Source organism: Trichosurus vulpecula, chromosome 3, assembly GCF_011100635.1.
Source record: "Trichosurus vulpecula isolate mTriVul1 chromosome 3, mTriVul1.pri, whole genome shotgun sequence".
Classification (NCBI taxonomy): Eukaryota; Metazoa; Chordata; class Mammalia; order Diprotodontia; family Phalangeridae; genus Trichosurus; species Trichosurus vulpecula.
Genome location: NC_050575.1, coordinates 414,848,510 through 414,989,875, shown reverse-complemented (window position 1 = coordinate 414,989,875; position 141,366 = coordinate 414,848,510). Strand labels below are relative to the sequence as shown.

General features: G+C 50.4%; 3 protein-coding genes across 5 annotated transcripts in view; 2 read left to right on the top strand and 1 right to left on the bottom strand.

Moving 5' to 3' along the window:
• VSNL1 (visinin like 1) overlaps positions 1-42,574 on the top strand; it is an 86,252-nt gene extending 43,678 nt beyond the window's left edge. The window contains exons 3-4 of the mRNA XM_036748241.1: positions 39,883-40,098; positions 41,550-42,574. Of these exons, the coding sequence (XP_036604136.1) occupies positions 39,883-40,098; positions 41,550-41,747 (414 nt within the window). The 3' untranslated portion in view covers positions 41,748-42,574. The remainder of the gene's footprint in view (positions 1-39,882; positions 40,099-41,549) is intronic.
• Positions 42,575-49,739: 7,165 nt separating this feature from the next.
• On the bottom strand, positions 49,740-100,541 carry SMC6 (structural maintenance of chromosomes 6). Of its 3 annotated transcripts, none has more exons than XM_036748612.1 (28): positions 99,789-100,541; positions 90,949-91,072; positions 89,902-90,059; positions 88,108-88,225; positions 85,859-85,964; positions 85,194-85,330; positions 84,273-84,334; positions 82,462-82,542; positions 80,736-80,837; positions 78,439-78,558; positions 78,253-78,351; positions 77,679-77,825; positions 77,332-77,420; positions 77,066-77,230; positions 76,299-76,477; positions 75,793-75,997; positions 73,477-73,591; positions 64,821-64,981; positions 61,823-61,958; positions 60,798-60,878; positions 60,105-60,275; positions 58,107-58,244; positions 56,903-57,048; positions 54,511-54,636; positions 53,472-53,577; positions 51,575-51,727; positions 50,596-50,693; positions 49,740-50,187 (listed from the first exon to the last, which is right to left on the bottom strand). In XM_036748612.1, the coding sequence occupies exons 3-28, from the start codon at positions 90,052-90,054 to the stop codon at positions 50,073-50,075; spliced, it is 3,309 nt and encodes a 1,102-aa protein (XP_036604507.1). In that variant the 5' UTR covers positions 90,055-90,059; positions 90,949-91,072; positions 99,789-100,541; the 3' UTR covers positions 49,740-50,072. The 3 variants fall into 3 exon arrangements, with proteins under 3 accessions (XP_036604507.1, XP_036604508.1, XP_036604509.1); XM_036748613.1 differs by lacking the exon at positions 99,789-100,541 and adding an exon at positions 98,768-99,088; XM_036748614.1 differs by lacking the exon at positions 99,789-100,541 and adding an exon at positions 97,971-98,045.
• Positions 100,542-106,675: 6,134 nt separating this feature from the next.
• On the top strand, positions 106,676-131,064 carry GEN1 (GEN1 Holliday junction 5' flap endonuclease). The gene is made up of 13 exons (XM_036748611.1): positions 106,676-106,836; positions 107,595-107,778; positions 109,215-109,391; positions 110,220-110,330; positions 116,461-116,534; positions 118,825-118,916; positions 122,419-122,569; positions 124,468-124,504; positions 124,604-124,684; positions 125,219-125,349; positions 126,597-126,658; positions 128,011-128,175; positions 128,991-131,064. The coding sequence occupies exons 1-13, from the start codon at positions 106,676-106,678 to the stop codon at positions 130,238-130,240; spliced, it is 2,676 nt and encodes an 891-aa protein (XP_036604506.1). The 3' UTR covers positions 130,241-131,064.
• The last annotated feature ends 10,302 nt before the right edge of the window (positions 131,065-141,366 follow it).

The following is a 141,366-nucleotide window of genomic DNA, read 5'->3' as shown; positions in this document are numbered from 1 at the left end:
CCCCCACGGGCTTGGGGGGAAGCTGGGTTTCTCTAAGGCCAGGATCAAGACTGAAGCCTGGAAGCTGATGGCCAGCGCTGAGTCAGTGTTTGTTGAATGAATGCAGGAAGGCATGGAGGAGGGAGCAGGAGGGCTCTCTCCTCACCTGGGCTACTGCCAATGGGATCATTCTTGCCTATGCCATGGCCTTTTCACCTGGGACTTTCTTCACAGCGGCCTTGGAGGGTAGTTAGTGAAAAGTTGTCATGCCCACATACTGATCAATCAGCAAGCATTGGCTGAGGCTAGTAAAAAAAAAGCCAAGATCCCTCCCTCCACCAGGCCTGCCATGCTTGTCACACGAAGGCTGTTGGCTCAGCCCTTCCACTCTTGCTGGGAGGTGTTGGCCAAGCCCCTTCTCCTGAAATCACTCTTGTCTGACTCAGAAATCTTGGGATTGAAAACAGAAAATCCCCATGCCGAATCTCCCGATGAGGCTGCATTGAATAAATGGTTAGGGGGTTGAATCGAATCAGAAAATCTGTCAGTGGCTGGCTATGTGCCCATGGGCAAGGCTGGGACCACCTTGATGCCTGAGTCCAGCTCTGTAAAATGGGGATAATAAACCTTACCCTGTCTCCTTCCTAGAGCTGTTTTGGTGATAAAATAAGACAGAGCTTTTGACATCACTTTGTAACTGCTAAGTTCTCTATAAACTACAAACGGCTTTGGAAGCCCATTCCACCCAAAAGCTATCACCCCAAAGAGCCCTGCGGGAAAGCCTTGGCTGAGACAGGGACAGAGGAGACTGCACTCATCATCTCTTGCCCCTGCTGGAACTTTGAAGCTAACAAGGCCATCCTTGGCCCCCCAGTCCCTGTCCCTGCCAGTCAATGATAATGTAGGGATGTGAGGGCTACTTATCTTGAAAAGCTCTGATGCTATCAGGCCTGGGGACTAAAAATAGCCAACCCAAGGCTAGGGGAGCCTCGGCCTCACCATGAGCCCAGATATTACGTACCAGACCCACAGCACACGGTCCCTCTCCTGGCTGGGCTTTCCCCACAGGAGGTGATAGCTGAGTTCTTTTCTTAGCCATCACCGAGGGAGAAAAGTGTTAGGCATTCTGAAGAGTCTGACCCATGTCTGAAAATAGCCAGGCTGGTCCCAACTCCAAGGGATGGCCAGGTATTGAGGGTGTACAAAGATGGTGTTTAATAAAGATAAATGTAAAGCCCTAGATTTGGGTTAAAACAATCAGCTCCAGGAGGGCAAGATGGAAGAAAAATGGGTACCACGCAGGACATCATGTGAATAAGATGGAGTGGCTCTCAGGATCTGCAAGCACACACCGTTGGGGTTGTGTGCCATATAGCTAGAAAAGCACAGAAACCAGTGAAGCTGGGGGTGCCCAAGTGCAGAGAAGAGGAGGGAGAGCATTCCAGGTGCAGGGCACAGCCTATGCAAAAGCATGGAGGGGGAGATTCAGAGTCATGTAGGGGAACAGGAACACCGAGTGTGCAAAGGGCTATGATAGGAAAGGAAATCTGGAGACAGATTGTGAAGGACTTTAAAGGCCAAATAGTCTTATTCTAGAAGCAACAGGGAGCCACTGGAAAGTCTTGAGTTGGGGGTGGGGGGGTGGCTGACAAGGTCGGTCTCGCTCCTTAGGATGGTCATTCTGCCAGCTGTGTTGCCAGTGGGTTGGAGGCAGGTGAAGCTGGACTCAGGGAGGCCACGGAAAGATTGCTGCGGTAGCCCAGAGGTGATGAGGACCTGCCTGGGGAGGCCAGGGGACAGACGAGAGGGTGGTGGCAGAGCTAGAATCCACAGCCTTTGTCACCTGCTTGGCTATGGGGGATTCTGAGGGTGCAGAAGCATAGCTAGAGGGTATCTAGCTAGAAGTACAACTAGGGTGTATCTGGAAGCTCTGCGTGAGTCAGCATTGGGGGGTGTGGCTGCCAAGAAAGCTGGCACCATCTTGGGCTGCATAACTGAGCAGCCCATGAGCATTTATGAAGCTCTTACTGTGTGCAAGGTGAGAATCCTTAAGGAGAGGAGAGCCCTGCTGGGTTTTGTCCAGATCAGGCCATATCTGCACTATTATGTACAGCTCTGGGCAGAGAAGAGCTTCCAGGATGGGAAGGGCCAGAAGGATCAACTGGAGAAACTAGAGATGTTAACCTGGACGTGCTGTCACCCATCAGAGGGATTTGACTTGCTCCGTGTGACCCCTGTGGGCAGCCCCAGGCACCAGTGTGGGCAGCCCTGGTGCAGGTGGGATCAGTCCCAAGCACAGGTGGGTCAGACCTGGCTGCAGGTGTGGGCAGCCCTGGTGCAGGTGGGGTCAGACCCAGGCACAGGTGGGTTAGACCTGGGTGCAGGTGTGGGTGGCCCTGGTGCAGGTGGGTCAGACCCAGGCACCAGTGTAGGCAGCCCTGGTGCAGGTGGGGTCAGATCCAGGCACAGGTGGGGTCAGCCCTGGGGGTAGGTGGGATTGGCCCCAGTGGCTGTTGGGTAGAGTTACTAAGAGCTAAGGTTAGGTTTGTTCTAAGTAAGAATTTCCTTCCAATGAGAGCGATCCAAATGTGGGAGCTTGGAGCTTCTGTCTTGTTCGAGGGCGTCCAGCAGAACTCAGATGACCACCCGTCTTGTGTTATAAATAGCAGGCTCTCTTTCAGGGCATGGATAGGACTAGATTGCTGCTGAGGTTCCTTCCAACTGAAATTCTCTGATGCTGTAGCTAAAGATGTCCAAAGAGGAAAGGGATTTCTATCTGCTCTGCACACACATACATGTGACTCCCCACTTCCCACCTCCATGACTTTGTATAGGCTGTCCCCACTGTCTGGAGAGGTGGTGAGTTTCCTGTCTTTGAAAGTGTGGACTGAAGGATTGCTTATCAGGGATACCGTGCAGTTCTGCATCAGCCGAAAGACTGTTCCCAGCTTTAGCGAGAGCCTGGGAATGCGGCTGGATATCAGGTGTTTTGACAGGCTCAAGGCAGGGATTCCACTTGAGTTAATGGGAGGCAAAGAGCTGGGGCCTGAAATCCCCAACAAGAAGAGATAAGGTAACAGTCCTGGGAAACACAGCCCCGCCTCCCCTCCACTCCACAAGCACAGCCCTCCCTGAAGTCATCAAGCTGGCCAGGCTGGGCCGGCCCCTTCTTTGTGGGGTTGGAGAAGGGGTGGCAAGAGGCCCCCGGGGAAGGCCTACTTCTTCCATACTTCAGAAACTATGCCAGCTCCAGAGACCAACCGGTCTTTGTCCTTATTCCCGCAAATCCCAGAATCCCAGAGCAGAAGGGACCTCCCCCCTGTTCAGCCCAACTTCTCCCTGACCAAGAATCCCTGAGAAATGGCCAATTCATCCCAAAAGCACAAAGTCACCTTGCTAGGAGCTGGTACAAAGACAGAAAGAAAATAGTCCCTGCCCTGAGGGACTTTGAGTGAGGGAGGGCCGTGCAAGCCCCCAGCCTCACTTTCTCCTCCGTAGCCATCTGGGTCCAGTGGCCTGGTATTGTTTACACTCTGAGATGGACACAGTAGTAACAGTTATAATGTAATTAGCGTCTGTACAGCGTTTTAAGGTTTGCCAAGCCTAGTTACAAGTGCTGTCCATTTGGTCCAAGTCCTAGCTCTAGGCCTTTAGCTTTGTGACCCTGGGCCAGTCACTCCCCCTCCATGGTCATCAGGGGTGCCATCTGTCAAATTAAAGGAGCCACAAGAAGGTATCGTGCGGGTCCTCTTAGAAAGATGGAGTGGACCAGAGTGATTCTGGGGGAGGAGGTTGGGGGGAAGCTGCTGCCCGTTGAAGGGTGCCCCCATGCCACCGGGGCCCCAGAGATGCTGAAACGTCCCCGTGAAAAAGGGCTGACGTCTGAATCATGGTTGTGGGAAGCCTGTGGGCTCTTGGTGAAAACAAAATGAGATAATGGTGGGTGTGAGTGGGAGGCACTGGGCTCCAGTGGACAGATGTCCGAGTCCTGGGGTCAGGACCTGGCCCACCCCCGCCTCTGACTCCTCCTGCCTCAGAACTCAGCTTCCTCATCTGTAAAATTAGATGTTTGGACCTGACAGCCTTTGAGACACTTTCTGGTTCTAGATCCAGAATCCGAAGGTCCCTTTGTAACTGTGATGAGCTTCATAAATGTGAGGGAGTCATTCCTCAGCTAGCTAACTGTGTGACCTTGGGGAAGTGACCACCTTTCTCCCAGCCTTAGCTTCCTCATGCCGACCTCCCAGCAGCGATATGGTGAGAAAAGGACTGTGTAGACCCTCGAGTGGCCCAGAGATTTGGGCTGTGATGGCCGATTAAAGTGCCGTGTGAGTGAGGGACTTTATCCTTGTTATTTTGATTGAAACAAATTAAAATTGTATGATTCATTTCAGCAAACACTGAGTTTGTGTTGTAGATGAATTCATTCATTCATTTATTTTCTGCACCTTGGCCTGCTCCCTCCCACCCCCACCCCCACTCCATGGGAAGCCAGAACAGGCAGTGACACCTGGAATAGGCTTTTCAAGTCTCAGCAGGTGGTTTGAGAGGTTTGACAGGGGCTCAGGAGGGAGGCTGAGGGGGACTGTGGCTCATCTGGGCAAGAGAGGACAGTGGAAGCCATGGGATGAAATCACCAAGAGAGACAGAGATAGGGAGACAGATGGAGGCAGAAAAAGACAGATGGAGACAGAGACAGAGAGACAGATGGAGACAGAGAGACAGGTGGAGACAGACAGGTAGAGACAGATAGATGGAGACAGAGACAGACAGACAGATGGAGACAGAGAGAGACAGACAGATGGAGACAGGGAGAGACAGACAAATGGAGACAGAGACAGACAGACAGATGGAGACAGAGAGAGACAGACAGATGGAGACAGGGAGAGACAGACAAATAGATGGAACAGAGAGACAGACAAGTGGAGACAGATGGAGACAGATGGAGACAGACAGATGGAGACAGAGAAGCAGACATATAGACACAAAGAGACAGATGGAGACACAGAGACAGAGAGATAGATGGAAACAGAGACAGATTGAGACAGAGAGACAGATAGATGGAGACAGAGACAGACAGACGGAGACAGTGACAGACACAGACAGACAGGCAGACAAGTTCAAACCAGGCTTCAGATACTTACTAGCTGTGTGACCTTGGTCAAGTCACTTTACCTGGTTTGCCTCAGTTTCCTTGTCTTCAAAATGAGCTGGAGAAGGAGAGGATAAGCCACTCCAGTATCTCCGCCAAGAAAACCCCAAAAGGGGTCACAGATAGTTGGACTTTGCCTGACAAACGACCACCATGTGTCTCTTTGGCACATACGGTACCAGGCAGGGCTTTCCAGTGGCCAGAGGACAGTGTGGCAGACACAAAGCACTGATGCTTCCCGTGGGCACAGTAAAGGCAGGATCTGCGAGCTTCCCCTTCAGTCCTCCTTTTGCCAGAGCTCAGACTTATTTGCATAGGAAGCCAGAGAGGATCTTGGGAGAATCTAGCTCTGGATCAGGCCTTTAGTGTCAGAGGGTTCTCAGCTCTCCGTGAGGGCATCTGTCCACAGTAGAGCCTCTTGCTCTGGTGCCATGTTTTGGCCTGTGACAAAGCACCTTGTTCAGCTCCCTGTGGATGGGGAAAGGGCTCCCCTCTCAGTTTCTAAGCTCTGAGGGCTCATGGCCTCTCCCATTTACACTGTATACTTCATATGTACATAGTTGTAGGCTGTTTCCTTCATTAGAGTGGAAGCTCCCTGAGAGCAGAGCCCATCTTTTGCCTTTCTTTGTATCCCCAACGTGTAGCACAGTGCCTGGCGCATAGTAGGTGCCTGAAGGGGCAGCTAGGTGGAGCCAGTGCTGCAGTCAGGAAGATCTAGCTTCAGACACTAGCTGTGTGACCCTGGGCAAGTCATCTAACTGCTGCCTCAGTTTCTTCCTCTGAAGAGTGGGAATGCTAATAGCCCCCATGTCCCAGGGTGGGTGCTAGTGTAAAGCACTTAGTCTAGGGTCTGGCATACAGTAAGTCCCATATGGATGTTAGCTATTATATTGTGAGTAACAAATGCTTGTTGACTGACCTTTTCTCCTGGATCGCTGTGAGCTACAGCAGCAGCCCAGCAGAATAAGAGACATATAAATGAAACTCCATTTTGGTTTGAAAATCAAAGACAAAGGGTTTCTTTACCAGGATAAATCCTGCTGCTTTGTCCTGCTTAGGAGGGACGGCGCTCCCTGAGAGGTGGGCTTCTGCCCCCTCCCACTCTGTGTCTGAGTCCTCCAACAGGGACCAGGACGTCTGAGGGTCCACCGGGGAGTCAGGCAGAGCCAGCGTTCTTAAACCGGGAGTCCGTGGACAGATCTGCGGGCCCACAGGCTTGGACAGCGTAAAAAATCCACCTTTATTTCAAGATGATCATTTCTTACGTGCTTTATTTTGCTCATTTGGAAACAAGATTCTGAAAAGAGGTTCCTGGGTTTCAGCAGGCTGCCCAAGGGGTCCAGGATACGATCAAAGTTCAGATTCCATGGCGTGGAGGCAGAAGCGCTGGGCTGGGACCCTGCAGGCTGGAGCTCAGCAACTCTTCTGCCAGTATCTTGCTGTGTGACCCTGGCCAGTTTCATACCCTCTCTGGGCCTTGGTTTCCTCATCTGTAAAACGAGGGGGCTGAACTAGGGGACCTCCGTGGCCTCTTCCAGCTCCAGATTCATCCGCCTGTGACATGGGGCTATCCCAGTCTTCACTGATCCTCAGGGGCCCCTTATTCTGACTCAGAGGCTTCATTTGTGAGTGGGGAGGCAGGTCTTCCTAGGCCAGTAAAGGCTTGTTCAGAGCACTGACAAATACTCTTGGGTAGATGAGAGGAAATCCTTCCCGTCTTCACTTCAGGAGCAGGCGCTGTCTCATGAGTCAGAACCGTCTAATCCATCCCCTAATTTTACAGAGAAGGACACAGGCCCAGGGTGGATGACTGACTTGTCCAAGGTCACACGGGTATTAAGTAGGGGAAGTAGGAATGATTGATTGATCAAAGGCACAGAATCAGGACATGTTTGGTGTGTGTGTGTGTGTGTGTGTGTGTGTGTGTGTGTGTGTGTGTGTGTGACTGGAGGGAGGGGGGTATATTAAACTGTAGGGGGCTTTGAACATCAGGCAGAGAAGAGGGTCCTTTATTTGACAGGCCATAGGGAGGCATAGAAGATCTTTGTATAAGGGAGTGGCTTGGCCAGATCTATGCTTCAGAAAAAAATATCCTGGAAGTATCTGAAGGATGGAGGTGGCAGAGCAGGTGTGGGAAGGGAGGATTCCCGGAGGAATAGACAGCATTGTTGGACCATCCTGGGTGGACGTAGGAACAGAGAGAGCAGGGCAGGCGGGAGAGACTCTCCCTGCTCCAGGACTGACTGTGTCCCAAGGGGAGGGACAGGGAAGAGCCACAGGATTTGAATGTGAGATACTGGGCTGTGCTGGTGCCACACATGGAAATCATGAGGTCAGGACAGGCTTGTTTAATAAGGAAGAGAAAGAGTTCTAGTGAGACAGCTCCATGTCTGGCACAAAGTGCTTGCTTAAGAAAAAGCTTCTTGGGGCAGCTAGGTGGCACAGTGAATAGAGTACCAGCCCTGGAGTCAGGAGGACCTGAGTTCAAATCCCAGCTCTGGCACTTGACACTTACCCTGATGGCCTCATCTCCCCTCACCAAAAATTTAGAAAAAAATTTAAAAAAAAAGAAAGAAAAAGCTTCTTCATTCAGAGGCAGCATGGTCACTGCCACTGGTTTGGGTTCGAATCCCTCCTCAGGCATGTACTAGGTGTGTGACTAAAAGTCACTTAACCTTTGTGCAGCTTAGTTTCCCTGTCTGAAAAATGGGGGGATAGCTTTGCTGGCTTCCAACACTGAATCTATGACCCTATGATCCAGACAGAGAAAGGGGCTTGCATTGAAGGCAAAATTGTCTGTCCTCTTCTTGGGACAAGTACAACAAAATGACCTGAGCTCCCTGGGAGGCAATGGTGGAATCATCTGGGGTCACAGGGCCTTGGAAGAGACCTCCAGCCTCAAGACAGAAAGAATGGGGACACCCTTCTAGGCCGGGAGACAGAGACCCTGGAGAATCAGGAAGCCGTCCCCAGAGGAGAGAGTAGGGCCCAGCAGCTAGATGGGAAACTCAGGTGTTTCTTTTTGCTAGAAGATGAAAAGTACTGTGATAGTCCTCTCAAGTTTCATGCCCTGGGCCAAGACCCCAGTCATCCAGCCCTAGTTATTGTTGGGAGGTACAGATCTGGAGCTTAAGAGAAAGGTAAGAAGTGAGATATATTCGGGAATCATTGCATAAAGGTGATAGTTGGAACCATTGGAGTAAATGAGGAGAGAGACAGAGATAGAGAGAGAGGTAGACAAACAGAGAGATAAGGGAGAGAGACAGAGACAGAGGGAGACAGAGAGAGAGAGAGAGAACAGAGACAGAGAGAGAGAGGGAGACAAACAGAGAGAGGAGAGAGGAAGAGAGAGAGAGAGAGAGAGAGCAAGCCATTGGGTAGAGTAGGAGGGCAGCCTGTGACACAAAGGAGGAGAGGGGCCTGGTGAGGTCTATGAAGCTCTGTGGTGAGCAGGGAGGTCAAGGGGAAAGGGCTGAATAGAGATGGTGGATACCGTGATGAGCACGTCCTGGACAACCTACGAAACAGCAGTTTCAGCTCTTAGTTTATTTTGGTCATTTTTTATAATAAATTTTATTTATTTCTTCTGCTTTAGGTTACCTTCATTTCCCAGTGGATTCCTGCCCCACCCCTATCCAGAGAACCATCCCTCTTATTAATATTATTGGTATTAATATTAATAATAATAACAATAACTAAGGTGATGCTGGATAGAGCTCCAGGCCTAGAGTCAGGAAGATTTGAGCTCAACTCCAAATGCAGACGTCTACTAGCTGCGTGACCCTGGGCAAGTCCATTAATTTCTGATTGCCTCAGTTTCATCATCTGTAAGATGGGGATGAAAGTGATAGCAGCACGTGCCACCCTGGGTGGTAGTAGGCTGTCTCAAATGAGGTAATAGCTGTAAGGTGTTTTGCACAGGGCCTGGCACAGAGGAGGCCTATGTAAATGTTAGAGGTGGTGGTTGTTTCTTTGGCTCTGCTACCTTCACTTTGCATCAGTCCATAGAAGTCTTCCTGTGCTTCTCTTTGGGTCTCACATTCCTTTCAGGTCCATGGGCTACAGCTGGTTTAGCCGCTCAGTGGGCACCCACTTTGTTTGGCCATGTAAACACTGCTGCGGTGAGTGCCTTGATGTGAAGGGGACCCTTCTAGCTTCATGTTTTCATTCACCCTTCTCTGTCTCCTCCATAAAAAATTCTTGGTCACACCACCCCCAGATGTTACGGGAAGAGGGTATGTAGAGATGCCAACTCTTCTCGCCTAGGCAGTGAAGGGAAGGAAAGGATGATGGCAACAGAAACCTGACCATGCGCTCTGAGTGAGATGCAGGGTGGAGCCTCTGCCCAAGAGGGATGGCCTGGGGGATTGTGCATGGAAGCCTTGGGATGACTAGTCTGGGATGCCAGGTGTGAAAGCCCTGGGACAACCCTCGGAAGTACACACACACACACACACACACACACACACACACACATGCACACCAGTCAATCAACCAACAAGCATTTATTAGGCACTGGGAATCTAAGTCCAAAGGCCGAGATCATCCGTCCTCACAAGGAGTTTCCACCCCAAGGATGACAGCTTGACAGAGGGTCAGAAATAACACCATTTTGTGATCCAAGGATATTGGCAGTGGGGGATGATGCAAAGAGGTACATGTAGGCTCACTCTCAGAAAATCTTCCAAACGGCTCTCCAGAAGTGGGATGGGCTGCTTTGGAAGGTTGTGGGCTCCCCCTTCCTGGAGGTCCTCCAGCACCAGCTAGGTCCGAGTGCGAATTCCTTTCCTTTGCGGTTGGACTCTCCAATTCTGTGATTTTGGCTACATCCTTTCCTTTTTTTAAAAGTCAGTTTCTACACTTGTAAAATGTGGGCGGAAGGGGTTTTGGATAAGGTAACCTCTGAGGTCCCTCCTGGCTCTATGTCTGTGACTCTGTTATGGCACAGAGTGACCCCAGACAAGCTTCACACTGCCTGCAGGATCTGGGATTCTCTCTGAGCCTGTTTCTTCCCCTGGAAACTGGATCTTGGGCTAGATTCCAAGTGACACCATGGAGAGGATGTTGGAAAAGGGACAGAGCCAAAGCTTGGATCCCTAGGCCCGGGATCTCAGGACTTGGAGAGACCCTCCTGCCAAGGCCAGCCCCTCTCCAGGCTCAGGTCATCCCATTCCATCCTGTCTTCTCTGATAGATGTGATTGCCTCCATTATTACCCTCAGCCTCCCTCTGCACTGGCTGCTCCCCTGCTGCCTGCAAATATGCCCGTGTATCCCCCATCCTCAGAAGACCCTCATTCGATCCATCTGTCAGCACCAGGTGTCATCCCATATCTTTCCTCCCTTTTGTGGCTGACTTCCTTGAGAAAGCCGTCTACACTGGGGGCCTTCCCTTCCCTTCTTGCACCCTTTTTTAGCTCTCAGCAGTCCAGCTTCCAACCTCATCAGCCCACCAGAACCGCTCTCTCCGAAGTGACCAATGATCACTGAATGGCCTTTTCTCCATCATCCTCCTTCTTGACCTCTCTGCAGTCTCTCGCACTGTTGGTCACTCTCTCCCTCTTGACAGAAGAGAAGGCTCTTAGGGTTCTGTGGTACCCTCTCTCCTGGCTCCCCTCCTACCTGTCCTAATGCCCCTGCTCAGTCTCCTTTGCTGGGTCTCCATCAAGGGCATGACCACTAAAGAAGTTGTCCCTTCAGGGCTGTGCCATGGGACCTCTTCTCCTTCCATACTATTATATGTGTGTGTGTAGACACATGTACACACATATGGACACATACATGTACACACTATATGTACTGTTATACTTGGGGATATGTTATATATTGTACATATACGCATACATACATATGTGCACATACACATCTACGCATATGCACATGCACACATGTACTTGTACTTGGGCATCTCATCAGCTCCCATGGATTCCACTGTCATCTCTCTACATATAATTCTTAGCTTGGCTTGTCCGGCCCTAACCTGTCTCCTAATCTCCAGCTGCTCATTGGATATCTCAAACTGGATGTCCACTAGACGTCTTAAACTCGCTATGTCCAAAACAGGACTCATGATCTTTCCCCCAACAACGTTCCTCCTTCCGGAACTTGATTATTCCTGTTGAGGACACCAGCATCTTCCCAGTTACCCAGGCTTGCAACCAATGTGTCATCCTATACTGCCTCCTCTCCCTCACCCCCTGTGTCCAATAATCAGCGGCCAATTCCCATCAGTTCTCCCTTATGTGATGTCTCTCACATACATCCTCTTCTCTACTCTGATGTCGTCCTCACCCTGACATCATAATTGTAAAGTCTTAGTCCAATACCCATCACATAAGTGTTGTAGAAATGTGGGCTATTATTATTAGTCACTAAGCTACCCCAACCCTCCAGCCTCCATGTGTGTGGTGCATCTTCTTGGTGATGAAGCCTTGTCTGGGGCTCCCTCTCAACCTGGTCCTGCCTCGATAATGCCAACTATAACTTTCCACCCAGTTAGAATGAACTAGGGTAACCTGTGCTTCACCCCAGCCTAGAGTTGCTATCCTTGCAGCCTTCTGGGAAAGAAGGTGGGGTACCTCTCCCAAAGGACCACACCTCAGCTTTCCAGGACACTTCAACCGCTACTGAATCATTTCCCACGGAGCTCTGGCTCATGCTCTACAAATTAATCACCAGAAACAAAGCACTCCCAAGAATGATTTAAACATGGAATCCATGGAAAGCAGAGGGGTTGGTCTGCCTTAGCTCTGAGCCCCCTCTCAGTGGTATCAGCCTATGTTTCATGTTTCAAGGTCCTTTCCACCTCTGACATTCTCTGATCCATGTTCTAAGACAGAGACAATTCCTTAAAAGTGTGTAATAAATTCTACATGTTACTTTCAAAACTGTTCTACTTGTATGTGCTTCCTTCCATTTTTCCTATGCATTTTATTTATATATATGTTTTGCTTTCTTTCCTCTTTTTTCCCCAGTTAATATTTATTTTCTTTCATTCCTATTTCTTCCACTGTCTGATTTTTAAAAGAAAAAATGAAAGTCATAACAATTATGCACAATCAAAGGAGATTCCCATGTTGTGTATGTCTCATTCTGTGTCCCTGGGAGGAGGCAGGGAGCATCCTTCATCTTCGGTCCTCATGGCTGTTTGTGGCAGAGATCTGTGGTTTTTACTTTATACTTTTGTCTCTCATTGTGTGAGTCGTTGTCCTGGTTTTTCTCACTTTGAATCTGCTCATCGATTCTCCATCTTCCCAATGGCGTCTGTTTCATACTGCTCAGAATTCCATGCCCTTCATAGACTTCAGCAGAGCAACCACCATAGCGGGGTCCCTTGTTAGTTCCCAGCTCTTTCCCATCACAAATAGAGCTGCTGTGGTTATGTTTGTACGTAGCGATCCTTTTCCTCTGTCCTTGACCCCCTTGGGTGGGGTGGTATCACTGGGTCAAAGGTCATGCACCAGATTGTGACATTTTGGGTATAACATTTTCCAGAATGTCTGGATCACTCCACAGCTCCACCAGCAATGTGCCTGGTTTCCCACAGCCCCTCCAGCATTTGTCATTTTCCTCATCCTTGTAAGTCAGGAGCTCTTAACCCCAAGGGATTCATGGACAGATTTCATTTTTTTTAAACTATCTTTTGGTTTCCTTTCTAGTCCTATGTGTTTTACCTTAGTTATTTAAAAACATTCTTCTGCAAAGGGCTCCATAGGCATCACCAGCCTAATGAAGGAGTCCAGAACACAAAGAAGGTGAAGAACCTCTGCCCTAAGGTCCAGTCTGGTTCTGTCATCCTAAAGTCCCTCTGTTCTATGACCCCTCCCAACCCTGACATTCCAAGTATAATGTCCTTTCCAGGTGCAATCTTTTAGGTCTGAAGCGGGGGTGGGGAGGTACAACCTTCCAGGACTGAATGGGTAGGGGAGAGGGTGCATCCTTCCAGAACTGAACAGGGGAGGTACGTTCCAGGTGGTGACCTTGGACATCCCAGGCATGGCCATCAGCTGGCTCAGGTCTGCCCACGAGTTGCATGCCCTGGGGCCCCTCGGCCTTCTGTCAGCCACACTCCCTCATAGACATCTCTGACTCTTTGTTTGGACCCCGGGAACCCCCACACCTGGGCATGTAGCTGCAAGGCTGGTTATTCTTACGGAACCGGTTCCAAATGATGGTGACTAAGCCTATTGTCACCTGACCAAGGAGCCAAATTGTTCAGAGCGAGCCACATTTCTCTGATCATAGAAGGGGAGCTGGGAGGCCCCCCCCCCACCAGGTGATTGAATCCAACCCCTTCACTTTGTACAGATGAGGAAAATGAGCCCTGGAAGGCTAGGTAACTTAGGTGCAGACCTAAGGTGGGATTTCATAAATGTTTGTTGATTGATTGTCACAGAAGGTCACACAGAAAGGAAGGGGAATGAGCATTTATTAAGCACCACTGTGTGCCAGGCACATATTACCTCATTTGATCCTACAGCCACGAGAGGCAAATGCTCTATTATTCCCATTTTGCGGGTGTGGGAACTTAGGCACAGGGATAGAAATGACTTGTCCAGGGTCACACAGCTGATGAGTATCTGAGGGCGGATTTGAACTCAGGTCTTCCTGACTCCAAGCCCTATCCACTGGGCCACCTAGCTGCTTGGTTGGAAGAAGGAGAGGCAGGATTTGAATCCAGGTCATCTCACTCTCAAAGGCCAGGGCTCTTTCTCCCCTACTCCCCACTACCCTGCCCCTATCATAGACTCATTGATCTTGAACTGGGAGGAATCTCAGAGGCAACTTACCTGAGCCACCGACTGCTTGGCTTCTCTGAGACTCAGTTTCCTCCTGTGAAAAATGGGAATCCTGCTCCTGCCCTGCCAGTCCCTCCGGGCTTTCAGGGAGGATTCAGTGGGCACTTGAGGTGTTTTCAGAGCTCTCTGTTAGCCCTAAGGTGGGATCATCGCTGTGGAGGAGGAGGTCAGTTTCTTCTGTAAAATTAGAAAGTCGAACTGGGGGCTCTCTCTCATCCCATTCTGATCCCTAAAATCCTGCCTTGGACACTTGCTGGCTGTGTGACCCTGGGTGAGTCCCGTCACTTTTTGTGCCTCTGTAATGAGGTTGGGCTTGATGGCCTTCCGAGGTTCCTTCCTACTTGGAAGCAGGGACCCTATGGAAATGTTCACTTTCTCCTGGAGATGCCCTGAATCCCCTCCCCAGGGGATGGAGCTTTCCCCTTACTGGGTCAGAATCCCTGGAGCCAGAAGCCTGAGGGGTCTCACTCAGGGGCTGCTAGAATGTCCCGAGGGTGGCCGTGTTCCTAGCAGGGAGAACAGACCCTTGGAGGAGCAGACTTAGCTGAGGGAGATGCCCCAGTGGCATCTAGTCCTGAAGCCAGGGTGTGATGGCAGCCGTGTGTGTATCCTACCCCACCAGCCCAGACCCCTTCCCATCCCCAGAAACACCCAAACTTGTCTCATCTTTCTTGGTGGAATGTGTCCGGCCCCTTACTCATCTGCTCAGGTCTGAGTCGAGGCCCTGGGGGCCCCTTCTGACCCTGAGAATCTCCTTTTCTATCATCATGAGTCAGGCTTTTTAGCCAAAATCTGAGGCTCCAGAAATAGCATTTTATTGGATTTATTCATCTAAAATGTGAAATGTAAAAAGCCTTGAGTATAATGGATGGAGAAAGCCCCACACAAAGTCAAGGAGCCTGCATATATAGGAGGCCTCCCCCTCCCCCCAACACACACAAATGCTGTTGGACCTTGGCCAAGTCACCTTCTCTCTGAGTTTCCTCTCTTCTCGATTTAAGCCCCTCTCAGCTCTGATACCCTCTATTCCCTTTTGCAAGAGCCCTCCTAGCTCTGACATTCCGAAAGTCCTTCTCTTAAGAGCATCATCATACAAAAGACATGAAGTCCTAAGCTCAGATTCTACTTTGCACATTTCCTAGCCATGAGACCCTGGGCAGGTCATTTGACATCTCCAGTCTCAGTTTCTCCATTTGTACAATAGAGGTAAGAACTGTTTCTTACCTCCAAGCATTTTTTTTGTGAGGACCCAATGAGGAGAGTGTATTATTCTTAGACCAACCATACCGCCCCCATGAAGGCAAGAACCACACACCCTCACCCCTCGCCACCGATAGCTCTAGAGACAGTCACCAGATCAATACACCATTCCTAGAGAGGACACATCAGTCGTCTGCCCTGTGACTCATCTCCCCATTCCAAGCGTTTTCACCGTCGTTCCCCCATGCCTGGAATTCTCTCCCTCCCATCCCCTGCTTCCCTGGCTAAACCCCAGCTTCCTCACTCTTAACGATTCCCTTTAACCGGCACATACCTGGATCTTACTGAGTCATTCACACGTCTCACCCATTAGGCTGGGAATGGCTCGGGACCAAGGACTGCCTTTTTTGTCTTTCCTTGTAACCTCAGCAATGAGCATAGTCCCTGGCACACAGTAAGTACTTAATAAATGCTGACTGGCAGTTACTATTTCTTTTAAAAGATCTTTATATATTTTACCTTGTTTTTATATATTTTATATATAATATTTTTATATATTTTACATATACTTTATATATTTTACAGTTTTCCATAAATATTTTCCCATCTGTAATTTCTCTTTTACTTACATTCTTTATTGCATAGAAATTTTGTATAACTTTCATGAAGTTGGGTGTCGCTCTCTTATCCCCAGGAATTACTTCAGTTTATTGGACGGGGAAAAAAAGCTATCCTCCCTCCTCAATATATGTAAGCACATCATTCCATTGACTTCAAGCTTTAAGTACCTCATTTTTAAATGTTTGGGTCTATCTTCCAGCTGGAATTTACTGACATAGATGGTACAAAATGTGGGTATGAATCCATTCCCTAAAAAATTAGTACCCAATTTTCCAAGTACGTGTATTAAATAATTATTCTTTTTTTAAATCTCTGCAACAAAATAGTACCCAGTTGGGGGCAGCTAGGTGGCACAGTGAGCAGAGCACTGGCCCTGGAGTCAGAAGGCTCTGAGTTCAAAAAAGGCCTCAGACACTTGACACACTTACTAGCTGTGTGACCTTGGGTAAGTCACTTAACCCCAACTGCCCTGCCTTCCCCCCTCAAAAAAAAACAGCACCCAGTTTTCCGAGTACATTTGTGACATAATTATTCTTTTTTTAAGAAATCTCTCCAATAAATTAGTATCCGATTTTCCAAGTATATCTGCGAAATAATTATTCTCCTATGTGTAAGTCTGCTTTCTAACACTCTTTCAAAGAGTTCATAGTTACTGTTACTTGAGGGTTGAGAAAAGCAGTTTGTGCTTAGAGCTGGGGGGGCTAGGTGTTGCTCTGAGGGGCTTTTCTCTGTGGAGTCAGGGAGAAGCAGGCTGTGTTCCATCTCTGATGATCTAAGTGTCTCGGGGAGGCATCTGTGGAGGAGACAGAAGAAGGTTGGGAAAGGTTTCTTCCTTGTCAGAAGGATTTAACTGTTCTGTTATTAAGAAACTCTTAGAAAGAGAGTTCCCCAGGGAGTCTGTGGGAGCTGGGAAGTTTAGTGCATTCTGAAAGGACTTTGCTGTCATGACTAATAAGAGGGCAGAGAGAAGGGTCTAAGCTGGCTGATCGCCTGAGAGTCGGAATTTAACTGTTCTCCTGAAAATAAAAATCCATTGAGACAGTGTCTGGAGTGAAGGAGGTGGCGAGATTATGTTTGAGAGTGGAGATGGCCTGTGGTGGAGCGGACAGATAATAGGTGGTTTTCTGGGCCCTTGGGGGTGTCCAGAATGTTGTAAAGAATCTGGTTTTCGCATTTCTATTGACTTCACTTGTTAACACCTTATAATGACTGTTGGGAAAGAAGCCCGCCCCAGGGCCTGAGCTGGAGGCTGAGGAATCCTACGCTGGAGCCCAGAGAGGGGAAGGGACTGGACCAAGGTCGCAGAGTAAGTGGCAGAGCCAAGGTTCAAACCCAGGTTTTTCTGACTTCAAATCCAGCGCTCTCTGCAAAACAGCCTTTTCTTGTGAGGCAGCTATTGGTACTGTGGATAAAGCCCTGGGCCTGGAGTCAGAAAGACCTGAGTTCAAATCCTGCCTCAGCACTTACTGACTGTGTGACCCTGGGCAAGTCTGTTGGCCTCAGTTTCCTTATCTGTAAAATGGGGACAAAATGAGATGATATTTATAAAGTGCTTAGCCTGGCACACAGTAGGTGCTTAATAAATGCTTGTTTCCTTCCTTCCTTCTTCCCCAAGTACAATTTAAAACAGGCAAGCTTCTCAGTCCGATGTGTTTAATTAGGTAAGATGCCGTCTTCCACAGTGGGAGAGTGGCTCATTAACATTCTCTGAGGACAGACGGTTGGGTGGTGAACATCCTATACAGCCTTTCCTGAGATGAAAAGGGGTCTGATGTTTGCCAAGAGCCATAGAGGGGAATGCACAGACATCTGATGGGAAGCTGGGGAACTGGGCATCTTCTCATTTACATCCTTAAAGAGGCTTGTGGAAGGGGAGTAGGAAGAGGGGAGAATATGCACACATCTACATCTATGTCTATATCTAGGTACGTGTGTGTATATATATATATGCACATATACATATATATATATACATACATACATATATATGCATATGTATATATAAAAATTTTTTTCCCCTAAGAAATAGAGTGGAGACTAAGGCAGGCCAGGGAATGCTTCTGAGAATAGCTGAGTGAGTACCCCTTTGAACTCCTCTTGCCACATAGTAGAGGAGAAGTTTATTTTTATCCCCAGTCCAGCAGGGGAATGACCCATGAAGACAGCTCTGAGGCTGGATTGGGCCGCACAAGAGGTCAACGTCCCCCTTCCACTTGAGATGAATAATTCACAGCTCTGTGGTGGTGGGCGCTGATATTGGCCCTGCCTTGGCAGACCTCCCTTCTTGTCTGAGCCTCCAGTCTTTGGGAATCGTTGGGGCCCCCTCGCTGTGCCCCGGCAGCCACCCCTCCAGCTCCTCTCACAGGCGGCTTTTCCAGGTTCTTCAGGATGTAGGTGTCCCCTTGCCCATTCCTTTACACTTATTTCATGTGTAATTTTGCGGGATATACCGTCTCCAGTAGTAAACCGTAAAATCCCTGCAGTCAAGGACAGGTTTATATTTATCTTTTAAATTTGTCAGTGCTTAGCCCCGTGCCTGGAACGTAGTAGGTGCTTTATAAAGAAATTAACTATTTGAAGAATTTGAATTATTTGAAATTAATTAATTGAAGAAATGAACAAAAGAAAGGGAGAACTCTTAGTAGATGAGAATGAAAGTGATGGACATGAAAAGGTCTATGATGATAAAAATTAGTAAAATATCTTTATTTGAAAGGAAGAAAAAGAAATCAAAAAGCGTTTGACAGAAAACATGTTCTGAAGAACCTAAGTCCTGCCCTAAGCCAGGTTCCTGGACCGGGAGCCTCCCAGGATGCGTCAGTGAGTTGGCGGCAGGGTCCAGGGATGCCAGGCTTTTTCTTTCCTTCCTGAGAGATGTCATTCTAGGGACTTGGCCCATAATCGGAGGTGACCTCCACTGGGGCCACCCCGATGAGCTGTGACTCACCAGTCCAGTATCCTGAAGAATCAGGCTGAGAACCTGGGGCATCTTCTGAGGTGCCATAATCAGGTTGCCAGGGCAACTCTCCAGAGCAGAGTGCCAGCCGCCTGAGGGGGGCGTTACATAAGAAACGCCCAGTGGCAGATGGGGTGTGCGAGGGGATGCCCTGGAAAATGGGGCAGAGCCAGGACTGGCCCTGAAGCCTGAGGCGAAGGGGGGTGGCATTTGGGAAGGCGTCCCGCGACGCTGCTCGGCTCCTCAGGGTGAGAATCCAGTGTTCTCATTAACTGAGAAATGAAGCATGCCAGGCAGGGACTGCCAGTGTCCTCACAGTGAGGGTGCACAGGATGCAAACATTTCCCTTAGCATAATTTAAAGCTGCTCTGCCAGCTGACCTTGGGCTAGGTCCTCTACTGAAGCCCGTCACGATCTGGCCTCAACTTGCCTTTCCAGCCTTGTTGCTTCCTCTCCCTCATCTTGTAACTCAGCCAGACTGACTTTCTCCCTATTCCTTACCCAGCTCTGGGGCTCTGCATTGGCCATAATCCATGCCTGGAGGGCACACCTTGACCGCATGAATCTCTGGTTTCCTTCAAAACACAGCTCAAGCAGTGGTCAGTCAAGGAGCATTTATTAAGTGCTTGCTGTGTGCCAGGCACTGGAAATGCAAAGATAGACAGGAAGCTTTTCCTTAACCCACCCTCCTTATTGCTGGTGCCCACCTCCCAAACTACTCTGAATTTAGGGATAGTGATGGGATGTGGGAATCCCTGGGTGTGCCCAGGCAGGCTGGCACCTTCTCTGTGACCAGGAGTCTTGGCTGCTTGGAGCACAGAGAAGTTGGGTCCCATGGCCAGGATGTATCAGGGGCAGGATCCCAACCCGGGTGTCCCTGGCTCTCTGGCCACCAGGCCACGCTGGTCCTCATGTGACATTTGCTCTGGGTATATTTAGATAGGGCCTTGTTGAATGTAGCTCCCTTGAGGGCAGAGATGGATTCATGCTTTGTGGGCAGTGCCTGGGGTGGAGCAGGACCTTAGGAAATGTTGGTTGACTGAGCCGATCCATGGAAAGCCATGTCACTGCTTGAAGACCTCCCCCTGCTGCTCGAGGCAGCTGGTTGTCCTCTGGGCCTCCCCACCCCGGCAAAGATGCTCCTGACGGTGAAGCTGAGGAGGCTCTTGGTGGCTTCTCCGGATGCGCCGGATTCTGCCGAGCCCTCGGCCCCAGCACAGACCTGGGGATGCTTGAGGACACCCTTCACAGCCTTCCTCTGCCCACCCACCACAGCCTCTTTTCCAGGCCCCACACCTCCCACGGATCATCTCATGGTATTTGTTGTGGATTCAGAGCCTGAAAGGACCTCCTCATTTTACAGATGAGGCAAAGGTTGTGCCTGACCCAAGTCCACACATTGACTGTCATTATTCAAACACCCCTCCCCCACTCCTGGACCCTTTATTCCCAGCCTTCCAGCTCCACATGTAGGAGTCATGGTCAGCTCCTCTCTCTCCTTCTCTCTCTCTCCCTCCCTCTCTCTCTCTCTGTCTCTATCGATATCTGTCTGTCTGTCTGTCTCTCTGTGTCTGTCTGTCTCTCTCTCCCCCTCCCTCCCTCTCTCTCTCAGCCCCCATGTCTAATCAGCGGCTAAGCCTAGTCCCATCTGCTTTGATAGCATCTCTCTGTGCTCCCCTGACACCGACGCAGGCCTCTGGTCCAGGCCCTCCTCACCTCCCGTCTGGTCCAGCTCCCTGACCCCAGGCTCCTCTTCCTCTAAGCCGCCGTCTACTCACAATCACACGCACCCCTCACCACATTCAGTCACCTTTACTGTCTCCCTGTTGCCCCTGGGTGAGACACCAAATGAATAAAATACACAGTTCTCCGGCTTTTAGAGCTTCTTCTTACACCTTATGCCCCGTGTGACAACATTCCACAACCGGACGTGACATCTCCTGTCTCAGTGCCTTTGCTGAGGCCGTGCCCCACACCTAGAACACCCTCCCTCCTCATCTCCACCTCTGGGCTCCCCTGGCTTCCTTCAGTCTTAGCTACGGAAAGCCTTTCCCACCTCCCTTAACTTCAGTCCTTTCACTCCACAGCTCATTGTAAGTGATCATTTACATCTTGTCTCCACCTTAAGACCTCACCTCCTCCAGGGCGGGGATGGCTTTCACTTTCTCTGTATCCCACCCCAGTCTTTAACACGCCCCCGGGCACACAGTAGGCGCTCAATACTTGCTAGTTAACGATGGAAAGGTGCTTCCCTGCTGCCCCTCCCTCAGGCGTCCCCACACACAAGGAGCTGTCCAGCCTGGCTGGGTCTGTCAGCCAGCTGCCGGCCTTCGGGGGCCCCCCCCCCACCGCCCTGTGCTCAACCAGCCCCTGTCCTAGGCCTCCTCACCTCCTGCCTGGTCATTCCTGTGGACTTTTTAATTGTTGTTCTTGCTTCCAGTCTCCCCAGAGCTGCCATCTTGGTTTTCCTAAAGCTGGGCTCTGACCAGAGGCATAGCTACCTATCGGCAATGGCTCTGGATACCGGGCCAGAAAGACGTGGGTTCAAATGCCGCTTCAGACACTTTCTGTGTAACTAGGACAAGCCTTCTCTGTACCAGTCTCCTGGGGGTATGTCTAAAACCCTTCCCAGATCTGAATCTCTGATCTTATGACCCCGCCCACCAAGTTCCAGGATCTCCCCATTGCCCCTTGGGCACTCCTCTTTATTGGCATTCGAAGCCCTCCCTGGACGATGGGCTCCAACCTGCCTCCCCAGGCTGGTTACGTATGGCGGCCTCTCCTAGATTCTGCTTTCCACCCAATCTGTCCTCCATTTCAGGACTGAAACACTGTCCCTCATTGGCCCAGAAAAACCTCAAGATGCTGTCCAAGCACAGGCCTGATGCTCCCATCCCCCCAGGCCTTTCTGATCCCCTCAGGCTTCAGGGTTGGCCCATCCCCCTCCAGTCCTGTCTATGAGGTGTGTGTATGCATGTGTGTGCACACACGTGCGTATGTATGTATGGATAGGTGTGTGTATATTGTGTATATATATATGTACACACACACATATACACATACACCTCTAGATATGCGTGTTGTTTTCCTAAGACGAAGGGAAGCTTCTTGAGGGCAGGGTCTGTTCACTTTTGCTTGGGCCCCTCCCCACCTTTCCCGTTGCCTGAGGCCCTTAGTGGGTGCTGGGTGAAGGCCTGTTGAATTAAACTTTGCCAGAGGAGAGAAGTGGAGGAAATGACTCCGGGTGAATGCCAGAGAGTGGGAGCTAGTTCCCCAAGACACACAGAGCATCAGGAGCCGAGCCCACATTGGAGGTCCCTGCTGGCTTGGCCCCCGGGCCTCTGCCTTCTCCACTCCCTCTCACCTCCATCCCTGGTGGGATGAAGGGTTTGGGGGAAAATGTAGAATAATGGTGGCCTGCTCCCACGGGCCTGATGGCGTGGCAGAGGCAGGCTGTCTCCATGGCAACTTCAGAGAGCTATCTCGCCACTTGGCTGGTTGGCAGTGCCCAAGGCGAGCATGGCAGTGTTGATGGGCATGCTGATGTTCTCCGTGCGGGGGAAAGCCTCCAGGTGGCCCAATTCTCTCCTGCAGGGAGTCGAGTCCCTGCCAGGAGAAGGGAGGGAGGCCCAGTGCATGGCGGGGGGTGGTCAGGCAGGCCCCAGCCTCCCTGCACTGACCCCCCACTCCAGGCCCTGGACCTCTAGGCCTCCCAGCACTGATACCCTTCAGGCCTCCCCGCAAGCCTTGGTCCCCCAGGCCTCCTGGCACTGACCACCCCCATTCAGGCCTTGAACCACCAGGCCTCCCAGCTCGGGCCTCTGGAGCCAGCCGTCTGGGAAAGGCAGCTTGCCTGATTAACAACAGTAGTAGTAACAGCGGCAGCGGTGACCCATCTCAGCAGCACTTGGAGGTCAGCTGTGGGGGCAGAGGCTGTCCTGGGGGGTCTGCTTCCTGAAGCACCTCAAACCTTCCTTTGACAAGGGACTGGCCAGAGCAGGGGGTCCCGGCCCCAGCCCCCGCCGCCGCTGCTGCCGTGGCATTTCTGCAGAACCGGAAGAGGCCCGAAAGGCCAGCCGGGCCAAGCTGCCCATTTTTACAGATGAGGGCCCTGAGGCCCAGGGAGGTCAGGAGGCTTGTCCAGAATCACTGAGGGAGTGAGAGGCAGGACTTTATTGATAGCGAAAAGAATGGCATTTGTACAGCTCATTGAAGGGACTTGCCCAGGGTCACGTGGCTAATGAGTGTCTGGGTTAGATTTGAGCCCCGGTCTTCCTGACCCCAATTCTGGGGCTCTCCCCACTGAACACCCTGCCTCTAGTAAGCAGCTTCTCTGTGCCAGGCACTTTGCCCTGTACAGGCTGTGTAAACGCAGCGTGTGTGTTCGGGAGAGAAATGACAGACAGACAGACAGACAGACGGGCGGATAGATGGATAGACGGATGGGTTGTTGGATTGATTTTTGTTGTCTTTTTCAGTCATGTCGGGCTCTTTGCGACCCCATTTGGGTTTTGGTTTTTTTCGTTTTTTTTGGCAGAGATACTGGAGGGGTTTGCCATTTCCTTCTCCAGCTCATTTTACAGATGAGGAAATGGAGGCAAACAGGGCTGACTTGCCCAGGGTCACACAGCTAAGAAGGGCCTGAGGCTACATTTGAACTCATGTCTTCCTAAGTGCAGGCCTGGTGCTCTATCCACTGTGCCACCCAGCTGCCTCACATACATAGTAGGTCCTGTGAAAATACCTGTTCCATTGTACTGAGCTGACCGTCATCTCAGCTGCCCAAGGACCTGCCCCAAGGGATTGGACAGAAAAGTTGGAGCTACGAGGGCAAGGTTTTCTTTCTAAAACACGGCTGATTTGGTGTGAATTTGAAAAACTGCCATGCTTAGAAATTCCAGAGTAAGAAGGAGCCTTGGGGATTACCTTGTCCAGCGTGCGTCCCAGAGGCACTTGAGGCCCAGAGTGGGGTCGGAATGGCACAAGGTCACACAGCACACAAGCAGCAGGCTGGTCCCAGGGCCCAGACCTCCCGGCTTTCTGCTTTGTGTCTTTGGGCCGCATCCCTCTGCCTCCCACCCTAGCCTCGTGTCCACCGCCAACCTCCTGGGGAGCTCCCAGGGAAGGTTGCTCCCAGGCTCAGGAAGCCAAGAAGCTGGCTCTTCCCCAAGCTTTCCAGGGCACGTACATTCTCTGCCACTCCAGGGAATCCTCCAGGTTTCCTAGGCTTCCCTGGGGACCAGCACAAGAAGCGTGCAGGCCATCTAGGCTTGCCAGGCCTGCTTCCTTTCCAGACAGGAATTTCTATAACTCTATCCCTTATGGCGCTTCTTGCCCACAGGTCACCATTGGTCCTGGGCTCCATACAGCCTATTTGTGTCTGCCATATGGGTCTCCCCATCACCCTTTGGGTCACCAACAGTGCCGACTGCAGCCTGCAATGTTCTGGGACCCCCATCCACAATCAATGAGTAAACGTTTGTTAAGCACCTACTATGTGTCAGACACTGTGCGAAGCCCTGGGGATAGAAAAAAAAAAAGAGGCAAAAGCCAGTCCGTGCCTTCACGTAACTTACAGTCTAATAGGGCAGACAACATGCAAACCAGTCCATACAAAGCAAGGATAAATAGGAAATAATTAACAGAGGGAAAGTGAGAATTAGAAGGTACCCACAGAGCATCACTGGTAAAATTTGGGTGAGGTTTCTAATGATCCCTGCCCCTCCACCCCATGCTGGAGTCTGGGTGGGTCTCTGCAGGATCCAAGCATCACAGGACTTCTGAAGGGTCATCTAGCCCCAGCCTATTTATCAAACCAGGCGGCCCGGGGAGTGTGAGGGATCGGCCCAAGGTCACACAGCTAGTTCATTAGAGGCAAAGTTGGGATTCCAGCCCATGTGATGGAATGCATTGTTCAAAGCTAAAGCAGCCTTAGACATCGGCCAATCTAACCCTCTCAAGACCCAAGATCCAGAGAAGGAATCATAGACCCGGTCCTCAGATCGTACTGACACATCTCTAGTGGCAAAGCAGGACCAGAAGTCTTGGTCCACCACCCTCTTCCATTGATCAGGGCACCCTTGGTAGTCCCTAGCAGGGCTGGAGCTCTAAAGCCAAAGACAAGTCAGTTCTCCCCACTAAATCCTGGCCAGCTTGGGTTCCTAAGGGAAGGAGCCCTGGCACGACTGCAGAGCTGTGGCCCCTGGGGGAGGTAGGCAGGCAGCAGGTAAGTAAGAGCTATCCTAGTGCATACCTTCCCAGGGAAAGACTCTCACTCCCACACGTTTCCATTATCTAGTGATCTAGTGATCTAGTGATCCTGAGTCTTGGCGGTCACAGAGGATGGCCAGGGTGCCAGGCAGCTCCCTGAGGCGAGAACATGCCCCAGGCCTCTCCTAAGCGGGCATAGAGATGTGCAAATGGAAATGTGCACCGTAACCCTGCCTTCATGGGTGAGCCTCCAAGGAAGGCACAGGGACTCAGAGACACCGGTGACAATAGTCATCAGAAATAGCGTCTCTCGGGAGCTACAGGTGTACAAGGTGCTTTCTTTCCCATGCTCCCCCTTCCCTCCACTCATGTAGCCGCCACTCCAACGGACGCCATCCTCATCCTGTCAGAAAGCAACCTTACACAGGGTCTCCCTGCCCCAAGTCTCTCTCACCTCCACTCCATCCTCTTCTGAGCTGCCACAGTGAGCATGCCCAAGTCCAGGCCTGATTGCATCATATCCTCGTTCTCTAAACTATACTGGCTTCCTGTTATCTCTGGGAACAAATAAAAACCCTCCATCTGGCACTGAGAGCCCCTTCCTTATACCCGGGACCCCTCCAATCTTGCCAGTTTTTTCTTTCTTTCTTCCTTCCTTCCTTCCTTTCTTTCTTTCCTTCCTTTTTTCTTTCCTTCTTTTTTCTTCCTTTCTCTTCCTTTCTTCCTTTCTTTCTTTTTCTTTCTTTCTTTTTCTTTCTTTCTTTTTCTTTCTTTCTTCCTTCCTTCCTTTTTTTCTTTCTCTCTCTCTCTCTTTCTTTCTTTCTTTCTTCTTGATAAATTGGGGGTCATCTCAGAGGGAAGACTGGAAGATTAAGGAGTGCTGGGGAAGGTTTCCTGCTGAAAGTGGATGATCTCCATTTTCTACCAGTAAACTCTTCCATCTCCATCCTGACTCCCAGGAAATATGTTTTTCCCCAAAGACCGATCCTTCTCCCTCCTCCACTTAAGAGGCCCAAGTTGCAAGCCCCGGCAGTGGGATCCCATCCGGATGGGGCGGGGTGCTACAGCTGGCTCCTCTGCTTTTTACTTGCTGTGATCTGCCCCCCTGCCTCAGTTTCCTCATCTGTCAGATGGCCACAATATATTAAATAACCCCCGGAGCTCTTCTAGGCAAAGTGCTAGAGATGGAAGGTGGCATTTCCTGCCTGGCTACCCTCTGTGGACTTCCCCATCCTGCCCCAGCGTCCTCATCCTCCTGGCCATTGCTTCAGCCCTACCCACTCACTCCCACCGCCTCGGTTAAGGAGGGTGCCCACCTCAGCCCTTCAGCTCCTGCCCCTCTGCCCTGGCTCTGGGCTTCTCCCTCCTCCCCGCACTTTTCAGCCTCCTGTGTGTGGTTTTCCCCATTAAACTGGAAGCTCCTTGAGGGCAGGCTCTGGCTTGTTTTTCACAGTTATCTTCCCTGTGCTCAGCACAGCTCCCAGCGGCACTCTTGATAAGTGTTTATTGATGATTGGGTCCTTTGAGAAACAGGACCCATACTTGTTCCTCCCTTGGGGCCTTCAGAGATCCAATGGAGCAAAGCTTAGAAGAGCGCTTTGTAAACACCACATGTGGGAGGATTCTCCTTCTACTCCGAGGCTCAGGTGCAGCTTTAGCTCTTGGGAAGCCTCCTGAGGCCTCCCCGGTGCATTCTTGGCACTGCCAGAGTGCACTGCTCATGAAAGAATGAATGAAAAACACATTTATTAAGCACCAGACACTGCACTAAGTGCCAGGGATTCAAATGCAAATGAAGAGTCCCGGCTTTCTAGGAGAGCTCTCCACAAGGAGACAAACCCACAGCAAGTGGCTTGGGAAGCGCCATCTCCGGTCCTGGGACTCAGTCGCCTCTCATTGCAGCTGATGCTTGGATCCCTCTGACCAGTAGGAAGGGCAGGAAGGCCCCCACTTCAGGCCTGGCATGGCCATTGGCATCTGGTGATCTTGAGCCTCCTCTTCTCTGTTCCTCCTCTGCGAATGAGGCTGGTTGGGAGGTCCGTGGAGTTGTTGGTGCAAAACGGCCTCCCCGGGGGCTCAGTCTGAGCCTTCGTCCCTGGCCTCTCTTTCGGCCAACTCCCCCAGGGCCGAGCCTGCCCAGGGACATTATTTGTGCTGTGGAAAGAGCCTGGTTTGGCTCCCAGCACCCCAAGGCCCTGGAGGTTTGGCTCCCCAGGCAGGGCTATTAATTAGAAAGCTCAGCTCTCACCCAGAGGGTGCCTAGGCTAGGCTCCTTGTCCCCAGCCCTTAACCTCAAGATTCAGATTGCAGAGCATGGTAAACTGAGGTCCTCCAGAGAGAAGTCTGTGACTTGGCTAAGGTCACGAAGGAAGTAAGCTGGGGAGCGAGGATTCGATGTCACCCGGTAGGATAATAGTGAGGGCGGCACAGTGGGAAGGGAAAGAGCTCCAAGGACCTGGCTCTGCCACTTCCTGCCTCTGGGACCATGGGGCAGTGCGTTCTTTCTGCTTCACTCCCTTCCTCTACATCGCGAGAGACTCTGATGAGACGACATCTGGGCTCCCATGACCCGTATTTCCATTGAACTCTGTTCACAGCAGCTCTGGGAGGGAGGGCGCTCAAGAATCGCCAAGCCCGTGTTACAGAAGAGGAGCTGAGGGTCATGGAGTTAAGGAACATACATCCCCATGCTTATGTAGCTAGGAAGTGTCGGACCCAGGATCCAAATCCAGGGGCATCACTCCTCCCAGCCACTGCCCAGCGAGGGACCTTCCTGAGACTTCGTCCGGGGCATGTCCCTCCCCATGAGGAAACAGGCCCAGACGCACGTGAGTGAGTGAACCAGGTTCGGAACCCGGATCTGCTTTCTGGAAAGTGAGACGTGAATTGGTTTTATTTCTTCTTTTTACTGTGAACTTAGTAACATCCATAAAGAAAGAAAGTGAGATTTCATATTTTTCCATATAGAAAGAAAATGAGAAAGGCCTTTATATAAACATGGATAGACTCAGGGCTGAAGAGGATTCTGAGGCCATCTCTTCCAGCTCCCCTCCCTGGCTTCTGTTGGCATCCCTCCTGTGACGGGGAGATCACTTGCTCCGGAGAGTGCCCCATCCCATGACTGGATTCAAGTCCTGCTGACCCTTTTCCTGTGGACACATCAGGTTTATTGATTGAGTATGATGGTGATAGGGGGCCAACCAGAATTCTTCATAGACAGTAGTGCTGTGTGGCTCACCTCTATGGAAGGATGCCGGTGTCCCAGCAATGGACCTTTGTTTCAGGGGGATGCCTGGGCCCACTGAATGCCCAGTAGCAAACCAGCCTGCTCTCCTCCTGCTGAAGTCCGGGCCCAGCCCACTCTCCATGTGCAGCCCCCACCCCATATCATATGCTGCTGGAGCATCATTCTGGCACACCCACCTGATAGGCCTCAGTTTGCTTGTCTGTCAAATGAGGGGGCAGGACTTGGGATGACCTAAAGTCTTCTTTTGGGCTCTGGGGCCAGGATCTTCCAAGATACCACAACTTGGGTGATAGCCATCCTTTATCCCCTGGGTGTGGGCTGCCAGTGGAGAGCCTGGCAGGAGAATGGTCATCAGGGCTCTGGATGGCTGGCAAAGGAAGAGGGAAGAAGGACAGGTGGAACACCTGGATGCAGAGACCCAGAGGGAGGCCTCCAGCCCAGTGGGGGGACCCCATGTACAAGACCGAAGGGAAGACCGATGGACAAGACCGACCCGGGATGAGAAGGCATGCCTGGCTTGTGATCAGGATTCCTCCCATCTCTGAGGCCACAAATAAAACTGGATTCCATTCAGAAAGCATGGCGGACTGCAGAGGTCTGGACCTGGAGCCACAAAGACATCTCATCCCACTTCTGACACATCCTAACTGGGTGACCCTGGACAAGTCACTCTACCCCCATTTGCCTCAGTTTCCTCATTTGTGAGATGAGGGTAGTGAGAGCATCTCCCTCCCAGGGTTGTCATGAGGATCATAGGAGCTTTGTAAAAATGCTTCTCATACCTTAGAGCCCAATGGCAATGCTGGCTATAGTCATCAGTGTTACCATTATAGTTTCTCTCTGGACACTGAGAGGTCTGAGGGCGTTCTGAAGGCGCCACAGGCCAGTAAATGGAGAGGTGGTGCTGATGTGCAGAGCCCCTCCCCCACACCCATGAAGGTCCCCTCCACAGCCAGCATTCTCTGAGATTTCTCTGAAGTCTTGTCTTTACTTCTGGCCCACGTCTCTGACCTCATTACTCTTGAAAACTCCAGGTGAAGCAGCTCCGTCCGCCAAAGCAGATTGGCCCCCCATCAGCAGCCCCTTACAGGAAGCTAAGGACTCCTCCAGGGTTACCCAGCCAGGACGGGCAGAAGGCAGGGTCAGGAGCCTGTACCAGCGCCTTCCTGAGGCCAGCAGCTGCACCAGGGTGAGGGATGGCATGGACCCCCAGGGGACGGTGCAGACGGCGTTTCCATAGCAGACGGACCCAGTTTGTGGAGGTTGCTAGGTGACTTACAAAGGTTCGCTAATTGGCCTTTCTGATAGGATCACACTAATTACAACCCGGGGAAAGAGCCGGCTGTAAACAGAGCAGCTCAGCGTCCAATATTTAAGGAATGTGCGGGCATTTTCAGATATGATAGGAAACTGGTAACTGTCCCCAGAGGAAGAGGACTCGGCCAAAGGAATGGTAGTGAGTGAGATGATAGGATCCAGCCTGGAAGTTCAGCCCCCTCCTTTTACCAATGAGGCCAGAGAGGATCAAGGCCTTTTTCCCCCCAATCTCCTTGCCAAAGGGTGAGCTCTGCCGCCTGCAAGGTGAAAAGCCTAGGGAGAGTCTGGGCCTCATTGTCCTCATCTGTGAGATGAACAGATTAGCCTGTGCAGCCTCTGAGGTCGTAGAGACCCCTGGGTCTGTTCCTTTCTCTGGGCCTAGGTTCCCCTCTGTGTAAAAGGCAGGGTTTGGGCAGTTTGGGGCAGTGGAAAGAGCTGAACTGGGGTTCTCGGGCAGATTCCCTCCCTTGTCCGGGCTTTCCCCCTCTATTAAATGAGGCAGCTGCTCTAGACATCTGAGGTCCCTTTCAGCCCCAAAGTCTGATCTAGAAGTGAGAGGAAGGGGCCAAGGGCACCTAGGCCATGGCATCTCACCCCGAGCCACCAGCAGGACGCTTTTCATATTCCCTCCACGAAACTCATGTGCAGCATCTTTCTTCTGGATAACGAATCTTTAATCATCTATTTGTTATAAAGCAGCAGGGACATTTGGTTGACAAAATGCAACTAGCATTCTATCAGCACTATGAGGACCCTTAGAACAGGGAATGTCTGGGCTGGGAGGGGCCTTAGAACAGGGGATGTCAGGGCTGGGAAGGGCCCTTAGAACAGGGGATGTCAGGGCTAGGAAGGGTCCTTAGAACAGGGGATGTCAGGGCTGGGAAGGGCCCTTAGAACAGAGGATGTCTGGGCTGGGAGGGCCCTTAGAACAGGGGATGCAGGGCTGGGAGGGCCCTTAGAACAGGGGATGTCTGGGCTGGGAGGGGCCTTAGAACAGGGGGTGTCTGGGCTGGGAGGGGCCTCAGAACCAAGGCTGTAGGAAATTTATAGGTCACTGAATCTAGTCCCCTCATTTTGTGGAAGAGAAACCTGAGTCTGGCCCCATGTTCCTCAGCTAGCCAGTGACAGAGCCAGGCCTGAGGCCATGCCTCCTGCCCCAGCCCTGGGAGGTGGACAGACCTCCTAAAGCAGCAGATGGTGGAGGACCGAGCTCAGGATGCTCCTGCAGCTGCTGTCTTGCTGTGGTCTCCAACATGCCCCCACCTCAAGATCACAGCAGGACAGCTCACAGAGGCCTTAGAGGGACCCCCACCCCCTTGCTATAGATCACGCTCTGCCAGCCTTTTCTGTTCTCTCTGCAGATACGGAGACTGAAGCCCAGAGAGGGATCTAGGGCCACCGAGGAAGTGAGCAGTGCCCCCTGCCCCAATGAAGGCCCTTGGATGAGGACCCTGGGGGCTGCTGGAGTGGGAGGGCAAGACCTCTATTCTTCAGCCTAAAAAGGCACCTCTCCCAGCCCTTCCCTCTTCCCTAAAGACTAAAGATAGATAGGGAAATGAGAGCCTTCCCTGGGAGAGGAGGTGGTGCAGCCGGTGGTGGCAACCCTGGTTTAGTACACAAACAAAGGGAACCTCTGCCCCACCCACCTGGGCACAGGTAGCTCAAGCCCCACCCCCAAGCTACGGCAGCCGCCCTGCCAGCCCCACATGGTGGCCAGAGAGGGCAGCTCCCTAGTACCCAGGGGACTCAAAGGGCTCCAGGACCCTGTGAGCTTAGGTAAGGTATCATTGTGCCATCTTACAGATAAGGAAATCAAGGCTTAGAGAAGTTAAACTGAGCTGTGAGAGGGGAGATCTGAACCCAGGCCTTGATCCCAAGTGCAGCCGGCTCTGCACAGCTCACAATCTCCGGGTTCTAAAGGACCTTTGAGGCCATCTGCTGACGCCTGCGTGAATCACAGCGTGCCGATGCTCAGTCCTTACCTTTACCTGGCTTCCCTTACCTCATGCATTAGATGCAGGGGTTAGACCTGATGTCCTCTGAGGTCCTTTAGCTCTATGAGTTTATGCTGCAGGCAGCATCCCTGGCCAGGAAGCAGCCATCAGCCTCAAAGGTCTCCAGTGATGGCAGGAAACTCACCACCTCAAAAGAGAACAATCCATTTTGAGGTCGCTCTTAGTGCTGGGGGTTGTTTCCTTACATCGAGCCCAAGTCTGCTTGGCAGAAACATCCCCCTATTTCTGATCCCTCCTTCAGGGGATTCAAAGACCTCCATCATGATCGCCATCCTCAGTCGCTCCTACCTTGCCAGGGCAGTATGGATGTCCTTCCCTGTCCTGGTGGCCCTCTTCCTCGTCTTCCTCGTCTTACATTCTTCCAAAATCGGCTTATAAATGAGCCCAACACTCCATGTGAGTGGCAGAGGGCCGTGGGAAGGAAAATTGCCTCCCTCTGCTCCTCGCTGCTGAGCCCACTGCCACGACAGCCATTGAATGGGGCCCCAGCCCGGCTCCCCTGGCCCAGACCCCATGGGGGTCTTGGCCTTCTCCGCCTGAATGGAAGCTCCTGGAGGGCAGGGGCTGCCTGCTTGTATGTGTCTTCTGGCACCTCACAGGGATAGGCACTTAATGAATGTTCTGTCTGTCTGCCTGTCCATTGGTACATCTCTAAGATGGCCCCCACACTCTAGACTGTCACTTCTCACAGTGCCCTAGGATCCAGTGTTCCCTCCCACTCTCCCCTGTCTAGCCCCCACCCAACATTCTCCACTCCCATCTTTTCCCCTCTTTGAGGCAGTTCATTTTTCCAGAGTTCAGTCAGTAAGATGGAGTGGAAGAAGCCAGGAGCCCTGGGCTGAGTCGTGTGCCCTAAGGGCAGTCCCTGGCCTTCTCTGGCCACTTCCTCCTCAGGAGAATAGCAGACCCCCAGGTTGGTGGGGCTGCTCTGGAGCCAGCCGGGCTTCTCCTGAAATGATCCTGAGGGGTGGGCTGTCTTTATCTCTCTGGTTATCATTAAGCCTGGGGCTTAATGTCACCTTTCTCTGGGCTGGCACCAGAGCCTGGGGATGTTCTTCCAGAGATTTCCTCCTTTTCTCTGGGGAAATGCCACCTCCTCCTTCCCTGGCAGCTGTTGTAAACAAGCTCAGGGATGGGCTCAGGGCTGTCACTGAAAGTCCCAAAGCTTTCGCAGGCATCACTGCCCTGCTGTCTAGGCCTCAGTGAGACCTGGGAATCCACAAGATGTCCAGAGGGACCTAATGGAGAGGGCGGCCCCTCAGGCTAGGCACCCAGGCAGCTAAACCAGGGGCTGGAGGAGAAGGGGGGCCGAGGGGACTGTCTCAGTTTCCTTATCTGTGAAAGGGTAGCAGGAGCACCTACTTAATGAGGTTGGCAGGGGAATGCACTGAGCGGTCATTAATGGATGATGTTTCAAGGAGCCGTCTCTCTTCCCTTCCTTCTGGCACACGCACAGGACTAGCGCCTAGCTAGTCCTCATGGGGCTGACGGACCCTTGGGAGAAATCAGAGGCAGCTTCCCAGGAGCAATTTTCCACCAGCTTCTGAGTACCCCATTGGTGGTGATTGGGTGGGAATCCAAGGAGCCTTGGCAGTTAATGAGAAAGGCAGGCAGGAAATGGAATTGGCCTCCCATATCAGTGAAGCCAGGGGAGGCTGAGCAGATGGTGGGGATGGGCCAAAGACCAGCTCTAGCTTCAGAGGCCAGTCCTTCCGGCTCCCACTCAGGACGTCTCTGTATTCATGTTCAGCCCCCAAGGCCCGAAGGTGGGTGCTCCCTCCGAGAGCCCAGAGATGCCCCGCTGCCTGGCTGTGGAACTCAGCCATCCACCTGCCGAAGCTGGGAGGGATACCCAAGGCCCAGCTCCTCCTTGTTGGCACAGAGAAAGGGAAGGGGCTTCCCCAGCCACCCGCCGGCCTAGGGGAGAGTGCAGCAGAGGCTCCCTCAGCTGAGCCTCGGGCTTTGCTGCCGCCAGGAGGCACTTTGGCCCATGACCCAGAGTCTCAAATCAGAAGCACTTTGGACAACCGCAATGGCCGTGGACTTAGAGCTGTGAGGAGCCATCTAGTCTACGCTCCTCCCACCCATTTTATAGATGTGGGAACTGAGGCACAGAGAGTAAACCAGGTGGTGCCACATTGGAGACAGTGCCAGACCTGAGTGCAAATCCTCCGTCAGACTCTTACTGACTGTGTGACCCTGGGCAAGTCACTTGATCCCTGTCTGCCTCAGCTTTCTCATGTGCAAATGAGGCTCATAGTAGGACAGACACCCTCCCTTGTTGTGAGGATATGATGAGATAGTATATGGGAAGGACTTTGTAAACATTGAAACACATAAGCAGTGTTTAAAAAGACCATCTAACTGTGCCTCAGGTTACACAGGTAATAAGGGACGAGATGGGATTTGAACCCAGGCCCTCTGAACCCAAACCCAAAGCCGCTTTCTTCTCATCATCCAGGACGGCCTGGTTGTCACTAGGACCATCGCTTGCCTGTCAGTGACAGGACTCTAGTGGCCAGAGTTTAGTGACCTCTGCGACGGCATCATCCGACCCTCCTGTTCTACGGAGGGGAAACTGAGGCCCAGAGCAGTTCAGTGACTTAAGGTCGCACTGATGGTACGCACCCGAGTTAGGATTTGAACTTGGGGCCTCCGACTCCAAAGCCAGCACATGCCCTTTTCACTGTGTCCTCCATTCTCCTTAACCCTCAGCTGGCCATTCTGCACTGGCCTCGGGCCCTATCACACTGTCCAGCCCTCACTACTGCTCAGGGGAACTGTGTATGTGTCTGTCTGTGTGTGTGTGTGTGTGTGTGTGTGTGTGTGCATGTGAGAGTGTATGTGAAAGTGTGTGTGTGCATGTGTGTGTGTGTGTGTGAGAGAGAGAGAGAGAGACAAACAGAGAGACAGACAGACGCAGAGAGACAGAGACAGACAGACAAAGAGAGACAAAGACAGACAGACAAACAGAGAGACAGAGACAGACAGACAGAGATCCTTGGAAAGACTACCCCAGAACCTTAAGGGACTCCTTGGCCATTCTTGTTAAGGAAGCTAAGTCTGGGTTTGAGGGCTAGAAGAGGCATCCAGGGCCTTCATTCAGGTCGGGGCCTGGAGCCTTCTAAGCAACATTCCCCTCTTGTGTGAATGGCTTTGTATCCACATATTTGTCTCTCACAGACCCTGCATGTAGTTCAGAGTTAGTCTCAGGAAGGGGAGAGGAGGGGCGTGTTACCCAATGGGCCAGGGGTTTTTCTTAGACTTTTCATTGGTTCCTGCCACTTTGAGCCTGCTTTGGGCCCCTCGGGAGGATTTCACTAGCCTGATTCATGTTTCTGACTTTGTCTCATGCCTCTGATGCCCCTCTGAGCACAAGGCCACCTCCTTCTTCTCCCCTCTGAGCTGGGAGTCACACAGAGTCACCTCTCTGTTTTAAAAGAACAACAGAAGTTGGGGATCTGCATAGCCTTAAAGTGAGGTGACCTCTGTGACATCCAGAGGCCCCCATGTCCCCTGTCTGTGGGGAGGGCTGGGGGTGGGGCGTTCTTTGAGCAGTTAGAAGGGAAAGTGAACTTTACCTGGCCCTTGCCCTCTGTAAAAGGAAGGGAAGATAAGGCTCCTTCTAAGACCAGCATTCCATGTTCTGCGTCTGTGGAGGCAGCTTCACTTGGCAAAGAGAGAGAGTTCTAGACCTGGAGTCTGGGGGCTCAGATCCCCCTCAGCTGGCAAGTGACATACTCCATCTAGCCTCAGTTTTCTCATCTGCAAAACAGGTCAAAATAGTCTCTACCCCTTCAGACATGACGTTTGCAGAGGGCTTTGCTGTAGGAGTGCACACTCGTGTTTGGACATGCTAAGGTCCTTCCCTGCTCCACCCTTCTCAGCCTGTGCCCTAAGGTGCCTCCCAGCTCTCACATTCCCCAGCTCTGAGGCTTTTCCGGCTTTAACATTCTCTGACCCGGATTCTAGGGGCTTTCCCAGCTCCAATGTTCCCCATCCTCTGTTCCAGGCTGCCTCTCTGTGTTCTAAGGTCCTTCCCAGGCCAGCCGTCCTCTGTTCCATGCTCTAACCAACCCCTCCCCTCACCCCTTGCCCTGGCATTTGCTCAGCTCACCCAAACTTCCTCTGACTGACCCTGCAGAAAGCCGGGGTGCTGGGAAGGCTGGGGAAAGGCTTTTCTACACCTGCCATCGGTTGCTGGAGCTCTAGCAGCTCCTCACAGATACCCTCCATCTCTCGAGTCTTCCTTGGGCTGGGCCCATGCCTGCAATGCTCTCACTTCTTCTGGGCCTTCCCTCGGGTCCCAGACAAAATACCACCTGCTGCCAGAAGCCTTTCTCTGTTCCCTCTAATGCTTGCACCTTCCTCCTAGCCTTCATGTCTGATCTGTCCTGCCCAGGGACGTATAAGCATTATTTGTACATAGTCTCCCCCTTTAGCCTGGGCATTCCCCAGGGCAGAGACTGCTTTGTCTTTCTTTGTACCCTCAGTGCTTAGCACAGTGCCTGGCACATAGTAGGCTCTTAGTAAATGTGTATTGACTGACTGAAGAATAAACACCACCACCTCCACCCCACAGCACCCTATTCCTGGCTCTGACTTCTCCAGGTACCAAGAACAGTGAGCGGGATCCATACCCAAGCAACTGTTTGCTTGGCAGTTGGCTGCAGCCTCAGCCTGGCATCTGGCTGGGGCCACCACGTGTGAATCCATTTTTTTTTTCAAATCTAATTAAGACCAGCTTGGATTGAAAAATCAGTTCACTTCCTGTCCATTAGTCACTAATTCCCCGAGAGGCCAAGGCAGACACGGCTCTCCAGGTCCCTGCTATCGACTGCTCAGTCCTCAGGTGAGACCTGCTGGCCCTCACACAGGGGGTCATAGAGCCACACTCCAATTGCTCATTCAGGAGGCTCGAGCCCACTAGGTTTGCCAGGTGCCTACAGCTTAGAACTGGAAGAGACTGAGAGAGGCCTTCTAGGCTAGTCCCCTCACTTAACGAAGGAGGAAACGGAGTCCCAGACCGCTGATGCTCCTGTTCCAGACAGCTCCTACAAGGTCCTCACAGCCTCAAAGCCTGTGGCCCTCCAGGGCAATTTGAGTCTGCAATGCACTGCCCCATCCCTCCTGCAGGCCAGCCATGTTACCAAGGAGGGAACCCATCCAGGACCACCGGACCCCACGAAGGGATTTCTTCTTGGTGAATTCAGAAACTGAGACAGTCAACTTGTGTTTTTAATTACTGTTTTAAGGTTTGCAGTTCACTCAACAGATTACTTTCTTCAATCCTCATGACTCTAGAAGGTCCATACTGAAGGTATCACCTCCATTTTACAGATGAGAAACTGAGGCTCAGAGAGGTTAATTAACTTTCCCAGGGTCACACAGCTGCTAGGCGATGGAGGTGGAATTTTGAACCCAGATCCCCAGCCCCAATCCACCAGCTCTTTCCCACACCTGCCTTTCAGTAATAGTAATGATGCCCATTTCTAATACATTTCCTTCCCACACCCCACAGCAACCCTTTACAGACAAAGAACCTTGAGATCAGCAAAGTCAAGTAACTTGTCCAAATGGCTTCTTGGTAGCAGGGCCCCAACTTGAATCCAAACTGCTGTAAATAGCCACTTCTATGCTGCCTGCCCTCCTAGAGCTTCCATTCTCTCTGGGGATATGGGATATTCATGGATTATTCTGCACACATTTGTTTTGTCCTGTTGGGGGAGGTTGTTGTTGGTTCTGCATGGAATTGGGCTAGTCCAGAAGGGTTCCTGAAGAAAGTGGCACCAGGCCTGACTCAAGATCAGTGGTTGGAGGAGGGAGGAGGAGGGGCTGGGTCTGCTGGCCAGTTTGGCTGGAGTGCAAGTCCGGGGCAGAGAATACGTCAGCCTGGAGAGGTCATCTCGAGCCCCTTGCAAAGGGCTTTAACTGCTAGATAGAGGAGTAGGCATTTTCATCTCGAGGGTTTCGGAAACCAGTGAACCTTCTTGACCAGAAGAGGGACCTCAAAGGACTTGTAGTTTAGGGAGATGACTTTGGTGCCTGGGTAGAGGGTGCATTGGAGGGAGAGAAATGAAGGTAGTCCTTGGGGAGAAAGGGTGGGATCCCACACCGCTGTGATGGCTGGTAGAGAGGTTGAGGAGGAAAAGTCAGCAAGGCTTGGCATCTGCTGGGATTGTGAGGTGAGAGGGAGGGAGGAGTCCAGAATGCAGGGGAGGGTACACTTGGGTCACCGGGAGGATGGCAGTACCCTTGACAATAATAAGGAAGTCACAGAGTGGGAGGGGGGACTTTGGGGAGAAAGGTAATGAGGCCTGCTTGAGGCATGATGAGTTTAAGCTGCCCAGAAGACATCCATTGGCATGGATGATGGGAGATGGTAACTTGGGAGATAAATAGTCATATGCATAAAGATTGGAAATGATCCCATGGAAGCTGATGAGAGAGTAAGAGAGAGAGAGAAAAGGGGGAGATGAGACAGGAACAGACAGAGCCCTGGGGCACAGCTACAGGGGGCTTGCCAAGGATTAAGTGTGATGTGTCGCCTGCCTGTTTGGTTGCCACAAGTTTGTGGATGAATGGGGATAAGAAACTGAGTACTCTTAGCTCCCAGTTCTGGGTGCTCCTCAATGTCTAGATTCCAACTTTGATTATCACTGGATATGTTATAGTCCTGGATCAAGGATGGTTGGGACCTTCAACCCCTGTCTGCAGCTTCTGTTAACTCACCTGGGCCATGGTGAGGAGTGTGAATCCTGCACCTGGCTCGTCTTTCTCCCTCTCTCAACAGGAAGAGGAAGGTTGGATGGCCACCCACGTGCAGTCATGCTCCCCAAAGCCATGTGTTCAGAGTCCATTCTTTGGGGGAGGGAGCCTAAGACTTGCCCCTCACAGGGAAAAAGAAGGCTTAGCAGTGGAGCCTGTCCAGAGAGATGCATGAGAACGAAGGTCTCCTGGTTAGAGAAGGCAGGAAATGAGGATTCCCTGAGATCCTAGTATAGATCGATAGAAAGAGAGGTAGATAGGTAGATAGGTAGATAGGTAGATGGATGGATGGATGGATGGACAGATGAATGACAGGTAGAAGATGGATAGAGATGATAGAGAAAGATGATGGAGAGATGAATAGATGGATGGATAGACAGATAGATAGACAGAGTGAGCATTTTGTAAGCACTCACTCTGAGCCAGGCACGGTGCTAAGTGCTGGGGATACAGATGGTCCCTGCCCTCAGGGAGCTGACATTCTAGTAGGGGAACACAATATATGAAGGAGAGCTGGGAAGGGGGCAGGGGAAGGTAAGTGGCAGATGAGGAGGAGAAGGGCCTCAAGGTAGGCAGATGTTCCCCTCACTCTCGCTCTGCACAGACCACAGGCGCTGAGTGGTATGGTCACTAGCCTTCCGGTCATGACTGAACCTTTACCTGAAATCACGAGCTAAGTTGCTGGAGTGCTTGCTGGCCCCTGACCTCACCTTCCAGGTGTGGCCCCAATGCCTGGATGCCTCTCATCCCATTTTCTTCCTAGAAATGCTGGCTTTAATCTGATTTCAGAGTACTTGGCACTTTCCCTGGTCCTGTCGTCTGATTTGCTGTCTTTGTGTCTCAGCATCTGTTCCCAGTAAACCATGGTGGCAGGGCAGGGGTCTGACCTGGACTTTGTATCTCCTCCAGCATCTGCACAGTCTTGCTCATGGGGGGATTAATGATGAATGAATGAATGAATGAATGAATAAATAATGGGGTGGAGTGGAAACCTGAGCCACCAAAACCCAACCCAGGAAACTCTTACTTGAAAGGGCTTTATGCCTCTTCTTTCCTGGGGTTGTGTCAGGGCAGGAGTTTGGTTCTTCAACTTTTCTGGGCCACAGACCCCTTTGGCAATCTGGCGAAGCCTAAGGACCCTTCTCAGAGGTCCAGGATCTAGGGGGCAGGGGCCTTCCATGAGGGTCCTGGCATCACCCCATGGGGTTCGCCATCCATTCTGCCTATCCCAGCCTGGCTGGTGGTTGTGGGAAGGAGCAGAAGCCAAAAGAGATTATTTGGGGCAAACATCTCTCAGAGAGATCCTGGGAAGAGGATGAGAAAAGTCCATCTTTTGAAGGTTTCTATTGTTTTTAAATGCATCCAATGAAATGCAGGGGATTACAAAGTTGTATTGCAATGAGAGTGTACAGATTTCCCATTGCACTTCGCAGGCCCAGGCTAAGAGCCCTTGTGGTGGAGGATGCCGGCAGCTTATGCTCTGACATTTGCCGCCACCTCTGCCTCCCTCCAGCTGTGCTTTTCACTCCACTGTGGATAGCCGCAGGAGCATCCTCAGGAGCCTTCCCTCCCCTCCCCTCTTCTCTTCTTTTCTGACTATTTTCTCCGTCATCCCTTGCAGTTTTTCCCCTACGGAGATGCTTCCAAGTTCGCCCAGCACGCCTTCCGGACCTTCGACAAGAACGGCGACGGCACCATCGACTTCCGAGAGTTCATCTGTGCCCTCTCCATCACCTCCAGGGGCAGCTTCGAGCAGAAGCTGAACTGGGCTTTCAACATGTATGACCTGGATGGTGACGGCAAGATCACCAGGGTGGAGATGCTGGAGATCATCGAGGTGAGGCCAGTGTTGAGGAGACCTTCCTCTGCTCCCCAGACCATCGGTCATAGCTCTAGAGCCAGAACGGACCCTTGAGTTCAGTCCCATTTTACAGACTAAGGCAGACTGAGGTGGAGTGACTTGGCCGGGGTCATATAGCTGGTAAGGGTCTCAGACAGGATTTGAACTCAGGTCTGCCTGACACTCATGGAGTAATCCCAGCTTTCAGAGTGGTGCTAAGGCTCAGGAGTGCTGAGCTGCAGTGGGTGACGCCCATCAGGTATCCTATCTAAGATCAGCATTAATAGAGTGGGAGCCCCCATGCCTCCTGCATTTGCCGTCTGGGTGAGACGGGCACCCTAGCCTTAGAAGAAAAAAAAAAGGATTTTACTTTAAAAAAAACAGAAAATGCAGAGGTTGGACTCAATGACCCTATAAACTCCTCTGATCCTCTGTCCCCAAAGCCTCTCTCTTTCCCTGAGTTCATTTAATCCACATGCATTTCTTAGATAATGTCACCTGACAGATGGCATAGGCTTGGAGCTGGGAGAGCTGGGTTTGAATCCTGCCTCAGGCACTTGCTAGTTGTGAGACCTGGGCCAAGTTCCTTAAGCTCATGAACCTCCCTTTCATCACCTGGGAAGTTGTCAGTAATCTTTGAATGCCTGATGTCTCAGAGATTCTGGGGCAGAACCCCAAAAGTCTATGGAGTTGGGAATTGTGTGCAGCGGGTTGGAGGAGGGGCACAAAGATGAAATGACTAGATAGCCCACAGAGGCTGCCTTCAGGGGCGGCCAGGCTTTAGAAGCTGCATGGTGTGACAGGAAATTGGACTAGGAGCCAGGAAGGCTTGAGTTCAGACACTTGCTGGGTGACCCTGGGCAGGCCTACCTCAGTTTCCTCGCCCGGAAGATGGGGCTACTAATAGCACCAGCCTCCTTGGGTTGTTGGAAGGACCCAAGGAGACGAAAAGTGCTTTGTAAAGGTTGCTCTATAAAGGCTAGCTGCTCTGCTAAGAGAGATTCAACTGTACATGAATCAGGGTGACCTGAGGTAGGCAGTCAAGAGGTCCAGACAGAGTACTTGGAGGAACAAGAGGAAGGGGAGAACCTGGGCTGTGGGGAGAGTCTGGGTGAGCTTCACACTGGAGGCAGCCCCAGGCTGAGTCTTGAAGGCAGGAGGAGGACGATTTCAGAGGGTGCTGAGGAGGAGGAGGAGGAAGGGGGTTCCAGGTAGAGGTAAGGATAATCGGGATATGGACTCCCTCCTTTTCTGCAATTTACAATCTTTGATTCTTGACTTGGGCACTGAGAGCTTAAGAGCCTCGTCCAGAGTCCTGGCCAGGACCCTTAGGTCTGGCAGCCCTGCCTTCTCTAAGCCATCTGGCTGCCTCTCCCAGTGCTGCCCCCGTGGAGCCAAGCTGGACTCTGACCTCCTTCTCTCCGGCTTTTCCCCCTCCCCTCTCCCAGGCAATCTACAAGATGGTGGGCACGGTCATCATGATGAAGATGAATGAGGACGGGCTGACGCCGGAGCAGCGAGTGGACAAGATCTTCAGCAAGATGGACAAGAACAAAGACGACCAGATCACGCTGGACGAGTTCAAAGAAGCGGCCAAGAGCGACCCTTCCATTGTGTTACTGCTACAATGTGACATTCAGAAATGAGGCTGGGCGGACCAGGACTTGCCCATTTCAGTCTGCAGCTACACACACACACACACACACACACACACACACACACACACACGCACACACACATACACGCACACACGCGTACACACAACATTGCTTGGATTACCTGTATCAATGGATTTGCTTTCTGTGTTTGAAACACTTGTGTGCATGAGAATTTTATTTGCTAAAGAATTTTAAAAGTCTATATTATAAAAAGAAAAAAAAAAGAGGACCCAAACTGCGACCACGTGATGTGTACAATGTCATTTCATGCCCCTCCCCCATTCATGTCCTCCCCCTGCCCTTCATGCTCTGCGTCCCCTTGACTCAGTAATGAATCCCCCCAATTCTGTAACTAACTGTTCGATCTAAGCTGCGTCGCCGTCCCCACTGCCAAGTGCTGCCGGACAGACAGACAGACAGACGTCGGTCCGTCCCGTGCTTCCTCCACCCTCTCGCTCACTGCGGGGAGCCTGTTCCCCTCTCCAGAGCTTGTGCTATCAGTGAATGTCGATGTGTCTCATCTGCATGCATGCCTCTTAGACGGGTCTGCCTTCAATCTGGTTTCATTTGCATCTTTTCCACCTTGGAAGACCTATGTGCGAGGAATGCAGTATCACATGTAACAACCCCCTGCTCAAATGCTCCCTTAATTAAGACATCTATCTGTCTATCTATCTATCTATTCACAAACACACAAAAGTCTATTTATTGGAAGTAAAAACAAGGTTATTGGAAGTGTATGGATTTCTGCTTGAATTTTCAGAAGCTTCCAAAGAGGTTGCAATATATGACCCAAATAAATTTATAATATTTGACTTTTCCCCGAATTCTTATTTTCCGGCCTTCCCGATTGGGCCAGTAAGCATCGCCGTACCTGACCCCTGAGGATGGGGTCATCACCCTTACGTCAGCAAAGGTTTTCAAGAAATCCCTCAAACCTTATCCACCTTATTCTATGGCCAGTGACATTAAACCTCAGAAGCAGGCCAGGGGCACATGGGGCCAACATGGGGAGGTAGGGAGAAACCAAACTATGCCAAGGTCACTTGAAAGTGGCTGGACACGATCAACCTGAAGAGGAAGAGGCTCAGAGGGGACACTGTTGCTGTCCCTTAGTTTTGCAGGATTGGCCCCGGGGAAGAGGGATCAGCCTTGTTCTATTGGTCCTGGGTGGTGGGGGGAGGGGAGGCACAGTCAGGATCAATGAGGGGAGGTTGGGAGGAGGAAATTTTAGATTTGCTGTAAGTAAAACCTTCCAAACGGGGATAACAGCTTGAAAGTGGAAGGACAAGTGAGGATGCTGAAGGTTAGAGCATCACAGATTTAGAGATGGAAAGGATCTTGGAGGTCATCGGATCCAACACCCTTATTTTGAGGTGAAGAAACAAAGGACTTGACCAGGATCACCCCAGGGCAGGAGCAGGGGCTGATTTTAGCTCAGATCCTAAGGCAATGTTCCGTACTAGACCACGGTGCCCAGAGTGGGGAGCTGAGATGAGGCACCATCTTGGATTTTTCATAAGGATCGATATTTCTAAAATTCCAAAGGCTAATGGGATCTTGGGCTTAGATTCCAGGAGTAGGGAGTTGATAATCCCACTCTACTCTGCCCTCATCAGACACCACCTAAAGCTTCATTCTTAGGTCTGAGGTCCATGGTTTAGGGACATTGATAAGCTGCAGAAGGTCCAGAGAAGGACAGTCAGTTTGGTGGAGGGCTGGGAGTCACTGACGTGGATCAGTTGAAGGAACTAGATGTGTAGAGAAGGCTCAGGAAGGACTGGTTAACCACCATCCAGGTTTGGGATTAGCCCTATTCTTTTTGGCTCCAGAGAGTAGAGTCCAGGGACAAAGGCTGGAAGCCAACAGGGGCCAACTGAGGTTTGACCTTAGGATAACCTTCCTAACAGAAAGCTGTCCCAGCAGGGAGTGGGCTCCTTGGAAGGGAGTGAGCTCCCCATAGCCAGAGGTCTTAAGTTGGACAGCCCCTTACCAAGGTGGGGATTCCATTCAACAGCCTCGGAGGCCCCTTCCAACTCTCAGAGTCTGGTATTCTATTCACCCCAAGGCTCTGCCATTCATTAAGAATGGCCTGATGTCACCTGAATTAAATGCTTGCAAATCAACGATGTTCCTGAAGCTGACTGACTTCAGGATGTCTCCCCACAGCAGCATCGGTCCTTTGGTCCTTCGCTGGGGAGCTGCTGTTTCATGGAGGATAGCCAGAAGGGATGGGACCGCTCCAGGGGCAGATGACCAAGAGAAGCCCAGGGGAGAGTCTGGCTTGCCTCTTTCCACTCTGAGGAAGTGTGATTTCACCATTTGGCCAACAAAGAGGGAGAGTCTAGCTTTTAGGTGCTTTGGGAGTTGCTATGGCCAGAAGAATTCAACAGTAGTAATGAAGTGATTATTGTCTCTGCCCTTGGCTAGGCTGGTCCTCCAGGGACTGGTACAAAGTCCATTCATTGCATTGCTAGAATGTAAGACCTGCCAGAGCCTGTACTCAACCGGCAGAGCTTTGAAGAGCCAAGGGTCCTCTCTTGGCCACAATAATATTTATATATGTATAGACAGACACACATATCTCAGCTGACAGGAAATGAAGTGCCTACAATGTGTCAAGTGAGAGGGAGAGTGGCATGGTTGGTAGAGAGCAGGGCTTGAAGCCAAGAAGCCCTGCCTCTGACATGTATTGGGCATGTGACCACAGGCAACTTACTTCCCCAATGAGTGCTTGAGGTCAACTTTGAAGACCATTAAAGTACACAGAAAATGCAGACCTACATTGCTAGAGGGATGTTCCTATTCTGGGAGTTCACTAGATCACAGAATCACAGCTCTGTCCCTAAGTGCCTGGCACTAGGTGAAGCTCGTCCCTGCAAGGTGACACTCGATAGGGGGAGACAGCATGTACACAGATAAGAAAGTGCCAGCTCTAGAGAGGAAATACTGAGCATTTTGAGGGGTAGGCAGAGAGTGACCAAAGGCTGGAGAGGTCAAGGAGAATGAGAACTGAGAAAAGGCCACTCGATGTGAGGCCACTGGTAACTTTGGAGAGAGCACGGTCAGTGAACAATGAAGTCAGAAGCCAGAGACCACAGAGTCAACGAGGGAGTTTGAGGAAAGGAAGTAGAGGAGCCATTTGGAGACAATTTTCTCAAGGAATTTAGCCACAAAAGAGAAGGGAGCTCTAAAACAATCTCTTGGGGAAGGATCAAATGAAGGTTCTTTTTGGTTTTTTTTTGAGGATGGAGACACATGGGCATGTTTGCATGCAGCAGGGAAGCAGCCAGAAGCCAGGAAGAGACTGAAGTGAGTGAGGATGGCAGGGAGGCAATCTGCTGGAAAGGAGGGGATGGACTGGGCTCACCTGTGCATGTGGAGGGGGCTCCAAGGGCCACCTCATCCTACGAGGGAGAGGTGGTGGCTGGAGGCACCTGAGTGATGGTGGATGAGGAGGAAGGGACAAGGGGGAACCCTCAGGCGAACAGAGTGTGAGGCAAGGTTCTTAGCTAAGAGGGTGAGGGGAAGGGGAGCCCTGGAAGGTTTGAGGAGGGATGAAAAGGTCTGAAAAAGTCCCTGGGATAAGTGGGATAGAGAATTGGTTAGCACAGCACCTGGCTTACTTTGTTGTTCAGTCATTCAGGCAGGTCAAACTCTTTGTGATGTCATGGACCATACTGTCCATGGCAAAGATACTGGAATGGCTTGCCACTTCCTTTTCCAGCTCATTTTACAGATGAGGAAACTGAGGCAAAGAAGGTTAAGTGACTTGACCAGGGTCACACCAGCCAGATTTGAACTCAGGTCTTCCTAACTGCAGGCCCAGGGTTTTGTGCACTGAGTCACCTAGTTGCCTCCTGGCACATAGTAGGTGTTTAATAAATGTTTACTGAACTGAAATGGAAAAAATATTGCCTTCCACTTGAGGCTATGTGGATCCCATCAGAACAGTTTCTGTATTTTCTCCATCTTTGTTCAGTAGCAAGTGGATAGGAGAGAAGGAAGCAGATGCTGGAGTGACCCTTGGGGGTCACTTGGGGTTAAGGCTTGGAAGAGCTCGATCAACTATAGGATAATTAGGACAGGGACTCAAGAAAAGAGGACCAGGGGTGGAGGTGGAGGGGACAGTTAGGCGGCGCAGTGAGTAGAGCACCGGCCCTGGAATCGGGAGGATCTGAGTTCAAATCCAGCCTCAGACACTTGACACACTTACTAGCTGTGTGTCCTTGGGCAAGTCACTTAACCCCAATTGCCCTGCCTTCCCCCCTGCAAAAAAAAAAGGGGACAGGGTAGAATGGAAGTGGTTCAGAAAAGGGTCAGGATGCGCAAGGGAAGACAGCATACTGGGTGATGGCCTGGAAGAGGACTGAGAGGCAGAGGGGATGGATGTCACAGGGGAAGTGAAGAACAGGGTTTGGCTGTAGAAAGGAGGAGTGAAAACAGATTGTGACAGAAAAGAGAATTTAATAGAAACATGGAGGTGAGTGATGGCCAGATAAAGGGTAGGACTATCTCTGTGGCTGTGGTGGGTGGAGAAGGGCATGAGTAAGTTGAGGTTCTGGGATGTTTGAGTGTTTGAGGGAGGGTCAATATGTATGCTGAAGTCCCCTAGCATGAGGGCAGGAATTGGGGAAGGAAGGACTGTGAGCCAGGGAATGAGCTTATGGAAGAAAGAAGGAGAATGTCCTGCAGGCTGTAGTCCACAGCTATAGGAATCTTGCGTGGTAGGGGTCTATGGGCTTCAGGGGAGAAAGTGTCACCAAGGGATGGTGTTAGAGGGGAGCTGGCAAGTGGCAACGGGAAGCAGAGTCTCCCACTGCCCAAAACCTTCACTAGTGAATTAGGAGAATGAGGAGTGCAGCCAGTGCAGTGCTAGAGTAGGAGGCCAAGAAGCTGGGTCACGAGGAGGGAGCCAATCTAAGCAAGAGCCAGAAAATGGAAGGAGTGGAGAAGGAAAAGGATTTAAAATGAAAGTGTTACCTGTGTACCAAGCATTCCAGAGAGCACGGTGGGAGGGCAGGTAACTTTAGAGTGGGAAGTTGGGGGGAGGGATAGTGGTTTATTGAGGGGGTGGAAATAAGGGGGCAGGTGACAGCTCAGGGTTCAGAGTCACTGGGGTTGGGAGGGTTTGTCCTAGTGGGAGTGTGTTAGTCATTGAGGAATGAGCTCAAGTAAGTCATCATTGTCCGTAAGGATTCTGCCTCAAGGGGGAATCCTCCCAGGACAGTCAGTCAGAAAGAATGTGCCAGGCACTGTGCTGGGTGCTGAGGACACAAATACAACAGGGGGATGCAGGGTTTAACAACCAGCTCTCCATAAAACAAACATATGCATGACAGATTCAATCTGCATTATCATCTAGATGATAAGCCCTGATTTTTGCCGATTTCTGATGTGCAAATGCTTACATAGAAATGTTAACCATCAGGGAAAGAACCTGGACTGGCTCCAGCAGTCCCCTGAACAAGTAAAAAGCCAGTCCCTGCCCTCAATGAGCTTCCATTCTAAATTTTATCTCTGCAAGAATACATTTTTTGAAGAACAGAATCAGCACGGTGAATTATTGAGAGATTTCTATAGGAATGCTGCATTTCTGGGTGATACATCAAATCAAATGACCTGAATATTCTTTTGCAAGGTAAAAGTCTATCTATGACACATGGCAAAAAATCCAAGTGTTTCAAAACAAGGTATCTTTTTCAAAACAGTTCTTCCAAAGGAAATTTCGGTTGAACACCTTCCCTAGTTAGCAAAGGCCACTGACGCAGGATGATCTATGTGAATCATCTGACGAATATGCATTTATTACAGCCCTATTACCTGGAGAATACAAAAGGTTCAATGACTGAGAAGCATGACATCACGCTCCAATGAGCATTTCAGCCTCACCTAGGTGATCTCACCAAGGCACCCAAAGAACTACACATGGAACTGAGCTCCCAGTAGATGACATTAAAGTCATTGTTCCCAGTTGAAATATGGAAAAGCGCAGCAGGATACCCACGCCTTTGGCAACATGCGTAAAAATGCCTTCTTGCTTTTCAGCCATTTACTGCTGCGAATCTACATTCTCCTGCCTAACTCAAATCAAGACGCCCTTAAGGTGGCACATGACTGATACCTATCCAGGTCAACTGAAACTGTGGACTTCCATGCTGCAGACAAGTATTCAAATGTTTTCCAGCAAAAAGCAGACACAGCAAAGTCATTAAAAGGTTAACTTTTCATTTTTTAAATCAAGTGCAGAGTAGATTTTTACAAAATAATGTACATTTTTAAGCATGTCTAATTGGAGTCTCTTGAATGCAGCCTTATTTGATTACAGCTAAGTATTAATGTGGTCTTCCAGTGTGAAGATTTCCCATCCCTGAGCTAGGGTTACAACCAAGAAAAAATGGAGTACCCATCAAAACGGAGTATAATCCTTCAGGGGAAAAAACTGGCTATTTCAAGAAACAGGACTTTGAAACGATCCTGATGAAGAGACCAGAACTGAATCACAGGAAATTTGACAAGACTCAAGAGAAGCCTAACAAGGTGAACATAGAAGAAAAATCATAAGGGATTCAAGATTAAAGCGTTTATATCCTACAAGGGAAGATGATACACCTGTTAAGTCCAAGCAGTTTTCAGAAGAAATTAAAATTATCTCATTGTGAAAAAATGCTCCAAATCACTAGTTAGAAAAAGGCAAATTAAAACAAATCTGAGGTGCCACCCCCCATCTGTAAGAAATGGCAAATGCTAGAGAGGACGAGGGAAAAGAAGGTATACTAATGAACGGCTGGAGTAATGAGCTGGTCAACCCTTCTGCAGAACAACTTGGAACTGTGCCCAAAGGGCTGTAAAACTGTATATACGCCTTGACCTAGCAATACCACTCCTAGGTCAAAGGAAAAGCACGTATAGGTACGACATTTAGAGCAGCTCTTTTTGCGGTGGCTAAGAATTGGAAATTGAGGGGATGCCCACCCACTGGGGAATGGCTTAACAAGCTGTGGTACGGGAATGTAATGGAATACAACTGCGCTGTGGGAAATGACAAGGCAGGGGGGCTTCCAGAAGCTGCATGGCAGGACCTCTACGAAGCAATGCAAAGTGGAGTGAGAAGAACCGGGTGATCACTGTGCGCAGTAACGTTGGAATGATAGTTAACCGTGGAGGGCTTGGCTACTCTGATCGATACGATGATGTGAGACAATTCCAAAAGACTCAGGATGAGAACATCTCCAGAGAAGTGAACTCCGCACGCAAACCCAAAGGTAACTCTCTTTCACTTTGCTTTGCGCTACAGCTAACACGGAAGTGTTTTACCCAATTTTGTGTGGATAGCTGGTACCATATTGTTGGCTTTCTCATTGAGTAGGGTGGGAGAGAATCTGGAACTCGAAATTTAAAAAAGAACGTTTTTTTGCCTTTTCATCCAGTTTAACGACGTCTTTTAATGTCTATTAATCATCTTGTGGGGGGGAGGAGAAGACAACCAGTGTATTGGGATCTTCCTCTAGCTTTCTTGACATTGTGTTTCTCTTGTTGAGGTTCAGTCTCTGCGGTTTCATGATGTGTCATGGTGGAGTCGTCTCAAAGAATTCAAAGTCAGACCACCACTAATCCAAGCACAGGCATTAAATAATATTTTTTTAAAAAAACAAATGTGGCATAATAGAATTTCTTTTTTAAAATCAGCTAGGCTTCTTGAAGGCGAGGAGTGTAGGTGACCCGGCCATCACCCCCACCCACAGGACTGCAGTCACCTGTCAATGGGCCTTCCTGACTCACTCCTCTGTCCATTCTTCTGCTGGGGGGGTGGGGGAGATGGAGGCGAGCCTGTCAGTGCTAGCCAGGGGCTTCTCTAGGGCTAGGAAGGCAGGTGACTACTACCTGTCTTTAGGGCCAGGTCTGTGGGTGTATAGAGAAACATCCCCTTCACAAATTTTTCCACACCCAACTTTGGAATGAGTCAATGGAAACAATTGGTGCTCTGAAACATTTATTGGGAATCTGCAAAATCCAGAGTGAACATAAGCCCACAGCCAAGGTACATGCAGATGGTCTACACAACTCGCCTAAGAAGGAGGGGAAGGGTCACAACACTGAGCTTTCTCCAAGACACACACTGGAGGAGATGGGATTCTGGTTCTCTTCACAAAGAATTCAAGGTTGAGATACACATTCTACTAGTAGGGGAACAAAGAGGATTCTTTAATTTCTGAACAACTTTTAATTCGAAATACTCTTTTTTTAAAGCAGTACAGCTTCACACGCAACACTGAAGACGCTTTGAGAAGACAACCACGATCACAATGAGAATCAGCTTTGATCCTCCTCCTGGTCTTTGTTGGCCGCCTGGAAAGGCAGGGCTCTCTGGCCTCTTTCTGGATCTCGCATTCGGAGTATTCTTATCAGTCTACTCGGGGGAAGAGAGCTGGGAACATACAGAACACACGATCACTCCCATGCCCTGGTTCTGTCCCCCTCAGGACCCGACATCACTGGGACCAAGCATGGAGCCAGACTGGGCGGGTGGGAGAGCGCTGGCCTCAAAGGCCAAAAGGGAGGGACGCGTGGGGTGGGCCCCTAGAGCTAACACAATATTCCTGGTGGGCCTCATTAGCAGAGGGGAGCCCCGCCACATGGCCGTTATGGGGCATGAGGCTGGACGCTGATAGCATGTCCTATGTCCCATAGCTTGGTTGGGTGGGCCCAGGGCCCTGGATGACCAGCTGCCCAATATACTAAAAGCAAGGCCACCTCCTACAGTCCCAGAAAATGGTGACCTTAAAAACATGTGATGCAAAGGCCTGCAGGCAGAGGCCCAGGAAGGCATCCTTACCCCATGTTCTGTGGAGTGAGCAGGATGAACTGCCGGTAGTGCTGGGAATCGGCCATCTTAAGGATCATGTCCATGGCGATTCTTCTATTTACCATGTCCTAAAGGGGGAAGAAACCAGTGATTCACAGTCCTGGTTCACCAGGGAGGTCCTGCAGCATGGTACATGCAGGCCATGGCCCAGGAAGGCAACTGTTCCCCTTGAGAATTTGGTTGACAGAATGGCTCATGGGGCCAGAACAAATCTTTCACATGCCTGCATCTCGCTACTGTAAACCTCCCGATAAAGAACGCCTGAAATGAAGGCTAATTGGTCACCATTCCCGAGTTCTCTCAGGTGACATTAAAAGGAGCTTTCACTGAAGCTCAGTCTGCCTGTAATATTGACAAGCTGGAAATAAATTATCAAAATAAATTACACAGCCATCAAATTAACCTCTCAATTTTCTGTCAAGCAAAGCTTAAAAAAAAAAAGCCACGCTATAGCCCACCCTCCCCACTCCCCAATTCAGTGTTCTTTTTTCCTATACAACAGGCTGAACAAACACTTTAGTGCTGGCCTGGCACAGAATGCTCCCACCAAACTCGACAATGGTTCCTTAATGTATGGAAAAGGGACTCCTATTAAACAGAAACACAAGATGGCGCCCTAACCTATCATCTGCTAGCTTTGAAATCAATGGTCAAATGACAAGATAGTGGCTATCTTGTACCAATCCTGGGAACTGAAGGAAAGCACAACCTCAAATTTGTATTTTAAAATGTCAAACACAGGTTTGTCCTTTTCAAAGTATGACTAGGAAATAACTGGATGGATTAAAAAAACCGAACCACGTTAGAATTTCCATTTTCCTTTCCAGTGGTCGTCTGGGACGCAGGCTCCTTGGCTATCCCCACCCACTATCCACGCTCTCTCACTTCCCACGATACCCTAAGTGACCAAAGTAAAGTATAAACGAGGGAATTTAAAAGTGGACAATACCATGTAGACATCAAATTCATCCAGGCATCGGAAGGGAGATTCTGTGATGGACCATAAAGAAAGAATGAAACACACGGTGGAAAAAGAGCGCTCCCCTCCGGACAAGGACCGCATGTCACTGAAAGCGGCTTGGCTCCCCTCTCCAGGCTGGACCTGGGGAACAATTGAGAAAGTAATTACTCTACTGAATGTGGGGAAGAGGAGCTTTGCTGTTGGCCAAGATTGCTGTTGGTCAAAGCCTCACAGGCCCCGGAGAGCAGCTGGACCAACACAGAGAGCAGTGCCTCACCCAAGCTGGGAAGTAGCAGAATCGAGCTTCGAACCCAAATCTCGACTCCAAATCTTGTGCTTTTTATCATACAGCAAACAAATAAACAGTTAATGAAAAACAGGTGGCAGGTTCCGCTTCTCTAAGAGAGCTCTCTTTCAAGAGTTCCACAATAACTAGGACCCGAGAGCCGAATGCTGCCAAGCCTTCCCAACACAAATGATAAAGGGTCATCAAATCCTAGGTGCCAGGCCAGCCAGCAGGAGGCTGGCCGCCCTCTCCAACACCTGGAAATCCTGGAGCGGAGGAGAGGCCCGCACAGCCCCATTTCTGCTCATACCAGGGGGACATGCTGAAGAGCATCACAGCTCCTCGTGGGCCAGTCACCCTCTGCCCTTAGAGCCCAGAGAACAAGCGAGCACGCCAAGGCCGGTTGGGGTATCAGAGTGGGGATGCTGGCCTGCCTGTGGCAATCACTGCCAGATCCTCAGATGTCTGGGCTCTTTCCACTGCAGAGAGAGAGGCCTGGGCAGAGGCCTACGAAACCAGCAATCACCTGGGAGCATGGAATCGATGCCCAGGGCCCAAGTCCAGAGGGGACGTCCTACCAGGGCAGAGGCTGAAGAGCATGCCCTCAAGCATGGCTGGGCCCATGTGTGGTCCGCTGGCCCATGTCCAGCTGGAAGCCCAAGGCACTAGCCAACACCCTTTCCCCAATGGGCAAAGGGAAGCGTTTCTCTGCTGTGCAGCTGCCAAGAAGTGTAAACTAAAAGTAAAAGCACTGGTCACCCTGAGTGACCTCCAAAAGTCCTGCAGTAGATGCACCAAGAATTCTGGGCACTGCAGGGGCCCTGCAAGCCTGTGGGGGATGTCTGCCCTGTGCAGGCACTCAGGGCTCCAACAGGTGAATAAGCCACGAGGAGGATGAGAATAATAGTGTGCATTTATAAAGTGCCTACCGGGTGCCAGGCTCCATGTTAAGCAGTTTACAAATATGATCTCCCTGGAGCCTCACAACAATCCTGGGAGCCAGCTGCTATTATCATCCCCATTTTATAGATGGGGAAACTGAGGCAGATGGCAGCCAGGTGACTTGCCCAGAGTCACAGATCTACAAAATGTATAAAGCTGGATTTGAACCCAGCTCCTGACTGTGGACAAACAACCCAACTTTCTCATGTATAAAATGAGGATTCCACCTGCCCTACCCACGTCAGTGGATTTTCTGAGCCTCAAATGGGCATTGTCAGGTGAATGCATTCTCCTTCCTGTGGGCCCTGGCTCTCGCTGGAGGCGGTGGCTCCTTTCCGTCTGGACCAAGGGGAGCCTGGCGGGCAGGACACCCAAGGGCAATGGCACCAGACTGGCACTGCCAGAGGAGGGCCCAAGCTTTGTGCACTCTCTCCATTCCAATCAGAAGATGACATTTCCCCAGCACAGCGGTCTGATCAATCGGAAACTTCCAAAGGCCAGACCCAGTAAGCTTTACGAGTGGAGGGGACCTGGGGGGAGGGGTCACGGAACTGGCCCCAGGAAAGGTCTAGGGCCCAGGACTGGGAAGCTTTGGCACTGGGCTCCCGTGTCCCGGGAAAAGATGCCCACCCATGGGCAGCTGACTCCGAGACTTACTGTGATGGCCAGGGTCTCGTTCTTGTGGTCAAAGAGCATCTTGCCGGAGTAGGCCCGCTGGGAGAGCAGGTTGTCAAAGTACAATTTGCACCGTAAGGTGAGACACCTGAAGGGGACAGAAACCACCATTCGCACAAGAGACGACAAGGGCCTGCCTTCTCCAAGCCAAGTGGCCAGACCCTCAGACCCGTCCTCCAGAGCCTCTCCATTCTAGGGCACAGCCTCAGAAAACCCCGGCCACGAGGGGGCACAAAAAGACTTTCACTGACAATTTTTATTTTTTCATTTTCATTTGAGTCAAATCAGAGATTTTAATAGGGAAGATTACAAAGTCTTATACCAGACAAGGTAGAGGCAGCACCTGACATGCGGGGAGCATTTCAGGAGAATCTGGTCTCCACCTGAGTCACCAACACCCCACCACAAGCCCCAGAGCTCAGATGAGGAAAGTTCCCCAAGGCAAAGGAGGGGAAGGGTCCTCTCTGTTCTCAGTCTCCCCAGGCAGCCCACTGCACTTCCTCTGGGGCCCATTCCCTGGGCTGGGCCTTTGACCATATGCGTGCTGGCTCTTGGGGCCTCCCATTTTCTCTCTAGGTAGTAGATGCTTATAAACCCAAGGGGGAACCTGGGCATTTACCCCAGAGCATCCTTCTCTTGGTGGGTACTCTCTGCCCGCCAAAGTATGGACCAAGTATTGAAGCAAAGCTTTGAGAGACCTTTCTCAGGGAAAAGGGATAGACCAGATCATCTCGATTTCCCTAAATTTAATTATGGCAGGAGGTCTCCTTTGTCCGCCAGCCTTCTGCTGCCTTGCCTCCAAAGCTTGTTCATTAACGCCTGACCAAGAATCAATGCCTTGACCTCTGGGGGCCTCCGTTTTCTCATCTGTAAAATGGGGGTCCTTACCGCAGAGGTGTGTAGCAATGACTCCTGCGAGATCATACGCAAACACACATGCCCAGGGCTTTGTAAGCTGTGGATGGATGGTGGCATGGACGTGCCACGGGTGCAGAAGGGGCGAGGCGCGGGGGCTGCTCACCTTCGGAACTGCTGGTAGGTCTTGTATCTCTGGGTCATGATTTCATCCAGTAATTTAATGAACTTCTTCAGGCTCTTCACCTTGCCATCCAGGTCCTGGTAGGTCTCCTTGGCCTCCTTGTACTGCCTGTTGAATGACCAGAGTTAATTCTGAGTGAGAAGCTGTCTGCGCCTTCCAGGGTCTCCCCAGGCAGGGGGCACCCAGGGCTGTCCTGGGGCGGGGCTCAGCACAGGGGCTGCCAAGGCCACGCCCAATCCCACTTGGCACTGCCTCCTCCCTGCACTCTGTACCGTGGGGGCACCTGAGACAAACTGAAGAGTTACTTAGAAATGAAGAGGGTGAGTACCAGCCAATAGGAATGAACATTTCAAGGAACAAAGAACAGAAGAAGGGGCTGGGGGTGCCACTGGGGACCCCACTCATACTCTTTCTTTTTGTGGCTGAGAAGTGCCTTCAATTGGTCATCCCCAACTGACTGCCCATCTGCTTCCTCTGCGTCTCCTCCTGAGCTCTCTTCCCTCAGGAGGGGAAGGTTCTTCTGCTCCCTCCTCTTTTTTGGGCAGCCCTGGCTGGGACACAGCAGTGACCGGGCAGAATCCAGCACTGGCTGAGCTGTCGATGGGCACACTGGTCCCAGAGGGGGAAGGTGCCCGTTAGGCCATCTTGGGAAGGCCGCAGGACCCAATACGCTCTGTGGAGCCCTCAAGTCCTTGACATGAGTATGGGCATGGGGCAAACTGTGCCCTCGGCTCTGCTTGGGTTTGATTCCAGCTGCCCTGTCATTTCTCGCAGAGTTGCCATGCACCATTGCATGTAGACGTGTGGTCCAATGGGCTGCAGTCACCGTTTTGTGCAGATGGGGCCTCTCCTTCAGGCTGCACCCAGTCCTCACCCTCACTCCCTTCTGCCTCTGTCCCTGGATTCCCAATGAAAGCCTTGAGCTTAGCCTTCTAGGCCAGTCCAGGCCAACTGGCCCATCTAGGGAGAGGACAGCCAAGGGCTGCCAGCAGACAGCTGGGTATCCAGCGACCTGGAGTGTAGGCAGAGTCCCCAAGAGCTGACCAGGGACATGGAGACTCAGGGGAACCAGACATCTTGCTCTGCAGGGGCTCCCAGTGAAGGTTCAGGACAAAGGCTTGAGTCGGTCAGACGACGACAGCTCAGGAGAGGCCTGGCAGCTGTGACCCAGAGGCTCAGATGTTTGTTAGGAAGCCCTTTCACTGACAAAGTCAGGGCCCTGACAGATCAGTAGGAACAGCTGAAGTCAAGAGGAGACAAGTGAACATTGAGATAGGTCATGGTGTAAACTGAGATGCCCTACATTCCATCATGAGAGGTTCTTGTGGAGCCAATGTGCTCGGCAGCAACGAACAGTCCTGGGACACTGCTGCTCCAGGAGGGGAGGCCATCGCCAGCAAGCTGGCGGCCACCACGGTGGTGCTCTTCACTCTTCAAAGGGACAGCCACCACTGTGGCGCTCTGCACTCTTCAAAGGGGTGGAAACCACGGAGGCGCTCTGGGCTCTTTGACAGGGCAGCCGCCATCACGGCGCTCTTCACTCTTCAAAGGGGAGGCTACCACTGTGGCGCTCTTTGTTCTTCAAGAAGTGGTCTCTCCAAAGGGGGCAGTGACACACTTTAGTGGGGTGCCTCAAAGGATGAGGGAAAGGAGGCCAATGAGAATGCAGCCTATCTAGCTGGGAGAAGGCCGGATGATGATGATGAGGAGGGGATGGACCTAAGGAGAGCTGGGAGGAAGTTATAAAGATCAATATTCTCCAAGTATATGGGAGGTCTCTGTAATAATTAGAGTTATCTAACACTGAGAAGTGTTCTCTAGGAAGATACCTCTCATTTAGAGTCAAACAGACCCGCACAATGTGGCAGGTGGGGCGAAGATTAAAACAGGCTAAACTTCTCTGGGCTGCAGATGGGCTGCCTAAAATCCTTTGGTGGGCTGTAAATGCCTTGAGGGCCATATGTTGTGCAGCCTGGTCTAACAAGTCAGCCATCAGAATGTTTATCATTATTCTTCCAACACAAGCCCTCTGAATAAAATCGAATCCCATTTTAAAAGAACAGACGGGGGCCACAGCCACCCTTGTAAAGATTTTTTTTCTTAAATGAAAAAAAAAAAAGAAAAGAAATTAGTAAATTATCCAAGATCAAGAAGATATTAGGTGAAAACTACAACAAAAACAACCCCAAATGCTTTACCTGCCGTTGAAAAAAGAATTCTGAAATCCTAGGAAGGAAATCAATTTTCACAGAAAGGACAAAATTCCAGCCTGACAAGAGAAAAAACAAGCAGGCCCCAAGAGACAGGCCGGCACCAGTCAAAGGGCCAACTGGGAGAGTTGGGTACAAGAGAGAAGAAGCACAGAGCCCGTTACCTGATGATCTCTTCCCTGTCTCCGTGACTGTCACTTTCTGTCTGTATCTTCTGTCTCAGCCGAGTAATTTCTTTGTCAAGAACGGAAGGCGTTTTCTTCACTTCTATTCGCTCAGGGCAGATCTTTTTGGCCAGAGCAGTTTTCTCCTAAAACAATTAAAATGTAATTTTGTTCAGTAACAGACTTAAAATCTCCCTTCCCATGAACACCCTGGATGTAAAAAAGCCTTAGGAGATAAAGCAACTCCATCGCCTGTAGCTGAACAAATGAGTAGGGGTAACCCAGGCCAAGTGCCCAGCAACCTCTCACTCAGAAGTATCGTGGTAAGCGCCAGGCTGCACCAACCCAGCAGTGACTCTGGACAAGGAGTCAAGTAAACGATCGAGCTCTGCGATATCTCAATGACCATGTGTGATCACTGGAAAGATGCCTGGGTGTAGGCTCCCTGTCCCCGCCCTCCCCCCCACTTTATCCCTGGCTGTGAGGAGTGGGAGGGAAGGGTCGTTGGGGAAAGAGAGGTAATGTAAAAAGTAGGTAATTAAAAAATACTTTTAAAGAAAGAATCTTGGGGAAAAGTGACCTCTCTGTGACCCTTTATTCATTCCCCCACCCCTCTACCAGGGTGACTCCTCCATCTGCCCCCCCTCACCTTCTTGGCTATCCCCAGCCTCCTGTCCAACCAGGCTTTGGGCTAAGGGTCTGGACTCCAGTCCTGGCTCTGCTGCGCACCACCCCCCTGCCCCCACCTGTGGGACCCTGAGCAAATTAAGTCTCTCAGGGCTCGGTTTCCCCATCAGGAAAACAAGTACAGTGGGGAATCAGAAACTCTTTTTTGTACCACTGTTTCCTGGATGCAGTAGGGTCTGCCTGCTCCTGCCATATGCTGGAGAGCAGGGCCATGGGTCCCAGGGCCTCCACGGCAGGAGGACATGCAGCCCAGCCTTTCCACCAGCTCCCTGCCTTTCTGGGCTTCTCTCTCTATCAGGCCCCCCAGCGCCTAGCATAGTGACTGGCATATAGCAGACGCTCAGTAAGTGGGCATGGCTAACTGACTCAGTCCCTAGGGGCTATTTCCTTGGTGAGCCTCAGCTGCTTCTTCTACACACAGAAAACCATTCTTGTGAGGAGGAGGGCCTTGGGGATCCCAGGCCTAGGCAGTCATCCCTCCCCTCCCCTGGCCCAGCCCCCGCAGACAGGCAGGTACCACAAGCTCCCTCTCTATCTTGGCCAGCTCCTCTTTCTTCGCCTGGAGAGTGTCCACATGCTGCTTGAGCCTCTCCTCATAATGGCGCAGCGACCGCTTCTGGGTGTCCACCTCTGCATAGGCCTGATTCAGTTCTTCCTGTTGGAGAGAAAGCTGAGTGAGCACCATAGCACCACCTGGAGCGTGTGGGCACAAAGACCAGCAAAGAAGGCCCCTCTGGCCTCCACTCAGGGAGCATGGGCACCTCAGAGAAGCCAGCAGGCAAAAGCTTGGTATGGACAGACAAGCTTGGAGCCAAGACAAGCTGGAGGAGGGGGCTCAGGCAGCCTGGGGGACCAAAGAGGGGGCACCTGAGAAAGGATGGGGAGAGATGCTGTGGAGATGCAGCATCAGCTTTGAGGCCCAGACCCCCACAGGCCCTCTAGCCAGAGAGTCAGACAGGGGAGCCCCCAGTTCCCAGCTGGCTCTGTTGCGTTTCCACTCCCCCATTAGCCTGGAAACTCCTTGAGGGTGGGAGCTGTCGCCTTCTTAGAGGTATTGTCAGGGTGCAGCACAGCACCGGGCACATAGCCCTCAACAAAAGTAAAGTGCATTGTATTGTATTGTATCATAGCTGTACTGAGGTGAGGGAGAATGAACTGAGGGGTGACCGGAAGGATGCACAGCCACCCCAAACAGGAAAGCTCTGGAGGGGGGCTGGATGGACGGGGGGAGATGATGTCTGGGGTGTATCAAGTCTGAAGAGGCCTAGGGGCAGCACCCAAAAAGAGAAGCTAATTCAATCCGTGGGAGCTGACGAGCTCAGAGAGAGAGAAGAGGGCCCTACTCTGAGCCTTGAGGGACAGCCATGGTTAAGGGCACAGATGTCCTGTGTGTGTATCATACAAATGATGGGCGTGCCAGAGAGGTGGGAAGTGGGAGGGATGGGCAGATGGCAGGAGGAAGACCAGGGAGGTCAGTGTCCCCAAAAGCTGGTGAAATGAATGCAGAGGGATCTGGAAGGGTGAGGATGGAAAAGAGGCCACAGCTAGAGACGGTCACCGGAGAAGAGATGATGGGAAAGATGAAGGAAAGGAGAGAGGGAGGGAGTCATGAGGATAAAGGAAAACCAGGATGTGGCCTAAGGAGAAGGGACAGGAGGCTGCCAAGAGGGCAGAGAGGACAGACCACCCCCCGCCATCCCCCCAAGAAAAAAGGGGCAAATGGCAATCAGGGAGCTTCTGGGGAACCTGGAGAGCACGGCCTCCTGCTCGGCCACCCTGCCTCCAGGGTGACAGCCCTTCCTTAGTGCACAGGGGGCATCCCAGTCCTTGAAGCCACTGATGACAGTAGAGGCTTAATAAGTCGGGGGGCTTTTTCCGTTGACTGATTCATGAAATATGGCGGCCTTGGCTTCCACGCTGAGACCTCATGGTGGATCCCAGGAACCACTAACCTATTCTCACTGGGCAATTGTAACTATGGTTTCTGTTGGACCCCATGACCTTGTCCTGTTCCCCGCCCCCCTCACCCCCATCATCTCTCCCTGACAGTCTCGCCCAGGGCGGGGCCCAGAAAAGGCAGGGAGAAAATGGTGGCTGAAGGTCTGATGACTGGTATCATCTAACAGGGAGGGCAGCAAGAGCTGCTCTTTTTCATCTATAGATGCCAGCCTTATTGGAGGGGCTGCTTTCCTGGCCACACCACCAGGTGACCTTGTCAACATCCTACCCCATCTTTAGGCCTCAGGCCAGAGCTGCATGGTAGCCCGGGGTGGTGTATTAGAGCATCGCACCTGAACCCCAGGGCCCTGGGTGCCAATTCTGCCTTGGCCCCTTTTCCCTGGTACAAATCACCTCGCTCTGGCCTCTGTACCCTACTCAGAAATCTACCAGGGCTGAACCAGAAGCCCTGAGAGGTCGCTCCAAGCTCAGGGGCCCCTGCTTCCCAAATTCTCTGACTGCAGATGGGGCACACACAGTGGATGAGACCCAAAGACACAAGAGCAACACCACAAACCTTCACAGGCTCCGCCAACTCAGAAACCTGATGGATTTTCAACTTGAAGTCTTCATACGTCTGCTCAGCATCTGTTTTCTGTTTCCTTAGATTCTCCATCTCTTCCTTTCGAGCCTTCATCTCCTCCTCCACTTCCTGCATCTGCTTTTTAATCTCTTCGTCTTCCTCCTCCTGTTCACAAGAGGAATCAAGAAGAGAATTTCTGAATACGAGCAACATGGCACCGATCACCCAAGAGGAAGAAGCCACAGCCGTGGGGACATCACTCTGGTGAACAGCAGAAAGCAGGAGAAAAGGAGGGACCAGAAGGAAGAGAGAAAAGGGGTCCAGCCCGGCTAGTGGAGGTGCCCAGAGTGCAGAGGGGACAGGACAGAAATCCTGGCAGCCAAGCACAAGATGAAGCAGGAGGGGAAAGCAGCCAAATGGAAGCTACGCAGGCCCAATGTTCAACGGTTTGTCGTTCCATAATCAAACACCAGAATAAGGTAAATGCAGATGGACAGAAGGCCCTGACATGGTGCATGAAGGGAACGAGCAGAAGCAAGATAAACACACAACACTGGAGCCTAGGGGCCAGAGCCCAGCTGGATAATGGCCTGGAAACTCGACCCAAAGCACAGCCAAGAGGACCATGGGGGAGCCAGGGGCCTGAAGGGAAAGCCTTGTCTTAAAACACAGGCCACACATTCTCACCAGAGTCGAGATGTCCACAGACTGGTTTTCTTCTTCATTCTCAAGATTTCTTATTTCTAAAGCAATTTTTCTGGCTTTAATCTGAAAGAAAAACATTTAGGTTTTGTGATCTATATATTTTTCAGACTTAGGTCAATTTCCCAAAAATTAGGGTCCTCCCTGCCCCCAGCATGCCCCCCCCCACCTATGCTGGACAAGCCCCAAGGCCAGAGATGTCTCCAGGGCCCTGAGCATTAAGCCCAACCCCCAAGAACTGGCATGGGGCAGAGTCCCTGCCCCTCAGATTCCCTCTATCAGGCTAAGGGTTATTTCAGGACATTTAGATCTCACACACATACAAGTACATACAAACACTGTTGTTGAGTCACGTCCGACTTCATGACCCAGTTTGCGGTTTTATTTGTGGAGATGCTGGAGGGGTTTGCTATTTCCTTCTCCAACTCATTTTACGGATGAGGAAACTGAGGCAAACAGGTTTAGTGACTTGCCCAGGGTCACCCAGCTAGGAAGTGTCTTAGGCCGAATTTGACTGGGGTCTTTCTGACTCCAGGACAATGCTCTCTGTGCACTGTGGTACCCCCAGTGGCCCTCTAGGTAAATATAAATATGGACAAATGATCCCAATGCAAGTGGGCTTGACCTGTTGGGAGTCAGAACTCTCCAAGCGACTGTGAGGCTCTAAGGAGATAAACGCAGCCTTAACGCAATTGGGAATGTTAGCTTTCATTACTCTAACAGGACTGTAGAATACTGTCACAGAATGGGGCCTGGAGTCTATGAGAGCTGAGCTCAATGCCAGCATCAGAGGCATCCTAGCTGTGGGGCCCTGGGGAGGTCACCTGACCTCTGCTTGCCTTGGCTTCCTCATCTACAGAATGGACACATCCCTGCCAGGCTACCAAGCGCCACCTGTGAGCTGAGGCCACCCACTGAGTGTCCCGGCTCCCTGAGTACGTTACACAGACCTCCGCAGATTTCCCAGGAGGCCCCCGGGGCCTAGTGCTCCAGGCCCCATGGGCACTCACCTTGAGTTCTTTCAGATGTCTGTGATGGCTGGCAACCAATTCCTGATTCTTCCGAAGGTCGCTCTCCAGAGAGCGCACATGCTGCTCCAATGTGGCCAGCTGTGACACTCTGCTCTCCACCTCCTTCTCCAAATGGCTGCAGGAGGAAAGAAAAGACGATCACGTCCCAGCCCAGTGCTACCCAAGCTCAGGTGTTTTTTAACCACCTGCAGTGGGAACCCTGAGCCAGGCCCAGGGCGGGGTGGGTGGGGGAGTTGAACAGTCCTATCTGACTCTGGGACCCCACGGGGACTGATTTGCCACTTCCTTCTCCAGCTCATTCTGCAGATGGGGAAATCGAGGCAAGCAGGGTTAAGTGTCCAGGGTCACAAAGCTACAAGTATCTGAGGCCATTTGAACTCAGGCCTTGTAGTCTCCAGTCTCTCCAGTTTTCTTCCTGAAATGATCACTTAAAACTTCCTCCCTTGATAAACTGAAAACGTACAGGCTGGGTCAGAGAGTCAATGTGCTGCCTATCACGTACCCCCGTCCTCATAGTACGAAGAGCCCAAGCCCTGACACTCCACCTCCTGTGCAACACTGAGCTTTCTCTGCTAACACAGACAAGTGATGGAAGGATGGATGAAGAAATGATCTGTTTGCTGGGGGCAGTGCTGTGACCACCTCAGGCCACCTTCCCTCACCAGCCTGGGATCGCAGAAGACAGACAAAGAAGAAACACAGTGACAGAGGAAAGGGCCACCAGTGAGACCATCCTGCTGGAGGCAGCAAGGAAAGCCAACTTCAGACTGTCCATCCAGAGCAGGACGTTTACTAAAGCCCTGCCATGGGTCAGGCAGGGCACCAGCCACTGTGGATGCAAGGAATGGAACAGGCCTCAGGTCCCAGCAGCTGACCATCAGCTGGCAGGAGACCTCTATGCAGATCAGTAAATAAAACTGCAACACGTAGGCTTCAAAATCCTCTTCTGCGGAGAAGAAGATGGTCAGAGGAGAGACTGGAATAATGGGGGCAGGATAAAGGAAGGGAGACACTCTGACTGTTCAAAAGGAGTTGGTCCCCAAGCACTGAGATGCTTCTGAAGGGACCCAACAGCCAGTGCGCTACCCGCTTACAAAAGAGCTCATCGCTGGACAGCCCAGCTCCCAGGCCACAGCTCGTCTTGGAAATTGTGGAGGATGTGAAAGCTACTTGGGGAGGGCAGAATGGCACAAAGGTTCAGATTGTCAAAAGAATAAAGAAAAGGAAGCACGCAGATCAAGCAGATTCAGGCCAGAGTGCTCTGACTGGACTCCTAGTCAAGTAAACAAATACAGCAAATACAAAAGGTCATGCCAGACTAAGGTAATTTGTCTTTTCTGGATAGTTTCTAAACTGTCACGTCAGGGGAAAGCTGAATCCAGAGCTGCCTTGGGTTTCAGGACATCCGACAGTCCTGTTTTCTGCTTTTTGGGAGCCCAACTGACTGGAATAGTTCAATGGCAGCATGGAGTGAGGTCTCCAGTGGAGTGCCCCAGGAATTCGTACATCAGTGACTTGGAAAGAGCAGATAGAGTATATTTAGCCAGTGTGGGCACAGCAGGCTAACAAGCCAGGCCACCCGTCAGAAGACAAAATTTAGAAGGGGCAACTGTGAAGTCTTATGCTTGGGTGCAAAGAATTAATTTCCTTAGAGCAAAACTGAGTGGTGGGTCTGCAGAGAACCCAGGGCTTCAGTGAGCTCATCATTCAATCTCACAAGCTCTCAGAAGTGCCCTCTCTGTGTCAGCCACCAGGGGCACAAAGGAAAAGAGGAGATGGGTCTACTTTCAAGGGGGCAGCCCTTGGGCACGACCACCAAGCCCGACCATGCACCCACCTCTCTGCCAGAGCATCAGCTCCTTGAGAGCAGGGGCTGTTTAGCTGTCCTATCTGCCCAGAGATTAGCCTGGTGAACGCATTTAACAGAGGCTTTCTCAATCATGCTGCACTGTGTGTGATCTGGCTTGGCACATACACAGTGCTGGGCACCTGTTTTAGAAAACCCCTGGCCAACAGCAGGATAGGTGGGACGGCAGGGGCCTTTGTGCCCACGCCAGACAAGGACCAGGCAAAGGACCAGGGAGGGTGAGCCTGGAGAACAGACAAGAACAGGCTCTTCAAGTAGGTTGTGTCTGGCCCTTTAGACTTCACCTAGGGGCAAGAAGGGGTGGCTGCCACGAAGAAACTTATGTGTAAAGTGCAGAAAAACCACAGCATCCAGAGGGCCCCCAGGCCCAGCCAGCGACCTAGGAACACGGCGGCAGGCTTTGAGTGAAGGCCATATCATAGAAGAATTCTTTGTCATGTACAAACTGGACAAGACACATGGCCACAACGGTCCTAGCCAACGACAATGCCTCACAGAGCTCTACAGCCATGTTCATTAGAGACATTTGTGTCCATGTCTCTCTTTAAAAAAATATAATGAGTCTTATGAATATCTTTCATTCCCGAGGCATTTTTGCATTCCCCAGCCCCACCACCAGAAACTGAATCCTCTCCTGGAACAAAAAACACGGATGGAAAAACACCCAGTGAGGACAACGCACATGACCCGGTATCAAACACTGTGATCAGGCGTGCAAGACTCTGTATCCAACACTGTACCAGTTCTCCAGTTGTTTTTCAGTCCTGTCCAACTCTGTGACCCCCTGTGGGGTTTTCTTGGCAGAGATACTGCAGTGGTTTGCCATTTCCTTCTCCAGCTCATTTTACGGATGAGGAAATTGAGGCAAACAGGCCTAAGTGACTTGCACGGGGCCACACAGCCGATGAGTGTCACAGGCCAGATTTGAACCAGGGAGATGAGTCCTCCTGACTCCAGGCCTGGTGCTCTGTCCAGCATGGTTCTCCTGGCTACCCATGCATCAATTATGTATTAATTGAGCTCCAGGTGTGAGCCAGGCACGATGGCCCACAGGTGCTGGGGAGGGCTCCCCTTCCCTCTCCAGGGCAGCTTCCAGACTCTGCCACCCACCTTATTTCTTTCTCAACATCCCCAGTGAGATAGCGAGGCCTTGTTCTTTCTGATGAGTAATAGCGCCTCTCAAACACTTGGTCGCCTTCTGCGGTGAAAGCTTCACTGCAATTCTTGGGGGGTTTCTGAGACTGCATCACAGCACGAGCCAATGGGCTGCTCTGAAAACCGAGAATGACACAAGAAACAAACGTCATCAGTAGGTCAAGTGTGGCACCCAAATACTGATGGCCCAGTTAGGCCAACAGGAACAAAATGGAGCCCAGGGCTTTGTGAATCAGGATGTCCAATCAACTGACTTAAAATATTTACAAAGGCTAAAAGGTCAAATTTCACCGAAGGACACCGATTATTCCTAACAAATCTGACATTCAAACTCTTATAAACATTGTACTTAATATTCAAATGGACACTGTAACCTATCAAATTTAATTAAGTCCTTTGCTGATAAAAAAAGAAATTATTTTGGTCCAGGGTGAAAATGAACTGGATATTTACACTGCAGAAAAAAAGTGTGACAAAATTTTAAGAAAAGAGAAACTAAAACTAAGTCAATCGATAATTCTGAATTAGTTTAGAAGACAACATCGAGCTGACAATCAGTGGGAAAATAGAGAAGGACGTAAGTCAGGGAAGGAAAAAGGCAGGAGCTAACGTAACCCTAAGTCAAGTTTCTCCTCACTCAGGGGTCAAGGGTGTCATTTCATTGTTTTCTATTAAACCCCATGAGGTTCCATGAGCATCTACTATGAGACTGTGAGGAGGCTGAAGATAGTGGCTGGGTCACGTGTCCTCTTTCAACGATGGACCAATGGCCAGAGACGGGTGGCACCTGAGAAAGGCTGCTAAGCATATGCTTGGAGTTTTGAAAATCTACTCAGTCATTAAATGGACGAGGAAGGAGAAAGGGAAGGAGAAAACGGTCTCTGCCTATCACTAAACAAGAGCCAGAGAAATCCCAGACACAAGAAGTGCACAGGAGACCAAATCCACTCCAGCCAGGCCACAAGTCCACAAAAGCCAAAAGTGACCTAGAGACATTGGTGTGAGGAAACAAATGACCTCAGGGATGTCCCTGAGAACCTGCCACGTGGCTGAGGGGAGGAGCCGGACATAAAAGGCACAGGACGGGGAGAAGCGAGGAAGAGGGCCAGACGGACATTCTCCACGGCTGCAACACACGCATGGTGGAATGTCTAGAGACCAATGGAGGCGGTAGCAGCATGGCGACCAGAGTATTCAAAGACCGGGCTCATCACAAGTCTGCCTCCAGAGCACAATGGCGGCGTGATGAGGGGCTTCAGGGAGTCTTACTTCTGTTGTTCTCCCCTCTCTCCACCAGCAAAGCACCCAACAGCTTCCTGACAGGCATTCATGATAATTCCATCCTTCGAATGTTGGCTAAAGCATTTAGGGGAGCTTCCCACTTGGGATCTGATTTTTACCCACAAGCAGGAATTGGCTTCTAGCATAGGAATGCTGGGGGAATGTTAAGGAAGTGTGATAGAGAGCGAAGGTCGGTACAGGGGGAGATTACCCAAGACCGGATGGAAGGACAAATGAGATCCTCTGCAGGCACAAAGACAAACCTGTCCAGAGACGACACATACAGATGGAAGCTGGTAAAAAATAAACTCAAAATAAATACAAGGCAGCTTCAGGAGGGAGATGGTCACAGAGGGGCAGATGAGGAAAGGTCTGCTGCAGAAAAGCAATGTTCGGGCTGGGCCCAAACAAGGGATTCTCTAAAGAGGAACCAAGGCCCACCATTCCAATATAAAAGCAGTAGTACAGGAGACCCAAGGACACACAGAAGGAAAGAGAAGGCTACTTTGGCTGGACTGCAGAGCACAGGAAAAGGAGCAATACAGAATAAAGCTAGAAAGGTAGGTAGGGAATAGGCAAAGACCTTTCAAAGCCACAGAGAGGCCTATGAGGCTGATTAAGTAGGGGTGTGACATGGTTAGAACTGCATTTAAGGACAAATCTGGCAGCTATGAGGACAGAATAGCGCAGGAGACCAGAAAGCAGAGCAGATGCTTAGAAAAATTCAGATTATGCTAAGGATGGCAAGACTATTGAAGGACAAAGAGGGTTCTGTTTCATGCTGAAAGGGTCAAGGAAAGGCCAGAATTCCCATGGGGGGTGGGGATGGGATGATAAGTGAAGAGAGACAAGGCAGGAGAGGAGCACCATGGCCCTGCGCTTCAGGAGAGCATTCTGGCAGCGAGGGGAAGGATGGATTAGAGATGCGGGGGGAGCAACAAGGAGATCAGAACTGTGATCCGTGTGAGGGAGCCAAGGGACCTACCCCAAGATGGCTTTCCACAACACGGAAGATGGTGGTACCATCAACAAAAGCGTGAAAAGTAGGAAAAGAGGCTGAGTAAGCAATGCAGGGTAAAGGATGACCTGGTGCTCTGTCCAGCATGGTTCTCCTGGCTACCCATGCATCAATTATATATTAATTGAGCCCAGCAGGGGCCCAGGAAGCAATTAGAGCTGTCAAGAGAATCTGGGACTGGACCAAGTCACCAAGGAGGGCCAAGGACAGAATCACGGGCAGGGATGTGGACACCCAAGCATGGGGTATAGTCACAAAAGTGATCTGAGCAGCAGCGGCCGAGGGAGGCAGAACCAAGGCCAAGCAAGGAAAGTATGAAGCAGGAAGGGGCTGTTAGAAGGGCCAGAGCCACACACAGGTCAAGGATGGCCCCTGCCCTTAAGGAGCTCCAGGTCTGATGGAAGGCACTCGAGTGAAAGGAGCTGCCCCAAGAGGCCTCTTGCACAAGGTGGGGCTTTGGTGGAGCCAGAAGTCGAAGAGGAGGAAAGAGGGAGGGAGGGGGCGCTGCAGACCTAGGTGGTAGCCAGTGAAAGCACGAGTCAAGACCACTGGGTTGTGTGAGTTAATGATGAAGCCAGTGTCCCTGGGGGTTAGAAGACTAGAAGGCACGATAGGAAGAGGGAAGGATTTATACCGGATTTTGAAGGTCATAGACTGAATTTATTGAATCAGAGGGGTGTGTGCGCCTGTGCGTGCGCTTTGGAAAAATCCCTTTGAAGGCCTGAATGAAGGATGGACTGGAGCAGGGAGAAGGTGGAGGCAGGCAGACCCACCAGTAAGATGCTTGGTGTGGGGAGAGGATTGTACCAGGCTGGGGGCATCATCAGAAAGGGTGTATGCCAGCAACATGGCAAAGGAAGGAAGGACAGGATTTAGTCCCTCATATACAGAGGACCAGAGGCAGGTAAGGGGCTCAGTGGATAGTGTTGGGCCTGGAGTCAGGAAGACCTGAGTTCAAATCTGGCCTTGGACTTACTAGCTATGTGATCCTGGGCAAGTCACTTAACCTGTTTGCCTTAATCTGCTAGAGAAGGAAATGGCAAAACACCCCAGTACCTTTGCCAAGAAAACTCCAAAAGGGGTCACAAAGAGCCAGAGACAACAAGCGCAGCTCAGGGTTCCCACAAGTGATGGCTTGGTCAATTTCTTATTACGTAAGCCTACTATTTCTTACACTGGTAACCTTGACACTTTATATTTTTGTAACTTTGTCCATTTTATTTAGTGCCGACCTTATTGCCATGTAATTGCACAAAATAATTTCTCATTATTTCCTTTTTTAATTTGATGTGAATCTGGCTCATGTTTTATTGATCTGTTTTCATTTTTCAGTGAATGTTTTGCTTTCAGTTTTATTCACCTCTTGAATTCTCAGGATATTTTAAAATCTAGGTTTGTTTTTAGTTGCATGCCCAATTCAATGATCCATTCTTTCTCTCTTTTATTAACATAAGTGGCTAGAGACATAAATTTTTCTTTAAGGACTGCTTTGGCTGCCTCCCAAGAATTTTGGCATGTTGTCTCTGTTATAATCATTAATGAAATTATGCTTCTATGATTTTTTTCTTTAACCACTAATTATTTAGGATAAAGTTAGTCTTCAATTATTTTTAACTGTTTATTCAGCAGCTCTTTATTGAATATAATTTTGTTGCTCTGTGGCCTCTAGAAGGTGGGTTTAATATTTCTGCTTCTCTGTAGACAGTTCTCACTTTACATGAATTTGCATTATGAAACTCTGACTCACTAGCAGGTAGGAGACAGGATTCCAGCATGGGCTCCAGCTCCTGGTACAAGTGGCAGCAGTAGCAGCGCCAGTGCAGCTTCATGCCAGGGGTCCTCCGCTCCAGGCATGACGAGCTACCTGTGGAATGGTCTACTTACGTTAAGTGAGAATGGGCTGTACTTGTTTGTGAGGTTTTGATGCCCTGATACAGTCAGTTTTTATAAAGATGCCACATTCAACTGAGAAATGTGTATACTTTTTCCTATGCTCATTCAGCAGCCACCAAAGAGTTATGATATCCAAGTTTTCTAAAGTTCTATCAAGCTCCTTAACTACTTTTTGGTTAGATTTGTCTATATCTGACAGGGATATACTGAATTTCCCTAGTATTAGAGGTTCTACCATCTTTCTCCCTATAACTCATTTAGCTTTTCCTTTAAATTTTTAGATCTTATATTATTTGGCATTTAAATGGTACATAATTACAGGCACATATACATTATTATTATAATATGCGTATTACATATCATGTGTTATATAGAAGTATAACGATAAATTTGGTATTGATACTAATTTGTTGTCCCTGATGCCTTTCAGCAAAAAGTATTTTTCCTATTTATCTCTTATAATATTATCTATTTTTGCTATTGCCTCTTTGGTGATCAATGACTATAGTCTTGCCTTTTTATTTTAGCTGAAGTATAACTGATTTTGCTCTAGCCTCTTATTTTAACACTGCATAAATCTTTCAAGGGTGTTTCTTAAGAATGACATCTTGTTGGATTCTGCTTTGTGTAATGGCAAGCAAAGTCGAATTTTTTGCTGGATTGAGTTCTAACCAATCAGACATGTGGACTGAGTTTCGGTCAATCAGATGCCAACTAGAACCGTAAATAAAAAGAGCCAGTGTTGAGAGGGTGAGCCAGCGTCAAGAAGAGAATGAAGAGACAGAAGAAGAAGAATAAGCTCTGAGCTAAGTGGAAACCTCTGAGAGCAAAGGGAAGACCTTTGATGGCAGAGACCTGCTGAAGGAGCTTCTGAGCTATAAAAGCAAATAGGGCTGTAGAGCAGAAACCTGCGCATGGGAAGGAGGCTTAGCTTAAGCCCCTTTTGAGAGCTGTTAAAATGAACTGAGTTGTTATCACAGAGCCTCTGGCCTCTGCAGGTGAATTGAGATGGTGGTGTTGGCCTGTTAAGCTTTGTTTTCCCAGAGACAGAAGCTGTGGGCAGGAGTCCCTGGACCCTACTATCAGGCAGGAGCAGGAAGAGCTTGGAGTGGATTAGTCCCCACGAGCTGAGAACTGGAGCAAGAGTGGAAAGCTGCCTGCGTGTGAATCCAGGTGAGAGTTGGCAGCAGTCAGCTCACAGAAGAAAGCCATGGGACTTGGAAGTCAACCTCAAGTTGAGATGGAAGAGGGCTATATTTGGATGCTTGGTATTGATTAAGAAGACTGTTCTTACTGCGACCTAGGGGTAGATGGTGTAGTGTTCTCTGCTATCCCTAGGGAAGACCCTAGCCTGGGATCCCCTGATTGTGTAAACAAGTATTTTGGGGAATGCTACTGAATGCAATGATATATGCTATGTGCCACATGACATAACGCGTGTTATGAGATTTCATATATATATAAAAATAAATAATATACATATAATGATGATGTTTTCCTTAAGGATGTTGTTAGGAATGTTATGCTTTACTTTATTGAACAATGCTTTAATTTATTTGCTGAATAAATAGAGTTCATTATACTATTCACAGCAGCAGTCCTCAAGTGCGCTGCCGTGACTGGCACTACATTTTGTGATCCTTTCTATGGGTGAATTGATCTGATTGGTGTTCAGGGTCCTGTCTGCTAATTCTGCATTTTCCCCCCTCCCCCTCTTCACTGTAAAGCAAAAGAGAGTGAGGAGAGCAGAGTGTGCTTGCTCATCTGCTGTGCCCTAGATCTGAGCCTGTCTGCTCCCTTGGCTCCCCCTGTTCTTATGCTGGCTTTCCTCGCTCCCCCATTTCCTCTGCTTCACAACCCACCCTTGAGAGTGAGTCTGTTTCTCTTAGTACTAATTCCCCCTTATTCTCCCCATTCTCTACTTAACTCTTCCCTTACTCCCTCAGTAAAATAGGTCCGCACCACTCTGTGTGTGTGTGTGTGTGTGTGTGTGTGTATTCTTTCCTTTGATCATTTCAGATGACAAGTGAGCCACAAATGAGCTCTGAAAGGAGGGAAAATTTTTTTTTTAAATAGGATCAGATGGATTTAAAGTGGATTCTATCAAACTTTAAAGAAAAAGCAATTCCAGGGTTTCATAAGCTATTGGAAAAAAATAGAAAAGGGTGTCCTACCACATTCCTCTGTGGTGCTGATATCAAAACCAGAGAAAAGTTGAGCCCAATACCCCTACTGAATACTGATACAAAAATTTCAAATAAAATGTTAGCAAGGAAACTGCAGTAATGTACCATAAAAGTTACACATTATGACCAGGTTGTATTTTATACCAAGAAGGTTGGGTTCAATATTAGAAATTATCAACACGGGGCAGCTAGGTGGCGCAGTGAGTAAAGCACCGGCCCTGGAGTCAGGAGGACCTGAGTTCAAATCCGGCCTCAGACACTTGACACATGTACTAGCTGTGTGACCTTGGGCAAGTCACTTAACCCCGATTGCCTTGCCAAAAAAAAAGCAAAAAAAAAAAAAAAAAAAAAAAAAAAGAAATTATCAACACAAGTGATCACAGCAATAACGAAAACAAAATCACGTGACGTCAACAGAGGCAGAAAAAGCCTTTGACGAGATACAACATTCACTCCTGTTAAAAATGCTACAATGCATTGGAGTAAATGGAGAAGAGCTGGTTCAGCCATTCTGGAAAGCAATTCCAACCAATGACCAAAAAAACTGTTTGCCTCCAATCTCCTCCAGTGATTCCACCACTAGACCTAGATTTCCAAATGTTAAAGAGTAAGGAAAGCTCTTTTGTGGTGGCAAAGAACTGGAAACGAAGGAGGTTGAGATGGAATAATACTGCACAGTTAAAAGTGAGGGCGAGCTGGGAAGACTTGCATGAAGGGTTGTAGAAGGCAGCCAGCAGAACCAGAACAGTTCAGACAACCACAAGAAGACAAATTCAGAAAGATGAAGTTATGATTTCATGAGTTAGGGGGATGGACAGAAGGAAGCACTAATTAAGCACTGAGAATGTGCCAGGTGCTTTACAGCACAACAACATGGGTAGGTGCTATTTTTACCCCCAAGTCACAGTTGAGGAAACTGAGGCAAATAGGTTAATTGGCTTGGCCAGAGTCTCGAAGTATCTGAGGCTGGATCTGCACTCAGGTCTTCCTAATTCTAGGCCCAGTACTTTATCCAGCTGCCTCATGGAACATGCTGTTCATCTCCTGCCGAGAAGGACTTGGGGTGCAGATGGAAATTAGAATTTGTGGACAGGACCCTTGATTCTCTACCAAGGGTTTTGTTTTTCTTTCTTTTTCACAGAAGGAAAAAAGGTGGACATGAGTTGATTGAATAAATTTTTTTTTTAAAGAGGCCATTCTGAGAGCAAGTTCAGCAGTGTAAGAGGGCCTGGAGCCAGACTGCAAGCAGCTGCAAGAGGCTGGCAGTGAGCAGGGGCAGCTTTCTTTTAAGACTTTATCAGTGAAAGCGAAAGAGATGATGCAGGATGACTAAGTAAGAAGGGATACCTGAAGATGGTGAGATCTGGGCAGGAGGTGGTCGCTGCAGAGGGGAGAGGGAAAAAAGCTCCCAATTTCTCTGGGATGACAGCCCAGGAGGAGACCTTCGGTAAGGATAGGAGAAGCGAGAGAGGCTCAGGGTGCAGCCTATGGAGAGGGAAGGTGTATGGGTGCACGTGACCGTTTCAGGAACAAACAAGGAGGGAGACAGAGGAGCCACTGGTGGGGGTCGATCTGAAACAAATCAGAGTATTTCCTTCTTTGCTAAAGGGAGCTGTGGAATCCAAACAGGCTTTCATGAGCCAAATACTGAGGGATCCTTGGACTGGTTCGCCCTTGGGTCTGGATGAACAAGAACAGCTGCCTGCACAAATTTTCACTCAGACACACCTCTGCCCCTGCCAGGCCTTCCTGGCCAATTGGTAACCCTGAGGGCACTACGCAGTGGAAAATGGGCATGTAACCCATCAAGGGATATTGTCACTGTTTCACAAAGTCCCAACCTTTCAGCGTGCACCAAACACGATGGATTGGGCCTGAGCAGCTACGGTGACTGAGGATGTCTGCGGCTGAGCAACACCAGGATCCGGGGCAGCTGGGGGGCTCCCAGACTGAGGACGCACAGGACACTCGCTTTGGTCACATGCAGAATTATTTGTGTTCGACTGCTAGTGACCAAAGGGGGCAAGGTTTTCTTGGGCAATAATTGTCACTCTCTTTGGTCTTGTTCCAGTGAGAAAAAATGAGACAAGCACAAACATCTCGTCACACAATGACAGGGGTTAGGCAGAGAAAGGACACATCTCACCAACATCGGTCACACAATGAGAGCAGTTAAGAGAAGAAAGGACACATCTCACCCAGTGGATTCAACACTGAAGATGTGTGGTCTTACTTTAATTAGCAGCACGGTCTCTATTCTCCTCATGTCAATCAAGCTATTGGCCACGACTGCATTGTCTATTTCTAAAGCTGTGAGCACTGTGGGAAACTCCGGGTGATAAGCCGCTCTGGGAGGGAAGAAGAACAAAGTCAGTGTACTCTTCCCACCCTAAATGGTGAAAACCCCTTTTGGACGACAAGAACAGGCAGGATGTGCCTGGCCCAAATTCCTCCCCCGGGTGGCCAGCAGAGCCCGACACGCTACAGATGTGTGCATCTCCAAGGAGAATGTGGCCTAGGAGAATGACCCAGCACGTGAGCTTTCTTGTATTATATCAAAGAGAAAGAGGTCCCTCACAGCATGGGGCCTCTGGAGTCTGAAGACCCGAGTTCAAATTCTCACTTACTAGGCAGAAAAGACAATTAGTCTCTCTGCCTCGGTTTCCTCAACTGAAAAATGGGAATAGTAAGAGCACCTCCCTTTCAGGGCTGTTGTGAGAATCACTGAGATAAGGTCTGTAAAGTGCTTAGCGCAGGACTGAACACACTATGTTAAATACTTATTCCTGTTTCCTTCCCCCAGCGTGTCACATTCATTACTAGTGATGCTAATTTGGTGCTTTTTTACCATGAAGAATAGATTTTTGTAACATAATAAATTACTAATGGGAAAATGAAAACTCCACTGACGTGTAGAAATCTCTCCTCTAGTTTGTGTGGTGGATCATTGTTGCTGAAGCAAATCTGCCATGATACACAAATTACAGAGGTAAGAACCTAGGTTTTATCGTGTTTAAGCACAGGTTCAGAAGTAAAAAAAAAATAATGACCACCCCAAGCCTAGATTGGAGTTTCTGGAAAGAAAATTTCTGTCCGAGAGAGGGGAGGAAGAAATTCTTTTACATACTGCAATCTGATACATTCTTCTAGACTATGAAAGGTAAAATAGGCAGACTCATAATCCCATGCTTTCTTCAATGTCCTAAAAGTCGAACAAATAGTTAACCAGAATCTTAATCTTTTCCATCACATAAGGACATAAAGCTAGTCAGCCAGACTCTCTTCTGGATGAACCAAAGCAGTTTACAGATTAATTCCTTCAGACTAGGTGAGTTTCCACACCTACAGAGTTGGCATCAGGCAACTGAGCTCAGATTCTCCTTCAGCTTCCCATCTGAGGAATGGCCTAAAACCCCTTCCCTTAATTCAATCATTCCACAAGTCAAGTCTTAGCCAAGTGAGGCCAATAGTCACAGGAAACAGCCCACCAAGTATCTATGAGAGATAGCATAAATGGAAAATGAAAGATTTCCATCACCCTGGTATGCCAATTCCATTGGTTAGACCATGAAGTCAATCCTATTTCACCAGCCCACAATTATGTCACACAGAGAGAAGAGCTGACACTGGCATCTTGTTCTCTGACACTGGAATCGGAACATTTAATTTAGTTCTAGTTAGTCAGTCAACAAGAACGGACGAAACACCCGCTGTGTGCCAGGTCCTATTCTGAAAGACATTCCTTGCTCTCAAGGGGCTCACAATTTAATGCGTGAAGTAGGAAAAGGAAGGAACCAGTACTTATTAAGCACCTACTACACAAACATGAATTGCTTCCATCTGAATTGTCTTAGGAAGACTCTAAACATCACCAGGCATGATAAGATCCCAGACACTGAGGTCCTCTCTCAAGCTACCCCACTAGGCCTTCAGACTCTCCTGCAGAGAGCACAGTCTGATGGGCTGGGCCACACTGTGCAAATGCCAAATGTACATTTGCCTAAAAGATTATTTACGGGGAACTCAGGCAGGGCAGGCACTCATAACATGGGGGGGGGCAGAAGAAACAACACAAGGACACTGTCAAGGCCTCTGGAATTGTGTGACATGGGAGATACTGGCACAAGACCGCTCAGCACGGCATGCCCTCATCAGAGAAGGCGCTGCACTCTGTGAGCAAAGCAGAACTGAAGCAGCTCAAAAGAAACATGAGAATCTGCCCCCGATGTTCACACAGACCATGTATGCCCTACCTGTGGCACTGGTCTGATCAGCCACAACTGGACAGACTGTACCGTGACCCCAATGTAGTGACGTCACCAAGGACAACCACCGCCCCCAAGCACGATCTCATTGGACCCTCACAACAACCCTGGGAGGCTGTCCCTATCATTACCCCTGCTTTGCAGATGAGCAATGTTTAAGTGACTCGACTAGGGTCACACAGCTGCTGTCTGAGGCCATATTGGAACTCAGGTCTAGTGCTTGATCCGTCAATCAGCACGCCGATGACTGCCTGAGCCGGGGCGGTGGCCGGCAGGGGCCTTACCTGCGTGTGACGTCATACACTTCATTTCGGAACTCTGAGACTATGATCTGTGGGCGGGAAGATGCTGGGGGATACAGCTTCTTCATGAGCCCCTGGAGGACTCGCTCATCTTTATAGTTGTGACAACAGAAGGCAAAAATAAGGCCCTTTAAGCAGCACTCGATGGCCAAGGCGAGCTCGGGGTCTCGCAGGCGGATGCAGGCACCTAGAGAGAGAGGGAGAGAGAAAGCGGGTGTCAAGGCCTGTCAGCTGACAGCCACGTCTCCCACAGCACAGGGCAAAGGTGTGAGGAGGGAGAGGTCTCATCCCTGGGATCTTGGGATGGAAGGATGGACAGGAGGAAGCTCCCGCTGCCAAGGCTGGATGGATACCAAGCCAGCCCCAAACCCTGGCTATATGACTGACACAAGTGAGGGTCTATTGCATCTGAAGGCCCTTCTGCCTGGCGCTAGTGACCCAATCCCGCCAGGGCAGGGCCCCTCTGCCCAGGCCTGGCTGCCCCCTACCTAGTGGACCCACGGGCTTGCGAGTGAACTGCCCCTTCTTGTAGGCCTCGTCGATGGCTTCCAGAAGGGCTGGCACCTGGGAGCCAAACTGCTTCAGCCGATTGGTCCTGGTTTCCTTCAGGTGATGCAGGTGTTTCCGCTTGGTATTCAGGAACTGTTGCACATCGGCCACTTCTTGTCTAGAGAAGGTGATGGCGGATCACAGGAGGCTAATGCATAGGTGGCCAGGGGGTGGGGTGGGAATATGGGGGTGGGGACAACTGCCTCACTACCAAAGGAACCCAGCCCCACTGAGACTGATTCCCACCCTCTGCAGGGAGGGCTGAGAGGACCCTGGAGGAAAGAACACTCTCTTTGACCTCCTCCCCCTCCCTGCTGCTGTGCTGGGCAAACAAGCAGGAGAAATTGCACTAGGCTCCAGTCCAGGGACCACGGTTCCTATCTGAGCTCTGTTGTCTCTCGTGGTCAAGTCACTTTGACTGGAAAGTTCTCAATTTCCCCATCTATAAAATGGGAGAAGTAGGATCAATGATGTCTAAGATCCCTCTGGGTTCCATTTATCTGAAGTTCTATCAACTCCATACCTGGGGTGGGGTCACAGAGGTCACTGGGGACCCTGAAAATGTGAGATTAAGCAGGGGCAGGTGGGGAGAGGAAAGGCAGGCTGAAAGGGAAGGCTGGAGGATGCCCGAGGGCATGGCTGGCGGGTCGCTGGCTTAAAGCTTTGGGGAGCAAAGAGCCTTGGCCCAGCCCGATGCCCAACATACAGGATTTTGGAACGTTCTTCTTTGTCCTTTTCAATAGTCTGCTGGAAGCGCTCTATCTCTCGTCCCAGGAGGTCTTCCTGGTCCTGACAGCTCTCGATCTTTTCCTTCAGCGCAGCAATCTTCTTTTGCCTCTCCTGCCTCGCTGGTTCCAAACGCTGATCGGCACTGTGGGGATCGAAGAGACGGCAGCATGCCACGTGAGCCCAAAGCCCTCAGCCGCAGCCTGCCCCTGCCCCCAGCCCCCCGGTCACCAACAATCCCGATACCTCCTCTTGAGCTCCGCGATTCGGTTCCTCAGCTGCTCACCATCCCTCTCCAATCCTCTAAATTCACTACGGCAGCGATTGTGTAAAACCTGATGTCAAAACATTAGGGGCCGCAGGAGGGAAGCAGGGAAAAATGGATCATTTTCCTAGAAACCTTTTGAGGCTGGACATGATCAGAAAAAGGGCCCCAAAGAGCCCTGAGCTGTCCATGTTCTGGGTAAAGACTGAAGTGCCCAGGCAACCACAGCCCCAGGAGACCAAAAGCTGCCCACCCGGAGGGTCCCCGAGATGATCTTCAGGGATGCCCCCCCCCGTCCCGCCTGGCCCCGGAGGCCCCCGCCCCTCACCTCGGCATCATTGTAAGCCTTCTTCTTATTTATCAGGTCTTCCTTGGCTTGAATGCACTTGGGCTCCAGGGCAATGGCCTCTTCGCTAATCTTTTCCAAGTTATCCTGAATAGCCTTAAACTTTTCCTCGGCTACATTGACTTTGGCCTTTAAAAAAAAAAAAGGCACCTCTTAAAACCCCCATGTCCAAATCCATGCAAAGTTGAACAGAAAAAGGAGTGAAAATGGCTTAAAACTCCCTGAGCCAACACTGTGATGGCCTTTCTGACCTACAATGCCAAATCTAAGGGAGACCAGGCTCGGGACAAGCCTAAGACACAAACCTAGTCCGCCTTCTAAAGACCTAGGCAGCATAGCACCATCCAGCGATGTCATGTTGGGCCAGGCAGTAACAGTGGAGCTCCTAACTCAAAGCTGCCTCACTGCCTGGAAGGGCCTTGCGCTTGGCCAGCCCATCTTCATCAGCTTCACGGGGGATGGGGGAAGCGGTGCCCAGGGGGAAGGGCCTCACCAAGGTCTCTCAAAGGGAGCCTCTTTGCCAGGGGGGCACGGCATCCACCATGCCAACACTCACCTGCCACTCCTCCAGCTTCTGGGTCAGTCGGGCAGTCCGCTGCTCTCCAACACTCACGTCGCTTTTCATTTCTTCAATTTCCTTCTCGTATTCGCCCACCTATGAGAGAAGCAAGCACAAGACCCCCTGAAGCTCCCACCAGAACCCAAGATGTTTCAACATGAAAAGAGACCCACGAAGGCGTACCAGGGCCCAAGCCATCTCCTGCTTCAGATCCTCCAGCTTCTTTCTCATCACGCTCAGGTCGGCAATGCTCTGAAAACGCTCCTCTTTCTCCAAGCACTGACGCCGGAGCTCATGGAGCCGCTGTGAAACAAAACAACGGCATTTTCTGTCTCCTCAGAACGGCTGGAGAGCCGGCCAGGGACGTCCTGGGCTGCAGCAGGAGCTGGGCAGGGGAGCCAGGAAGGGCGAGCGTGAGTTTCTCTGGACTGCTATCGGCACAACATACAGCTCTGCTATGCGCTCTCATGACTGTTTCTAGGAGACAATCGGGCTTTTTGCCCAATAAAGTTGGAAACAGTTTTGTGCATGTTTCTGAATAGGCTTAAATTATTTTGATAAACTGCTCACTGTTTGCCTTCAGTAACTGACTGCTTTTAAAAATGAAGACATTCTGAAGATGAGCCAGCCAGTGAAGAGTTCTGACCTGAGCCGCAGTCTACAGAGGCACCAACGGGTGAGATAAGGTGTCACTGTCACCCTTGTTTAAATAACTCAGTTTCTTCAAATCCAAGGAGCCTCATTTCAGGAGCATGGGACCATGTGGGGCGATCAGACAGCCAAGGCTCCTGTCCTCACCGGCCTCGGCAGCAAGTCCGGGAGAGAACAGAAATCTGTTCAAAGCCCGTTTCCTCAGCCTGGGAATGAGGGGAGCTGGCAAGCCTCTCCAAGGAGGGCTGCTTCTAACTCACAGGCTCTGGCCCAGGAAGGAAGGGTGGGAGGTCAGTCTGCACTCTCGAGGCTGGCCCACAGCAGCAAATGCATCCTGCTCCCCACGAAGGGCCAACCTGCCTCCAGCCCTTCTGCCTCTGAGCACCCCTGGCATCCTCCAAGGACCAGCCTGTCCTCACTGCCTGGACCACAGGGCTCCCTGAGCTGCTAGCTCAGGCAAAGGAGGATGGGAGCTCTTGGAGGGCCTGGGAAGGTCTCATACACAGCAGAGGTTTAAGAAAGACATGGACTGTTAGCATAGTGACCAGCACATCCCTGGTTTTCACTATCTATTGATTTGTTCCTTCCTTCCTGCTGCTACACCACCAAGCCAGCCCCAATTCTACCCCTCTTCTGCCATCCTCAGCCAGACTACTAAGAAAAGTGTCTACACTGGATGCCTCCAATTCCTTTCCTCTCACTCAGTTCTCAGCCCCTGCTGATGGACTCTAGTGCTGCACCAGAACTGTTCTCTCCCAGACCTCCCTACAAGACATGAGCCACCCCCTCTGGGGCTCTCTCCTTGGTCCTTCTGGCTGGTTATTCATGCCCCAGGGACCCCTTCCCATGAGCGGTCACCCACACTGTCCTGGATGTCCGTGGGTCTCCCCACCAGCTGAGAGAAACTGAACGCAGACCACCCCCAGGTGGGCAGGCCCACCCTGCTTTCCCCTCCTGCACTCAACACCAAATACCCATTGGACATTTCAAACAGCATGTCCCAAACCAAACTCCTCCTTTTTCTCTTCCCAAACTCACCCTCTTCCTGACATTGCTATTTCTATGGAAGACACCCCCCTCCTTCTAGCCTCGTGGCTGTGGGATCTCAGCATCTGGCCTCCACCTCCACAGAACCAATCTACTGTCAAACCTTGCTGCCCCCTTCCCTCCACTGTCGCAGCGGCTGCCGCTGTCCAGCCATCACCTCCTGCTTGGGATCTCTTCCTACCCACCCCAGTCCACCCCTCACAGTTGGCAAGGTGTGGACATGGCTCTCTACAGCCTCTGAGACAGAGGCCCTTCCATCATGGCCCTGATTCCTAGCATCACTGACAAGAACCTCACTCTCTCCTTTCTGTGGAGGACAGCCCTGGAGAGACCCTTCCCCTGCACACTCTCTATCTGCTTCTCACACACACTGCTCTTTCTCTGGTCTCTGCACCCTCACATCAGCCCGTGTCCATCTGGAAGGCCCCCTTGCCTCACTTCCACCCTTCTGGTCCTTCACAAGTAGCCTAGGCCCCCATCTTCTGCAGGGAGCCTTTCCTGAACCCTCCGCCCATGTGCTCATGCCCGCCCACCCTTGGTGCACAGAGGCTTACCTTTCTTTCTTGGCATCCCCAATCCCCCATATGGGGTGGATGCTGCATTGATGCCTACAGATACTCACGTTTTATCAGAAAGGCTTCACTAACTGGCCAATGCAGGTTGGGACAGGACGGCAGGGGAGGCGAAGGGAGCCCTGGCCCCAAGGGCCAGAAACCACAGGCCCCGACCCCCGAACCCCGGCCCTGGGAACAAGCCACATTGTCCAAGTTTCTCTCACGCACCTCTTCCCCTTGCTCTATCTGGTCCCGGGTCCTGGCTTTAGTATCCATGATGTAGGAGTAATCCTCTTTCATCTGCTCCAGCTGGGTCGCTTTCATAAAGAACTAAACCAACAGAAAGACAAGAATTCAGTGTGGCACAAAACCGATCTGGGTGGGGGGCAGTATTAGGACTTGGCCCATTTCCCAGATGAGGAACCTGAAGGCTGTAAAGGGACCTGCCTGGGGTTGGTGCCCAAGGCTGGATCTGAACTGAGCTCTCCCTTCCCCCTTCCCAGGAGGCCAAGCCAGGCCCAGCAGCCTGGTTGAAGCCTCCTTGAAGGTACAGCCCTGGAGGAGCGAGGATCCAATGAGGCCTTGGAGCACAATCTTCCCGGGGGCCCATTCCAACTCCACTCTGAGAATGAATCCTGACAGACCCCTCCCCATCTCAGAGGGAAAGCCAGAGATCACCTTGTCCACTCCTGGCTCTCTACCATCCCCCAACCAGTGCTCATCTGGCCTGGCTGAGGGTGTCCGGGAATGGAGAACTCATTCTCTATTAAGGCAGCTGCACACAGCTCTGAAAGCAGGAGCCAGGAGGACAGAGGCCTAGAAGGCCTTTCTCATCTGGGATCACCTGGGAGACAGGATGCCCAGAAAGCTGATGTTATTTTTGTCCAGCGTTCCCTGAACCTGGACTGGGTGGAGAATTCTGAATGGGTTCCAAGAGTACTCACTGGTAACCTAATCCTCCCTGGCCCCAACTAGGATTATTTTTGCACTTAAATCCTTTTTGTTTGTTTGTTTGTTTTTTGGAGGGGGGAGGGCAGGGAAATTGAGGTTAAGTGACTTGTCCAAGATCACACAGCTTGTAAGTGTGTCAAGTGTCTAAGGCCAAATTTGAACTCAGGTCCTCCTGACTCCAGGGCCGGTGCTCTACTCACCAAGCCACCTAGTTGCCCATCCCCGCCCCTTTTGGTTAATTGTTTTAAACTTAAATACAAAATAAGAAAAGAAGAAAAGCTCTGCCACGTGCACAGCAGAATAAGAGATGATTTAAAACACAGAACAGTAAGTTTCAATTTCAGGAAAGCCTGTATAGTAGATATTACACACTGTGTTCCGAGTTGTCCGCATTTTACTTTGTCTCCATGCGCTCCCCCACCCCCAAGGCCACAATTAAATGTGGAGATATATGTGTTGTGTACATATATGTACACACACATGTACTTACATACACCTACATATACTTAGCTCAGACCGTCCTATACTTGTCTGTCCTGTTTCTCTCCCTTCCTAAGTCAGAGTCTCTCCATGTTTTTCCTAAGCCCACCAACTCATCATTTCCTACACCACAGCAATACTTCAACCTTCTACTGTCTGGTAGTTATTTTAAATAACCTAAAACAATATTAATTAGTACAGCTGACTTAGCTTCCTCCCCCTAATAAATTCTACTCCTGACCATTATGCTTGTGTGGGAATATCTCTTAAGCCCACAGAACCACGCAGAGATGAGTTCACTTGGATAAGACCACCAGAAGGTGCAGGGTCAAGAAGGGAGAAGCCAGCCTGCCTTCTACCTGACTCCCTCCCCAGCTGTGGGCGCTATCTTGAATGGAGGGCTTGAGGATGATAGATCCTCTTGTCAGGAGGATGACAACAGGAAGAGTACAAGCTCAAAGGGCAGGGAAACTTCCCAGAGAAGGGTCTTCTGCCTCGGGATACTCTTTGAAGACTCCCTTACCTTATATTTGTCACCTTCATTCTTGGACTGCAAGAACTGCTTGCTCATCTCTTGGGTTAAAACAGAGACAGGATTATCCACCTGGAAAAAATGGCACACTAGGTTTTTGGAATTCACCTTAGCAGACTTTAAAGGTAGTCCAAGGACCTGAAATCAAGCACATCTACAGGTAAGCCAGGCCAGAGGCAGGAGGACAGGGGCCCAAACCAGAAGGCGGACAACTGGGCACAATGACAACAGGCCAAGGCCGATGCTCATCATCAGTCACGGCAGGGCCCACCAGAGCCCCCCAGAGCAATGGCCCTCCAGGCCTGGAAGTGATACTGGCTCCAAGGCCAGTGGACCAACATCCCTGGACCTTGACTGACTTAAAGTGAGGGGACAGGCTGCAATGCCTGTCAAGGTCCCTCGTGGAGAATTGTATTCATCGGTTTTGGTGATGCCACCAACTAGGCCGCTGTCCCTGTCACAGAAGACAACGCTGGTACTGAAGGGACCTGAGAGCTGAGCTCGTCGGGGGTGCCTGCCTCAGGTGACTGAAGAGGAAACTGAGGCTTGGTGAGCCTGAGACTGGCCCACGTGATCAGATGGCCAATCCACACCAGGTCGGCGAACTCCTTCCATATGCTCAGTGTTCTGCCCACAGTTCAGTCTTCACCATCATCAATGCTAAGAGCAGCCACCCATCAAACGCAGCCCTTTCGGGCTGGCAAAGCTCTTTACCATTACCTCATGTGCCCCTCCCAACACCCTCAGAGGAGGGGCTGTTCCTGTCCCCATTCCAGAGGAGGAAACTGAGGCAGCCTAGCTAAGTGACCTGCCCAGGGCCACCTGAGGCTGGATCTGAACTTGTTTTCCTGACTCCAGGTGAGGGCTCCATTAAAAAGTGATGAACCTTCAGCTCTGAAAAGCCCCAGCTTTGGGTACTCTCCTAAAGGGCAATTTCAGACCGAAATGCACTTGTTTTCTTCACCAGCCGGCCTTTGGCACTTCCCCAGGCCCAGAGGACCTGACCAGGGACCACAGATCCCATCCAGAGGGGGGATGGGCCCCCTGCCCTTTGTCGGGATGAGCCAGGCCTTGAGGTCCCTTCCAGCTCAAGTCTGGTTCTTGCGTGGGGCAGCAGGGCAAAGATGCTATCCCCAGGCAGGGCTTCCTAGAGGCAGCCTGATGCCAAGCAATGAAGGACATAGGCCATCTCTACTCTTGTGTAACCTGTTGCGCACAGGGGGATGCAGCATCCAGTTTTATACAGGAAGGAGTTGGGTGAGGGAAAAGAGCTGGACCAAGGCCTGGAGGGCACAAGTTCAGATCCAGACCCTGCCCCTTCCTCGTGTCCCCTTCTCAGTGAGGGCACTGAGCTCAATGGCTGGAAAGCATTCTTCTAGCTCTGTGTTTTCAGCTATTAGGCTATAAGCCTCTGTGCTAAGGACCTGAGTGATCTGGTTAAGCAGAAGGCTAAGGTGCCAAGGGGGAAAAGGCTATACCACATAGGGAATGAGGGCGGGCTTCCTGGAAGAGGTGGAGTCAAAGGCAGCCTGGAATGGATGGAAAGGAGGGTGCTTCAGGGATCAAGACCAGCATAGGCAAAGGCAGAGAGGGAGGAAAAGCCAAGACCAACAGCACTATGGGAGCACACAAAGGCACCAGAGCAGCCCTTCACTCATGCTCACCCTGAGTGGGGCCACGGGGAGTCAGGGTCAGGACGGCCTTGGCAGCAGAAACATTCAGAGACCACCACACTTTATAAAAATAACCCTTCTGTTTTTCTAACAATACAAACTTAAGTGACACAGAGTTCCTGACATTACCTGTATGTTGAAATGATCAAGAATCGCTATAAGTTCTTCCTTCTTGGCAGAAACCAGGTTTCCTAGTTATAAAAAACACAAAACAGGACACACCATAGTGATGCAAGGCTGCGTAAGCCACCAAGGAGCCCCCTCCCATACACCAATCAGAGCTGTGCTACCACCCCCAGAGGCTTCTCATTCCCCATCCCTAGGTCCTTTCCCATTGTCTGCACTTATTTCTGCTAGGTGACTAATCTGGACAGCTTTAGAACTTCAAGAGGTCTGTCTTCCTCCACAGACAGCAGATAGCGACTCTTGTAAAGTAACCCTGTATCCTGCATCCTCATAAGCATTCCGAGCTGACCTCGGGGAGCTGCTCTAAGGAAATTTACCCCAGAGTCAAACTCTTGGTGACAAGGGTCTTGGCCCTGGCAAGGCTGATACACAAATGCAGAAACAGCCCATTCAGGGCTGGGTGTCACGACCGTGATATGAGGCAAAATCAGAGAGATCACTGTTTAGACTGATGTAGGATTCCCAAGAAATGGCTGAAGGAGGCTGCATGAGGCTCAGAGCCGAGGAGAAGCTCCTGGCAATCAGTGGCCCCAGAGCGGAGCACGGTGCCTCAGGATGGGGTGGGGACCCCCCCCCCCAGAAAGGTCCACAAGCAGAGGCTGGATGCCCCTCGTCAGTGGGGCCACAGGGGGTGAGCTTAGATACCCCCTACATGAGTCCCCTTTTGTGCTGCATGAGACGACACCACATGCAAACTTTGTGAGTGATAGTCTGGTGCCAGCAGTGTCCCACATGCAAGATGACATCTCGGGAAAACACAGAGACGGCCCAGACATCTCACTTTCTTTTCTGCCATGAAAAGGGCAGGCAGCGGTCTATGGGACTCATCTCCCTCCCAAGCATCCGCTCAGGCTCCGGACTCACCTGTCTGGCCCTTGAGCTTGTAGGTGCGGCTGCCTTCCACGCTGATGTGCTGGTGCACAGTTATCGCATCCCCGTACACGTTTGGCTTGAACGCATCTTCCCCTCTATTCCTCAGTGTTATTGAGACATCCGCAGAACTGCGGAGATCAAAAGAGCTATGTCACCACAGGGAAAGCATCGGGCCTGCAGGGGAGGACACAGGCAACCCTCCGGTGAAGGACAAACCCAAGCTCCTCCTATCCAGGGCACTGCCGACATCCCACAACCATCCAGGCTGGACATGGACAGTCAACTCCGCCTCTCTCCCTGCTCAGCTCCCACCATCGGCCTACGTGTCTCTACAGCATCCCTCCCCGCCCCGCCCCCGGCCCCAGTTCAGACTGACTCGGGCTCCCTGCTTCTGTTCTCTTCTTTCTCCAGTCTATTAGCACAGAGGCAACAAAGATTTTGTCCCTAACGCTTTCCATGCTCAAACAGGCACATCCTGGAATTCAAGGCTCTCTCCACTCCCAGGCTCCAGCTTCTCTTTGTAGCCTGAATTCACATCTTGTTCCCCACTCCAGAACAGTGACACTGCCTTGTGCTCTGACTCTGGGACCCTGGGGAAACCAAGAGGAGCCCCACAAAGAGAGGACAAGCGACAGTCCAGTCCCCGTCTCACTCACCTCTGGCCATCTTTCACAAACCCTTTCAAAGAGGAGCCCCTATTGGTGGCTGTGGCTTTTCCTCCAAGACCAACTATGAGAGCCGTCAAGACTGCACTCTTACCGCCTAAGGGAGTAAGAGATAGAACAAATCAGCAGTGTGCCCATTTGGGAAAGAAGGGCTTCATTCCCACCAGCTGAAGCAAGAGGAGAACACTGGATTTGAATCCCCTGCCATGTGCCCCTGCCTGCGAAGCCCAGGCCTTGGCTTCCTCATTTCTGCAGCAAAGGGTGGGACTGGAGGAGCCCTCAGGCACTGCCAATAATCACCTATGACTCTGGGATCATCGTGGGACACATGGACTTTCTAGACAAAATTGAGGACAGAATTTTCCTCATCCTATAGATTATAATAAAATCTTAAAGACAAAAAGGTATCCTGACACACCTCTGTCAGTCCCACCAATTGTGGAGAGAAATAATTCAGCTCAGTAATCATGTCTCTGGAAGCACGGACAGTGCCATTGAGGAAATCATACCCATTTCTCATGCCCATTTTCATTTGTCAGTCCATGAACTAACCACTAGCCAGGCAGGATTCTGAACTTAGGCATGTTAACAAATCCTTCCTGCTGGATTCTGTCCTCATAGAGCCTGACTGAAATCTGAGATCTAAGGGGCCATGAATCTCACTGGGTACAACATCACAGACAAGGGCTTTCATGAGTATTTTCAAATAAGGATCAGAACTAAATTGTTCATTCTGTGGACTCAAAAATACAGACATTCCACATAATGTCTAAATGATTCTGACCTAGGACAATGCCTTTTCAACTTCAGCACAGCTTTTCGTTATCAGTTTACAGAAAAGATAATGACTGAATTCCAGCAAAACTACAATGAACCATTTCCCTTCTTAAATAAGAGCGTGAACCAAGTCCCAGTAGAGAGCAGTCATGTGAGTCACTAGGAAAGCTGGAGGAAGCAGGGCCTGCCATGGGTCCCAAGGCCGGGGCTCTTCTCCCTAGAGATGCAGGGCCACCAGCTGTCAGGACAGCCAGGGCCACGGCTCCAGAGCGGCCTCCCCTCTCAGGTCACGAATGCTAACAGCGATTGCACAGTAACCCAGGATGAAGCGAGGAGCTGGAAGGCCTACCTAAAGATCGCAATGTGTTTTACACATTTGGCTCAACCGTTTGAAGTACTAATGAAGCATTACATGGAGACTTTCTCCACCATGAGACAGACAGACACAGACATACACACACCACACATACATACCCTATACAGGGAGAATGCAAGACCTCAGTGTAAGCGTTCTACGTATTCTACGTACTGATGACACAAATGGTCACATCGAAACATAACCAAGTTACTCAACCAAAGAGCAAGGACAAAATAGGCTTTGGGTCAGAACTGCCAGGGACGTACCCCAATGACGTCATTCTTGGAACACACTTTCCCACAGATGGCGTCTCTGCCCTGTGGGGGGTTGTGTCAGTTGGCCAATAAACATTTATTAAGAGCCTACTATGTGCCAGGCATGGAGCCAAGCACTGAAGACACAAAGAAAGGCCAAAGGCAGCTCTTGCCTTCAAGGACGTGCAAACAGCGGTGTATAAACAAGACACGGACAGGACAGACTGGAGAGGATTAAGAGCAGGCAGCACCAGAATCAGGAGGGGGTGGGGAAGGGTCAGAAAGAGAAGGGACAGCATGCCGGGCCCATGGGATGGCCACAGATAATGCTGGAAGGTCTTGTCTGGGGAACAGCCAGGAGGCTGGGGTTCTTGAATCCAAAAGACTATGTCGGAGAGGGAGGCGTGAGAAGCCCAGACAGGGAGGAGGGGACATGTGGTGAAGGGCTCCTGCTGGTGACAGACAGGGGTGGGCCACAGTCGGCCCAGAGGCAGCACATGCCTGTGATAGAGAAGTGCACAGATGCTGTACACAGACAAGGGCCACACCTCACCTGCAGGCAGGGATTTCTGAGTTTTAAAACCACAAGGTACAATCGATAATTGATGAGCTGGTCTGGTCGCCAGGTGTCAAGGCTTCTCTGAGCCATGGCCAGGCACAGCCGTCACTTGTTACCTTTTCTCTGGGAGCCAGGACTTGGTGTCCTGGTGAATGCATTGATGGCCCTGGCACACAGACCTCAGGGGGTGAGGTGGGGGGTGTCTCTTTGTGTAACACCCACACACCCACACCCACCCACACCCACAGCAAACGCCTTTGGGTGTCTGGATCTCAAACCAACACCAACTCACTTCCATTGTTTCCCACCACGAAGTTGACGTTGGATCCAAATTTAAAAGGCCCAAGCATCGAGTGGCACATGAAATTCTTCAGCTGGATGCTCTCAATAATCCCGACTTCAGCTGACATCTGTTAAAGAGAACACGAGGGTTGGAGGGGTGTGGCCTAAGTCCCCCTCACCCCCAGGCAGCTGACAGAGACCCCAGCCCTGCCCTGTCTCAAGGACTCTCACTCACATCAGTAAGAGACCGAGAGCCAGGCCAATTTCCAGGGGACTAGACTCTCCCTAGGAGGCCGTCCACAGCATGAACATCGCGACCATAGGAAGTCAGGACACAAAGGACAGAAGATGGCCAATCCCATGGGGCCCCTCCTCTTTCTTCTGGGACCCGGGGGCCAAAGGATTTTTAGTTTTAGGTGAGAAGCCTTAATTTCTCTAAATGCCCCACCCTTGTCCAGCTAGCAAAGGCCAGATAGATTGCCAGACTACAGGATCCCATCAATCTTGATGTTTCTGCCACAGACCAAGCTGAAGACAAATAAAATGGATGGAGCAGCAGTGAGGAAAGCTCAGGAAAACCCAAGCTGCAGCCTTCAGGTGGCTTAAGGAAGCCTTGACAACCCCCCACTGCCATTACTGACTCATTCATCCGCTCTCTCCAAGGGCCCTCCCTCCCTCCTTGGGATTCCCAGAGCAGCTCACCTCAGGGATGGCTGGCCACAGAATGTCCCTATTAATAACCCAGCACTGGCCTCATGGTCCTCATTTGCAGAGGTAGAGGCCTGGGTTAGATCCTAACAACAACTCACATTCACAGAGCTCTCAGCCCAGTAAGGAAGACAGGACAAACTCAACCACCCCAATTTGAAAGGGCTATGCAGTGAGGCCCCTGGGGAGCGTTATTTTCCTGGGTCTACCGTGCCCTTCTGCCCTCCTTGCTGCTCTCAACATCGTGTGGAGAGAGGATTCTCAAGATTCCCCAGACCAGCCTTGCTGCCAGCCGAAGAAGCCCATCTATCTCCAGCCTTGACAAAGGCCGGAATAGTGTCTGCTCAGGAAGATGGAGGCTCTCTGCTTGGAAGGCACCTCCAGGCCGAGGCCAGTAACCTGTCTATACCCACTGGCCCCAGTTCTGGGTTTCTGAAGCAGCAAGCACATGGATCTGAGGCAGTGGTCCTGAGTTTGAATGCTCACGGCCTTGGCGTTCTCTTCCAGCTCTAAGTAACAAAGCCTACGCTCACCCAGCACCCTATGGCTCACAACTATCAACTCACTGGCGCACACAACCACCTGGGAGGGAGATGCTGTTCGGATCTCCATTTTACAGCTGGGGAAGCCGAGGTAGAGGAGAATCTGAGCCTTGGTATTTCCAGTCTGGGACTCTGCCCACTGCCCCGCTGAGCTGCCAGAATCTACGATCCTGGGATTTTGTCTGTGCTTCGCTCTTTGGCAAGACAAGCACCGATCTATCTCAAGGAAATTTGCCAGGCCCTATCGGGCCTCTCTCTGGGGGCCCCCAGAACCTGTTGTTGGCCTAGATACTTCATCTGTTGGGGGTCCTTCGAAATGTGGTACCCACTTGACAGCACTTTCAGGGGCCTAAGGAGAACAGAGAAATCTCTTCTCTTCTCCTATAAGTCAGGACAAGAGACCTCCCCTCCCTAAGAATGGTCACCCTGTCCATCTGCTCACCTTCTGATCTAGGCTGTCAAGGTGGCCCCAGCCTGTGTCCACTGCACCCCAAGGACAGAGTTGCCTCCCAGGAAGCCCATGTCCCAGCACCCTACCGTCTCACATCACTTACTGACTGAGCAGCTGAATTCCCGGGGGACAGAGACAGGGAGAGCTCCTCCACCTCATCCTCCTCGCTGTCCTCTGCAGAACGCCTCGCCTGCTCATGCCTCTGTTTCTTCTGTGTCCCAGTGGGCACAAAATGATCTTCTTTCCTTTTAGCCATTGGGTCTAAAACATTGAGAAACACAGAGCAGATTAGAATCCACGGGAACAGCTAGTCATTCAGCATAAGCCCAGCCCTCCCACTTCAAGGCATCTCTTCCCCGCTTCTGTCTCAGATTGCAGCCTCAGAGGACCAGGACCCTCCAGCCCTGCTGACCAGGGCGGGCGCAGACACCACCAGGGAGTCCCACTCTTTCAGGAAATGTTTCCTTAACTGACCCCTCCAGCCCCACCTTGGTTCGAGCTCTGCTCTCTGAGGGGTGGGAGCCCAACAGGACAAAGCCCTCCTTCCCACAACAGTGCACCAGGATGCTGGAAGACCCTCCTTACAATTCCTCTGGGCTCAACAGCTCTTTGCTGTTTCCTAGCAACGAGCTAGTCTTATTTCCAGTTTCCTTGGCAACACAGCATCCTTTTCCCTTCAGGACATCAGCACTTCAGCCCTGGACTAGCACTCTCTTGCTTTTTACCTTTGCTCCCAATAGCCTGCCTGCCTCTCTCCCTCCACAACTGCCAGATACTCCTAAAGGCCCGACGTCACCACAGCATCCCCCTGCCCCAAAACTATGATGACTTCCTCTGTGGGGCCTTTGAAAGCCATTCACACTAGTGACAGAGTCAGCCTTAGCCAGCCTCAGCCCACCTGCTGGCAGCTCTCCTGGCCCCACCTCCCCTTCAGGAGACCCATTGTGATATCTCCCCTGGGGGGAGGAGGGCAACATCAAGCTGCCTCAGCCTCCCCAAGAGAATGTCAGTATCTTGAGGGCTTATGTCTTCCTGGCCAGTGACTGAAGGCTGGTCAAGTAAGTAGAAAATGAAGGGGAAGTACCTTTGAACCCCTTGGCCAGCAACAAATGGGGATTTGTGTTTTATTCATTCATTTTTTTTTTTTTACCAGTTATAAGCTAATCCTGAATCAGGCAAAGCTTCCAATCCCTCGTCTGTCTTCTTTCCCAGGGCAGATCCCAGCCCACGCTGAGGTCCTCTTCCTATTCCAGCCCAATTGAACAAGTCTGGACCTAGGGGATGCAGGAGAAAATTAGCTTATTTAAAATGAAAGACTTTGTGAAGCAAACACATGCTACAAGAAAGTACAATTTTAAGTGTGTTTTCCATGGCTATGGCTCTTCCACAGCTTGTGTTCTGTTAAGTGCTGGAAACTTGAGGTTCATTCACTAGGCTGTCCATCCCAGGGGAAGAAGGCCGGGATGAGCCCAGGGACAGGCACAGAGTGAGGTTTAAGCAATGTTCCATGCTGTATACAAGAAGGGTCAAACACGAACCATATGAAAACATAATTAGGACACGGTAATACTACAATGATCAACAGCAAATGACTTGGCTCTTCTCAGCAACACAACGACCCAGGATAATGCCAAAGGACTCATGACAGACAATGCTATCCACCCCTAGAGAAAGAACTAATGGAGTCTGAATGCAGATTGAAGCATACAATTTTCACTTTCTTTTGTGGCTCTTTAGTTTTTTCCTTTCACAACAGGACTAATACACAATTATGCTTTATGATTGCACATATAGAACCTATATCAAATTGCCTACTGTCTTAAGGAGGACGGGGGGAAAGAGGAAGAAAAATCTGGAACTCGAAATCTGATAAAAAAAATTGTCTTTACATGGAATTGGAAAAAATTAAATATTAAAAACATAGTTAGGAAATGCTTAACAAAATGCATAAAAAATACTATAAAACTTAAGTAGTTTCCTAGGCCAATACAATCTCTCTCTCCATCCTTATGTACGTTTTTGTGCCCCTCCCCCTTCTAGTTAAGTTTGACCCCACTGTCCTCTGCCACTAACTGACCGGCTAGATGGAGATGGGGCTGATGGAGGGTTTGTGGGTAATGTGGAACTGCAAAGATTCCCAGAAAGTCTCCTTTGTCCTGAATCTCTCCTCTCCTCCTCCACTCTATCTTTCTAACAGACAAGTACTTGAAATGGCACCCTTAGACAAAGACTGGTTAGGGCATTGTTATTTCCAAGTGTTTTTTTAAGACAGAAATAACTCTGAGAGGAACAAGAGTGTATTAAGTGAATCTGTGTGCCAGGCACCATGCTCAATTTTACAATGCAGTGTCCACAGAAGGTAATCAAAGAGAGAAGGAACCAGCAGTTGGCAATGGTGGGGCTGGGACTGAGAAGGGCAGAAGCCTGGGGCCAGGAAACAGCAAAATCCCTACTGTCCATCGGTTTATAAGATATGACAGCTGAGGCCCTAACCTGGAAGAAATGAAAAGTTCACAAAGACATCAGAGTGCACCAAACAATTTTTGCAGCTGTTGTCATTTTGTAGAAATTAAACTGGCTACAAAAAGCACCAGCCCAGCTCCAATTCTTGAGCTACACAAGGAAATGTCGCCAACAAAATTCTGAGAGACAAAGTTCTGAGCATAATTAATCAATTTATTAGTTAGGCTATCAGCAACCAATAAACTGAGATCACTGGTCTCTCAATAACCCAAGACTCAGAGTGAGGGCCCAGAGGGCCTTTTAAACCCAGGCGTCGCTTCCTTCAGATTGGCCTGGCAGCACATCATTTGGATCTCCCCTGGCAAACCAAGGAAACCCTGACTGGTAGATGGGTTGGCCTTCGGGAGCAGATGACCATGCCCCTCTCTGACATTTAAGGAATGCTAGGTGCTTCATGAGACCCAGCTGTCCCTACCAATCCTGGCTAGAAAAACAAAAACATCTCAAGGTTCCTCCAAGTTTTGGCCACTCCACTGGAGACTAAGTCACCCCTAACCTTGATTAGAAAGCAAGAACAGGAGACTGGTCCCTTGCGGATGGATGGCCTAGCCCAAATTGGTTCTCTTTGTCTACGGGAGAAACAGAAGAGAGGGTCCCACTTGGGAGAGTCCAAGCCCAAGCTGGTTAAGGAGCAAAGGCCTTGGGGCTGAGAACGGCCACATTACTCAATCATGCCAAGCCTTCAGAATGAGGAAAAGGATGGATCACAGAGTAATACTGGTTATTAAATAATACAGCACAATGTTAATTTTCCTCCTTCCCTCCTTGATTCACTGAGACTCAATGAATCTCAATGAATCTCTAGCTGATGCTCCAATGATAAAACGGCATCCAATACATCTGCCTCTCAGGGCTGACTCTCCAGGATACAGGACCTAAAGGTACTAAACGCTTCATTAACAGTTTTTAACCATGAGACTTAAGTGTATTAACATGATGGGAACAGCGTGGAGGGAAGAGGAAGACTGACCGACGCACTGACAGGAACCGCTGGAGGCAGTCCCCTTAGGTAAGAAGCCTTACAGAAACAGCAGTGCGTGGGAAAGGAGGGACAGAGAAGGCGGCTGTTCAGCCTCTTTCTCAGTAACTCACTTCCATCGCCATGTAATCAGTTCCTCACATCCTCCAGCCCAAATGTCTCAAGCATCTGGCTGGTCTCTGGAAACCTCTCCTCTTGGGCCAGCCGGAGCGGGCCTGTTCTCCTAGCAGATCTGCTTCTCTGGGCCAGGGCAGCTATAGAGATGTCTGGAGGTTTCTGTTAAAATCTCTCCCAAAGTCTCCATACAATTTAAGTCATTCATTTTGCTATGCTGATAACTGGTTCATATGGTGACTCCAAGCTCAAACCTTATGGCTCTTATCCTATTAACAACTGTAATTAGGAACCCTTAAATCAGAGGATGTGTGCTTTCCCCACACCCCTTGGCTGCTCTTTTCTTTATCTAAATGAGGTATTAGATTTAGATCCTAACGACAGGCTGAAAGGATAAGCTAAAAGAATCTATGAGGATCTGACTTGCAGAGTGAACTCTTCTGGTTAAAGATTTGGTATTTACCAAGGTGGATATGTAAGCCAACGTTAAGCATGCTTTATAACTCAGTATTAACTCCACTATCGTTTAACTTCTTTAAGGTGGCGTTCATTTATTTCATTCTTCACCTCAGATTTGAGCCCTGCAAAGGGAAAGATCTTCAATTTTATTACCTATGATTGGCCTATGATGTAAGTTAGCAAATTATTACATTAATATGTTTAGGAAATTCAAACAACAGAGGAATTAGGACCTACCTAGCCCTCTTAGCCTGATCTGTGTAGAGAATGAACAACGCAACGGCAAACATAAAGTCACCCAGTTTTCAAACTTGCTATGAAAACATGTTCCAGGCCTTTGTAGTCTATTGGAATCATTTCTATCTGACAGGTTCATAAGCACATGATCTCATTGTTCTCTCAAGAACAGTTCAGTCCAGTTATTTACTCTACTTATTCACTCCAGCTGTGCACTCCTCCCTTCGGAGCATGAGGTACTGCTAGCATCTATGAGCACACAGGTAACAACACGCTTTGAGTCACTGACCTCCAGGCCTAAGCTGAACGGCCACAAAAAAGAATTTACCTCTGAGATACTTATTTTACTCCAATTGTAACAAAAGACCAGGGGAGGGGGTGTACAGATAGAGTAAACAATTCCAAATTGCATGAGTTGTCCATTGTTAAACATTTTCAATTGCTGATAATCTTCAAATGGATTAGATGTTTTGCCCACATAGACAACTGCTCTCAAATCTGCTCTAAAGACGGACACATATTTTATAGTAATGCTTGTGTAATTCCCTCGCATTTTAGAGCATGTTCTTTATACAAGTTTATTTTAAGGACCTAATCTTACACATGGACACAAAGAGAAATTGATATTATTTAATTATATTAGTAACTAATTATTAATTTGTGATCCATCATTTTCTTTTAAGGCCCAACACTTGTTAAGGTCCTCAGTCTCTGAAGGGCATGGTTGACTGATGAGTTCACTTCTAGCTCTCAAGGCACAAGTTTGGAGCCCACCTTACTAGGAAACCTAATTTCTGGTCAGACTATAAACAGGGCAAGCCTTTGCCTGAGGGAAGAACCCCCTGGCCTTTATTCCCTCCATTAGAGTTTAGGGTGATGCAACTCATGAAGGAGAAAACCAGCCAGAGACATCCAGATGAAAACGGCCTCCCCTGCTCTGATACCTTGAGGCTGGTAGTCTCAGGATTAAGGCACACTCTCAGCAAGAGGAGCTGAAGATAGCCATCTGACCCAGTTCTCCCTTCAACCCTGACTCTTATCCGACTGGTTCAAGCCAGTTTTCCTAACATCCAGGGTTTGCGGTTTTGAGAAAACCACTAGCCCTTCTGATTGGCTGGGTCCATATTCCTCAGTTAATTTTTATTCCCTTCTTTGTTGGAGCTGACACTTCGTTAATTATTCTGTGGAAACTTAATTTTCCCCAACTTTTACTAATCTCTCACACCCAGAAACTCTCTATCTGGGGTTTTCATTCCTCACAACATAGAACTACCACCTGGCAGAGGACAAGCCCAAGTCCTGGTCTCCTTAGCTGTTCAGAATAAGAAAAGGGCAGTAACTTCAGGCTAAAAAACTGAACTCTTACATACTTGCATCTTATTATGGTAACTTCGCTGCATTTCAGCCTTAGTCTATGAGATAAAGATTTACTATTTATTGCGTTCATATGTTCTGACCACCTGCCACAATTGCATAGATATCGCAAGAGAAAAAAATACCCCCCAACTTGGTGTCAGTTCCAGCAAGAGTCACAGAGGCAGCCAAATTGTATTGACATAATGTCATAGCAGGATCAGAAGTTTAGCCCAGTGGGAAAACTTTCTGTAAAAGAGGAAATATCACGCCAGGGAAACTGAGTCAAGAGCCTCAGCCCAAGCCAGAAGTTCTTCTCCTCACTTTTACTTGAGCCAGAAATCCTTTTGTGGAAGTTCCCAGATGCCACTCCCACAATGGCATTTCCAATGATCACAGCTAGATTTCGATTCTGACTAATTTTATCAATTACAGCCCCAGGATATCTGACTTTAAACAGCAAGTTTCAATAATCATAGCTTAGGGCTGGATATAGTTTTTTACTATTTTCATGTTGCTGCAATAAATCAGCTTGAAATGAAAATGTATCAGGCCTCCCAAAAATCACAGCATTGTTTTCCTTTGCACAATGCACTTTTCTTCCAGTTTAAACTTAGCCTAGACTAAAAGCAATCAATAAAACAACTGTAATCTGTAAATCCACATAGACAACCAATACATGTTGGTTAGTCAAACACAATCTCTCAGAAGCAGTCAGACTGGCAGTAGCAGACAAACAGACAAGTATTGTACATTTGATGGGGCGATGGGACCCTAAAAGGAAAAGACCATGTCTTTGAAAACAACCCAGTCCCTGAATTTTCCCATACATTTTAGCAGCCCACCGTCTCTCTGGGCCCTCCCAGCCCACCTAGATACTAGATAGTCCTTTCCTAGTAGCTCTTGACCCATCCCAGACTACTTTATACCTTTCACTACTGCACCCGGCCTACCTCAGGCTGTTTACCACCCCCTAATCCATCCAGATCTTTTCACTATCCTCTTTTTCCGTATATTCAGTATCAGTCTCGCCCTCATCAAGCTGCAGATTCCCTAAGAATCTCTCCTGGTCCTTTTGGTGTTACAAAAAACCACCCTTTGACTGGAAGATGGTTTGAGTGAGTGAATTCATCCCAGACAGAAGCCACCCTGTAGCCAGATATTTCGGGGTTCCCAGAAACCCCGAACCGCATCATAATAACAAAAGAAAATCTCTAAGACTGGGATCTATTAAGACTGAGTTGATTAAAGATGTAACTTCAGTACAGACCATTCTAGACACAACTTTATAATTCACAACAAAATGCCCAATCACGTAGGTTTTAACATTATGACGCTCGTCTCTTAATAACTTGATTAATAATTTCAAAATACCTAAATAAAAAACTTAAAATCTCTAATGATGTATTACTGCTCCCTTAACCACATTTCATATACAATGGTTTCCCAGAATTTACAATATAAGAAAATTTAGAAACACATAATAACACTCACAATAGTATAAACTTAGAGCAAAACTTTAAGTACTAATCACATAATATTAATTTAGCCAAAAGTATTTCCAAATTATCTTACAGGGTCTCATGTCACATGGCCTCAGGAAAGGCATTTCATCAAAAAACCAACACACATACACACACATACACACGTGCTCGCAGCCTTTGCCTCCGGCCTCTGGGGCCACGGAGGAGGCACCGACCCTTCTGTGTGTGTGTGTGTGTGTGTGTGTATGGCTTTTCTGGTTTGAAGTCCCACTTGTAGGTCAGTTCAAATATGCCAGGCTAAACATGATTAGCCATTATTGTTAAAATACCTTATTCTACCTGCAGAGCTTGGAATATCTTAAAATTCTGCATCACACAGAGGTGGACTTCTTAAAGAATTTCTGCTAGGTTAAGTTCACAGCAAAAACCATTATTCTTACTGATGGGGATCTGGACCCCAGAAAGGAAAGGTCCCAGACTTTTCACGTGTGGCCAAGGTCCCTAGAGTTCACCTGGGGCACCTGGCCCTTCTCAGGTAATCCTTTCACGGTGGCCCTCCTGGTCCGCCCCAGGCCCTACCACAGAGGATCACTCCTTAATTCCATCTAGACCCCTCCCAGATCCCAGACTACTTGGCCACTCTTAGATCCCACCCACATCTTCCCACAGTCTTCCGTATAAAAGGTCCATCTTGCCTCTCCACTAAAGTGCTCAGATTCCTTAAGAGTGTGGCCCCCTTGTCAATACAAGTATCAGACATACTCAAAATCTGGCCAATAACACGGATTCTTAAAGTCTCGCTTACCCCAACCTGCGTTTTAAAAAACCCTGTCTCTGACTGAAAGAAGGCTTGGGTGGAATCTATTCGAGGCAGGACCCGCGCCGTTTGCCTTTGAATTGCGGGGTTCCAGGCGCCCCGGGACTTCCACAATTACCTGTTGCGTTTCCAAATGCACAGCTTAAAACAAAAGTACCACGCGATTTATACCCCATTATAAGAATCCCGATTAAAAAAGGATTTACCATCTTAATATTTAGAATACAACAAATCATTAAATCATCGTCAGGATAAATCGAGTGACACCTCCCCACCACTCCATCTCCAGGCCAAACAGGAGGCCGCTTTCACTTGTCCCAGTGCTTCAAGGGAGGCCGAATCGCTCCACCCACCCAAAGGGCCTCGGGCCAACCATCGGGCTCATCGCAGGCCCACTTAGCCCAGGACGTACAGGACAGCTCGTTCCCAGGCGCTCTCTCACACTGATAACAGGGGAGCGCACGTGGACGTCCTGTGCCCGACACAGCAGATCCGCGTGACTGCCCGGCCCCCAACCTGCTCTCTAGTCCTCAGCGCTGCATCAATTCTTGTCCCCCATCCTCCCCCACCCCCGGGAGCCTCACGCTGCCATCTCTCCATCTCCAGCCCCTTAGGTGACCCGCAGCGCGTGGGAGGCAGGAAGGCTCCCTAGGGGGACTCTGGGCAAGTCACTGCCCCCTCTCTGCCTCAGTTTCCTCTTCTGTCAAACGAGCTGGAGAAGAAATGGCAAACCCTCCAGCGTCTCTGCCCGGAAACCCCCAGCGGGGGTCAGGCCCGCCAGACAGCGGCCAGGAGGGCTCCCGAGCCTGGGGCTCCGGGAGGGGGTGGGAAGCCCCGCGCCCATCTCTCTCTTTTGTTTGGAGGGGGGACCTGCCCAAGGTCACACAGCTAGTAAGTGTGTCAAGCATCTGAGGGCAGAGTTGAACTCAGGTCCTCCGGCCTCTACTCCCTGCGCCACCTCGGTGCCCTCGCCGCGGGCCCATCTCTCCATCCCAGCCCTCACCATCGGAGGCCGGCCGGGAGGGCGCCCCGCCGTCTCGTCTCAACAGCCCGCACCCCAAGGGAGGATCAGCACCGGCCGCGGGCCCCGCTCTCCTCCCGCGGGGCTGGGCCACCCCAGACTCCGGCCACACCCCCCCCCTTTGGGGGCCACGGCTCCGTCTGGGCCCGGGGGCTGGGAGCTCCGCTTCTCCTCCCCCCGCCGCGCCAACTGCCCGCCAACTGTCGGGACCAAATTCTGAGTCGAAGCCCGAGCACCGCGGCCCGCTCGTGGGGCTCCGGCCGGCCCAGGACCCCGAGCCCGGGCGCTGCTTCCTTTCAGTGTGCGGAGGAACGCGGGCTCCCGGGCCTTGGGGGAGGAGGGGGCGGGGCCCGGCGCCTGGCCCGCGATAACGCCACTGCCCCCCGGACGGCTCAGGCACAGCCCTCCCGGGGCATCCGCAAGCCCCAGGGACGCCGGCCAGTCCTGCCCCAGGGCGCTGAGTTCAAATCCCGCCTCTCTTTGACTAGCCGCGGAACCTAACCCAGTCTGCTTCAGTCTCCTCACCCGCCAAACGAGCCCAAAGGGGCGGCGGGACACGAGTAAACAAACAGCCTCCAAAACCCCTCCTCCACTGCGCCTCAAACAGAACCTCGCCAGGCGCTCCGAGGCTCCCCCCAGGACTCCCCTCTCCCACCTCTCCTCTCCCCCCCTCCCCCGGGAACTCAATCCCGACGCGCACTGCCAGCAGCCCAGCGGGGGCCCTGCTGCCCCTACCCCCTCCCATCTCCAGCAGGTGCTATGTGCTCGCAGACCCCGCCCCCCCGCCCCCCCCCGCAGCCTTTGCCTCCGGCCTCGGGTCCCAGAGGAGGCACCGACCCTTCTGCCTACCCCGGGTGTGCGGGGCTCTGTCCTCTCCTACTTCCGCCCCTTTGCCCCGGCCGTACCCCCCCCCCCGGGGGCGGCCCCCGTCTCCTTCTCTACCTGTGTGTACACCGCCCATTTCTCCAGCCAACTTGAACTTGACCCTGGGGCCTCCTCTTACCTGGCGTGGGCCCCAGGAGCCGCGGCGCGGAGGTTGGCGGCGGGGCTGAGCAGCGGGAGGGCTCGGGCCCCCCAAGCCCTGCAGGCTCCCTGGCCTTCACGCCCACGAGAGCCTGCGGCTCCGGTTTCCCACGGAGCCAGGGATAAAACTACCCGCAGGGAAGAAAAAAATGCCGCTGGGAGCTCCCGCGGAAGGGGAGGGGCCGCGGCTGGCGCTCGCTCTGCGCCGGCGCAGCTGCCGCTCCGCCGCGCCCCGCCCCCGCTCGGGCCTCTGCTGGGGAGCAGCCTTTGCGGGGTAGCGGCGATTCCCGCGGATGCTCAAGCGAAACCAGACGGAGACAGCACTGCGCCTGCGCCCCACGGGGAGAGCATTGGAAGGCGGGACGGGGGCTTCGGGCGCTGGAGCCCCGAGGCGAGGGGCGGGGCAAGGGAGAGCGACTCTTCCGATTGGCCGAGGGGACCGTCCGTCCGCGCGGGGGTGGAGCCGAGCGCCAGCGCCAATTTGGAACTGGGAAGTCTGCGCTGGCCTTGTTCTCGGAGGCCTCTGCGCTCGCGTCCACCTGCGCCGCGGTGGTAAGTGAGGTCCGGGTCTGAAAAGGGGAAGAGAGCCCCAGGGCAGAGGCAGCGTGACTGGCATGCCGAGACCGGGCCTAGGACAGCGCTCGTATACTGCCTCTGGACGGCGGGGGTGGGGGGGGTGGGGGCTCTAAGCTGGGGAAAACGCCGTGGGCTGAAGCCCCGCCCCGGCAGGGCCACGTGACCGAATGAGCCCAGGTACACGTGACCCGACTCTGCACGTGACTGCTGCGCTCTAGGCCTTGGTGCCTCCTACCCCGAGAAACCTGGTTCTGGGGGTTCCGCCCCCCCACTCTGGTACAGACCCAGGTTTTAGCGCCTGCCCCCGCCCAGATACCCCCGTGTTCTAGATCCTGGAGGCCCTCCCAGCAAAAACACCTTCATAGTCTAAGTTCTGCCCTTGCCCTGCGCCCAGGTTCTGAGTGTTCTACGTTCTGGGGCCCTCCCTGTGAAGATGCACTCTCGTGTTCTAGGTTCTGCCCCAGCCTGTTACAGCCCCCGTGTTTGAACTTCCGGGCCCCACCTGATGCAGGCAACCAGTGTTCTAGGTCCTGGGGACCTTCCCAGTACAGACAGTTTTATGTTTCGGGTTCCAGAGCATGTCTGCACAGCACATCCCAGTGTTCTAAGAGCCCTCCCAGAGCAAACACCTCAATGTCTTTGTCCCAGCCTGAACACCCCCATGTTCTAGGTGCTGGGGGCCCTCCCAGAACCAGTACACCCCAATGATTTAGGTTCTAGGACCCTTCTAGTGCCAGCACAACCCAGTGTTCTAAGTGCCTTCCCAGGGCTGGCACACCTCAATGTTCTTCATTCTAGCCCCAGTACCCCAGTGTTCTAGGTTCTATGGGCTCTCCTAGCACCAACACATCCCATTGTTCTCTGTCCCAGCAGCAGTATCTCAGTGTCCTAATTTCTAGGGGCCCTCCTAATGCTGACCCACCACAGTGTTCTCAGTTCTAGCATGGAAACCTCAGTGCTCCAGGTTTGGGGGCCCCCTAGTGCTGGCACAACCTGGTGTTCTAGGTCCTGGCCAGCCCAGCACCTCAGTGTTCTAGGTCAGCTCTGATACTCCAGTGTTTTAGGTTTGGTGTGCCCTCCTAGTGCCAACATACCACAGTGTTCTCAGTTCTAGCACCAACATTTCAGTGCTCTGGGTTTTGGGGTGCTGGCACAATCCGGTGTTCTAGGACCTGGCCAGCCTAGTACCCCACTGTTCTAGGTCACAGCTCTGATACCCCAGTATTCTAGGATCTCATTCTCAAGCCTCTGCCAGTCCCACCACCCCAGGATGGGGATACTGCCTGACACCTGGAATGGAGTGCTGACTCAGTTTACCTGCTTCTCTCTGTCCCACCCTCGGCATTCAGCCCCACCCAACCCATGTCTGTTTAGGGCCGCCTGAGGTTCGCAAATCTCTTTCCTCCTAACTCCCTGGGAGCTGGGAGGACTTGAGTTCAAATCCAGCCTCAGGCACTTACTAGCTGCGTCCTCATCTGTACGATAGGTTCCCTGTGGTGCCTGGCTCTAGTAGGCGTTTTTTCTTATCATTATATTATCTCCACTTTACAGATTGCTCTGGAAAGGAGCCTTCTTGTCCAGACTTTCATGGCTGGTTTGTTGGAATCAGAACCCAGACCCTTTGACTCGTGGCCCCCGTGTCTTTCTGTCCCTCTTTCCTGCATCTGCCCCTCCCCCGAGGGCGAGCCTCCTCCTGTCCTGGGGAGAAGGAGCAGTGCCTCTGACCTCCAGGCCTCAGAGCTTGTCCTCACTGGCCCCACCACCCAAATTCTGCACCGGCCCTGCCTCCATCCCCAGCCTCCCTCCCCTCCCAGGGCCTCCCCCCACAACAGTGGCCAGAAGCCCCCAGGGGCCTGGTACAGGCTCCCTGCATGCAGTAGGCACTAATTATTGCAGCAAAACACAAAAGATCAAAATAAGCCCATGGGAGATAGCTTTAGTCAATGAAGGCCAGACCCCTGAGCCTCCTCTTCTGAGGGTGAAATAGAATTGGAGAAGGTCCTTGAGCCTTTTCTCTGGCTCATCATAGCCTACAAGCCCTCTGAGCCCCTTATGCTGCGAAGAAGGCCGTGCTCAGGAGTTGGCAGGGTTCTGCGCTTTTCGCACCTCGTTCTGTTTTCTAATAAATCAGTAAAGCTGCTTAGCTTTTTGGGAAGGATGGGCTGATTTATAGGAGCCATATGGTGACATCAAAGGGTACCGTTCTTTTTTCTAACTCCAAGTGGGTATTTCCACACCTTTGCTCAAAGCTAGAAATTCAAATTCAAATAATGTTAATTTTTTTTCCCACTAGAATATCCTGCTTCAAATGAGGTCTGTGGGATTTTGTTTTGTTTTGTTGGAGGAGTTGGGTGAGGGGGAGGCTTGGCCTTGGCTTTTTGGTTCAGTTTTTGTTCAGAAAGTCGATAGCAATAGATACAGAAATCACTGAATGTTGCAGCTGAGACCGATGATGGGCAGGGCCAATCATAGACTCGATACAGCATTATCTAGGTCGGTGCTGTCTGATACAGCGTTATCTAGCTCGGTGCTCTCTGGCGCTGTCCCTCTTCCAAACTGCCCTTGTGGGGCTGCTATAGGTCCGGTGGGATGGATGGGCACGCTGGGCTAGGACAGGGAGAGAACTGAGGCCCAGGTAGCCCATGTGGGCAGCAGCTAGCAGACTAGCAAAGGAAGGGGCAGCTCAGTTCAGATCGTTATGTGGTGGTACTCTGACTCTAGTTCCACAATAAAAGACAATGTATTTAAGTGAAAAATACAGTGTTTTAGTTAAATTAAAGGTGAGTGGCCTTGTAGCAAGGGGGCTCCTGTTCACAGACCCTTCCCTCAGATTCAGGGGGTGTCAGGCCTCCTTGGGAGGGTTTCCATCATTTCGTGTGTTGCCTAGTTCAGGGCCATCAGTCACCAGCATGACCTTGCATGAGTCACTTACCCAGGGAGGGAAGGCTCAGATTAGGAGAGGTCCCTCATCATGGATTCTGTAAGCTGAACCGTGTGTGCCATGAGCTTCATCCTCAGCCTCTCCATCCCATCCTCCAGCAGCATCCTCATGAGTGAATTCCATCGTGTGTGTGTGTGTGTGTGGCCAGTTCTGGAACAGACTGACTCCTCAGCTCCTCATGCCCCACAGGCCCCCCACCCCAGCACTTCACGTTCCACCCTCTCTCCCTTCTCTGACATGAAACCTCCCTCTTACTTTGAAGCTCTGGTGACTTCAGATTTAATGCAGAAGCAATCTGAGGATGTCCCTTTACAAAATGATCGCTTCATGTGATCTGTTCGTAACACATTGCCACGTAGTGACTGGCGAGTCAGTAGGAAGGGACGGTGGTATCCCCCTGTTAGGACTAATGTCCATACCAAGTGTAAGAAGACCTTCCTCCCCAGAAAGGTGGACCACGCAGGACACTGTGACCCATAAGGCCTCCGAGCCTCTTGGAGACTGGCCTGAGAAAAGTGCCCACACCGGGAGGTTTTCAGAGCAGGACGTGAGAGATGATCATGTCCATCTCACTCACTACAGATGAGAAGACCTAGGCCTGGGGATATTCAGGGTCCTTGCTGAAGGACTGACTTGTAACCTTTAAAGCCTGACGTGACTGTGTGAGGTGGCATTTGGTGAATCATCCCACAGTCAGGGGTACGAGACTCCAGTCTATCGGATGCTTCCCACTGGAGCTCCCTCAGTGACCTGTGATCTCAGCAGGTGAGGGACCCAGAAACGAGGCCCACTTGGCTCACGCAGTGAGGCTAGGGAAAAGAGGGGAAAGGGCCAGCTTCACCTTGCCTCAGTTTACCCAGATGCTTAGGTGCCGGCCTCCGCGGAAGCTCTCAGACTTCCAGTTCCCAAGTCTGGGTCAGTGGAGTTCAGGCCCTCCCAGGGCCTTCCAAGGTTGAAAACCCAGGGAGGGGCTTGAATTTCTTTTGTCCAGTGACCTACCTTTAGCCTAATTTGGAGGGCCACCGGACTAGGAGAACAGCTGATTTATAGGGGATTGAGATTTGGGTGGGTGAAGGTGAAATCTGGTATACTCGGCAGTGGGCGAGGTGCAAAGTTTAGACAAGACCTAGCCACCCAGCGGGAAGGAGGTGCTGCCTGGGGGGCTGTTCCCCCCGGAGGCCAGCAGATGGCGCTCGTCCTTCATCCCTGTGGGCTGTATCGGGGATGTTCCTGAAATTCACCATAGGCTGCAGCATCCTCTGGGAGTCCTGGACCTCAGTGCTGGGACCGTAGCTGTCGCTTAAAGGAGCCTGTGTCTGAGGCTCGGCCCAGAGCAGACGCAGCGAGATGGGAGAGGGGGCAGAGAGCCGGCCAGCCAGGCGCAGCTTCCATCATAGCCACCGCTGGCAGCCCTGTCCTAGTGAATCATTCTGTCTGCTTGTGCTGAAAAAGCAGCCCTAGGAGCTCCCCTGACCCGGGAGCCCCCCTGACCTGGGAGCTCCCCTGTTGTCTCTGAGTGGGAGTGTGCATGTTTACATTGGAATTAAGAATATCTACAGGGATAATTATTTTATGTAAATATACCTCCCAAATACACATACATACAGATGTGTGTGTGTGTGTGTGTGTGCGCGCGTGCATGGCCACCATTATTATTACATGGCACTTCAGGAAGCACTTCCTTTAAAGCGGCTGATACAAGGAGTTGTGTGACCATATTTTCAGATGACAAAACTGAGGCTTGTAACATTTGAATTCACTTGGAGGGAGTCACACGGCTCATAAATGTGTGTGCTGGACCTTGAACTCAGGTCTGGATTCCAAAGTCGTTCGATATACTAGCTGCCTCACCCTAAGCAAAAGAATGGACGATCAATAACTTAGGCCAGACACCATGCTACGTTTTGGGGATACAAGACAAAAATGAAAGAATTTTGACTCTCAGTGGCTTTTTATCCTAATGTGAGAGACACAACCACATATAAGGATGTGCAGGAGAAATACAAAGAGGATAAGCAAAGTGCTCAATTAAAGGGTGGTTGGGGAGGGAGGAGGGATCAGAACAGACCATGCAGAAGGTGGTGCATCTTGAAGTCTAAAGAGAGGGACTGTGAAATAGGTGAGAAGCCACAGTGTGGGGGATGCATCATCATAGGATGGATCCCAGGTGGAGGCTGTTCAGCCTCTGGGGAGACTGAGCTAAGGTAACAACCGTGTGAGCCGAGAGAAGGGGACAGATCAGGAGTCTGAGTGTGAGTAATGAGCCAGGTAGGAAGACTTGGAGGCAGTTGTAAAAATGACCAGCATGTGGTGCAGCAGGGAAGTCCAAACAATGACCCTCAGATTGGGGAGTAAAGAGGTTTCGGATCTTGGAGCCATTGAGTGGTCCCTTTGGAGAGTGTGGTTTCAGTCTAGTGATGAGGACAGCGGCCCACCTGCAGCGAGGAATGACGGATACAAGTGGAGGGAATGGGGGGAGACATCTTTTTCTAGGAGTTTGGCTGAGAAAGTGAAAAGCTGTAGGCTGGTACCAAGGGGCTGCTCCTCATTGATGAAAACCCTTTTTCTTGCCGTTATGGAATTGCCCTGAAGGACTCCATAGGCATGGAATAGCTTTCTGCTGGCTCTTCATGCTGCCTTCTCGTCCTCAGACCCTGGTGTGGATGGGACCATCAGCCGCCGCTGTCGTGGGGGCGCTGCTAGGACACACATGGGAACAGTTCCCCGGTTTATCCCCTGGCCAAGGGCAACTGAGACAGAGGCTCCCTCTCCCTTCCTCCATCCTCCCCAGTCACTCCCCTCTCCATGGCCTTGGCTGGACTTGCATCTCATGGCCCGGCTCCTGTTGGTCTTGATTGTTGATCCAAGGCCTACAGAGGGTGGGGGGGGGTGACCCTAATCCCATTTATGTGCAGGGACATTCCACTTCATCTCCTGGCTCTCACACTTTTCACATCAATGTAGGATTTTCTTCACCTAGCTCGGTGCCAGGATTCCATTGATCAGTATTCCTGATAAAGGGAACCAGGTAAATTGTGTCTTATCAGTCACTTTCAGTGTATCCCTGGGATGACTCACATCACTCCTACCCTTATTTATTTCTTCTAAAAAGACAGACACTGTGGGGCCTAAGTTCATACTTTCCTATGTCTGTTCACTGTTCTCCATGGTCTTGAAATGTCTAATTGTCGATTATTGAATCATGCCAAATTTTTTAACTGAGTACTAGTGAAGGGACAGTAAGACCTTTTCCATGTAATGACTAGATTTCTTATTTGGAACCATTGAACACTTCTGTTAAACAGCTTTCCTACCCGCGGTGCTTTGAAATCGGCAGCAAGAAGACCAGAATGGGGGTGAATGATCTGTGGCCGATTCTGGAGCCTGTTAAGCAGCATGCCCATCTCCAGAGCCTCCAGGGGAAAACCCTCGCAGTTGATCTGAGTCTCTGGGTGTGTGAAGCGCTCACAGTCAAAAAGATGATTGGCACCGTTGTCAAACCCCATCTCAGGTGTGCAGGGGTTTATGGAGCCACATCCGTCCACCGGCCTTGGCTCTCACGTCTTACTGCTTCTGTTGGGTGTGGTAGGGTTGAGTGTTGAAAGTGTAACGCCCCTGAATTTCCTGCTCCTCATTCAGTGTGAGAAGACAGGCAGATGTTTCACTGCACATTAATTCTGTGTCATCTCGGTCCATGTCTGGCCACTGGACCCAGATGGCTCTGGAGGAGAGAGTGAGGCTGGTGACTTCGCACAGCCCTGCCTCACTTAAATCCAATTCACTTGCAAGTCATGTCCACGTCATGGTCCTCTGAGAACAAAGGACAAACAGCAACAACTGTTCTGTGTCAGGCACTGTGTGAGGGGCCAGGGTATAAAGACAAACATGAAACGTTCCCTCCCACAAGTTGATTGTATTCTTTTGGGGCAAACAACACAGACCCATGTAAATGAATCTAAAATGTAGACAAAATTGATCCAAAATCATTTCCTGTGGTGGAGGGGTCAAGGAAGTCCTTGTACAAGGTGGGTTTTCTAGGCACAGGGAGGCATGAGGTGCAACCTGCCTCCAAGAAGGTAGAGAGACCTGGGATAGAAGGGAGTGCCTGGGGACAGCGAGCCAGGCAGATGGGAGGGACGGGATAGACGTGATGGGCAAAGAGGATGAGGTGTCAGCAGCCAGGCCAACCGTGGCCAAAGCCTTAGGGCTTAGGCACCTGCCTGCTTTTGTCAGCGTGGCCATTCACGTAAGCCTGTTTGTGCCATTCAGGAACTTGTTTTTTCGGATCTCGTCTCTGACTTTAATGGGAGTAAAATTGATCTTTGTTATGGAAGGCGACGCTCCCAAGCTGAAAGCGGATGTGATGAGCAAAAGGAATGAAATGCGTTATGGGCCCCCCCAAAACCAGGCCCGCAGGCCCAAAAGATCCTGTTTCAAGGCCGTCTTAAAAGAGGTGAGCAGCCACAGCCAGGGCCCATTCTGTCCACAAAGTTAGGAAGCAGAACGATCCCCATGTCTGATCAAAGGGGGAAAATGCTTGCTAAATTTGGTCTTCTGGCGTCAAGTTTTCCGTAGCATCTTTATACTGAAGAGAGTCTGTACATGGTGAGATGGTGATTCAGAATCCATGGTGATTCATAGAGCAAGATGGGCTTTGGTCTAGCTCAACGCATCATTGTCTTTCTTTTCTTACTTAAACTGGTAAAATGTTACTGCTTATCACACCTAGCAACCCCCCTCCAAATTTACAAGACTTCTCTATGTTTTCCATTTGATTGTGATTTTTATACTGCTGCCTCAAACAGGGAATATGCCAGTTGTTATTACAGAAAATCATATTTACTTACCATCATCAAGTTTGGTCTTACAGACCCATTTGCTCTATACAAGGCACTTACTATCTAATACAGTGGGTTTGGCTCTTCCTTCTTGAGGAATTCCCTTCCTACCACTCCATTTGTTACAAGAGGTCTTTTTCTGACACATTCTTAATCGATGGATTGGACATGGAGGATACGAAGAACAGTGTAGTCTCTGAGGACAACGTCCATACTCTCAACCACAGCTGAGGTACTTCTCAGACAGAGCTTCCTTCATTTCCCATTGGCTTAGTTTAGGTAAAGAGAAATGAGGAGGCATAGACAGGCCATAGTAACCATTCAGTGGTGTTAAAAAAAAAAAAAAGATCTATGCTGTTGCCGTCCCAAAGGTTGCTTTCCTTGACTTTGAATGTGAACATTTGACTTTTTCATGCCAGAAGACCCAAAGGTAGCATGGCGAGGGAGTCAGAGACTGGGGCGGGCATAATGACTTACCCAACGTCACCGAGGGAGCGCTCTCTGGCAAAAGGCAGTAAGCTGATCATCAGCTTTTAACATGGCTCTCATGGGTGGACAGCGAGAGTCCAAGCGTCAGGGCCACATGAGGAATGGAAAGTGGTTGGTCATGTCCTAAGGCTGTTGAGAAATCTTTTAAGTGTTAACATCGAAACAAAAGAATGTGATGTTGCAATTCAGGTCACTCATTCAGAGACTATTGAAACTGCCTTATCTGTGGCCATCTACCTGTCTACTTATCCATCAGTCTATCTTTCTGTCTTCTATCACTCTATCCATACCATTTATCTGTCCTCTCTCTGTCTATCTGTATTATCTATCATCTATCCATCTGTATCATCTGTCTGTATTATCGTCTATATATCATGTATCCCTCTAATCTGTTTGTTTGGAATTTGTATATTCTTAAAAGACAGTTTTTTAACTTATAAATTGCTACTACTTTGGGCATCATAATCCCTGGAGGAAACAGGCTAGTGCACACAGTAGGAACTTAATAAATGCTTATTGGCAGATAAAAGCAGCCCCTGATTTTGATTGATTCCGTTCCTAGTGCCTTGACATGTTGGAGTGTTTGGGAGTTCCTTGGGTTCAAGCAGCTGGGGAAGCTGAGGCTATGTGTGCTTACCTCAATGCCCAAGGCTATGTGGACGGGTGCCTCACCAATGATGGAGATGCTTTCCTTTATGGGGCGCAGACTGTTTATCGAAACTTCACTATGAATACAAAGGTATCTATTTTCCTTTATGTATGTTTTCAAGAATTGATTTTTTAACCTATTATTATTGCCAAGCGATTTAGATTGGGGGGGCGGTGCTGATATCTGGATTTCCACATTGTTTAAGCTCCCAAGCCAGCCTCAAAGCCAGTGGGGTCTGGAGGCGGCCTGCCTTGGAGGCATTCTGGTGGGTGGCCCCCGGCAGGTGGGTCCCTTGTCAGAGCTTCCTCTTTGGGCGCCCCCATGCCAGTGAAATCACAGGTCTCATCCCCAGGGCCTTCAGCTTCTCATCCCATGTTTCAGCTGTAAGTCAGGAGCACTGGACACAGCACACGAGTAAATCACCACCGGCTGTGCCTGCTCAGCCCTTTTCACCGTAGATACGTCTTTAGCTCTTGCAGTGATAGAGGCCAGTGAAGAAGTCCATTACGCTGATTAAGAAAGTTCTCCGGCGCTGTCGGGTGCCACAAGGACCTTGGCTGTGCAGCCTGAGATACCTGTGTGTGTGTCTCACACAGCGACTGTGTGACCAGCCTTAAGCAGGTTGGCTGCCCCCCCGGGCTTCCCCCTGCTCATCTAGAGAGGCGAGGCTTCTTAACTTCTGCTGGGTCCTGGACCATTTCGGCAGGCGCTCTTGGCCCCAGGACTGGACAGTCCTCCCTTCCATCTCTGATATTGTGATTTTGTTTGTTTCTTCTACATACACACATGTGCAAATACAGAGAGTTCTGGATGGTATTTTTGGAGAAGACTTAGACCTATTGGGATCTCTGGATATCAGCTGTTCAGAAGATTAAACACACACACACACACACATCACACACATTTCCTTTCTTTCAGGACCCCCACGTGGATTGCTATACGATGTCCTCAATTAAGAAGAAGCTGGGCTTGGATCGGGACTCCCTGATCGGCCTGGCCGTGCTGCTGGGCTGTGACTACCTTCCAAAGGTAAGCTGCAAGCAGTTGGTTTTGTTCCATATTCACATGGTAGCCGGCCCCAGCCTGTTTGCCTCTCCTGCACCAGCCCTGTAGCTCCCAACAGGCTGGAGTGTGAGCGTTCCTTTTAATGTGGAAGATGGTGATGTTAGCTCTACTCTTGATTGCCATTGGCCGAGAAAAAGACATTATGACAGAGCAGCCATGCTTGGTACCCATGCGGGTTCCCAGACCCTTCACTGCCAAGGCACTCCTACTGACCTCCCCAGGACTGGGACCCACAGGTTTTTGCTTTGGGCATGTTTTGTATTTACTTCCAAGTGTACGTGTGCCCCCGCCCTCACTCACCCCAGGAGGGAGTCAGCCCCTCAAAGGCAGGAGCTGTCTTCATTTTTGCTTCTGTAACCCTAATCCCTGGAGTAGTGCTTGGAACATGTAGGACCTCCATAAAGGTTTATTGAATGAACGTGCAAAGCCAGTGGTTCTCAAGCTTTTTGGCTCTAGACTGTTACATTCTTTTACTTGTGTGGGTTAAAGCTGTTAATGCTTACATATTGGGAATTAAAGCAGATCAGTCTTTAAAAATATGTGTTAATTCATTTAAAGTAACAATAAACCCATTACCTGTTGACATGAATAGCATGCTTTTATTCAAAATAACTATTTTCTGAAACAAAAACCATAATTAAAGGCATGGCCTCATTTTACATGGTGTTATCAGTTTCTTTAATGTCTCGCTTGATAAGAGACATCTGGATTCTCTCAGCTGCTTCTGCATTCAGTCGGTTGTAATGTGGTATTTGGTTGAAGTATATGAAGAAAATCCTGCCACACAGACTATGGGCAAGTAACATCTTAATTTTATCGTGACGATAGTTTTGTCCTCGAGGCCCCCCTTGACAGGGTCTCAGGTAGGACCACACTTTGAGACCTGCCTTACAAAACCATAAATTCCTTGGGTTTCACAGCGCACCTTCCTGATCTAACATAGCACAGTGTAGGGGATGTAGCAAGCGCTAAATAAACATGTTAAATGAATGAATCCCAGGAGGTGGAGACATCAGCAGCCACCTCGCCCTCTTTCCCCACCCCCGACGTGGCCAGTGTTTGAGTAAAACTATGAGTCTGGTACAGCTGTGTGATTAAAAATAGACCATGAATGGCATGTCCACCAGATGTACTGGGTCATACATAAAGTGACCAATGGCATTAATAAAACACGTTATGAAACCTGACTTCTGATACCCATGTGGTCCAAACTGGGGTGGCCATCATGGCATTGGAAGGATCTCTAACGATTCTTACCTCCACACAGAAAACGATTTCTGGATTTTATCGGTGGTAGCCCTCCCTCCCAAAAGACAGCACAATCTCTCTCCAGATCTATAGGGGCTCTTTGGGGGTCATTCCTAGTGCTGCCATTGGTGTGAGAGGCCCCTCCACAGCGAGGCTAACCCTCAAAGAACAGACAGTTTCTTTCTGGCCCATGTAGGGGGCTCTTTATCTTGGTATAGAGCTGGCCAGAGCAGGTGCTCCCCTGACCCAGCCTCAAACCCAGCCTCTCAAACTCTGGCTCAGAAAAGTCACCCCATGTCACAGGGATTCCTCAGTAAGGCTGAAGTGGAGCCCAAATCACAGGCAGGAAATTTATGTTTGTATTTTTTCTATAAATTTGATGGAATATAGGAACTGTTTTTTCCTTATGTAATACCAATCCTTGGTGCTTCCTCTGCTTGTTTTAACACCACCTTCCCATGTAGCTTTCTGCTTTTGCATCTGGTGTCTAGAGTTGCTATTACTTGGGAACATCCCATCAAGGCTGATAATGCAGAATCACTTCACTTTTCTTGGTGGTGTATCATCTATCATTGGCCTCATTGATGAAACACTTGGGCTTCTTACTTCAGAGCTACAGTATGGGTTAGTCATTATACTAAACAAGCATGGTATGTAGGTAGCAGGAGAGTCTTGATCTTGGTGTCAGGAAGACCTGGTCCAAGACGCTCCCCAGGCTCATGAAGTTAGAGCTCTGTGAGGATCAGGGGTGTATACCCTGCGTGTAGTGAGGTTATCCTTATGGTTTAGGACTCTGATAGCCTAGAATGACTGAAAAGGTGTTTGTTAGCACACGCCGTATGCCAAACCTTGTGCCCAGTTGTGGTAGAGATACAAAAGCAGGCTCTCCTTTTTATAATTTTTAAAAATAATCAAATGCTCCCCCCATGCATTTATTTTCTTTCCTTTCCTCCTATTCCTCCACTTCCAGTTAAAAAATGAAAAACAAACCTGTTGTAACAAACAGACGCGGTCTAACCAAGCAGGTTCCTGTCCTGGCCGTGCCCCTGTGCATCGTGAGGCCGTCCTGTCTCTGTCTCTCACGGTGAGAGCCCATTTCATCCCGGGCCTGTGGAACCCTGGATGGCCCTGGCCCTGATCCCGAAGTCCTGACTGAACTGTCTGTGTTGTATACACTGACCTCCAGGCTCCCAGCTCTCCACTGTCTCATTGCTGCTTGTTCATTCTGCGTGCTGTCCCCCTACTCGGCTCTGCTAGTGAGCCTTGCAGTCTCTGAACCAGCAGGAGATTTTCTTGTGGTTGTTCCTGTGTAATGTACTTTGGTATCTGTTACTACCAGGCCCTCTTCCTTCCCAATTTTTTTTCTTTATTTCCCTTGATACTTTTAACCTTTGTTCATCCAGATAAATTTATTTTTTTTTTGCCTCCATCAAGTCATCCTTTGGTAGTTTGGTCGGCACGACGCTGAATGAGTACGTTGCCTTCGAGTATGGTGTTATCTTTATTATATTGGCTTGGCCTATTCGTGTTCTATTCATATTTGTCCAGTTATTTTAAGTCAATGTTTGTGTAAGGAATGTCTTGTGGTTGTACTCTTGTACTTAATGTGTGTGTGTTTTATCAAGGCCTCCCAAACGAGTCATCATATCCAGTCGGAATTAAAAGTAGCAGTCGTCTTCAGACTTTCCTTCTGTTTCATATGACTGTAGATAGCTTTGGGTGGCTAAGCAGTGCAGCGGATGGAGTGCTGGGCCTGGAGTCAAGGAGATTCATCTCTCTGAGTTCAAATCCATCCTCAGACACTTCCTAGCTGTATGACCCTGGGCAAGTCACTTCACCCTGTTTGCCTCAGTTCCCTCATCAGTAAAATAAGCTAGAGAAGAAAATATTCCAGCATCTTTGCCAAGAAAACCCCGAGTGGGATCATGAAAAATTGGATACAACTGAAATGACATAACAACAGCAACAACAGATAGCTTTGATTTCTTCTTTTGAAAACTGCCTGTTCCTATCCTTTGAGCGTTTATCAACTGAGGAATGATTTTTGTTTTTATAAATTTGACTCAGTTTACTATATATTTGAAAAATGAGCCCTTTATCAGAGAAACTTCCTGTAAATTCCCCCTCCCCGGTTTCCTGTTTTCCTTCTAATCTTGGTTGCGTTGATTTTGTTTGTGCAAAACCTTTTTAATTTAGTGTAATCAAAATTATCCATTTTATTTCCCATGATCTTCTTTGTCTCTTGTTTGGTCATAAATTCCTCCTTTATCCATAAATCTGACAGGTAGAATTTTCTATGTTTCCCTCATTTGCTTGTGGCATCACCCTTTATGTCTACATCATGTTTCCATTTTGACCTTATCTTGGTATACGCTGTGAAATGTTGGTCTATGCCTAGTTTCTGCCAAACTGGTTTCCAGTTTTCCCAACAGTTTTTGGCAGATAGTGTGTTCTTGCCCCCAAAGCTCGGATCTTTGGGTTTATTCCCTTGTTAATTATGTCCTGTTTATCCCATCTTGTCTCAGTTTGTATCTAGCTTGTCTGTTTGTTGTCTCCCCCAATGGATCATAAGCCCCGTGAGACCGGGGGCTATTGCCTCTTTATACCCTCAGTGCTTGGCACATGGTAGGTGTTTAATAAATGTTTATTGGGTAATTGCTGAGGAAGAAGCCACAGTTGAAGCCCGGTGGTTCAGGCTTCTTTGATGTTATGACTGTGAGGTCTTCTGAGGCTGGTCTAGAAGGACAGAGTGAGATGTACGGTATTATTGGTCATTGATTGAGTATTTTTTCATTGAGTATTTTTTTAAAGTGTTTCCAAGTTCATAACCAGGTTGTACGATGGGCTGGAAAGTAATCCCAAAGAGGAGGCTGTGGTGGGAGAGGTGCTTGGGGTTCTGTGACGGAAGGCCGGGCTTGGACCCTTCACCCTCATGCTACCACGGCCTTTCATTTTAGAGGTTCTCTATTCTAAAACAGCGAATGAGCAGAATGTCGCTGTTTGGCCTTGGAAGACCTCACATTGGAAAACCATTTACAAGGTTCAGATATGAGGGAGAGTGTGGACGTGAGTTTACATGTCAGCATTTCACAGAGGGCACCAGAGTCATTGTGGGTCCCTCGATTGGTTGTTTGTTATAAAACTTCTATCTCTGGAACATGTTCTCTGTTGTGCTGAATTTCTTTAAATGAACAAATAAAATGCTTCTTAAAATAATAGTCATTTAAAAAAGTAGTGACGTATATTGAAGCCTCATCATTGGGGGAGATGCCCTTGGGCTCTGGAGGATTCTGTAGCAGGAAGATAAGCCTGCGGGGCTGCATAGGTTTGGAGGGTGGTCCTCTTGATGGATCCAGGCTATTCCTCCAGTGTAGGCATCACTCCCCGAGCCTTCGGCAGCACTGTCCAGCCAGGCCCCTGGAGCAGCCGACATTGCTCTCCTCTAGGTTCTAGGACTCACAAGCCCCGATGTGTGTGCTTCTCCCTTTATAACTATCAGCCAACCAGACTTCTTTAGCCTTTAGGAAGGGGTCCTCAAACCCGGGGGCTCCAGCCAATCTAGCACACATGGCAGAGAGGAGAGCGTGTGGCATCTGCAAGCCCTTGGTTGTAGGGGGCTAGCTCTGAGATGGTCCGTGGTGAGAGAGGTAAAGGGCAGGTTTTCCTTTAAGCCTGAGCCTGTTCTAGCTACCCTTGAGGACGTGCAGAACGGCATGTGGAGATCCAGCTGTATCTTGGTAAGCCTCCTAGACCTGTGGAAGGCAAGACTGTATAAGATAAGAGGTCCTGGGTCCGGAACCACCCTCGAGGCTGTAATCTGCATGGGAAAGAACAGAAATGTTTCAGTGTGGGTATCTGCATGGGAATGATCAGGAATGTTGCAATATAGTGAGCATAGTGTATCTTAGCTACATGGGCTACGTGAGACACGAGGCAGGATGTCCCAGTAAAGTATCAAAGCAGTCCCTGTAAAGTAACAAAGCAATGCATTAGGTAATGGTTCAGAAGCATTAGGTAATGGTTAAGAAACAGTATAAAAATCTGTTGCTTGCTTGAATGAAGTTGAGTTCTGATTCAGACTCCGCCCGACTCGTGTCATTGCATTTCTCCACGGAGCACCTGAAGCTGCTGATCGGCTTCATTTGGTCTCCCAGTGTGTTCTGCCAGCGTTTCCCTTAGATACAGCACAGCTACCTCAGTGTGTCTTGTTGGTCAGCTCCCCAGGTGGACCCTGCCATCAGCTGTCCTGGGGACACTGCTCCCGCCCCAGGGGAAACCTTGCTGTGCTCCAGGGTTTTGCCCTCCTCCCAAATGATCCCCCCTCAGGAGCTGGGCCAGACCACCCTCTCTCTAGGCTGACAGGTGTATTGCCTGATTCTAACGAGCTTGTCACTTTGATGAGCCCCTGTCCCCAGGTGACTCAGTCTCCTCAGCCCCTCCAGGCAGTTCCTGGGCAGCATCTCCCCATGCAGTGGCTTTGGCCCTTTCCACTTGGATAGACCGTTATTTCAGTACCTTCGTTGGTGGATTCAGTAGAGATGTCTAGTTTTTGTTCACATATCGCTGATCCAAATTAAACTCTTGACCCCCTGTGGTGTGGAGCGTCCCCTCATGCTACATTCAGGGACATTGTCTAGGGCACCAGAAACCGTACAGAAGACCTGAGCCCCCCAGTCAGCCACAGTATTGCTGTCTCCGTCTTAGATAAGGCTGTGTTTGGCGACCATAGAATGGATCCACTCATTTCCCTAAGGTTTTCCTTTAAAACGATCATTGAAGAATCTGCCGCTGAGTATTTGGTTCCCATAATTAATGGAGCATTCCTTTTTTTTTGTTCTTTTTGAAGGGTGTCCCTGGTGTTGGAAAGGAGCAGGCATTAAAGCTCATACGTGCTTTGAAAGGGCAGAGTTTGCTGCAAAGGTAAAATTCACAATAAACCCCATAATGTCTCCTGGGGAGTTAGAACTCAGTGCTTCTCCAGTGTAATCACTGGCCATCGTTGTGTGTTGAATTTTCTTACTCCCCAGTCTGGCCTCGTCGGGAGTGGACTAACAATTCAGTTTGGGGCAGCCCCATTTAGGGGACACCTCAGAAGGCTGGGGGAGTGGCCAGGGGAGGTCAGTGGGGCAGGGCAGAGTCCTGGGGCCCGTGATGTGAACAGACTTGGGCTGGTGGCCCTACGCGTTCCTTCACTGCACTTGCTTAGAGGGCAGCCATGTAGGGCAGGCCTTAGACTGGCCCTGACCCAGCCCCCACCTGTGAACTAGGGCCAAGGAGGGAAGGAAAGAAGCAGTGATTGAGAGCTTAGTGTGTACCAGGCCCTGTGCTGTGATGCCAGGAGTACATGTGCAAATAAAAGGGAAGATGGCTCTGCCCTCAAGCAGCGTACACTCTCATGGGGGACGAGTGGAAGGGGAGGAAGGAAGAGAGGAAAGGGAGGCGGGAGGGAGGGGGTTTAAGTGCCTGCTGTGCGCCAGATGCTGTGCCAAGCACTTTACAACTTTATCTCATTTGATCCTCACAATAACTAAAGGAGATAGGTGCTGTTATTGTCCCTGTTTTATAAATGGGAAAAATGAGGCAGATGGCTTTAAGTGACTTGCCCATGTCACACAGCTAGCAAGTATCTGAGGTGGGACTTGACCTCAGGGTCAGGGATGGGAAAGGATGAAGGGAGGCTACAAACTGATTTCAGGAGTCACTCAGACATGGAGTAGAGGGAAGGGCTTGCAGTTGTATAAGGTGATCAGAGTGGGGAGGCCCCAGGTGCGGGTCGGTGAAGGGTTGGCAGTCGAGAGAGGCCAGGCTCAACTCGCTCTGAGGGAAATGTCCTCACGCAGATAATATCCCCGAGGGTCGGAGCCCTGGGCTCAGGAGTGCCCCATGCCAAGGCCTCACACCAAACCTGAGATCTCATGGGGCAGGGATGCTGAGAATGGGATTCTGGCTCAGGGCAGGGGCTTGGGCTCTTCCAACTTTTATTTTCAAAGTTTGTTTTTGTATTTAAAAAGCTGCTTTGTATTCACAGATTCTAATGTAAAGTTCTGCATGTTCACCTAGATTGCATTTTTTCCCAAGAAAGCCTCAGGAGTGTAGGCTCAAGCTTCCTCTTTTGTTTTCTTTATTTTTTCTGTACCTCTTGTTATGAGTACCGCTGTGATGACTCCATTTAGGAATAAACTATTTCAAATAAGTCTGGTTGTAACAGCCTGCCAACAGCCAGCTACTTTCAAGCAGATTGTTTCAATGCAAGAAAAGGCAAATATGACGTCCACACGGTCTGTAATGCCTTCTCATAAATTATGTAATGCCATTTTATAAATTAAACTCAGCAACCTCCATAATGTTACATATTGAAGCACGTGTACGTACCAGCTCACCAATGTTTTTTCCTGGCTTGCCTCCTCTGGAACATCTATAGATAGTAAAATAAAAAGCGCGGTCCACATTCCAACAATCTTAACTCATATCTCACTAACGCATACGTTGTGATTCCTCTGGTACAAGGAGGGCACTGTGAGATCTGCTTTCCCTGATATTCATTGTCAGTCTACGAAGGGAAGATAAGATTCTAAAGTCTGTACATGAGATTGCGTGTTGTTGTGTTTGTCCTTCGTTTTTGAAGAGGACTGTGGCATCAGGGAAGTGATGACATGACTTGCAGTTGATTTTGATTTGAGTGAGGGAGGGCTGTGCAAGGTCACCAGCCTCACTTTCTCCTCCAGAGCCATGTGGGTCCAGTGTAGAGGAGCCCTGCCCCTTCTAACTTCTTTGAGAATTGTATTAATTGCATCTTTTGAGAGAGAAATACTGGTTTTCACAGTCTCCTTGCTTTCCCAACAGAAGGGGAGAAGGAGGCCAGGTCCTTGTGTGTGTGGCATCTCTCCCTCAGGTGATGGTGCTCCCCTTTGGCCAGTCCAGGACAAGCCACCCTTTCCTGGGAAGGTGGATTTGTCCCAAGCATCTTGAAGGCTTTAATTCAGGGCAGTGTACATCTTCCCTCTGGTGTGGGCAAGCGAGTGGTGTCAGGGCCAGTTTTCTTTCTGGACTTGGGTGTCCTTGTCTGTAAAGTGGGGATGATCTGGACACTCTCTGCTGTGTGGAGTTGTTGTTAAGAAAGTGATTTGGAAATCTGATGCCTGAGAGAGAGCTGAGCTGCCCCGATGCCTTGGCCCCCCCCCCCCCCATTATTGCTTTGTTACCTTCCCAGGTTTGATCAGTGGAAGGAGGAGTCCAACAGCCTTGACCCACCACCAGTCGCAGTTAAAAAGCCAGCACATTGCTCCGTGTGTGCCCATCCAGGTAGGTGGATGTTTTTGGTGTTCAGTCAGTCAGCCGTGTCCAACTCTCTGTGACCCCATGGACCACAGCACGCCGGGCCCTTCTGTCTTCCACTGCATCCCAGCATCTGTCCAAGTTCGTGTTCATTGTTTCCATGGTACTGTCTGTCCATCTTTGCCTTTCCCTTCTCCTGGAGCCTTCCACCTTTTCCACCACCAGGGGCTTTTCAATGAGTCCTGTCTTTTCATTGTGTGGCCAGAGCATTTCAGCTTCGGTATTTGACTCTCTAGTGGATGGTCTGAATTAATTTAAGTATTGACTGATTTGACCTTTCTGTTGTCCAAGGGACTCTCACATCTTCTCCAGCACCACAGTTCGAAAGCATTGATCGTGTGGCTCAGCCTTCCTTATAGTCCGGCTCTCACAGCCGTACGTTACTACCGGAAAAACCATAGCTTTGACTCTGTGGGTCCTCGTTGGCAAGGTGATGTCTCTGCTTTTCAGCATGCTGTCCAGATTTGCCAGAGCTTTCCTTCCGAGGAGCGAGCATCTTGTAACTTCATGGCTGCAGTCACCATCTACAGTGATCTTGGAGCCCAAGAATATAAATTCTGACACTGCTTCTCTCTCTATTTGCCAGGAAGTGATGGGACCGGTTGTCATGATCTTAGTTCTTTTAATGTTAAGCTTCAGGCCAGCTTTTACACTCTCATCAGGAGGCTTCTTAACTCTTCTTCACTTTCTGCCATCAGCGACATGATCTGCAAATCTGAGGTTGCAGATACTTCTCCTGGTAGCCTTGATTCTGCTTTTGATTCCTGCAGCCTGGCATTTCTCGTGATGTACTCTGCATGTCAGTTAAATATAAGGTGACAACATAGAGCCTTGTCACATACTTCTCCATACTTAACCCGTTAGCTGGTTCCGTGGTCGGTTCTACTCATTGCTTCTCAGTCTGGATCCAGGGTCCTCTGGAGACAAGTAGCATGAGACCATATCTCTGAGGACGTCGCACATTTTGTTGCGCTCTATCAGAGTCGGTGAAGCCCCAGGAGATGTTTTCCTGGAACTCTCCTGAGGATTCTTCCTTCTGTATAATCACAGAATTCTCTAAACTGTCAGAAATTAGAAGGTGAGGTGCTGGGGATACTTAGCCCAAAGGCAGCCGGTACTGACCTTCAAGGAACTTACTTGGTACTAGGGTGATCCTAGCTCTAGATACATTTTCTTCCTGGCCTTGTTCCTGATTTTCTGGACTGCTGCTGCTACCTTACCCTGGACCTCCCCTCGCACCCAGGGCCCTTTGCCCTTGATCTCCCACCACTCTTGTGATGCTTATCATGCTCATCCCCCCATCTCCTGAAACCCTTGCTTTGCAGAGGGGCCTAGGCTGACCTTCCCTCACTCCCTTCCTGGCTTTGTGGACATCAAAACTGCCCAGTGTACTGGTCTCAAAGAGGGTGTGCCAGATGACCAGTTAGGGAGCTTGAGGGGAGTAGCACCCCACATGGCCCACTTCTCCTGGTCTCTTGGCCAGACTAGATGGTCATCTCCTGGCAGCTGGGCACCTGATCCACCCCACCCCCACCACAGCAGCCCCTTCTGCCACCCATATAAATGAAATGCGGGGGAGCAGGGAAGAGACAGGCACACCCTGCTTCTCCAGAGCCTTACCTGCAGGGATGTGGGAAGGAGGGAGAGGCTAGCTAGAGCAGCAGCATAGGGAATCCTGGGGATGGGAAAGGTCCTGCATAGGCCTGGGCAGTCTACAAAGGGGGACATCCTTCCCAAGGCTGGGACCTCCATGCTGCCTGCCTAGACTCTTCTCTCCTCCCCACTCTCCCTCTCTACTTCCTGGTTCCTTCTCTGCTCCCTACAAAATTGACCAAAAATGACCTGTCTTAAGAAACCCTCTTTGGGTTCTGCCACAGCCCCTGGCTGTTGGCCTGTCCATCTCTTTCCCTTCCCAGCCATCCACACTCTGACTCCATTTCCTCTCCTCTCTCTCTCTCTCTCTCTCTGCCCGTGGGCCTCTGAGCTCATCACTCAGCTGCAGCCACTTTCTCCAGAGTCCGCAGTGGTCTTTTTCAGTGGCCGTGTCCGATCGACTCTTCTCATCCTCTCAGCCACCTTGGGCACTTTGGGCTTCTTCTCCTCCCAGATCCTCTCGACTCTAGGTGTCCCCAGAGTCCTGTCTCCACCCTGGCTTCAGTCATCATCTCTGCATCATGATTCCCACATCTCCATCACCTGCCTTTGGTTAGGCTTTACCATCAGGACGTCCCAGAGCCATCTCCATGCATCCACAGCAGAACTTAGGACCCCTCCCTCTAAACCTCCCTCCTGCTGCCTCATTCCTGTGGATACCCAAGTTGACAACCTTAGTGTCCTCTCTCTCACTCACCCTACTTATCTAATCATTTGCCAAATCATATAAATGAATTCTCTGCAACATCTTCTGGATTTCTCCTTTTCTCCCTGCTCCCAGAGCAGCCACCCTGGTCCAGGCCTTCCTACCTCTCCTCTGGACTGTGCCGATAGCCCTGTGAGTGGTCCCCCGGCCCAATCCGGTCCTTCCTCCGCAGGTTCCCTGGCCCGCTTCCATCTTTCTGCTCTTACCCCAGGCTCCCCCATATACACCCTGTGGCCCAGCCTCGCTGGCCCGTGGCCGTTCCTCAACCCCACACCACATTCCAGCTGTCCTCTCTCTGCTTTTCCATTGACCGTCCACCATGCCTGTGGAACTCTTCCTCCTTGCTGCCATCTCTTAGATTCTGTTAAGACTTGGCGCACATAGCGCCTCCTCCAGGTGGCCTCTCCCATCTCTGCAGCCTTCCCCTGGCAGCCAGCCTCACCTTCCACCCCCTCTGTGGATGTTGTGCACGTACACTTTGTTGTGCATTTGGATGGGGGCTCCTGGGGGATGCTGTCTGTCTTTTGCCTCTGTCTGCATCCCCGGCTCTCAGCCTTGGCAGAGGTTGAATAAAAACTTGTGGTAGGTTACCTGATTGATCTTCATCTCTTGTCTGTCTTGTGTATGTTGTATGATATACTTGTTATATCATTACAAGGGTAACGTATATGGTGTGTTAATAAATACACATCTACCTGGGGCATGTGCTCAGAAATTGTTTTGCTGATAGGATTGCACCATCAAAAAAGTTTGGAGAGCCTGGCTTAGAACATAGGATCAGAGTGAAAGTAGCAGGAGGTAAGGCCAACCAGTTTGGGGAGTCAGGTGTTGGATTTTCTGGGGTGAAAACTAATGAAGCTTACTTTGATTTTTCTTTGAAATTTGGCATAAATTTCCAGTAAAAAATGGGTCCTCTAAGGCAGAAAGTTAGCATTAAAATTCAGTCTTTGTTTTGAATCTGGGACAATCATATTTAATGTTTTTTTAACTCTCAGTACCCTAATTAAGATGTTTGTGGGTGTTGTATGCATTTTGATAAATGAAGTTGAATTTGTGTGCAGTCGATGTTGAGAAGTGGTTGGTGAGTTGGTGGCTTGTGTCTCCTTACAGGCTCCCCCAAGGACCATGAGCGTAACGGGTGCAGACTGTGTGAAAGTGAGAGATACTGTGAACCCCACGATTATGAGTACCGCTGCCATTGTGAGTGGCATCACATGGAGCACAGAAGACAGCAAGGCTCAGTCGAGGACGGCGTCAAGAAGTAGGTTGTTTCTCTTTCTCCCACAAGCCACTGTGTGGCAGCTTCCTGTGTATGGTGGGCATCTTGTCCACAGTGGCTTGGTCACCTTTGCCTGCGCAAAGGACAGACCCACACGGGACAGTCAGGTTCTGCTCAGCTCACCAAACCCTGGAGGTGGCCAGAGTGGGACAGCTCGCTGTCGATGTCAGGCATGGCCCAGGACAGAACTTCTGCCAGAGGGAAGGACCCTTGGGCCTGCTTTGAAAGTGCTTCTTTCTACAGATGTGTTCGACTCTGTGATGCCTGAATTTCCTCCAGTTTGATGACAGTGACTACCCTGTAGACAAGTTCCCGGGGGGACGCTGAGCCCTGCCCTCAGGATGCTGATGCTACAAAGAGCCAAACTTCCATCCCCAGTCACTCGGCTGGTTCCTCCCTTGTGGAGGTGGCCCGCACAGCAGCTCCTTCCCTCCTTACCAAGCATTCATTAAGCTCCTTATGTATGCTGAACACTGTGCAAAGGTCTCTGCCCTGGAGGAGTCTGATGGGGAAGGCCACAACCAGGCTCTATCCAGAGTAGATAGAAGGTGATTAATCGAGGGAGGGGGCTTGGGGCAGCCTTCTTGTAGAAGGGGGGATTTGAGTGGGGACTTAGAGGTAGCCAGGGAGGTCAGTGGTCAGAGCAGAGGAGGGAGAGCGTTTCAGCCCTAAGTGACAGCCAGAGAGAATTCTGGAGCCCAGAGGGGAAGGGTCTCATTGGTGAGACAGCCGGGAGGGCATAAGGGCTGAGACAACCGGACAGGGAGGCGGAGGCAGGTTATGAAGGGCTTTGAACGCCACACAGAGCATTTGATATTGGATGTTGCAGGTGTTGGGGAGCCACAGGAGTTTGTTGGCTGGGGGGTGACATGGTCAGGTCTGCACATTAGGATAATCCCTTTGGTGGCTGGATGGGGATGGAGCGGAGTGAGGAGAGACCCGTGGCAGGCAGACCTCCCAGCTGCTACCGCCACAGTCTAGGCATGAGGGGATGAGGGCCTGCACCAGGGGACAGAAGGGGGCGTATTGGGGAAATGACACAGAGGCGAAATCACAGGCTTTGGCAACCTCGCATATGGGGGAGGTGGTGAGAGAGTGAGGGGTCCAAGATGACCCCTGGCTTGGGAGCCTGAGGGACGGGGAAGAGGGTGTCGCATCGATCGTAACAGAGAAGGCTTTGTTTGAGTTGCCTCTGAGAGCACCTTGTGTTCTCTGGTCTCCTGGTGCCCCCGGGCCTTCTTGGAAGAGGGCGAGCAGCCCGCGTTGCTTGTGGTCCGGTAGTTTTTGATCATGTGCCCTACTCAGTCCTCCCTCATTGTCATAGTTGCTTCAGCTTAATTTGGCCACAAGGGGAGGTCCTGGGCCCTCCGTAATTCTTGAGAGTACTGCCCCAGCCCACCCCAGGCCCAGAGCTGCTGGAGGAGTCTGAGGGGTCACAGTAGGTCGGACCTGCCTGGGGGCCTTCACAGCTGGCTGGGAGCCTCTGCTGGACCTCGGCCTTGAAGGGCCCCAGAGGAGGCACGTCCTTCAGAGAACACCGTGACACTGCCCCCTGGGTCATCGGGCCAGTCTGAGCTTCCATTTCCCAGAGTTTTCAGGTGTTCATAGCTCCCCTCGTCTCTACAGAGAGGTCACTGAAGCATGAGCACCCCACTTTTTCCATGAGCAGTTGGAGGTCTGGAGAGTCGAGTTGAGCTGGCTGCAGAAGTCTCATACCTGCTCTGAGCCCCTGGCCCAGCCTTCCCCACTCCCGTGCTGCCCTTCCCAGCATGGAGGTGACCATCCCCTGGGGAGGGCTCTGGCCTGGGCAGCCGAGGAGGCTGAGACAGCCAGCCTCATCCTGCCACCCTCTGACCTTTTGGTTTGTGCCTTATTTCCAGGAGAGCTTGCAGTTGTGAAGGATTCCCGTTCCACGAGGTAACTGCCAAGCTTCGTAACAGCACATTTGTTCCAGGGAGTTAAAACCGGTTGGAATTCTCAAGTCCTCTTCTCTTCGTTCTCCCCCTCCCTTTCTAGGTTATTCAAGAATTCCAGTTGAACAAGGATAGATTGATGAAGAAAATCCACTGCCAGAGACCTGACTTACAGTCTTTTCAGGTATGTTCAGGGATGGCGTGCCTTTGTCTGCACCCAGGCACTTGAGGGAGCCCTGGGAGGTTGGAGGGATGGGGAGAGCCCGGCCTGGCCCCCACAGGTAGCTTTGTGCTACCTGTGCCTTCCTCAAAGTCGGTCAGCAAGTGTCTGTTAAGGGCCTGCTGCAGGCCAAACACCAAGTGCTCCAGGACTGTCTACACAAGCTAGGAAAACCCCACACCTGGCACGGGTTTTGTGCAGATGAGTTGAAGTGAATTTGCTGCTTCCACCCGTAGACAGTCCCTTGGCATGGGGCAGCTGACCCCAGAGGAATCCACCATTGGTTGGCCTCTTCATTGGTCAGGGGCCCAGTCCTGCACCCCTCCATTGACAGCCCTTTGTAGACTGGGCGTCTTTGTGAGCAGGGACATGTGCTTAGCCAAAGTTCAGGCACACAGCAGGTGCTTTATAAGTGACTGACCGGCTGGCCTTGAGTTCACCCAGATGCTCCCCAGGAGCTAGTGTCTAAGTCCATGTTGCATTTGATTGACTTTCCAGATGTTTGCTTTGGAGAAGATGGAGTGGCCCAGGCACTACGCATGCGAGAAGTTAATGGTGCTTTTGACACATCATGACATGATGGAGAGGAAGTCTGGCCGGGTGGGTCCTGGCCAGCTGCGGCCAGTGCGGTAAGGGGCTCAGGCCGGGGCAGGGGCAGCTGAGGGACGTCTCTGTCCTCGTCTCTTTCTGGACGACTCTGGGCTCCCACTGAGCCGGGCCAGACGGCTCCCGGGGACCCTTTGGTGAACAGTTGCTTCTGGTGTTGGGCCCAGCCAGAGAAAGTGTCCAGTGCAGGTCATTCCTGTGTCTGGTCTGGGTTGACCAGTGCGAGAATCCTCAGATGCACTCCAAGAGTCATGGGGGACATAGTTCAGAGGCAGCCTGGGCAAGGACAGTGGCAGTCAGGAGACCGCGGCTCATGTGCCGGCGCTGACAGCATCCCCCCCACCTCCCTGCCTGTTTCCTCATCTGTAAAATGGTAGTGACAGGCCTTGTTCTCTCATAACAGCAGCTGGCAGAGACATGTGTGGTACTTTAAAGCTGACAAACAGCTTTTCTTGATCACCTCATGGGAGCCTCCCCACAGCCCTGTGAGTTTGGGAGTCCCAGTAACGTTTCATTTTCCAGGTGAGGAAACTGAGTCTGAGGGACCTAAAGTAACTCGGCAGAGCCACACAGCTAGCAGAGGTCAGAGGAGGGATTCAAAGTCTCTTGTCCTGATCCCTGGGCCCAGCCCCTGACATCACCTGCTCCTCACACCTACCCCACCAACTGCTGTGGTTATGATAAAAATCTGCGATAAAGGGAAACTGAGGCATGAAGATCCGAGCAGGGTCACTTTATTAGCAGGGCTAGCGATTGCCAATAAAAAGGACCCAGGATGCACCTGAGAGCCAGAGCATGTCTCTTCTTCCAAAAATGTCCCAGGGATGTTAACTGAATGAAGACTGATTGGTCTCATAGCGAAGGTGCTTTCACTGGGTTTGACTCAGAGCAAACATGTTGTGGTGGCTGGCTCGGCTTCCTTCCCCTTCTCCCTTCCACCATGAGTGGATGGGCAGATGCTGTGGTCCAGCTCCCTAAGTCTGAGCCATGAGTGTGCATCTCGTGATTGAGTACAGTGACTGAGTCATGCAAAGTGAAGTGGGGTCTCCTGTCTCCATGTCACCCCTGGGGAGTGGGAGGTGGAAACCCTGCTGAAGACTGGGACGGAGCAGGGGCTGGTCCAAGGCAATTGTTGTGCCTGTGCCAAAAGAAAGACTCTTTCCAGGATATGCATGGACAGGTTGATTTAGGTTCCAGTGTTGTGTGGTTCACCACATGATTTGTAGAATTCATCCCCATTGCATTAAGTGGGATTCTTTCTTCTTCCTAGGATAACCCACACCCGCATCAGGAACGGCATCCCCTGTTTTGAGGTCCAGTGGCAAAAACCAGGTACTCTTTGTGTGCTGTGGGTGATTCTTGGGTGCTGGACCTGGTGGCTTGCGGACATGGGGGCAGGGCAGGGCACCACCCCCTCCCAGCACATCCCCAGTCAGGCAGGGCCGGGTTGTGCCCTCTCCCTATCAGGTCTCACTCATGGGGACAGTGCTAAACATTTTCCAGCGGGCCCAGCAACATGGTTCTGAGGAGCAGAGAGGAGGACATTCCTCGCCACAGGTGCTTCTCTCCAGCAAAATGTGATTTCCTTCTTTCTCTTAATTCTCTTTTTGCCTTGTCCAAAATCATCATTGCTCTCCACCTTTTCTGCATTCGGCTGAGACACGCTTTTCCCTGTCCCCTCATTCACTCCGCTCAGACTCTGCCTGTTTCAGTCCGCACCACATGGCTGCATCTGTCTGCTTCCTTTTCCTGCCTGGGGGGGGTGGGGGGGCAAGGGGCTGGGACAGGTATCCCCATCCCCAGTGTGTCTGTGTATATATGTGTGTGCACCCGATGTGTGTGCGTGTGTGTGTGTGTGTGTCTGCATGTTTCTGTCTGCGTGTGCACACGTGTATGCATCCTCCCTGGGGTCTATGCCCAGAAGCGTCAGGCCCCGGGCTCAGCATCTGCTGCTCTCTTCCTGTGAGCCCTGAGCATGTCGCCTCATGAGCCATGGCTTCAGTTTCCCTTTCTGTAAAACAAGGGGGTTGGGCAGGGTGAATCTTCAGGTTCCTCAGCTCTGAAACTCTGTGACTCGAGATCTGTCTGGTGATCCTAGAACCTGTTCTTAGATCATATCAATGGGTGTCATTCAGTCGGCCAGTAAGCACTGATTGAGCACCTGCTGTGTGCCAGGCTCTGTGCTAAGCCCTGGTGATCTAAAGTCAGACCCTACCTGGTGGGAGCTGCCAGTCTGATAGGGTCGGTGTCCAGACAAGCTGTGAGTAGGATCCCTGGGATAGAAGGGGCAGAGCAGGGCCCCCACATTAAGAGGGAGGGCAGAGGCCTGCCCAAGGGGCATCTCAGCTGGGAGACTGGGGGGCAGAGAGGAGGAGGGAGAGCTGGCTGGGCATGGGGGTGACCCTCTCTGACAACACTAGCCTTGACAATGCCATCACGCTTTCCCTGACGTGGGAGAAGGGTGGACTGAGTGGCCATAAGGGCATTTCTGGGCGCTGTCAGTGGGTGCTGCTGCTACCATGGGGTCAGCTGTGGTCACCTGGCAATGAATGGTCATTGGCAGAGGACAGATAGTCATTGCCTGGGGGGATCCTGTTGAGATGAGCAGAGGAGGAGGGGTGGTTCAGGGAGGGTGGGGCGGTGGCCGTGAGGCACCTCTCAGCCCTCCCGCTGCTGTGTTTCAGAGCACTACGTGATAGCTGCTGAAGCTGTCCCTGGCACCGATGTCCAGCCAGGGCCACTTGCTGTGCTCACAGTGGAGGAAGCCTCCTTATTCGAAGCTGCCTACCCCAATGTGGTCGCCCAGTACCAAGAGCAAGTGCTAGAAAGCCGGGTGAAGAAGCCCAAAAGTGAGTCTGGATCCGGAAGGCATCAGGCTGGGTTCAGAGGGGACACTCAAGGTCTGGGACAACCAGCCACACCTTCATCCCTGTTCCCACTTGGCGTGGCAGGCCTGGCTCACTTTAGTCTGCACTGTGTGGGACAAAGGCTCACCAAGCCCAGGTCAGCCAAGCTGAGCTAGTGCCATCTCTCTGTCAGGGATTCCAGACTACCTCTCTCAAAGCAGGAAGACCTGGGTTCGAGTCTTGCCTCCTGACATATCCTGGCATGTGACTCTGGACAAGTCACAGTGTCTCTAGTACCCCAGGCGGCTCCCAGACTAAGAGCTCCTGGGCAGATCCTTGCTGGCATTGGCAGGAGGAGTCAACATCTCTCAGTGAAGTCACTGGTCCTGGCTCTGCCCCAGCTCTCCATGCCCTGTAGAAAGCTCCCTTCCATAATCTGTGTCCATAGGGCCTTTATGAGGGAAGACTGCCCTGGAGGGTGCCGAGTTGGCATGCTCCCAGTGTGTGACCTTGGATTGGTTATTGCCTGGGCATCTTCTGTAGCAGGAGGAACCATATGATGTCCCAAGGCTGGTCCAGGCCCGATTTTCTCGACTGTAGCGAACCTTTGTCTTACAGAATTGTTGGGGAACTTTAGAGTTGTTGATCAGAGCTGTGATTGAACAGGAGCCCAAGTCCCAATTAGGACCCTGCTGCGTGGGGTCAGTTATCATGGCCACAGTCCAGGACTGGCCAGAGACCTCCCAGTTTTGTTGTTTGTTTGTTTGTTTTTGCTTTTCTTGAAGAAAAAAACCGATTTTATTTCTATTTTTTCACAGGTAAGAAAAATAAGCCCAAGAGAGGTGATTTGCCAGAATTGGAGGAGGTGGCAGGTCTTCTGTCGCAGGTGAAACTCTCCCATGAAATGGTACCAGGGCAGAATTTAAAGTCAAACCTGAAAATTCCTCCTGATGAAAAATGGCAGCAGAAAACCACCCCAGCAGTGGACAGCTGGCTTTTCGTGGGGGCTCCCTTGAATTCCAAGGCCCGGCAGCCCCCCGCCCCTTCCCCTCTGAGACTCAGGACCGCGCAGCATGATGCTGCTGGTGATTGTTCATCGTCTGTGTCCGAGCATCAAGACAACAGCTCAGTGATCGAGGCCCTTCAGCTGAGCTCCATTGACTGGGAGGGCACTTCCTTCAGCGCTTCACCAGGTACACAGGCACCTACAACTTCTGCCCACCTCTCAGACCCTGGAGGGGACCCTGGGCAACTCCTTCTTGCAACAATATCTGGTGCTGGAAGTATCCATGACATACGTGGCCAGGACCCCTGGAATTCTGGCCCTGCCAGAGGGCATTCAGCTCTCGATTTGAACCTTCTGCCTCTAAAGGAGCGAGTGTGTGCCCGGGCCTGGGAGCAATCCCAGTACTCCTCCCCTCTGGATGGGTGTCCTACCCACTGGATAGGATTGGAAGCTTCATCACTGCCCAGGACAGAAGGGAACCTTGCTGCTAAAAGCAGGTCCTCTTGTGAGCCCCAGCAAATTGATCATCATCCACCAGGTAGGCTCCCAGTGTTTGGTTTGCAAAATGGCCAGGAAAAATCTGACATGGCACCCAGGAAAGCGCCGTTCCTTGAGGAGAAGCCCAGAGTGAACACTTGTGTGCCCCACATCCCCAGGAAAACAGCAGAGAGGCATGTGGGCCAGGAGCACACCCAAGTTCATCCTGAGTCTCAAACTGCTCTGAAGAGAGTCCCCAAAAAGAGTGTTTGCCTCCCCTGCAGCTCCTCTAATGAGGAGAATGAGCCAGCTGGCAGGAATGAGAAGTGTCCGTGTCCAAAAGGGAAGCTGTGGCCTCAGCAGCGCCACCCCACCTGTCTCCTGACCAATGTCCCCAAGCCAGCTCCCAGAGAGGCTTGTCAAGGGGCCGGGGCTCCCCGGCCAGCCAAGATCACAGAAAGCTCTCCACGACCAGCACTGAGCCCTTTTCCACTCCCTCATGGAGAAGAGAAAGATGCCAGTCTTGTTTTGGAGAGCCCCCTTCCTTTGGCTCAGAGGTTGAAGCTGAAATTCCAGAGCAGTTGACAAAGCGATCCTACGGGTACATTGTGTTTTGTCTTTTCTTGGAGCTAATGTCTGCTAACCTGAGCCCAGGCTGAAGGTGTCAGAACTTGAGAGAGGCCAGAGCAAAGACATGGCCACTCAGATGTGGTGTGGGCACTGCGTGGGTGGCTTCTGTATAGTGAAAATATCTTTACATGACATTATCAAGATGCACTTGGGGAAGATGATGTGTTCAGAATGAGTCTAAATTAAACTGTGGGGCAAGGTGGGAGGGAGGGAGAGACTCAAGAATGTAGCCTGACTGTTCCTGTTCCCAAGTTGTGAGAGCAGCAGCCGCCATCCTGTGGTTTCTGCCCAACCCAGGGATGGAGGAGGCTAGAGCCATCCTGGAGCTGTCCTGGAGCCTAGGCACTATGCAACCCCAGGACTCTCCCTTTCATTGGGAACCAAGAGCAGCAGGTGTACAACACGGGCTGTGAATCCTCCCGTTGATTCTCTGGTCACCATCTGACAAAGGACCAAGCCAGGAGCCTCGGAGCTTTCCAGCAGTTTCACCGGGAGCCAGACTCACCTTTCCCTAACTACATCCTGCATGGAATTTCCTTTTGTACGTGAAGGTAATTAAACTACATTTTAAACATTTTGCTAATTCATGCTTCTGACTAATTCAGGTCCCACCCCCCACCCTCCACATGTATATGTAAAAATAGATGATGCGACTGAGCACGTCTGACCTATATTAAGTTGCTCACTCTGTCAATGAGTGGGGAGCTGAGAGAGCGAGAGAGAAAATTGGGATCTCAAAATTCTAAAAAAATTAATGATAAAAATGGTCTTTACGTGTAACTGGGGAAAAAATAAAGTATCATCTAAAAAGTAAATATATAAGAAAGAAGAAAAAAAAATGGATGATGCCCAGAATCAGCTTTGGAACACTCAGGGCAGCTCTAGGTCAGTAACATTGATTGTCACTCACTCTAATGTTCTAAAGTGCCTGAATGGCGCATCGAACTTTGAGGAAGACGTGGAGCAGAAAGCGATGATGGGTTTTGTTCCCATTAGTTCTGGTCCCGTTTTTTTAGACTCAGATGTGGGCAGACTCTGAAGTCATTAGTGAATTGCTCTGCATTTCTCCGCCCATTACATCTCCGCAACGGATAGTTCACTAACTGGGAAAACACCCCAGTTTCCTTATGATGCCTGGAGACCAGGACTCAAATATCCCCCCAAACCTTCTGAGAAGTGCAGAGTTAATGGTGAACCCAGGATGGAGGGAATTATCCTGCCCCATGTCTCTGTCCTGATATTCACTAAATGCACTGTTGGTGGGCTCCATGAGGGGTTGGTCTGCCAGTCCCAAGCGGAGGTAGGAAGGCCAGTTTAATTGGCCAGAAGAGTGCCCAAGGGGGAGAGCTTTATCATAAATCTGGCGCTGGAGCTGGAGCCAGGTGGTGAAGGCATTTGTATTTGGTCCTGGGGAGCCACAGAGGTGTGATATGGTCAGACCTGTCCTGCATCAGGGGTCACATGAACTATAGAAGCTCTTCATATGCAGCCTGGAACCAGGGGAAAACAACCTCTGACACATCAACAGAGAAAACGATGCTTTGTTTTCTACACAGACAAGGCTTCTCTGGGATCTCCAGGCAGGAGAAGTTGTGATGCATTTATGGTTTCAGCATTCTAGGTCAGCCTGCTATCCCCACATGGTGCAGCTCAAGTGATCGGCTGCCCACACCCGGCCGTGGGTCGTCGGCCTGTTCATCTGGATGTGGAGACTCCAGCAAAGGAGATGATGGTGCCCGTGGGTCTAGAGAGGTGATGTGGCAGCGTGCCCAGTGTGCTGCACCATCCTGAGCTACTTCGGGCCCTTGCAGAGGAGGGGAAAGGTCAGCCCATCCCAGAAATCATGGTATTTTACAGCTAGAAAGAACTTTAGAAGATCCTCTAGAGCAGCCAGCCCCTTCGTGTTCCCAGGGAAGCTCGGACCCTGCCCACAGTCACACAGCTGAGAAGTGCCTGAGGAGGAACGTTGGTCTTTTGATGGAGCCCTGGCTTAGCACCACGATGCTCCCTCAAAGGGCCAGGCTGTATGTGGTCATCACTGAGCTGAATTCAAATCCGCTTTGTTTACATAACGTTGTTGAGAGCAGCACAAATCTAACATTAATAATTGTGTGTGTGATAATTCCATCAATGAGCATCCTTTGTAGCCCAGAGAGCCACAGAAACTATTAAAGCTGCTCAGTTTCAGTGTCTGTAAAAGATACAAGAAGAGAGGAGGTTCAGTGTGGTAGGTGGAGTCCTCGGCTTGGAGGTAGCAGAGACCCTGGTGTGTGTTCAGAGACTGCTTCCAGGTGCACCATCCCCAGGACACAGCAATGCTTGTTGTCTGATGAATGTGTCTGGGCCTCATTTTCCTCATCTGTTAAAAATGACAGCAACAACATGTGGCCGGCCTGCCTTCCTTTGGAGGTTATTAAGGGGCCAAATGTGCTAACAGCATGTGGGAGAGGACTCAAGTCAGTGACACTGGGAAATGTGTTCTTTTCCAGCGGATCCAAAATGGTTTGTTACTAGCAACAAACACCTCTCAGTTCTGTTGGAAGTTTTAAAATAATTCTTAAAGTTATTGTACATATGTTTTTGTATGTTTGGAAGACAAGAACATTTCAAGACCTTAACACAACTTGGGGATTTCAGGAGAGAGGTGACAATCGTTTGCCAAACTAGAAGCATCTTTGGATTAGCTTTGTGTCTTCCTCAAACTGTCATTTGTATTGTTTTGAAATAAACTTCTACTTGGAGAAATGAAGCAACTTTTATAAGATTGAATTTGACTTGGCTCTGCAAAGTATAAATAATTTATTTGATTAAATCATGGGTTGAGTTTAAAATTTTCTGAAGTTGTTGAATTTTTCTTACTAAAATGTTTGCCTCATACACAACGTGAGACATGTAACACATACCTACATACGTACACAAACATACAGGCACACGCGTGTACATACGCATACAGATATACACCCTCCCTCTCTGATGTTTTCAGCAGCTGTCATTACCTACACGAGGGCAATGAAGGTATTTGAATGTCACTAGCATAAAAGATCTGCTGATGGAAAATGAAGTTACCTGGAAAGAGGTGAGCCCGCTCTAGAAAGGAAGGAAGGCTTTGGGAAGAATTTAGTGCCCTGCCCTCCAGCCTTCCCGGGCTAAGAGATGGCAGGGAAGAAGGAGTGCATTCCAGGGATGAGGGGGCCAGTGCAGAGGTGTGGAGTTGGGAAATGGAGCGTTCGTGTGAGGAATGGTAGGAAGGCCAGTTTAGCTGGCCAGAAGAGTGCCCAAGGGGGACTGCTCTATCAGAAAGCTGGAGCTGGAGCTGGAGCTGGGGGGTGAAGGCATTTGTATTTGGTCCTGTGGGTAATGGGGAACCACAGAGGTATGAATGATGTGGTCACACCCATCCCTTAGGTGGCTCTGTGGCAGATGGATTGGAGACAGGAAGAGGCTAGAGGTGAGGAAACATGCTGGCTATGTGAGTAGAGACCAGAGTGAGTTTCTTGAAGACCAGAGGGACCCATATCTCCCTCTTATTCCCTAAACTCCAGGGGTTTCCTGTTGCCTCTAGGGTCAAACAGAATATCCTCTTTGGCAGTCAAAGTCCTTCATAATCTGCCCCTCTCCTTCCAGTCTTCTTCCATGTTACCCTCCCTCTCCCACCTAGCATTCCCTGCAGTCCAGCAACAATGGATTTCTGGCTGGGCCTCAAACAAGACTCTACTGTCTTGGACTAAGGACTCCGGGCACTTCCTCCAGCCATCCCCCATGCCTGAAACGCTCCCGCTCCTTCTTGCTGCCTCCTGGCTTCCTCCAAGAACCAGCTCAAACGCCACCCTCTACGAGAAGCCTTTCCCAGCCCCGCTCAAGGCTAGTGGCTTCACTTTGTTGACTGCTGGTTTGTCCCATGTCCTGTTCATACAGACTTGTTTACGTGCTGCCTCCCCTGGTAGACTGAGCTCCTGGAGGGCAGGGACTGCTTTTACTTCCCTTTGCATCTTCAGCACATAGTAGGTGCTTAATAAATGCTTACAGATTGATTGCTATAGAGGATAATGGTGCAGAAATGGAGCTGGGGGGCCTGGGAGGATGAGTCCAACCTGTGACTGGAAGAGCAGTAGTCTCATCCACAGAAATAAAGCCTGTCAGAGGGGAAGGTTTGTGGGGAAAGGTGATGAGCTCTCTGGACATGCTGAGTTTGAAGTGGCCATGGGGCATCGAGTCCAGTGTCCAATAGGCACTTGGGGAGGCACCTATCACAGTACTTTGCATGCATTAGGTGTTTAATAAATGCATGTAGATTGATGGGTTGATGCAGGACAGGCAAGAAGAGGGATGGTCACAATACGGATGAGAGGGGAAAGGTAATAGGATCACAGTGCTCAAAAGAGAAAGGACTGGATAAAATCATCAGTGTTTGTTGGTTTACTGACTGCATGGACTTGGGGAACAGCAGGGGGTTAGGTCAGTGTGCTCCTCAGCAGAACTTCACCTGCCTCTGAGGTGAAATACAATTGGGGATGGTGGTGGTGGGGAGGGGCTTCAGTTTCCTTCAGCAGTGGAGCTAGCGTGAAAGACGACCCACTGAGTGGGGAGCCTCTGGGAAGCTGGAGGCCCTGGTGCAGTGTGGCTGGTTAGCTCAGAAGGGGTGAGGAGCGGGGCTTCTTGTCTGTGGGCAGCAGGGCTGGCAGTGTGGGGCAGACAGGACGAGGGGCCTCATGTTTGGGTACTTGATGGCCTTGGGCTCCCAGTTAGGGCTTATGCCAGCTGCCCTGGGCAGCTGCCAGCTCTCAGCATGCTTTTAATCGTACGTAAAGGTCAAGGTGACACATTGGTCTGCTTGTTTCTGAGAAGCAAACAGGGCTAAGCTGTGAGTATCCTTTCCTGCTGAGTTCCTACATGACTGCAAAACTGATTAGATAATGTGGCAAAAGGCAGCTTCATTGGTGCCTAGGCTGGCACCATTAGTCTGTTTGTCGGGATGGGTGTGGGATGTTGCTGTAGGCTCCACAGCAAGGTGTCCCGTGGCCACACCAACCCAAGCCCTACCTAGGTCCCCAGCCTGTGCATGGTGTAGGTCAGAACGGTAATGCCTGACTCAGAAGTACAGACCTTTGTCAATCAATGCTGAATCCACTGGCCGTTTACCTCAGGTTGAAGTCACTCCCTCCCTAGCTGAAGCTTCAACTGAAGAAGAGGTTTTGAATGCTATCAGGCTCTTTTCTGTGTCAAAGCACCTAGTGCTGATTGTATTCCAGCTGAGGTTTCCAAAGGTAGGGGGCCTATTGGTCATAGGAAAGCTGACCGAAATTTTCTGGGTTGAATGGCAAGAGGAGATTATTCCCCAGGAGTTTAAGGATGCCTCCATTGTCCATCTCTATAAAAGGTAAAGGAAACAGATTGGCCTGTCACAGGGTGGGTGGGAAAATCTTGCTCTTAGTTATCGCTGCAAAATTCTTGCCAGAGGTCTCCTTAATAGGCTGATCCTTCACCTGAAAGATGGTCATCTACGTGAGAGCTAGTGTGGCTTCAGAAAGGGTTGAGGAATGGTGGATATGGTGTCTGCTGCCCAACAACTCTGGGAGAAATGCCAGGAGCAGAGTAGAGGTCTACGCACAAAGTATGTAGATCTGACCAAGGCCTTTGATGCTGTTGGTCTTGAGGGCTTATGGAAAATTATGTCAAAATTTGCTTGCCTGGGGGAGTTCATCAGTATTGTACACCATTTCCATAACAGCATGTTTGCCCAGGTTCTGGGTAATGGACAATGCTCCAGCTCTTTCCCAGTCACCAGTGGAGTGAAACAAGGCTGTGTGCTGGCTCCCAGGCTTTTTAGTGTGAAGTTTTCAGCCATGTTGTCAAACACCTTCAATGAGGAATCTTCAATACAGCATCAAAGTCAGCCGCCACACTGATGGTAAATTCTTCAACTTGAAAAGGCTACAAGCCAAGACCAAAGTGGAGGGAGCGTTGGTGCATGATTTTCTGTTTGCAGATGATTGTGCACTCAATGCAGCCTCTGAAGCTGCGATGCAAAGAAGTATAGATCGATTCTCTGCTGCTTGTGCTAATTGTGGCCTAAAAATTAACACCAAGAAAACCCAGGTGTTCCATCAGCCACCACCAGACCATCCATGTGTGGAACCATCGGTTACAGCCAATGGAGAAGTTCTGAATGCTGTGGATAAGTTCACTTACCTTGGTAGCGTACTTTCCTGGGATGTACACATTGATAATGAGGTTGGTGCACACATTGCCAGAGCTAGCTCAGTGTTTGGGAGGCTCTGAAGAAAAGTATGGGAGAGAAGAGGTATTAGACTGACTACCAAACTGAAGGTCTACAGAGCCATTGTACTGACCTCATTGTCGTATGTCTGTGAAACCCGGACAGTCTACCATGCCAGGAAACTGAATCACTTCCATTTGAATTGTCTTAGGAGGATTCTGGAGATCATCTGGCAGATTAAGATACCAGACACCGAGATCCTTTCTCGAACTAAACTGCCAAACATTCAAACTCTCCTTCAGAGAGTGCAACTCCAATGGGCTGGCCAGGTTGTTCGAATGCAAAATGTACACTTCCCCAAAAGACTATGGAGAACTCAGGGCAAGTGTTCACATGGTAGTCAGAAGAAGTGATACAAGAACACACTCAAGGTCTCTCTTAAGCATTTTGGGATTGATTATCTGACATGGGAGACACTGCAACAGGACATCTCAGCATGGTGTGCCCTCATCAGAGAAAGTGCTGTGCTCTATGAACAAAGCAGAATTGAAACAGCTCAAAGGAAATGCAAGATGTGAAAATTTGGAGTATGCACCCCAAATGTTCACACAGACTATTTGTGCCCGACCTGTAGCAGAGCATTCTGAGCTTGTATTGGTCTGATCAGCTGCAGTTGGACACACTGAAACTTGACTCTAGCAAAGTGATGGCATTTTGCTTCTTGTCAAGAATGAAGGACAACAACCAACCAACCTCAGGTATAAAAATGAATAGAGGCAGCTGGTGTGGGGTGGCTGGGGCTATGCTCCAGGTGGCAACATTCACAGGTAATAATGGGATGGACACTGTTTTTTCTTCTCTCTGGAGCACCTGCAGCACTTGGTGCCACCAGCCTGTATATGCCTGGCTGGTAAATGCTTATGAGATGCTTTTCCCTTCCTTCCCTCCCTCCTTCCTTCCTTCCTTCCTTCCTTCCTTCCTTCCTTCCTTCCTTCCTTCCTTCCTTCCTTCCTTCCTTCCCTCCCTCCCTCTGTCCTTCACTCCCTCCCTCCCTTCCTTCCTTCCTTCCTTCCTCCCTCCCTCCCTCCTTTGCTTCCTTCCCTTCCTTCCTTCCTTCTTCCCTCCCTCCTTCCTTCTTCTTTCCTTTCCTAACTCCTGAAACCACTTTAATAATTTCATTATCCCATAGACCCAGGTCTCAGTAGTTTGCCCAGCTCAGGGAGGGAGCAAGGTAGAAACGACCATGGGGGGTGGGATTTTAGGGGAGTGTCTGCTACAGCCCCAACCCCATAATAAACTATTACTCATTTTACAAATGAAAGCAATAATGTTTGTGCCTCATAAGGTGGCCAGGAGAAAAACGCAGTGCTACATAATTTAATTACATGAATTTAATTTGTTGTGCCCTCAGAGACTTGCTGCAGTTTCAAGGAAAATCACAAGTGAAAAAGACAGGTGGCTGACCAGCGAAGGGCCGTTCCATTTCCTAAGTGGCAGCAATGTTCTTACAGTTTGGGGGTGGGCCTTAGGGACCACCTCATCCACCCCATTCATTTGGAAGAGAGGGAAATGTAAGACCAGAGTTGGGGAATAGAGTGCCCACTGTTAGAAGGCATCGCAGGGTAGAGTGAGGACGCTGGAGAGGGTTAATGTGCCTGGCCCCGCACTAATCAGTGTCACAGCTCCGTGGCTCTGTGCCCAGGATCTCCCTGACTGCGTTATCAGCAGGAGCAGGGACCTGCACGCTGCAGGCCACAGCAGCTCAATAAAGATGTGCTCAGTGAATGGAAACTAGCGTCCAGATATTGGGCAGGCAGATTGTCGTCTCTCCCAGTGTCTTCAGAAAGCACCTGAGATGGATCCCAACTCACTGTCACTGGGAGAACAAGGGAAACAGATGGAAAAATGGTCCTTTCACCCTGTGGATGGCATGGAACAGGTGGCTCTTGTCTGCCCCCTCCTGTGCAAACCATAGGGAAATACCGTTATTCCTATCATAATAATAATAATGATAATAATGATGGTAATTAATATTTAGGTAGCACTTTAAGCTTTGCTAAGCTCTTTACAAATATTATTTGATCCTCAAAAGGACTCTTGGAAGTCAGTGATGCTATTATCCTCATTGTATAGAGGAGGCTGAAAAATTAAGGGACTTGACCAGGGTCGCTTAGCTAGGAAGTGTCTGAGGCAGGAGAGACTCAGGTTTTCCTAACTCTAAGTCCAACACTCCGGGGCAGCTGGGTGGGGTGGTGGATAAGAGCTCCAGGCCTGGAGTCAGGAAGACCTGAGTTCAAATCGGGCCTCAGACATTTCCTAGCTGGGCGGCCCTGGGCAAGTCGCTTCACCCTGTCTGCCTCAGTTTCCTCATCTGTAAAATAAGCTGGAGAAGGAAATGCCAAAGCACTCCAGTATCTTTGCCAAGAGAACACCAAATGGAGTCACAAAGAGTCTAACACGACTAAAAAGGTCCATCGCTCTATTATGCCACCCAAGAATAATAGGAAATGATGCTGGGCTCATTAGAAGGGATATTTAAATACTCGGATGATCTCTGATTTTCCTAAGGAAAATACCCAGCTGTGACCACAACCTCACTATACTTACGTGATCATTGGGAGAGTTATTGTAGCCAAGATTCAATGCCCTAGAGGAGTCTTTCTTAATGGATCCAGGCTGGTTCTTGGTAATGTACACCATCTGATGCATCATTGTCCTGTGGGGGAACTGGACTCTGCCTCCATAGAGCGTGCCTAGGCACCAGAATCCCTTAGTTACAGCTCTGACTACAAACATTCCCATTTTGTGGGTGAGGGGGCTGGGCCCCAGATAGGGCGGTGGCTTGCTCAAAGCCATCCAAGTCATCTGGCTTCAAATCCAGCCTCACAGAGCAGAAAAGTTGACTTAGCTTTGTCAGAAAAATTCGATAAATGGCCATTTTGGCATCGGAAACAAATCGCTGACAAAGGACTCAGTTGCCTCCTGCGGTCAGAATGTTTTCGAACCTTCTAACGTTTGACTAAATCCAGTCCACAGACACCAGAGCAGACCTCGGCACTTTGATGGGGAGGCCCCGGGGACCCCCCTCAGCACTATTCAGTGCCAAGAAGAGGAGGGGAAGATGTTACCATTGCGACGTCACCAAAGCTCCCGGTATTTTTAGATGTCTTGCGGCGTGGATCCCGCAGGGTTGGCATCCTCATCGTCCCGACAATCTCCCACTCAGCAAGTCTCTTTGCGCTTGAACTGAACAGAGTCTGAAAACGTCCTTGGAGCCTGGAAATAAAAAAAAAGAAGAGATGCATGATTATTATTATGACTATCATTGCTGTTGCTAATGTTGTTCAGTCATTTCAGTCGTGTCCGACTCTCCATCACCCCATTTGGGGTTTTCTTGGCAGAGATACTGAAGTGCTTTGCCATTTCCTTCTCCAGCTCATTTTACAGGTGAGGAAACTAAGGCAGACTGGGTTAAGGGACTTGCCCAGGGTCACCCAGCTAGTGTCTGAGGCCAGATTTGTGCCGGCTCCAGGGCTGGCCCTCTATGCACTGTGCCTAATTCTAAAACTGAAGTTTGGTTCATAAGCATTGGTCACATGCGGACCATGTGCTGGCCATTTCCTTCAGGGATGATGAGAGCACCAAACTTGGCCTCACAAGGCCTGGGTTGAGTCCTTGCTCTGCCACCAAACTGGGTTCATAACTGTGGGCAAGTGTCCTCTCTGAGCCTCAGTCTCCCGATCTATAAAATGGACATGTTAATACTTGCATTGCCTACTTCAAATGGCCGTTCAGTTCCATCCAATAAGCGTTCCTATGAAGTGCCCAGCATGGGGCTGAGTTGGGCTATCGAGCTGTCAAGTTTGGGGATGACCAAATGAAAACAGCCTCTTCCCTCGAGAAGCTCAGATTTACCTGGTTGGGGGTCAAACAAGACAATATTAGTCAAATATTTGGCAAAGAATCTTAAACCTGAAGTTAAAATGTCAGTGACTAGTTTGGTTTGTTTGTTTGTTTTCTAGCTGAAGGTACAGGTGTGGGTGGATCACAGAGGGCTTTGTGGAGGAGGCGTCACCTGGGCTGCTCCTTGAAGAGGTGGAAGGGAAGAGAGGCAAAGACTTAGTTCCTAATTCTGTTTCTCACCCTAATTTCCAGGGCCGGCAATGACTCTTTTTAAGAGATATTTGATATAAGCTGAGTATTTCATTACTTTACATAGTACTCCGCTCAGCCTCAAGCCCCTCAACTCCAAAGCTGACATTCTCTCTTCTGGAGTCTAGGCTGAGCCTTGGTCTCCTATATCTCTCCTCCCACCCAAAGGAGCCATACAGTGATATGTAAACCCAAGAGGTAGGAGAAGACCCAGGAGCAGAGGAGGATGAGATGAGGCTGTTCCCTTGGGGAGAGGGCAGCCCCCTGCTTCCCCTTAGCTCTCCCTGACAAGGGCCTGGGATGGAGAAAGGGCTGCCTCTGCCCTTTCTTCAGCTCCTCATGGACTTCCCTCAGGTCTGCTGAGGGTGGCCACCCCTGTGGGATGGAAGTTGGGTTGGACAGCGCTTTGGGGGTGGCCTAGTCCTCCCTCATCTTTCTGTACCTGCCAGGGACCAAAACACAGGTTGCTTTCTCAATGGGTGTCTGCCAAAGCAGGGCATGGTGGAACCTGCCTTACTTGGGAGCTTGGTGCCAGTAAAAGTGAGCAGGATGAAAACCCTTTCACAGAAACATGATAATGAAGGAGGGGGTTTCCTCCTGGGGAGGTGATCTGCATAGTAAAGTGGAACCCATATTTATGGACCTTTTGATCTCCCTTGAGCTCCATCACCCCAACCATGGAGCACACACACACACACACACACCCATGCCC

Bases quoted from the DNA above. Each gene is read 5' to 3' on its own strand.
- SMC6 (XM_036748612.1), bottom strand. From the start codon at position 90,054: ATGGCTAAAAGGAAAGAAGATCATTTTGTGCCCACTGGGACACAGAAG. The intron at 88,226-89,901 runs GTAAGTGATGTG...TCTCTTTAACAG, and splicing joins GGAATTCAGCTGCTCAGTCA to ATGTCAGCTGAAGTCGGGAT. The intron at 80,838-82,461 runs GTAAGGGAGTCT...CTGTTGGTTTAG, and splicing joins ATGAAGGTGACAAATATAAG to TTCTTTATGAAAGCGACCCA.
- GEN1 (XM_036748611.1), top strand. From the start codon at position 106,676: ATGGGGGTGAATGATCTGTGGCCGATTCTGGAGCCTGTTAAGCAGCAT. The intron at 118,917-122,418 runs GTAGGTGGATGT...GTCTCCTTACAG, and splicing joins CTCCGTGTGTGCCCATCCAG to GCTCCCCCAAGGACCATGAG. The intron at 126,659-128,010 runs GTACTCTTTGTG...GCTGTGTTTCAG, and splicing joins GGTCCAGTGGCAAAAACCAG to AGCACTACGTGATAGCTGCT.